The sequence below is a fragment of the Micromesistius poutassou genome (genome assembly GCF_964030765.1).
Source record: "Micromesistius poutassou genome assembly, chromosome: 9".
NCBI classification, from domain to species: Eukaryota; Metazoa; Chordata; class Actinopteri; order Gadiformes; family Gadidae; genus Micromesistius; species Micromesistius poutassou.
In genome coordinates this window covers 18,806,454-18,932,519 of record NC_140279.1, presented here as the reverse complement: position 1 = coordinate 18,932,519, position 126,066 = coordinate 18,806,454, and the positions used below count along the sequence as shown (strand labels likewise).

Here is a 126,066-nt window from a genome sequence, read left to right as displayed (position 1 = left end):
GCGGAGGTGACAGCCTGTGTGTTTCTCAACGCAGTCCTCGCCCAATTGTATCGAGCTTGGTTGCAGTTCCATTAGAATTCCACTGGGGGTGATCGCCTGAGTGCAGATTGAATGGGGGTCTATGGGGCTAGACGACTAATTGGATCTCTTTCACCTGCTTGTCGTTGAAATATCGCAGATTGTATTGTAGATTCCACAAGTTCAATATAGATTATAGTTTAAAAGTCGAATGAATGAGTACTTTTGTCCTTTCGATTTCTTACAGTTTAGGCCGTTGTTGGGCGTACACGCATTAGCATTCTGCTAATGAATTCTGATTGGTCAGGGACGGACTTGCAACTGATTACGACCAGAGACTGCTTGATGGCATCTGAAGCTGAAGCACAATCAGAAAAATTATTATAAGGAGTAAAATTTAAGTAAATTGTTACATATTATATGTATATATATAATATATATATATAGTATATTATATATATTATATGTATTTAGGGCTGGGCAAGTTAACGTGTCAATTACGCATTAACGCAATCTCATTTTAATGCAATTAATACAAAGTCATGCATTAACGCACGCAGGTTTTGTGATGGCCAGTGAGCAGTGCCCCACATGGCCACATGTTGGCCACAAAGGCAAAGGCAGCCAAGGGGTGTGGTGTTGGATGGGAGGTACTACCCTCAAAGCTGTGTCATAGAGACCCCGCCCCCCACCCGCCCCAGGTGTCTCAGTTTACCACTCGCAGGTGTGCTGAGTCAGCCCTGCAGTCAGGAGGCCTTTTAAATCACCAGTCTGAAGGGGACTGGCTGGAGGAGCGTGTGGAGACCAGACACACGGTAGGCCAGTCTGGTGGTAAGAGGCCCGTGGCCAACCCTCTTAACCCAACCCTTATAGTGGGATTACGTCCAAGTGGACTGAGTTGTTTTTGTTGACATGTGTGAATTGTGTCATGCTGAAACAAGAGAGAAGGCCTGCATCTGAAGAGGAACCCCAAAGACTCCAAGAGGAAACCAAAGCCGAGCTAGGGCGAAGAGGTCAGTGGCAGGGATCACAGAACCCACGAAGCTTGGTCTCTCTCTCTCTCTCTCTCTCGCTCTGTGTCTGTCTCTCTCTCTCTCTCTCTCTCAGATTTGAGTTGCCTTTTGCCCCCCTCCTTTTTTCGCCGCACCTTTTTTATGAATAAATGTCATAAGTTGATTTCACCGCAAACTCTGTTTCTGCCTGTTTCTGTTCCAATTGGTTGCCCCACTTTTGTACATCACAGACCAGGCGCCCACAGTTTTACCAACACTGTCAACATTCATATCAGAATCATTTTTGTTTTTAGTTCCACTTAACAAACTTGCAGGAATTGACTGCCTGATTACAATTGCCGTAAGTGACAGCCTGTTTACAATTCCCCAATCGGTGGTGTTCTGTAATTTTCATTTTCAAGCCACACTGAGTCAAAATTCCATCAAGATCACTTGGTCTAGCTTTTGCTTATGAATGATAATGTGTCATTCCATTTGATCTCATTTAAGTTAAATTGGACTGGATTTATAATACAATTTTAAGTGATTAATCGTGCGTTAACCCACCAATACTATGAGATTAAAACTTTTAATCGTTGCCCATCCCTATATATCTTGCGGTATTGGCTCAGAACTCGCCGTAAAGCAGGACCTCTGGCAGTATGCCGTCATCATCTTTTTCAACAGATTTTTAGAACAGATAAGTGAACTTAAAAAATGCAATATTCAGCTGAGTGTATTATCTTAGCCCCCCCTTTTGAATGCAACTTTCAAATTACTTGACAAATGACACCCTGAGAGAAGTGGTGAAAGGGTGAAACCCCGTCAACTCCCATTCATTCTGCACTCGCCTGCGAGCACCCTCGCATGGACAGATGTGTTACCGCAACCAGTACAGAAACAAAGTTACCGGAGAGTGCCAGTTCTCTTATTAGATATTGCTGCTACTACACCCAAACGATAAACGTTGAACGTGAAACGGAATGCAAATATTATTCTAGAGAGTTCTAAACACATTCTAAAGTAAAATCATCATTAGCATGTAATTAACACTGATTCTTTCATGCTTTTTTCAAAATGAGAGATTAATATATTAAATAAAAAATAAAAACAGGCAGTGTTAGATTTCATCTTATTTCTAAACTGTTCGTAAAGTCTCTGCATTGTGTATTTTCCCAATTGTAGTAGTAATTCTTGAAGTGTAATTCAAGGAAGCTTGAAAGGTTGGATCAGAGGGACGAATGGATGGTTTATTCCAGGATGTAATCTCCTGTCTCCTGACGTGCTCCTTGGCTGTCGATCCCTCTTCTCGCCGGACTGAAGGTTTGGGGCGAGTATTATAATAAGAAAATGTAAATAATAAAAGAACAGAAGCAGTCTCTCCCTTGATAAGGTATATGGCCCTGGCTATGCCCCAGACGACCAGGGCCCCGTTTCCTGATGACGATGGATCCATGCTCCATCGTACGATGGATCTCACGATGCATCGTTAATTTTAGGGGAGCGTTTCCCGAAACTCATCTTAACATGAACGCGCGTGCTCTGCTCTTACGACGTCGTAGGATTGTAGCTGTCTACTGACACGGTGTTGAAATGGGCTCCGTATGAGAGGGAGACGCAGGAATGTTGTTGGATTAGACTATATTTTGTGGCAGCAAAAAAAAAAATCTCCCCATCAAGGCCAACAGCAGAGTAGCCTACGAAAAGAATAGACTAATATGAATGCTACAAATATTAAAACACAATTGATTAGGTCTAGGCCGACATATGCTATCAGTCCTAATCCCGAACGCACCGTGCGTACATTGTTTCACGGCATTTTCTCCCCTGAAATAATTCCATATTACAAAAATAAAAAATAGCATGTGTCTGTGTGACAACTATAGCATTTATTAAAATGTGCTGATTTCTGAAACATGCTTTGCGCCGCAAAGAGGGCAGACTTTCTCTGATTCTGCAGAAGGTTTCATTCATTCATTCAGTGATTGGCGCGCCGCGCACTCTCTAGAAACTTTGGTGTCAACGTTAAAAATGCGACGTTCCATTCATTCATTATCATTCAAACGCAGAGGCATTGACACGGCTATTGCTGTTGCTGGTCTAGATCGATTCCTGCCTATATTGTTGGGCAGGGGTATGATGGTGCAGGCAATGTAAGTGGGAAAGGCACGCATCGCAGCACAGTTTCCCGCAGCAGTCTACGTTCACTGCAGAAACCACGCTCTCAACTTGGCGATTGTGCACTCCACTAAGGTCAGGGATGTTCGTAACTGTCTAGACACGGCTCAACAAATAGTGAACTTCATCACAGCCTCACCGACGCGCCTACAGTGCTTTATGGCAAACAATCGCAACAAAAAACGCCTGCAGAAATTATCTGACACCCGCTGGTCTCAGCATGACTCATGTAGCCTACAGTATGTCTTCTGTCATTGATCAATATGAGGACATTTTAACCACGATGGTTGAATTAAAATCAGAGGGAGACAGCAAGTGCCGCTCGCAAGCGACCTCCCACATGAGCAACGGAATCATTTGATTTTATTATATGCCTTGTGATAGGGTTGCCTTGTGACGTGGCGTTTCATCGGTAGGCCTACATTTCTTTTTGGAATTTTAAATTGCTGCAATAAGTTATATTTTTGTTGACTTCTAACATGTCTTTGCTGTTTAAATCTAACAGTAGTCTACGAGTAATATATATGCGGGAACCACTGTTTTTGGGGTATTGCGAAATTGCGCCAGCTGGACATTCAGTGGTATTGGATGACGTGTTTTAATAAAACACATCCAATACACGGAATGTCCAGCTGGTGACTCCACTGAGGCTATAGTAACGATGCATCCTAGTGCTTAACGAGTACCCCTGTAGCCGTCGTTAGCTACGAGGGTTTTAATGACGTCGTTACGTAACGATGCTTTCGGGAAACGGTCCGAAAATTCTGCGATGATCGTACGACGGTTTTGACGACGTCGTTAGGCTAACGATGCTTTCGGGAAACAGGGCCCAGGTTGGTTCCTCCTCGTTGGGACATAACAAATGGAGGAATGTTGGAAATAACACCTGGGCCCCGTTTCCCGAAAGCATCGTTAGCCTAACGACGTCGTCAAAACCGGCGCAAAGCATGTTTCAGAAATCAGCACATTTAAATAAATGCTATAGGCCTAGTTGTCACACAGACACATGCTATTTTTTATTTTTGTAATATGGAATTATTTCAGGGGAGAAAATGCTGTGAAACAATGTACGCACGGTGCGTTCGGGATTAGGACTGATAGCATATGTCGGCCTAGACCTAATCAATTGTGTTTTAATATTTGTAGCATTCATATTAGTCTATTCTTTTCATAGGCTACTCTGCTGTTGGCCTTGATGGGGAGATATTTTTTTGCTACCACAAAATATAGTCTAATCCAACAACATTCCTGCGTCTCCCCCTCCTACCGAGCCCATTTCAGCACCGTGTCAGTAGACAGCTACAATCCTACGACGTCGTAAGAGCAGAGCACGCGCGTTCATGTTAAGATGAGTTTCTGGAAATCGTACGAGCATGGATCCATCATTATCGGGAAACGGGGCCCTGGAATCAGTAGGAGAGGCACTGGCCTGTTCATAGACTTAAGAAATGTGAAGAAAGAGAGACACTAAAATACACCAATATTCTACAATAGCCACCAGACAGTGATTAAAAAATAAAAAAGTCACGTTGATTACAAAAGTAACATTAAGTAAGACTTAACAAGTCTTAACTGTGGAAAATAGAAAGATAGAAAGTCGATGGCAACCACCATAGCAACCATGACAGTCACATGACATGGATGCAGGCCTAGAAAAGTATAGGCCAAAAATGTAGGTGTGTCACATATTTAGAGCCGTTATTGTAATGCGATTTCCGCTGTGGACCAACGTAGTTATACTACATTCTGGTGTGAGACTGGGTGAAAGCTCAGACGCGCTGATTTGGGATCTGGCCGCATATGTCGTCATATGGGGCCATGTTACCTCCCCTTTCTCTGCTTTTCCCGCCCAGAGAATTTCACCCGCCAATGAGACAATGAGCTACGGCCGTGCGAGCGCCACATGTGTGTGTGTGAATACACACACTGTAACGCAGGTGTTGTACACTTCTTTGTTATTTGGATAACCGATCTGCTATTGGTGTTATGGCGGATAACACGCAACACAATCTTGCGTAAAGCTCCCATTTGGTGAAAAGACTAGACTGCGTTGAGTTCTCTGACGTCTCTTGTATTTCCACAATGAGACTCGTAGTGGGGGTTATCTCGGCCATGGTTGAGAAGGAATTGGGAACCGCAACATGGAGGAGAAAGGGATGGTTGCCCGCTGCCCGCTGCCCACTGCCGAGGCACCACCGCTGTGGGGCTCCGGCAGGAGACAATCGCGGGCAACAATCCCTTTCTCCTCCATTTCACGGTTTAGTCTGTACTTAAGATTGACGTGGAAGTGGAAGAACCAGAGGCGTCTGAGAACCCGACGCAGTCGTTTGAGATTATAATAATATCATCCGGAGGCGCAAACAGCTTTTGACCATGATAATATATATTATATTATATAGATACCTCTATATAATGTGATATTATTTAGATATAGAGCTCCAGGACTCCCGCCGGAGCACCCGGAGTGTTCAGTGTTCCACTGTAAACACTAGCGCATGGTACCATGGCCGCAAGCTGCTCAGGGCCACACCCCCACCCTCCACCTTGACCCGCCTCTAAAAACGGCGCGTTTGTGGAGAGCTCATCGTGGGACTGGCTCGTAGTGGCTGTAACTCTGCACCAAGGCTGAATTTCTTGAACGTCTTCAAGTACTGTATTAGGGGCCCACTAACACCTATATTAAAGCATCCATAAAGTAGCATGCCATGGGATCTTTAAGATCCATTACTGTGATGGAGTGGTGGAGTATACTTTTTTGTAGTGTTAATCAATGACACTTTTTGGAACTATTTAATGTGTCCACTCCCACAGATTCCCGTTAACTCATTGCATGGCTTAAGGTACGTGGTTTTAAAGAGTTGTACAGTTGGTAGACACATTCAAGAGACTGAAAAGACCGAAAAGGTGTGCGTTATCGAGTGTGGTGGGCCGGTCTGGTCCAAAATGCCAGGGCCGATTTCTTGTCCCCCTCCGCCCCTGGCTCTATGTAGTTATACTAATTCTCAGTTGAGTGCTGTGTAGGGATGCTTATTCTCTGTTATGCACTAAGCAGTAATGCTATACCTTTCTGTACAATGCTGTGTAGTGATGATAAATGAGTAGAGCTTACTTTTTGCAGTGCTGTGTGTGGTGATGCTAGCTTTCTGTACAGTGCTGTGTATTGATGCTAACTCTCTGTAGTGCACTGTGTAGCCCTGCTAAGTGGTGCTGAGTTATGCAGACAGGATCCCAGCAGCACACCTGATGGATGGATACACTTACAGTCGGCCAGCATCTTCTTCCAGCTATTATCCATCATCTCCCACGCTCTGTTTCCTCGCCTCTCTTTCTTCTAACTCCTCTCCTTCCCTATCCCCACGTCTCTCCTCTCGGTCCTCTCTATCTCCTCTCCTCTCTTTCTTCTATAATTTTATCCTTCCTCTCCTCACTCCTCTCCTCTGTCCCATCTATCTCCACCTCTCCCTCTTCTCACTTCCTCTCTGTTCTCCAGCTCTCCTCCATCGTCCCCTCTACTTGTTTCCTCTATTCTGCTCCGTCCTCTCTCTATCTCCCTCTCTCTCTCTCTCTATCTTTCCTTCTTTCGTCTTCTGTCCACCCCTCTCTATACTCCTTTCCTCGGATTCCCTCTTTCCTATCCTGTCGTCTTCTCTCTGTCCAGCCATCTATCTTGCGACGCCTCTCCTGCCCTTCTCTCCTCCTCTGGAAGGATGCCCAAAACCAACGTTTCACAAGAGATGCGTTTGCCAGTATTTTAAATATTGATTTATTGATATTAAATAGCCAGTGTTTGCCAAGGTATATTATGACCCAAAAATGGAGCATTTTAACATTGAATTCAGATCATTACGGTGGTTGTAATCCGGTGATTTAAAGCATTACGTTAACATTAGCATTTGCAGATGCATTGTTGCATTGTTGGACCGAAGTGTCTGTCCGCCTATATATATGCAGAGAGACACTTCCATTTACTTCTATTAATATATGTATAAATATATATATATTAGTTTCTACACGTATGCTGTAATTTAAAACAATTCATATGATGTATAATAGTAGTACTACTCAGTAGTACAACTCAGGAGTAATGTTCCATAGTACATATGCACCATTAGTATGGTCTTATAGATAATTATGAACATATAACCATTGAACATGTAACCAGTGGTTAGCTGAGGGTTTTTTATATACAATTAAATTGTTGAAGTTGCATATTTGCTAAACATATTTGCTAAACAATAAAGAATTGTTAATAATAGTGGTGACATTCAAAACCATGACAACCAGCCACTGGTTTTGGATGATGTCATAGATGAATAATAGACATGCGTTACTAGACACACGCACACACACACAAAGACACAGAAAAATAGGCACACACAAACACATATACACACAGAGAGGGGACGAGGTTGATGAGGGGGAAGTTTGTTAGAGAAAGCAGTTGGGGATATGGAGAGGGGCTAGAGAGAGTTGGGCAAGGGGGCACAGAGAGAAGAGTGGAGGATATGAAGAGGGGCTAGAGAGAGCTGGGAGGGGTGGCAGAGAGAGGGTGTGAGTTAGAGGGAGGGGTACTGAACACACACACACACACACACACACACACTCAAACACATATACACAGTGACCTTTCTCCAACCCAGGAAGCAACTGGTTGCTATAGCGATATTCCCTGCCCAGCAGACTCCATGCTAACCTGTGTGTGTGTGTGTGTGTGTGTGTGTGTGTGTGTGTGTGTGTGTGTGTGTGTGTGTGTGTGTGTGTGTGTGTGTGTGTGTGTGTGTGAGTATTTGTGTGTGCGTATATGTGAGTGTGTGCATGCTATGCGTGTCCAACATCACTTCTCTATCCAGCCAATCATTATGTTATCCAATGTCTCTATCATCCCTCCCTGATGCAGTCTTCCCTGTATATCTTCTCTATCATCCCTCCATCCTCCGATCTCCTATTGCACAATGCTGATTGGTGGTTGACTATATTTTTTGTTATTTTGGTGAAACACGTGTAAAACCAACAGCATTCATCGTTTGTGTTGTGTATGTTTTCAGTGTTTGAGGTCACTGTGATGTGTTTGAGGTGACGTGGCGTTGTATTATGCTGTGACATTATATATGTTTTATGTTTGGTTGTGTGTGTTCGAGGTGTTACGGCGCTGCGTTTGATGTTATCTGTAAATATATTTTCCACGTTTTATATTTGGGTGTGTGTGTTTGACAACAGGGGACCCAAGGTGACTGTTGTCAAGCCGACTGACCCAGCAGTTTACACTGACTATCTGGTTTCACACCTGCACCTCCCCTCTCAATCGATACACCCCGTCATATCCAACGCCCATCCGACTCGATAGCAGTGACCTCTGCTCCTGTTTCATATCAGCTGATTGTAATTCAAGTTCTTCCACCCATAAGACATAACCTTTTTATGTGAATGAAATACCACTGATATCTGTGTGTTTTTACTGAGCTCGCACAACAACCAGTTGAGTGAGCTCTGTCACTTTGCTGTATCTTTATGGATGGAAAGACAGATATGTATATTGAGGATTGGGAGTTTCTATAACCTGGTGTGACCTTGAGCGTTGTGCAGTTGCAGCAGTTCTTTGCTGAGTCCAGAGCGAACAGTGGAGGGGTTCAGTCCAGTCATCTGGTGTTCTGCCTGCGGGATAAGGAGAGTGGTTCTGGCAGCAGCTTGGCCCTGGACTGTGCCTTGGATTGGTTTGTGACTTGGAAGGAACCAAAAATTGTGTTAAAATTTGTAATTTTCTTTTGTATTGCTGTCGTTAGACCTTGCTCTACTCGAATGGTTTTGGTTTTTATATATCAATATGCTGTTACTGTATACTCTTTCTTGCTCCATGGTGGACTTAAGCCCGGTGGATCATTCCAGCTGTTTGTCGCAGCGAACAGATTCTAAAGTTTCCCTCCCGGCAGCCTGACTTCATTCCTTCTGGCAGACCATCTGCTTGTGATGAATTGAAAGTCCCCACTTCTGGGAGAGAAGTGCGGTTCAAACTTTAGTTTTGGGCTTTAAAACATGTGTGTGTCATGAGTGACAATAATGCTTTTTCTGATGTTTTTTTAAATTAAATTGCAAAGTAGATTTGATTGGAAGACTGCAGTAAGAGGACAATTGTTTGGTTTTTTCAAGGCCTGTTTACCAAATGTCAAAGGTCAAATGTAAATTTCCCTTAACTGATATTCTGGTCATGTTTCTGTCAAACATTGAGCAGTCACTGTTTAGACCGATCAAATAAACAGAGCATATAAACAAAACATCAATAACTGTTGGGCACTGGTGGCAGACATGAAGATCAATATTATCCATAATAGATTGATGAATATATTATATTTTCATTGTGCTAATTGTATCCTAATTTACTGAAGAAGGCTTGTCCATTCAACTCCCTGCCAATTTGGTTCTCGGTCCGACCTCCAATATCCACAGCCTGATGTAGGCATCCTGAAGCAAAATGCCATATGCTGGCTGCCCCTTAATGACATATGTCTGAGTGTCTGAGTTCACTCCAGTCGCCAATTGACAGGAACAATAAATAGTAAAATAGAAGTGTTACCAATTAATGTGTATGTATTATCCAAGTTTAAAGTAGGCCTGTGTATTCTTGGCATGAATTAGCTGCATTACTCAGCAATAGTAAGTCATGGAGAGGAGAGGGCTAGTGAGGAACCGCTTCTGCATGCCAAAACCCTTTCAGCACGACGGACAGCTCCCGTTTCGACTCCATACCCCTCGGCTCTCCATAGAGGGGGAGGTCGGATCGCCTCGTCGATAGTTGCGGTGACTTAATTTGGACTTTAAGTACATTAGGCTTTGACCTCAACGTTTAGGGGTCAAATATATTACAATAAGGAGACTAACATCATGCGCTTTTGTGCTCCGGAAATAACGCTTCATTTAAAACTTTTTTTCTTGTTTCGCCGAATTAATATTGTGCTTGATGTACAAGAATAGGTTTTAATCTCATGTGATAAATTCTCTGTCGTTATTGTCCGGTGCTGCCAGGCTGGGCGGCGTCAGCGTCCGCCTGCGTTTCATTCAGACAGCATCAGCTCCATCCTGGTCCAGACGCTCCACTTGTTGGCGTCGTCACCTCCTTCTCTTCTCTGCTGGCATACCGAACAGCGGACTCGGGTTGCACTGGATACGTTAAAAAAAAACTTGAATTATTGTTAAGTAAGTAGGCTAGACCATGTTTTGCTCACCGCTCGCTTAAACTTGACTTGAGAGAGTAATTCAAATGTTCTCTCCTACTACATGAGGGTGTTTACTCCTATACCAGGACTGCGGAAGTCAATTTACAGCTAAGATGTTCTTGTCGTCGCGGGGGTTTCTCTTCTCAGCTTCTTCTTATTCACCTCTGGGCTGCTGCTCAGCTCCCTGCGGGACACCAGTGGTGGTGGTGGTGGCCAGTTGTTTTTCCGCCCTCTGATACCAGCCCGCCACACATCGCCTTCGGACAGTTTCGCCGCCGCAATCCCATGCAAGCGTCTCTCTCTCTCTCTCTCTCTCTCTCTCTCTCTCTCTCTCTCTCTCTCTCTCTCTCTCTCTCTCTCTCTCTCTCTCTCTCTCTCTCTCTCTCTCTCTCTCTCGCTCTCAGACTCTCTCTCTCTCTCTCTCTTCACCGTGAAGCAAAGAGGATGCTGGCGCCTTTCCCGGCCAAACTCTACAGGATTACCATGAATTCAAGACGCGGGTGTTGGTGATGATGATGTAACCAACAGGTATGTGTTTCGGACATGCAAGGGATGTGGATCTGAGGTAGATTACGTTGGGTTTAGAATCAGGCTATACGTAATCAGGCTGAACTGTCGTTCAGAGACCTTTCTCTTTATTTTGAGTCAGCATTTTGAACCAATGATAACCTCCCTGGGGTTGAATGAATGGGAACATGTATCACAGTGAAGTGGCATCCCATTATGATGATAAATGATGGGCTGGCTGGGTGAGGAGAAGAGGGGGTCGAATAGAAGCGAACGGTCCTGGCTCTGTCTCTCACATAGCAGCTAAAGTGATGTTTAATGTCGTAGATGTTATTATATCTGTTGGTGAGCCAAACAACAATATATAGGCTAATCTTTCCAAGGGAAGGGCAGCGGGGGGGTTCCTGGCTGGGTCATTGGTACCTAAATCAACTGCAATCATAGAGCTATCTGTGTGTGTGTGTGTGTGTGTGTGTGTGTGAGCATGCATTGTTTTGATCCATTCTTGGATGAGGGGTTCAAGAAGTGTTTGTGTGTGTGTTTGTGTGTTTGTGTTGGGAGCTTGACTATAGAGCTGGCTTCTATATGTCTTCCTCCACCAGCTCTCCCTCCCTCCCTCCTCTCCATCCCTTCATCCATTCATCTCTCTCGGCTCCCCTTCCCTATAACTCTCTCTCTCTCTCTCTCTCTCTCTCTCTCTCTCTCTCTCTCTCTCTCTCTCTCTCTGCTCTGGGGGGTGGCTACATAACCACTCCCCCCCTCCTCTGGAGGGAGGCAGCAGGAAATGCTGTGATTTCCCAGGAGAGCGTGGAGTCATGGCTGTCCCCCTAACAGACCACATGCAGCAGGGGAAATGCATTAACACACCGCCAGTTCATCCAGCAGCAGACATCACAGCCCTGACAGTAGACGCTGCCGCTGACTTTTTGAGTTTGAGTTTATCTATTTGCTCTGCCTTCCTTGGTCACTATACCCGTAGTAGAGAGTTTGGAAATGCTGCTGCAAAAAAGTGGGGTTTTATTTTGAATGGAGTCAACACAGGCAGCAGGAAGTGATTTGTGATTGTTGAGTGGTGGAGGAGGCTGCGGCGCCTTCCTGACCCGGACAGCTTGTTCTTGTTCTTCTGAGGTCTTTGAAGGACTTCAATCACAAATGAAAAAAGGGCAATGTAAACAAATAAGTGTATTCAAATTTCATAAGCATACAATCGATTATGCATCAATAATCATGTTTTCATTTATTCAATTTATAAATGAAAATGCAAAACGGCTGGTTTTGCCCTTGGAGAAACAAAGGGCCATATTAAGACATTGGTGATTATAATTTAGTCTTAACTAACAATTCCAATGGTGGCCATTTCTGTGCTGTTGCCATGGTAGCCTATATATGGGTCACTAAATCACAGATGTATAAAAACCTCTTTAGAGGAGGATTCATGAAATATGAGGTTGAATTATTGACAAACTAACAGATTTAATCTCAGCTGCTTCTGTAGATGGAGAATTTCAGTCTCCTGTAGAAGTTCGGCCTGTGATTGTCAGAAACGTGAGGGGGAAATCTAAGCTAGCTGAAGCAGCAAAGCTAATTGAAAAAAGCTAAGCTAACTGGACTGGCTAGGTTAGCTGTAATAGGACAGTCTGCCTCCTTCGGTAGTTCAGTATACACAAAGGCAACTGGGTCAACAGAGACCTCTCCAATCTCTCTATCCGTCTATCAAAGTCTACCATCACTAGCAAAGACAGGCCTACGCTGTTATTTGGAATTTTTTCTGAAGGCCAATCAGACGAGAGAAAACAGAACTATTGATCCACCAATTGAAGCAGACCTCAGGATATTTTGATCTGGTCTGCCATCTGTAGATCCTGGACTCTTGTCAGCTGTGCCTGGATGTAGTAATATCAACATGAAGTCACTCAGTGGAATAGCTGATACTAATCTGTTTGTGTTGTTGAAAGACAGGTGTGTGTGTGTCTCTCTCATACATTCTCTCTCTCTTTCTGTCTTTCTCTCCTTCCCTCTCGGTCACTCTCTCTATCTGTCTCTGTCAGTCCATCTTTCTGTTTCCGTCTCACTGTCTCTCTATATCTATGTCTGTTCTGTTTCTCTGTCTATCTGCTTGTATTTTAGCTCTTCTGTGTGTGTGTGTGTGTGTGTGTGTATGTGTGTGTTTCTTGCCCATTTTGCCAGTCTGAATATTTGTTTGACTGTGTAGCTCTCACCTGTGAATAGTAACTATTGATCTAAAACATGAGTAAAAACAGGGTCAACTTCTGATTAGTTCCCGCGGGCCCTAGATTCATCAGGCTGCATGTCATTTTTCCTGAGATGAGATGTGTGGCATTTCCATCCTAGTTCTAAATGCTTGCTGGGTGGGGGAACTGAATGTTGAATTCCGCATGCACTCACTTTCTGCAGCTTCCCAGTACAACCACAGTCTTCTCCTGTGGAGCCGCCTGTCATAAACATGAATTATGGACTGAAGTTTATGAATGTTTTAGCTAGCCAACCTGAAGACAACAAAGATGAACAAAGATGGGGTTTGCATTGGTTTGTGTGGAGCATTCAGAACTGATATTCTCTCTTGTTGTACTGACTCACTTTTACTCTTTCACACACCCACTCACTCAATTATTCATCCACACAATCTACTTTTTCACAGATTCTGTCATTGATTCATTAATTCACTATTCACACTCACTCACACGACTAACTGATTCACTACTCATCTAATTTACCTACCCACTCACTCAGACTCTACTAATTCAGAAATTCATCCAGTCACTCATTCACTTGCTCACTCACACACTGAACTCCTTCATTCACTCATTCCTTCACTTGTTCACTCACCCAAAGGGTTGCTGGCTCTATCCTTGGCTGTGCCTGGCTAACTGCCCATGATGAGCTGGTTGGCACACACACACGCACACACACACGCACGCACGCACGCACACACACACTTGATCCATAAATGCACGGTAGGGTCTTTGCAGTAGGTATTGATTATGTGATTTAATAGGAGCTGAGGGGCTCATTTCCTGTGATTGGTCCTAACATTTACTGTACGTTCAGCCCATAACGACACCCTGCACATTGATTAACTGTGTTAACCCCTTAACCGTCACGTCAAGCTCACCTGCTGTGAAGTAGGCAGGCATTTGCATACGCACTTGTGATGTCACAAATTGTGCTCCATCATGGAAATAACCATGATGGAGTCACTTTAAATATAGGAGGTAAACAAACAATTTTACTTTTGATACTTGAATACAGTGTATATGAAGTACTTGAGTATAATCTCTGATAGGGACTATAGTAATTAAGATTGACCAAAGTACTATTTTCTGAAGGTACTTGCCCTACTTTTACCGAAATATAGGATATGCATTTTATTTGAGTCCAGGCCTGTTAAAATATAATTAAACTGGATCATAGTAGTCCTACTCGGTCGATCCCAATACACACCTTCGCCCTACCCCTCACTTTTGCACGTTCCCTTACTGCCCCAATGTTTACACTGTCAAATAAGCTTACTGATTATCACACAGTGAGAGTTTATTTAGTATTGAGTATTTAGTAGTGTAGTATCTGATATGTATATATATTTTCAATTGAACTTTTTATATTTTGACTTTATTACTCATTACATTTTTCTACATTTGTCTCTCATGCCAATAAAGCTTTTTTGAATTGAATTGAATTGAATTGACGGAGAGAGAGAGAGAGAGAGAGAGAGAGAGAGAGAGAGAGAGAGAGAGAGAGAGAGATAGGTAAAGAAATACATTGAAAAAGCAATTGAGACCATGCGTACAGTTTTTATGTCAGAGTCAGAGAAAGAGAGAGAGAGGCCATGTAATGTTAGATAACAGAATTAGCCTTATTACATTTCCACTGTGACAATGCTGTCTGTGTTGGTAGCGAGCTGTGCTTTTGGTGCGTTCTCATTCTCTCTCTCTGCAATGAACCAATCAACCAGCAGCCAGCTCTGCTGCTCTCGCAAAAGATACGTCCTCCTGAGACGTGGTGGATTAGAGCGCATGGATTAGATGAGATTACAGCTAGATCCTGCTAGTGGGTTTGAGTCCCCCATCCCGGTGAGACCACATTGAGACTGCCCAAGGGTGACAGTTAAAGTTCGGAATGCCAGCAGGAAAAATGTGGTTGTAGATCAGAGCAAACTGAACAAAATACATATTATGAAATGGTTTGGACGCAGATCTCTCTCCCGGGTATCCAGGTTTCTATTGTTCTAGAAAACCGTGAATAGTTCCTGACCCATATACTATTTAGTAATTTAGCAGATGTTTTAACCAAAGATACTAACTGAATTTCAGATACATATCATTAATAATGGGGTTAGACATCTTGGATCATCAAGTCTACAGTGGAGTCAAACTTTTGTGTGGGACTACTCTGCCTCCCAAGGCAAAAGCACAGAGTACAACATTCTGTTCACTGAATAAATCCACATCATAAATTTAGGCTACAGCCTCTTTTACATTCATTTGTTTATTCAGTTGGTTGAATTTTTTTTTATTACAAATTGTGCAGAGCTCTGTGCTTGTGACGCCTGCAATTCATGGGAGCTGGACCCCAGGCAGTGCCTGTGTGTGTGTGTGTGTGTGTGTGTGTGTGTGTGTGTGTGCGCGTGTGTGCGTGTGTGCGTGTGTGTGTGTGTGTGTCAGGGATCAATCTAACACTCTGTGCCAAGGACTTTCTGCTGTCTTAAAGACTGATGAACAAGAGAGAGAGAGAGAGAGTAAGCCTATGTCAGCAGTATCTGGGAGGATTGTAGTTTTACTACGTTTATTTGCAAATCCATTCTAGTAATCAAAATGCTAAGAACAGAGAAACATAGAGCAAACACTATACTATTTACCACTACACTATGCTACACAATACTATTCACCACTGCATAACACTACACTATACTACACAAAAGAGTTTACCACTACAAAACACTTTACCACAAAATACTACTCCCCACTACACTACACTGTAAATTTGACTATTTGACTATAGTTATCTCGTTCTAACGACTAATTCATTCTCTAAAACCAACGACAGCTATGTTTCTCCTGTAGTTATGGTGATTATCTGAACCAATGAGAGAAGGTTGTTAGCAAAAGCAGAGTAAATCTGGCTGGAAGAGGACTATGAACTATATACCTGTGATGTCATCGTCTTCTTCGTTATCTTCCTTCTTGTGTTTCAGTCACCTGTGGCGGCCATCTATTCTGTCTGAAATCCAATATCAGATGTAATATATTGGCCCCTGCAATCTGGAGAGGGGCAACAGACACACATAAAAGCACAAAGAAACTCAACATAATATTCCAGATAGAAGCTCTTACTGTGAAAGTCCTCTAAGGCACTTCTTGTATCTCTGGCTGGTTCATAACCACGTGCAGAGCTCTGTTGTATACACTGAGGTGAAATGCAACATTGATTAATGCATCTGTGTGCTTCTGTGATACAAGTATTTGTTCATTTGTTTGTGTGTGTGTGTGTGTGTGTGTGTGTGTGTGTGTGTGTGTGTGTGTGTGTGTGTGTGTGTGTGTGTGTGTGTGTGTGTGTGTGTGCGTGCGTGCGTGCGTGCGTGTGTGTGTGTGTGTGAGGTGTGTGTGTGTGTGTGTGTGTGTGGATTGTAGAATTATGATTTTCACATGAATGAAAAACATATTCATTATCTTTCTATTCAGAAATATTGCAGGACTGGGGCAGTACTAGGAAGGTTCCTTATTGAGTGAAATGACCTGGAAGTATCTAGGAGGCACCCATGATAAGAGCTGTTCAAACTCTCTATGCTAACGCGCGCTGCACATGAGAGCGCGCATGAGAGAACACGTGAGCCGCGCATCAGGCAAAATTGCGGTCACGTGACGGTCACGTGCCCCGCGCATGGGCTGTCGCACCGCCCTTTTTAAGGCGCGTCTGATGGCTCGGATCCGCACGATTTTTGTCACTTGGCGTACGAGCGGACAGACGGACCGGAAAAACCACAGAGAGCAAGAATGGATGATTTCGAAGGAAGAGTTGCTGAGCAAGTGCGCCTCTACAGGAGTCTGTATGATACGGATCCGATGATATCAGATCTGATGTGACACTATACATGGACAGTCACATGATTTGCCACGCTGATTTGCAATGTTTACAATGTCCGATTTTTCTCTACTCTACTCTATTTTTTTTAAACGATTACAAAAACGTTGTCTAAGCACAGGTGGTATGTGTCTGGTGATCATACTGGCTATAGGATCTATAACTACTGGCCCATCAACTATTGTAATGTAATGTGGCCTCCGTAATAGCAGATTTAATATTGACTACGCCACTCTCGATTACAAGGGTGAGAGAGTCTGGTGATCATACTGGCTATAGAATCTATAATTACTGGCCCATCAACTATTATTTAAGCACAGGTGAGAATGCTCTGTTCAGGAGAAGACACGTTTAAGCACGTACTGGCGCATCTCAGATCCGCAACTATATATGCTTGCAGCGCGATAGTGGGCGTGAACTCACGTATGGGAAATTGCGTACGGGCGGGCAATACGCAACTGTGCAAAGCGCTTAAGGAAAGGTGCTTCAATGCTTCCTTTCTCTCCTAGCGAAGGGTACACTGGACCATACTTTTCGAAAGGATAGGAGATATGCCGTCCCACAAATCCTTGCAAAAGGAATATTTTTAAAAATGCACCGTTCGATCTTTCACTACGGAGCTCCAGGGACCTGCATTAAAAAAATTTAAAAAACCTCTTTACTGCAGGGTGCAAATTTTTATTTTGCAACATGAGAAAAATAATGCAGGCTAAAAAAAACCTGACCTGTAGCTAACGATTAGCCAGCTGGCTAGGTGAACAGTGTCAGTCCTAGAAAGATGGAGGAAGACCTTTTAAAGTTGTATCTCATTGGAAATTATGCCCCAATCCCCTCACCCCTACCCCTTAACCCTACTCCTCGCAAATTCTTCCCCTACGAAATGGGACAACCCTTCAAGACCCAGTTACGTCATCAGTAGCCGTCAACGGCGTTTACGTAAATAGACACAACAAGTTTGTTGTTGGTTGTTTTGTTTCACAAATTCAGCTGTGGTTATTCTTCTTGAGTGGGTTTTAAACATATTTCTGAGAAATGTGGAAAAAATAATGCCGTATTCGCCGCCTGGGAATGTGGATCCGTTTGAGGTATGTAGAATATACTGCAAAAAGTTTTGTTGTAGTTAACCTAGCTATACAGCATGCTTGTATAACTAACGTTAATGTTGTTGGAGTTTACTTTGAACCGTGTTCAGAAATTCAGATCCAATTGGATAGAATACTCTACACATGCATTGTGTGTAACTAGTTTCAAGTAGTGAAAGTCTTTCCAATTCAGACTAAGGCCCTGTCCCATTTCTCCCCCCTTAAAACTTCCACTTGGTTTGGAGTGCCCTCAACAGTAAATCTTCCACTTCGTTTTAAGCCTGCATCGGACCTCACTACGTTTTGAGGGTTGATTATAAGCAAAAAGGCAAAATAGCACTCCCCCTTGCTCCCTACAGTAATGGGACACGCTACCCCTACACGAGAACAAGCAAAATCTAGGGTTAGGGCAAAAATCTAGGGTTAGGGGAGGTATTGGGACAGGGCCTAAGTGATGTGATTTTATTTCCTTTTCCAGACCAGTTGTCCGTCGTTAAGTTAAATGTAAAGGTGCCCATCCTGCTTTTGTAGTTCAACGTAGAGCTGGAGCAGGACTTCCACCTCAGCAGAAAAGCCATGCATGGTTTGCAGAGGCTGCTTATTGCTTTTCTCCGGGATGTGTACAAGTTATTTTTTAACACTTTAATTTCAGAATAAATCTTTTGATACTTCAATATCTGTCCCTTGAATTTTTCTGTATAGTTTGAATGTCTTAGGAACGAGTTAACGTGTCGGACTTGCACCCGGTCGTCTGGGGTTCTATCCGCACGCAAGTGATAGTAGGCTAATATAGGAAGGATTACTAGAGAAAGTCAATAACTTTTCATGCCATTTATTTTCCATTTCTTTGAATATTCTTAATTAGGGAATTAATAAAATTAATAAAGGGGATTACTAAATGAAGCCAACACCAAGAATACTACGCATTAGTCTAGACGCGAACTTGGGTCGCGCGTAGCACAGGGCAAGTGCTAGACCGTTCACCCAGCCGCCGATTACTGATGATGCGATAATACATCGATTTGTGTAAAATGTGTTGAACAAATAGCCACAGTGATAATAGATAGCAATTCATTGAATTATTTCATTTGCGTCATTTAATCTTAGACCCTTAGTGAAAATATACGCTGTTTGTAGGCTACTTCATATATGTACATTTATGACAAAATTGTGAGGACTAGGCTTGGCGGAACCTTCTGATGGTACAATTGTTGCTGACAGGTGGATTTCTCTGAAACACCGCTCAAGTTAGCCTGACAGTTAACCTGCTCCCGACCAGGTTAGTTTGGTCGGATAAATTGCCATGGTTACTTAGCGGAGATTCCCTTAAGTGACGTTCATGGAACGCAACTCTAGCTGAAAGAAGCCCGGCTTTACGTTTAGCTTGATGGTTGTTTGGTCGGATAAGTTGCCATGGTTACTTAGCGGAGATTCCCTTAAGCCACATTAATGGAACGCAACTCTAGCTGAAAGAAGCCAGGCTAAGCAAAATAAGCCCGGCTTTGGGTTTAGCTTGGTTGATGGAATACCCCCCAGGTCCTGGAGCCTACTTGATCTTCTGCCTCTGAAAGAGCCGGCACACATCGGATAGTTAGCGCAGGTGGGGGGAGGGGGTTGGCTGTTGAGGGAAAACCTTTTGTGCATGAGGGGTGTGATAATGGGTGCTTTTCTAACTTTTTTTCAAAAGGGCCCAAAAAACGTTTGCTTTCTTTCTTCTTGCATCTAGGACAGATGAGATTTCTAAATGCAAAAAAACACACAATACTTGACAGACAATTATCCTAGGTTTAATGCATGCATACATTAGACTCCTCTCTAGCAGAGTGAGTCCAGAATACAGGTTGACAGAGTTATTTATACCGTTTCAGATCCTTCCCACATTGCAGATGTCAATAATCAAATCAAGTAATGTTTACCCAAAACACAGAGTTGCCTGTGTTCTCATCAAGCAGAAGAGTGCCTAAGAGGATGTCTTCTCCTTTGTGACCGGTTTACCCAAGTACGAAGGTTATATTATTGGTTCACTCTAAGGAAGGTAGGCCGGCTACCCATAGAGAAGGGTTTACATTTATATTATTATTAATCTTTAGTTTTACCAGGATATTCACATTAAGACAGTAGTCTCTCTTACAAATGAGCCCTGGCCAAGCACCTAGCTAAAATACATAAAAACAGAGAAACAGGTTTAGCTGCCACTGAGGAAGGTGGGACAGCTGACCACAGCACACGGGTTAACATTTTGATTGACTCTGAGGAGGAAGGTGGGACAGCTGACCAGAGCACATGGGTTAACATTTTGACGACATCGCTCACTTGTGAGGTGGCTGAACCAAGCACAAAGGTCAATGAATAGTCGACTCTGGGGAAAGGCAGGATGGCAAGACAATACGCAAATATAGAAAACAAGGCCTAAGTTATAAAATGAAATGTAGATTTTTCCATCACACTACTCACCCACCATCAGGCCCTGGGATCACGTCACTCCCATCCTCCAGCAGTTGCATTGGCTCCCTGTCCACTATGGCATTCAATTCAAAATGATTCTCCTTGTCTATAAATCTCTTCATAATCTGGCCCCATCCTATCTATCAAACCTTCTTACTCCATACCGGCAATCCCGCACCCTTAGCTCTTTAGATGCCTGTCACTTATAGCAGTCCCCACATCTCAGCTTTGCTCCATGGGTGACATGGCTTTCATTGTGGCAGGCCCAAAGCTGTGGAATGCCTTGCCACTTGTGATGTGACAAAGCACAACCTTATCTACATTTAAAAACATCTTTTTAGTTCAGCTTTCCCTTCCGTCTCCTGATTTCTACTTGCACTGCCTCTTTTATTTTCCCTGCTTTTACTTGTTTGTATGTATTGTTTCCCCTCTGAGTGTTTATATGTGTTTTTTTTCTTCCCTTTTTGTACCTTGTATCCATGTCCATCCTGTGTCAATCTCCGTCCTGTACGCTTGCTCTCTGATTGTCAGTGTATTTCTGTATTATGTCCATAGTGTCAGTGTGATTGCTTGACTATATGTACTTTTTGATTATATGTATCTTATTTATACAGTGCCAAAGGCGCTTTTAAAATAAAATGTATTATTATTATTATTATTATTAATTATGGGGAAAATATTTCCGCGACATTGGAACGTTCTCGTGAACAACACATCATGACGCTCTGATGATCACTGGGCCAGATTTTTCTAACAGATGCAGCCTTCAAAATACTCAGAGCTTCCCGGAGTTTCGGACCTTAAACTCGGAGAACTACTTTGAACCCTCTGTTGGGTCAGAGTTTTCGCTCTGAGTTTCATGTGGAAGTAAAGCTACCCGTGTCCTCCGATTTCACATCACAACAATGGATGCCCATTTCGCTGTCATTACATTGATGGACTAAAATGAAGCACTAAGAGGCAAACTTAACAACCATTCTAACATTTCCATTACGATACATTATAGCTTACAATTATAAACATCACCTACTAAATTCTCGCTCATGTTCAACCATCGCAAGCAGTTCTAATAACCGATTCATCTGTTCTCTGTGAATACAGCAAAGAAGCTCAAAGAGGCCCCTGCGGGCATCCATACGGTTGTTATGAAGTCTAGTCTCATAAACAATCTTTTTTTTCCGGTTTACTGTCATAGCCTACAAACTTCTGAGGGGCGTTTCCAGAACACTCTTATTCCATAAGAAGGGAAGGTTTACGTAAAGACACGCAAGAGCATCCGGACCTCCAAGCTTTTTGAAGGCTGAAGAGTTGCCCAGTTGGTGATGTATTGTTTACTAGTGACGCGCATGAACATGGCGGACCACAAGGCAAAGGTTTTTACCGGTGCAAAAGTTTTACTCAATATAAAAGAATCAACCATCATATCACATATTTTTTGCCATGTCTACACTTAACTATTGATTGACTTTGTAACCGTCTGTTGGCATTGACTGCTCATTTTTAAACGTTGTGTACTGGAAAACCAGCTCTAGATAAGAGCAAGTGTAGCCTTCCATACAGTGGCAATACAATGTGCTTCTCATAAATAAAAGCAAAAGGACAGTAGGTGATAGGCAAACACAGAACCTATGTTCCACGCCCAACAGATGGTGGCGGTAATCCTGTTGGTGTGATATGTACTGCTGACGAAGAAGAACTTTTCGATTCCGAAAGCAGTGCACATGAACGGTCACTGTCGGGAACACGCGTAAGCGTGAGCGTAATCACTGACGATGCGTCTTGTTACACATGAAATGCACGTTATTCCAACTCTTCTTTTCTGACCAAAACAGGAAGTCGGCCGAACATACATCCGCATATCGCCATCTAGAGGTTTATGCTATGTACGCAGCCACATTATACAGATAAACTGCCACATGACACATACGACAAAACTAGATAGACAAATACGTATTGACTGGTTCACATGTAAAATTATGTTCTGAAAGTGAGTATGGATATATTTTTACAAGACATAACTGAAAGATGTGTATTTGTGGATCGGTATGTTTATAGGGTTTGTGCGTGTGTGTGTGTGTGTGTGTGTGTGTGTGTGTGTGTGTGTGTGTGTGTGTGTGTGTGTGTGTGTGTGTGTAAGGTGGATGATGTAGGGACAGCTGCAACACCCACCCATCCCCACCCTCTGTGATATTAATGCTGAGTAGCAGGCAGATCCACCCCCTACGGGCCCCACCCTTCTCCTCTGCCGCTTCCCTTCAATACACGGTGTGTATGTGTGTCTGTGTGTGTGTGTGTGTCTGTGTCTGTGTGTGCGTGTGTTTGTTTGTTTGTGTGGGTATGTTTGTTGTTTGTTTTTGCTTTGTTGTTGTTTTGCAACATTACAATCGAAACAACTCAATGTGATTACATTGCACCATTCAACCATAGATTATTACACAACCAAACAACACAATAATACATATGCTTCACTTCCCAGCAAGCAAAACACAAATATACATAACCCAGGCTACACAATATATTACACATGTTATAACATCACTAAAACTGCAGCACACAACATGAGCACAACAATACAATGCTACACAACTACACAACTCTATGCTACCATCACACAACACAACAATGGTTACATGCACAGCAATACAACACAACATAAAGCCACACAACACAATACATGAATTCACAGAATAAACGTACACAACACTATTTATTTAAACTGTGTCAAACTCTACTTTACTTAGAGAGCAGTGCCATCTTGTGGAAGACAAAGTTTGAGCCATTTTTATTCTTTGTACTCTAATAAACCTTTCCTTTTTCTTCTTTCTCCCCCACCATTCCTCTCTTCCTCCTCTCCTTACAGAGCTGTACAGATGGTGCTGTGTGTCTCAGTCTGACCTCAGTATGACCTGTGACCTTTAACCTCTTGACTGACCTCGGTTTTAACACCTGCCCTTCAACACTCACTCAGATGTAATCTATCCATTTATCTTGCCTTTTTACACTGCCAAGTCAGTTTTGGTCGCGGTTCGGCATGCCCGGCAAATTCACCGTCTTGCCTGTGTGAAACCCAGGGGGTAAAATCCCCCGTTCGTCACAGCGCCGGCTTCCTTGGTTCACTGGAGAAGGCGGGGCTACGCACGGAGTCTAGACCTCTTTAGAATAATTTGCATACTCCCGAATGTTTTATGAATGTTTTATGAATGAAGACACCCGCATGCAAGAATGAGTTCACGTCTGAGTGTAGGCTACAAACGCGATTAACTATTTACAAGTGCAAAAACGCCAACATATTCTTTATTTTGCTGACCACTTGTTTTTTATCCCAACAAAAGCCTCGTAAGGAAAGTTCCTCTGTGTCTTTCTGGTAGATTGCACCATCTTGCAACGTCTTCATTTAATTCGACTGCATCACCTTCTCTCCCATGATGGTCAGCAGCTCGCGGATTTCATCGTCTCTCCAGTTAGAACTGCTCATGTTGATATCGCTGCGTTGTCTCTGTTGTAGAGACAACGCAGCAACACCTCTACCCAATCCCTGGAACCACGGAGTGTCTAATAATGAAACTGGCAATGTGTGTGGGGTCCGGGAGGATAAATTGGGGTGCTAGCTCAAGCAGGCAACTTACCTCGGTCAGTGTAAACGCGTGGACCATGCCGGGAAAAAGGCGTGCATAAGACGGGCATATTTGGCAGTGTAAAAACGTCTATCTGTTCTAATGTCTGTCTGTCTGTCTTCTTAAGTTGTTGATTCTACTGTATTAAAGCAAGTTTTCTACAAAATGTACAATTATATTGTTCATTGTTATGTATTCATGTTTGTTCCGATTACTTTGTATATGTCTTAAACGTCACGTACGTTTAAGACATATGTCAAAATGTGTGCTGTTTAAAGATGTTTAGCAAATATTTTAGTTTAGTAAAGAACACTTATAGTGTGTTCCTTGAGAGGGTGAAACCCTGGACTATATGTGTGGGGCTGGGTGTGAGGCCAGTTGATGATGTAATTTCTTGTGTGCCAGAGTTGGATGGAGAGTTGGTCGAATGTCAGCTGGAACTGTTGTTATAACTGGAGGGATTCTGGCCACAGTGATACTGCTGTGTATCATAGCTGTGCTCTGCTACTGTCGACTCCAGGTAACACACACACACACACACACACACGCACAAACACAGACCTGCAAGTGCACAAATGACGCACACACAGACACACACACACACACACACAAAGCCTCAAGCTTTCTCTTCCTCTCTCTGTCTTCTTTCACCATCGTCTCTCTCCTTCTTTCCCTCTCTTCCACTCTCCTTCCTTCCCTCCCTCTCTCTATTTTCTCTTCCCCTCACTCTCTGCCTCTCTTACCTATCCTCCTCCCTCTCTCTCTCTCTCTCTCTCTCTCTCTCAGTACTATTGCTGTAAGAAGAATGGCGGCTCAGACACCAGCTCCACGTCCCAGCCTCCTTTCCCCTGCAGCGCCCTCTCCCCCATCTCCCCCTGTGAGCTCCCGGGGGCCTGTTCCTCTTCCTCCTCCTCCTCACTTGCTGCGGCCGCCGCCGCCCGTCGCCAAGGCTACTGCCCCACCTGCTCACCGTATGACTCGCCCTTCTACATACGCACCAGCGATGAGATTCTCAACGGAGGCGAGCGTGTCACCTACGTGCCCACGCACTACGAGAACCAGGCCCTGGCCGGACCCCTGCCTGCCCTGCCTGGATCCCTGATGAGGGAACCTCGGCGGGGGGGCGCCCCCCAGCCCCAGTTCTACACCAACACACGAGCCATTAGCACCCAGGTGTGACTCCAGACAGTACGGGTGTAGCGTTGTTCATTCATTGCCTGGTAGGTCTGGACTCCTGTGACAACTTCTGCCGATGGACTTTTTAGGACCTTGTTGGGCGTGGTTCAGGTTCTTGTGAGCTGGGACATTTGTTGGACCGCGTTTAAGCAGCGATCATGATGACAACCCTAAACAATGGAGTAACCCCGGCAACGGTGTCCATTGGTCATCGGCCAACCAATCACTGCTCTGTTTGACGATCCAATTACCACCGTAGTTTATACTCGCCATCTCAGTAGTTAAGGCGGGAAAGGTGCCGCTTATTATCTGATAACTGATACCAGATAAAAGGCTTGCTTAGGCTTAAATCATTACGTTATTACCTAAATCAATGTAAATATCAATTAATAGACCTTTATTGACAGTAACAACTTACAGAGGAAGCCTTTTAGAGCATTTAAGCCTTGATCCAATTTGTTCTACTAGATGTCTTCATCCAACCAGGGCTACCTGAATATGAGATCACCTCTTGAGGTGTAGTGTGTTTTAATTGCTAGTGTGAGGACATTCTGCTTTGGACCATATCATTTTATTATCAGGGTTTATCTTTGTGGGGTGGGAGGGTATTATATAAAATAGGATATGTCTTGTTTGGGCATGAGCGTTTTTTCTACTACCAAGTAAGACGCAAGGGTATCAAAATCGGAACCAAATTGTGATGTCCCAACCAGGTTTAATTTACCAATCGACTACAACTTAAATTTTACATTACCATGGCCTTCTAGGGAATGATTGAGGCACCAGAATAGCAACCAATGTGAAGTGGGCTAGGAAAAGCAATACTATCATCCATCACCTCAAAAAAAATATTCATAGAAGTCGTCAAAACAGGCTGTTTCTTTATAGAAGGCAATGCCCCTGGGAAGATAAAAGATAATTTCCCCCAAAACATATTGATAGAAAAACACATATTTTCTGAGATAGGACCAATTACTTCTTTATTTCCTTTGGTTGTTATCACCGCTACCCTTGCCCTGTCTATACACAGATGTGTTGTATTACATATCATATACAATGCAACAATTTTGTTTTATTTGGAGTACTATAGAAAGGGAAAGCGTTCGTTGAAAACAAAGGGACTCATTTTAGGGATTAACATAAAGATGAAGATTGCAGATAGATGGATTTTTCCGGTTGTCGCTTACCCTGACGCCCTCCAGATCCCTACCCTGTCTTTTAACACACCAAACCTCAACGTACTTTAGACCTGAGCCAACCACCCAACCATAATCAGAATCTAGTAGCTAAACTATTTTCATGTCATGTCCAATGCATAATGGGAAATAAGTGCCAAAAAGCCCCCCCCCTCACACACAGACACACACACACACACACACACACACACACACACACACACACACACACACACACACACACACACACACACACACACACACACACACACACACACACACACACACACACACGTGGACATCTGGAAGCCAAACTTGAACCTGTAGTCTTTCATCTCACTCAATCATAAATGTAAATAATACTACTAGAAACTTGTTTGGGCACTAAAGAAACGATTTAAACTGATTAAAAAAGACTGTTAGACTGTTTAACTAACTTGTTATTTGCTGAAATCCTATGCGTATCCTTTGACAGCTCAGATTTTAAATAATGACATGACTTCGCCAGCAATGCTCCTGTGCTGTGTTCCAATTGTGGTGGGCATTCCGGAACCAAGTCAATCACACTGGGTCGAATAAAGAGTAATCCAAACTTATAACAATTATGTCATATATTTGGGTAATAACAGTACAATAACATTCAAAAATCATACACAAACTAACAGTAATTCATAAAACAATGATCCGAGGCCTATCATACAATCATCCGAGGCCTCCCTGCGTCTCTCGAAGAGCTCCGCAAGGAGAGGTCCCCAGATGGGACATCACCCAGATGGGACATCACCCTGTGTCTCTCCAGAGAGCCGCAAGGAGAGGTCCCCAGATGGGACATCACCCTGTGTCTCTCCAGAGAGCTGCAAGCTGAGGTCCCCTGCATGGGAAATCAGCCTGTCGCTCCAAGAGCTCCTCAGGCTGAAGACCAGAGCATTGGCTTAAACACAGAGTTCTTATAGTTTCTGTCAGGATTCTGAGAGCCGCTCTGTCCCCCAATAAAACGAAACCCTTTGTTAACCAGATGGTAATCTATCGATTGAAGCTCCTCAAGGTGTCATAAAACAGGGTTTGTGGTCGTACCTTATCAGTTGGAACCCTGGCTTCTCCAATCTTCACCTGGGGCGGTCAGGAAAACAGCCTCTAAACACATTCCCCGAAAGGGGTTCACTGAACACAGGCACATTTCAACAAATACAGAGACACAGAATGTGAAAATAGATTTTTCCCATTACACCAATATCCATACTTCCATGAGTACACTTAAACGTAGTACACTATCCGCACTCACTAAGTGCACAGATCTTCAGATGTCAGTGTTGTTCCAAATCAAATTCTAGTGATGGCTCGTTCGCGACTCTTTAACATGAACGAACCGACCTGATTCCAGGTTGGTTCGTTCATGTTAAAGAGTGTTCGTCTCGTTCGTATCGTTCGTTCACCGAGACTCGACTGCCAGCTCCACCCACTAGTCGCTGAGTCGCGCTGACTCGCGAGTCGCCGTTCGTTCACTGACTGTGTTTAGCGGTGAAGACTCGATGACTGAGAAGTCACGAGAGCCAGACGGGCAACAACATCCCGATTCCGAACATGAAGCGCTCCTCAGCTAAAAGTAACTTAGTTAATGTTGTGTTGATTGATGACCGTTTGCACCATTGCACGATCGTGATTTGTTTAAGAATGAGAACGAGGGAGGAGCTGAGTCTGAACTGTGCATTCACGATTCGTTTGAACGAGAACGAGGGAGGAGCCGAGTCTGATCGACTCAGTGACTGAGAATCATGATTCACCGCTACCGGAAATGCGAATGAACGAACGAACGAACGAACGAACGACTCTTCTTGGCGAACTGACCGACGCGAACTGATTCATTCAAACGAATCATGAAATCTACCACAATCGAATACTCCGTGGTGCACTAACCGGAAATTACGATCACGACTGCCGCCGTGGCTCCTCCCCCGCAATAGACATCCCGCTTTGAACGGTGAACTCTGAACGCCTAGCAGCTATAAAAAGCTATAAAAACTACAAAATGACTCCATTAATGCCGGCTGACGTTGGCTCAGCCTGGCTCCGCCTTTTCCGCTACGTAGCTAAGGTGGCTGCCATTGATTACGAAAAGTGTACATCGATCCACGCTCAGTGGTTTGACCGTTTCGAGTTCACCATCCGGGTCCTTTCAGTACACTTCTTTTCGCCCCAATCTTAATTGGAACGCCCTACATACTCAAACTAAGTATAGTAAGTGTGGATGGTATGGATATTGGAACACAGCACTGGTCTATGCGTGTCTTGAGGAACTCAAGGAAGAACAGGCCTGGACCACGGAGAAGATGGCTTTTGTTGTTCACAATGTTCTTGTTCTGAAAAATCAATGCCCTTAAAATAAATGTCTGGATTATTTTAAATGACTTATAAAGGATCATTGCTGTGGTGTTTCTGTGTTATACTTTCATAGCTTCATATAGGGTCGACTAAGAAATTAAACAGCATGATCATTTTGTTTCAGGCTGAGAACATGATGAAAAGCTCAAAGCCACAACGGAACACAAACCCACTCCTACAGTTGCGCATCTGTACTTTATCGTTTATTATATTCATTATAGGACTGGGTGCAGTGTTGGGGGTAAAGATATTACTTTTTTGGGTAAGTAACGCATTACACAAAAAATATCTACACTACTTTACTAGACTATAGGAACGCGCGTTCCTGCGTTACCCAAGCTGTGTTTGCCTGTGTGTAAAGTTCTGATCTGTTTAAGTGGTGCGTGCATGCGTGCTGCCAGTGTGTGCTGCTTGCCTTCGCACGTTGCCATAGCTATCGATTTGAGTGACGTAGCTGCTGTTGCGAAGGAGAGAGGGAAATGGAGATAGAGACGGAAGCCGCTTCTCGTCTCGCGTTCTCGTCTGTACTCGTGTGCTTGCGTTCTTGGTAAACGTCATCAGTGGTAGCCCAAGCACTGTTCCAATTCCAAGTACGCGAGTACGCGAGTACTGTCGTAAAACCCGGAAGTGTTCTCGATGCGTTCTCGATGAGGCCGTTCTACCGAGGATGCATCGGAGGTGACTCGTGTGGACTTGGGACCGTTAAATATCCCAGGATGCATCATCGAGTCCGCTGCTGTTCCAATTGCAGGCGCGTACTTGGTATTGAGAAACGGCTGGAGACAGGGACCGTTTCTCAATACCAAGTACACGGGCTACGTACTCGCGGACTTGGAAGTACGTACTTGGCAAGTCCGGACTTCCAAGTACAGACTTCCAAGAACGCGAGTATGCACCTGCAATTGACCGTTCGCCAGAGTTTGATTGACAGGCAATCTGAACAATCCGAACGCTCCTATTATCGAGTAGTTAATGTCCTCCATTTTGTCCGACATCTCTCCGACATACCGGCCGGGGCTATCAGCAGTGTTAACTCAGCTGCTCAGTGTTTACTTCGTTAGAAACTTCTAGATATTATTTTTAATTCAGAGCTCAATATGGTAAAACGGTGTTGTCATGGAACCTGCAACACTGACAGCAGATATAGTGACCGAGTTGCCAACGTCTTTTTTTTCCCTTTCCCGAAGCCAACTAGGAACATTGAAAAATGTTTACGGTGGATAAAGTCGGTCATTATGCGTGACACAGCCTGCGATAAGTACGACCAAGGGTAGAGGGTGTTCAGCACACACCAACAGTGAGTTTAAGCTCATGTAAAACGTAGTCCTATACAGTTACCCTTGTTGACACTTGCAGTGCGAATCCACCAGTCTCCTCTCTTTTAAGTCGACCTCGAAATTGACAATATGACGAGCGGCAGATTTCCGTTGGCTGGGATAAACTTCTCCCTTAACGCTGATTGTGCCTATAATGTTATGTAGCCAAAATAAATTATCTGAAAGTTTATGCTTCAGTCAGGATTCACACTTTCATTTATTCTGACAATTTAGATTTGTTATATTTCAATAGAATAAATTATCTAACAATGTAAACAAATTAAGTAAAGAGTTAGCAGCAACATGACCGTTAGTCTTGGTAATAGATAGCTATTTACCTGTACTATTTCTGTATATTATGACGCTATGTACATAAGATCCAGATATGAAGGCATAAGCCTTTTGTTTTTTCTTTAAAGAAATGCTTCCTTCGAGATAAGATAGGCTAAAGTCGTCTGGTATATCGCCTAAATTCGAACTTCCATCTTCACGTTACAAGCCAGCTGATGTCGGACTTGACAGCAGAACCCGCCCCCGAGACAGGGGGCGTGGCTAGAACGCTCCTGGCGAACGGTCAATTGGAACAGCAGCGGACTTGATGACGTCACCACCTCAGCTCTGTTAACTGTGCTTTACGGCCTCATACTACTGAACAATATAAACAAATTATATAAAACTAAACCCCAGCCTCTTTCATTTTAAAATAGTATGTCAATATTTTGAATGAATAGGCCTACTTTTTAGTTATATATGTAAAATGTTCCTATATAGCCTATTATTATACCTTACATATTTTAAAACATGGGAATGCAAAATGCATCCTGGGATATTTAACGGTCCCAAGTCCACAAGAGTCACCTCCGATGCATCCTCGGTAGAACGGCATCATTGAGAACGCATCGAGAACACTTCCGGGTTTTACGACAGTACTCGCGTACTCGCGTACTTGGAATTGGAACAGTATTTGGGCTACCACTGATGACGTTTCACGAGAACGCAAGTACACGAGTACAGACGAGAACGCGAATTGAGAAACGGCTAGGGGCTTTCGGCCAGTGGCGATTACTTTCAGTTTATAACTCGAAAGGACAAAAATATTCGAGTCAAATGCACTCTATGCCCAGGCGACAGGCGTCTTTCAACTGTCGCCACCCAGATTTAGAAAAATACTAGATAAAATACCTGCGACACGCAAGCCAACATCTGACAGGAAAACATTATCCCATTACCTGGACAAGTGTTATTCCGACATGGAATCGAAGCTCAAAGTGACCACCACCGCAGACATTTAGTCCGCCAACAACAAAAGTTACTTGACGGTGCACTGGATAGACAGCATTAGTTTTAAACGTGAGAAGGCTGCTCTGACGGTGCCCTGGATAGACAGCATTAGTTTTAAACGTGAGGAGGCTGCTCTGACGGTGCCCTGGATAGACAGCATTAGTTTTAAACGTGAGGAGGCTGCTCTGACGGTGCCCTGGATAGACAGCATTAGTTTTAAACGTGAGAAGGCTGTTCTTGCCTGCAAGAGGGTGAGAGGAAGACACGATGTCATAGCTTGCGAAATACATCAAGTTCATTCAGCCTTTGGACCATCGCATAAAGTAACAGCATGTGTCACCGCAGCTTAAGTGCATTTCTGTTTTAATTGTAGGGGATAAAGTGACCTTTATTTTTATATTTTTTATTGAAAGTAAAGTAATAAGTAGTGAATTTACTTTTTAAATGCAGTAACGAGTAAAGTAATCTCATTTAAACAATTTACAAAAGTAACTAGTAATAAGTAACTGATTACTTTTTTGGAGTAACTACCCCAACACTGACGGGGTGATATATCTATATAATATGTACATTGTGATATAAGACTAGATCTCTCCTAGGATTTTGGATATTGTTATATAGCCTTATGGATTTTAAGACCACATTAAGCCAACGTTAAAGAAATAAGTTGTATTTCTGTAGGGATGTAGGGTGTAAGTGCCCTAAAGGATTGCATTGCAGTTTGTCTTGCATATTACAGCTGTAGCATTCTTGCTCAATATTGGACCAATTCCAAAGTTGTTGTCTGCATTAGTCACTTGAAGTTTGAAGTGTGTGTGTGTGTGTGTGTGTGTGTGTGTACGGAAGTAAGTATATGTAGCAAGCACCTAGTCTCCAGCCATATAAACGGGGGTCCCAACACACAAACGCCCGATATATAACAATCATGTTTCCAATTGATTAAGAATTTTAGCGCCAGTGTAACAAGAAATAATGTAACAGTTTAAGCTTGACATTGTGTTTCTAGGTTAAATATTGATGTTGTAGGATCCGCAACATCCAAAATGGTTAGTCTTTGTGATAGCCACCCCAGAGCCGTATATATATATATATATATATATATATATATATATTTATAAAACGGGGGGCCTAAATCAAGCGATCTGATTGGTTCCCAACCGTTGTATATTGAGCGTATACACACAGCTATGACGCCCGTTCAGTTTACAGAGTTCAGTATCACTCCGCGCCTAACTCTAACTGTTGTTTATGTATATATAAAAGCGATAGCGTAGTTCACTGAAGCCTAAAAAACATGTTGATTGCTGGAGAGGGTGGAAATGTTGTAAAGCAATAGGCACACGGTCGGCAATTTAGCCTACTATCGAGTTCGAGTGAACTCGATAGAAGGCTAAATTGCCGGCGAACCAAGCTACCGTCTTTAGCCTAGCCTTCTCTCTGAAGGACGCTACAGTGTGTTGCATAGCAACCGCCGTACACTTTGCCGGCAGCCAGGAGGGACTACTTTTTTGTATTCGTTAAAAAAAATGCTTTTCCGACTTTCTAGCTTTTTCAAAATTGAGGGTGTCTATGACTTTCATTTCGCCATATTTACGTAACCGTTTTATAAAAGCAATAGATCACTTCAGTCAGTGGTATACGGTCATTATACCACAGTGAAGGGGGTCGCTGCCCCTCCGCTGCGCGTCGGGACGGACAACGCCCCTTAACTGTGGTATAATGAGCGTATACCACAGCCTGTCGTGATCTATTGCTTAAATATATTGTGGTGGTTAACATAATTCACCCACGGAACTATGGGGGGGGGGGGGAACGTTTTTAGCACAGACACTTTAGGCAGACGGAACGACAGTTCAGTTCAGTCAGTTACTTATTGGTTTTAGTTGTGATAAATAAAAGCTCAGTTCTGGATCTCCGCCTCCGACTCCCGTCTCTCGGCACTACACTGGTGACCCCGACGTAGGTCTCGCTGAAGTTTCAGGGACCAAAACGAACATGGCGAACAACGCTTTCATCAAGTTGCCGAAGTTCTGGGAGTTTTCACCGACGGCGTGGTTCGCAAATTGCGCCTCCGACGGAGGCGCAATTTGCTATCCGTGAGGTCACAGACGACACCGCTCGCTATTACCACGTCGTGTCGGCGCTGGGGAGACCCACTGCGACCCGGGCGGCGAGTTTCATAGCAAATCCCCCGAACCAGGGCAAGTACAGGGACCTCAAAGCCTTCCTGTTGAAGACTTTTGAGCTGTCACAGTCAGAGCGGGCCCAACGGTTGTTGGCTATTCGGGGCCTCGGGGACAGCAAACCCTCCGAGCATATGGAGATGATGCTCAACCTGCTGGGTACGGGGCGGCCCCGGCGCAACCCTTGCGTCGGGGCCGTCCGCCTGCGCCGCGCCCCCTGCTAGCCGTTGAGGCTCCCTCGACCTTGTTGGCCCCCAGGACCTCCGGGTTGGTGGACGGCACCGACGTGCCCGCTGCTTCCTCCGCCTCGACCCCTGTCGTCCGCACGCGCCGGGGTCGGGTCGTCGCCCCTTCCCGTCACGAGGACTTTGACTATGGGTGAATTCTGGGGGGGCTTGTGTGGTGGTTAACATAATTCACCCACGGAACTATGGGGGGGGGGGGGGAACGTGTTTAGCACGGACACTTTAGGCAGACGGAACGACCGTCTCAGTTCAGTCTTACTTGGCTTTCGAATTAATTGGTTTTAGTTAGTTGTGTTAAATGAAAACTCAATACTGGATACTCCGCCTCTGACTCCCGTCTCTCGGCACTACAATATATATATATATATATAAATATATATATACGGCTCTGGGGTGGCTATCACAAAGACTAAAATACCGTTGATAAATACCTTTGTTCAAACATTTAACCAATCAACACACTTGTGTGTGTCGTGATTTTGTCTCTAGGTGACGCTGTATATACGGCTCTGAGCCACCCTGGGCTACATATCATTTATATAAAGGATTGCATTGCAGTTTGTCTTGCATATTACAGCTGTAGCATTCTCGCTCAATATTGGACCAATTCCAAAGTTGCTGTCTGCATTAGTCACTTACGAAGTTTGAAGTGTGTGTGTGTGTGTGTACGGAAGTAAACCGGTTATCTTTTTTGATATGATTGAAGATACAAGTGTGTTGATTGGTTAAATGTTAAAGGTATTTATCAAGTTACGAAGTCTGAAGTAGCTGAAGTGTCAGAGAATGGGTGGGAATGGGTGGACGGCTTTGCCGTCCTCCCATTGACTTCCATTATTAAAAAAAATGTAGTAGTAGAAGTATAATATCTTAAAAAGTACAAGATAGAAGTGTGCGATTCCAAGCTAATCTGAACATTTTAAAATTGGAATGGAGTCTCTAGGTGTGGAAGGAGTAGGGTCCCAAAGTTTGTAGAGAATAAGAAAGAAAGAAAGAAAGACACAAACAAACAAACAAACAAAGGAAGAAACAATGAAAGAAAGAATAAAACCTAAGAAGAACAATAGTTAAGTGCTGCATGCAGCACTCCCCTTATTAATAGTGTAATGTTTCCTGTTTGCACACTGGCTAAACCAACACATCTATTAAATAACCGGGACGGACACTGGTTACGAACTGGTGGTTTATTCCGCCATCAAGATCACACACCGACTCTCGCGGGGGTACGGGTATATTTACTGGGGGCTATGGTGTCCCTTGAGGGACATACAGACAGGATGTTACAAATAGTTCAGCTTTTATGTTGCCCAAACAGTATGAGAGGATCAGCTCTACTTCGGACTTGCAGTATTTTTTAGTGTTATATACTGTCACCAATAACACGGTCAGTTCTAGAGTAAGAGATGGATTAGCTAGATATGCTGTTCATATCAATACTTTCGGCCAATGTGCATGACTAATGACAGTTACATCAGTTGGAAATGATGTAATTGTTGCTTTATCAGTATCACTAAAATCTATCAGTTGTATTTGCAGTGTATTCAATTAATGAATTTTATATATTAGCAACACCATTGCTGCTACCAAAGCAGCTGTAGCTGGCTGCTTTCGGCCGCAACCAAAAGCCTATTTAATTACTTAACATCTGATTAAACAGAACAAATATACAGGGGGTGCGGCAGTATAATAAAAACGTACATACAATAATATATAGCTAAGAAATTGTTAGACCAATAGGCTGGAGTGAGGCTACCTCTAATCAAGTGGTCCCTAGTTAGATTATAATATATATGCAATATATTATTTTTTATAGGCCTATGTTTTTATTACACTGACTCACCCCCTGTATATTTGTTCTGTTTAATAAGATGTAATGTGATTAAATAGGCTTTTGGTTGCGACTGCTACAGCTACAGCTTCTTTGGTAGTGGTGTTGACTGCTTTAAATGTGACTCATTTGCCGCCAAATGCCCACCCGCTTCGCCCGCGCCCAAAACCACTACACAGTGACCAACCACTACACAGTGACCAACCACTACACAATGACCAACCACTACACAGTGACCAACCACTACACAATGACCAACCACTACACAGTGACCAACCACTACACAGTGACCAACCACTACACAATGACCAACCACTACACAGTGACCAACCACTACACAATGACCAACCACTACACAGTGACCAACCACTACACAATGACCAACCACTACACAATGACCAACCACTACACAGTGACCAACCACTACACAATGACCAACCACTACACAGTGACCAACCACTACACAATGACCAACCACTACACAGTGACCAACCACTACACAGTGACCAACCACTACACAATGACCAACCACTACACAGTGACCAACCACTGACCAACCACTACACAGTGACCAACCACTACACAATGACCAACCACTACACAGTGACCAACCACTACACAGTGACCAACCACTACACAGTGACCAACCACTACACAATGACCAACCACTACACAATGACCAACCACTACACAGTGACCAACCACTACACAGTGACCAACCACTACACAGTGACCAACCACTACACAGTGACCAACCACTGACCAACCACTACACAGTGACCAATGCCACGTACGTCGCCATGCATGTCGTTGGTCACTCACTCAAAGTAATCGGATTACTGATACTCCTTTAAAAAGTTAGTAACTTAGTTACTTTACTGATTACTTGATTTTAGATTAGTTAGATTACAAGTTACTTTATTAGTTACATTCTGCAGCTGCCGACAACACCCCCTGCTGCCTCAAAATAAAAATGACAACCGGTTTTGCCAATACTCACTTTATTGGAAGTGCAATGTCAACCATTTATCTCGAGATGATTGACAGTACCGATGATAGCGCTCTTTGATTGACAGCGGGAGAGGGAGAGGAGAAGGACAGCACGGATCCGCCTTCCATCTCCTCTCCCTCTCCCGCTGTCAACTATCATCTGTACTGTCAATCATCTCAGCCCCATTCATTGTGACCCGCCCCCATTCAGAACCTTCAAAACGGCTCGGAGGTTCGGAAGCTCTTACCTGTCTTTACCTAAACCTTCCCTTCTTCCGAAATAAGCGCGTTCAGGAAACGCCCCTCAGAAGTATGGATGCCAGCAGGGACCTCTTGCGATGGTTGAACATGAGCGAGAATTTATCAAGTGATGTTTATAATTGTAAGCTATAATGTATCGTAATGCAAATGTTAGAAAGGGTGTTTAGTTCGCCTCTAGTGCTTACTGCAAGTTCACTTTAGTCTATCAATGAAATTGGCAGCCATTGTTGTGACGTGATCTCGGAGGACTTGGGACTCTTGCTTTACTTCCGCACGAAACTCAGAGCGAAAACTCAGACCCAACAGAGTGTTCAAAGCACTTTCCTCCGAGCTTAAAGGTTGTATCAGGGAGTATTTGTGATTAGTGAGATCCCAAACAAACAGAGCCAGCTCGCCCCTCCCTTCCGTGTTTCATGCATCCAGTAAAAACGATCATGAACGCAGCGAGAAACCCAACAACACCCACTCCATGTCGGTGATTGGTTGGAATACTATTTATTTTGGTTGTGAGTGGTTGGTAGTACCATTTGTTTTTGTGTACGATCTCGGAGCAAAGGACAGAGACACTTTTTTGACGGCCTGCTTATGGGGCGGGCAGCTAGTGGATCGTGAGGAAAGATCAGATGAATGATCATTTATGTTTCGGCGTAGAATTGCTTTAAGGTCTGAAACTCCTGGAAACTCTTGAATCTTGCGTTTTGAATAATATTTGTAAAAATATAAACTTTTTTAATTTGAGTTAGTATATTAAATTGCAGCAAAATCACCTAAAAATATATGATGATATATTGTTGGAGCACAATGTTGTTTTAGGGGTGAATTAAAAACCCCTTTAAAAATAATTCCCTGAAAAAATACATGTTTTTATAAAAAATGTAATAAATACAGTCTTTTCTGACTTCACAACATAAATACTTGTTTTTATAAAATATAAACAGTATAGACAGTCTTTCTGTTTCTTTTCCACAACATTTTGTATGTTATGTTTGGGGTGTGGGATGAAGAGAGGGATAATAATGTCTCGACACGATTGCGATTCAGCCTATGCATAGCATGCACGACACTCGCAGACAGACACAACAACGACAAACAAGTTCTAGAGTGGTCTGCAGAATACAAAGCCTGTGTAACATTAGATCTTTAGAATTCTATAAACTCTATGTGGACCGTAACCAGGCCCCCAGGAGCAGTGCCTACTTCCGCAATCCACCAGTGCTCAGTGGCCAAGCCTGGTATTGCAGTTGTTTTAGCGGGCTGTGGACGGGTCCCTGAATTCATGGGGCCCAGAAGTAGATATCCAATACAATGTATTCACTCCAATATGTGTGGGTGGGGAACAGGAATGTGTCTCCACAATTTTTTTCTGGATATCAATCAAAGGCTCATAATTATCTTTGGACCATGTACTATTAAAATGGAAGTTTTCTCTTTTCAAAACGCCACCTCAAGAGTCGTAGTGAAACAAATGTTATTTCGGCCGGGCCTCCGAGAGAGCTCAGTGGACATATAGTATCACATATAGTGAATAAACGGGGGGGTTAATAACTTATACTTCCATGGTCGGTAAACAATGTGACTGTGCTCGCTCAGACCTCTCGCTTATGATGCTACAATGCTAACAATGCTAGAGACTAACGAGAATATTTAAAATAATAGAATATATAAAATAATTTCGGTGTGTTGGGATGTGTTTGTGCTTGGCACTTGAAAAACAGTACATAAATTGTTAAATTGCCAATAAGAAAATCCGGTGCAATATTTAAAGTAATCTGAAATGTCACTTTGTTGCAATACTTCTGGGGTTAGTCTGCTTGGTTTTGGAATCAGATTCTGTTTTAATAAACAGATTTCTGCATCCCTCTTAGCTAACATGGCCCTTAAGGTCCTCAGCTCTTCGTTGACCGTGGTTGACTCTGCAACTGGTGGGTGCTCTTGGTGCTGCGCTTCTGCCTCTGCCTCTGGAAGCCTCTGATAAATTCATTTATTGTTAATTTTGTGGATGAAAAATGCACAAGATACTGTAGTTTTCTCTTACAAATGTTTCTGTCTTAACCTGACTCTTTTTTTCTTCCCCTAGCTTCCACTTTTAAACCAGATGCAATCATCCCTGACCCTGCCCATACCCTGTTCATGCACTAACAACATACCCATGCCCCTTTCTCCAGACATATCCATACCCACATCTACACAACATCTGCACAACACTACAACATCTACACTTCAATGCTGCTTCAACTTAGAAGAAGCCAGGGAAAGTCGAGACGCAGACACAGGCTGCCTCTGATAAATGGCACAAGGAATAAGAGGGGAGATTAACAGCATGACATTTCGGGGAGATAGTAAAAAAGAGAAAGGTCACAGAGAAGTACATCCAAGGCCTATACTTCCCCAAACCCTTCACAGCCACAGGTTATGGTACTGCCCATGAACCCAAAGCTAAGCAGCTCTACCAACATTTCTTTCAGCCAGACGGAACAGTATGACACCAGACGGAATTGTATGTGACAATGGTCAGACAGGGTTGCTGGAGATTACTTTTATGTGGTCAAAGATGAGAAAAAACCTGTGTCTAAAAAAAGTGTCTAAACACCACAACTGCTATTACCAATTTCAAGGGCAGTTAATACTTAGTGGCTGGTGTTTTGTGATTTTGTTGTGTACACCAAGATAGACATGTACACAACGAGAATGTATAGAGATGTAGAATTGATCAATGCCTTGATGTCAAGTCTTCATGTCAAGTCTTCAAGTCATTCCATGCAAACAACTTTTGTGATAAGAAATAATTCAGACCTTTTTCTGTGACTCTCTCTGAATCTGTTGTTGTTGCTTCAATCCTGTAAATAATATCGTTAAAATTATTACAATTAATGGAAAATAGTGTCTCTCAAAGTTAATGAAACAAATACCAGACTATGCCATGTTGGTTACCTCATTCTCAGGGATGGACACTTTTTTCCCCCATCAGCCTCAGTCCTAGCTTGCAGGGGATGGGGAAACTCCTTGCTGGGCCCACCATTGATGAAATGCTTAACAAGAAAGATCATATATATCAGGGATGGGCAACTGGCCCGCGGGCCACATGTGGCCCGCATCCTCACTCTGTGAGGCCTGCATATAATTTAAGATTTAAGATTTTTTTTTCAACAAAAAATTTACCTTTCAGTCAAGATGAGAAGCAGAGTATCTTTTCATAGAATTCAAAGGCAAAATGTGTCTAGTTTGTTTAAAAACAATATCAGTCATGAAAGATTTCAACTTAAGTTGCCACTACTACAACTGCACTGAGTATAATGCTAGTTGTTGCACTTAATGTTGGGCCACTGCAGGGTTGCCAACTCTCACGCATCTGGCGTGACACTCACGCTTTCAGCATGAATCTCACGCCCTCACGCACACGCAACAAATGTCACGCCAAAAGAAGAAAAATACCACCCGTTAGATCTCCTGTCGCTTCGGACAAGCGCTCACTCCCCCCCAACTCAACCAGCCCATAATCCCGTACCCCCCCCACCCCCACCTACAGAGTCTCACTCCGGCCAAAAAACAAAAGTTGGCAACCCTTCCACTGTTTTTCATTTTTGTGCCATCATTGAATGATGATGTATGTGAGCGCTGAAAAAAATAAGAATCGCTCATGTGGCTTTTAAAACAAACTTGTTGTGCTTGTCGTTTAACAAGAGTATAGACATGTTAAAAATGGCATTTGAGCATGGAAAATATGAAAATAATGTATGTTGGTTCATTTAACATACATAAGCTATGAATGATTGACTGAATGATTTTTTAGGTAGTGGCCATCCCCAAAATGCACCAGAATACAGGAAATCACATCTACCAAATTCAAAAAATGTTTCACCAGCCACCACTGATACAGACATATATCTACACATAATTTGTTCTTATTTTCAATTATTTTGTAGCTTCTCTCATATCCGATTAGGTGAAGCGCACGGTCAAGTGGCCCTCTGAAGGTGATGAAATTGTGGCCCTCTTAATCATGAGCCCATCCCTGATATATATATATAGTAATACATATATGATATATATGTATTACAGGCTTTGTACTTCATATTGTGTGTAGTGTTAAGATTCAAGGAAATCAATTAAGTTATTGCAGTAAAAAGTAGACTGGTCCTAGACTCTGCAGTCCAGGACAACTTGCTTCAGTGTAACAGCAGCAATGGTAGCAGTAACTTTTAATACAATGTAACACAATAATGTAGCGAATGGGTCAGAATGTCAGTTGAAGTTTATGAGTATCTGTCACATTTATACAGCGATCAAATATAAGTATTAAGTAAATTCACACTGCCTAAACGACATGTAAACCAACATTTGCATTATGTTGATAAGTTGGGCATCACTTGACAGGTAGGATATCGATTTCCTAGCAACCAGCAACCGAGCTTAATGTAGGCCTAAGTTCTGTTAAGTACTACATTAACTTTACCAAGGAGGGTAAACAACTATAGCCTACTATCGTTTGTGACAAAGTGATGACCATATTCAACGTTGTCTTACCTTTGAACAAATGTAGTGACGTTTAGTTGGTATTCTGACCTGCCACACAGTCTGATCCACATTATACACTTTTTCTTGTCCCGTTATGGCTTTGGAAAAGGGATGAAATATACCCCATTCTGCAGCCTCTCGGATACCGACCGATTACATGTACCCCAAACATGTTGTTTGACCATGTTTTTTTTTTTTAAATAAACAACATAAATACACCATTAAATGGTTATATTATGCCTCCTCCCTGTTGTTTTCAATGGAGTTGTCCGAGCTGATGTCCGAGTATAGTTGAGGCTGGAATGTCATTGGCTCATCTGCGTTCTATCGGCGGCACTTAGTGACAGGTCAATTCAGATTCTTTAAAGTCAGAATACTGAGATTAAAGTCAGAATTCTGACTTTATTCCCAGAATTCCATAGTCAATTTTTTTTCTTATGTGTGGCCCTAATCCTCTTCCGTACATACGTGACACTTGTCTCATCTGTGATATTTGTCACTCACAGAGAGGCAAGAAGAAAGAAGAAAATGACCAAATTAAGGAAAATGACAAAAATAGTAACATACAGTGACTTTCATTTGATTACTGGTTTGGAAATAGTAACGCATTAGATTACTTTTTTTGTTAAAGCACACTTTTTTTAAACCAGGTCTCAGGGTGAAAAAGAGAAAACCAGCTAACACCGTCAGGTTCAGCAGATGAAACCTAAATAAAACCCATCCTTAATTAACCTTAATGATCCTAGTAATCCAACATCAATAACTAACTAAATAAAAGTCAGAGATTCACTACTGAACTTCGTAATTGTTGGTGTAGAGATACCTTCACAGCTGGCAAATAATAATTATGCTGTGCACATACAAATAAAGATAAGTTTAGTTTTTTAGGTTTTTTTTTGCATCATAAAGTGCCTCTGATATAATATAGAGAGTTGACAATTCAAAAGAGGTAGCTATTTAATAAATTTAACCCTGGAGATACCTTAACAGCTGGTGAAGTCGAGCTAATAAACTAGCAGGCAATTGATTGACTACCAAGATAAAAAATATATATGATTATGCTGTGCACATACAAATAAAGATCAGCATATGCATCATAAAGGGCCTCTGATAAAATATAGGCCGTTGACAATTCAAAGGATGTTTTTTATTTAATCAACTTACCTCAGAAGATACTCAACGGCCAGCAATGGAAATGAATGATGTTGAACGCCGTAGAATGGATGTTTGGAACTAATGCTGCGGTACACCGACCTGCTCTAGTGAGAACGTGACGTCATTTCCTGGCTTGCAGCACTTATAGCGTTCCAGTTTGTCATTGGCTAATCATTGTTATTGTTAGCTACATTAGCCTCTTTAGCAAACCAGCTCAAAAACAAACAACACAAATTGACATTGTATTACACGCACAGCAAGACGCAAGTGCAATGCATGGGCGACATTAGCTCAGGTTAGCTGAAGGTTGCTGGTTAAATCCCTGGCTCCTCCTAGCTGAGTGTCGAGGTGTCCCTGAGCAAGGCACCTAACCCTAATTGCTCCCGACGAGCTGGCTGTCGCCTTGCAAGGCTGACGCCGCCGTCGGTGTGTGAATGTGTGTATGAATGGGTGAATGTTAGGCAATATTGTTAAGAGCTTTGGGTGGCCACTGGTTACAAAAAATACGCTATATAAATGCAGTCCATTTACCATTTACCATATTTAAATTGGTGGAACGCGATTGTCAACGGGGGGCGATCACGATTGTCGACGGGGGGGGGGGGGGGGCAAACGCGATTGTCGATGGGGGGGGGTGTCGAACGCCCTCTGGCTCCGCCACTGATTAACACAGGGGTGCATGACCCTCTCACTGGGATCAAATACAGAATGTGATATGTCTTAATAGGGCTTCCTTAATCATACAAAATGAGTTATTTGTTGATGTCTGAATGGGGCCCCTCAGGTAAATATCACAGGATATGTGATGTGATATATCTAAAAGGGTTAGGCCCTCTAAATCATGAAATTCTGCTTATGCCACAACGTCTGTGTGGAACCCTGAATTTATCGAATCAAATATGGACCAAAATATAGGCTAGGCCTTTAAAGTAGACTGGGGCAGCTAAACCTAGTGCTATATTAGTTTGCTTGTGCAGGCCCTACAAGCCAGATTATAGGTTATGAATCTAAACGAATTAAGGTATTGCCCATCTCCAGCTGGCCATCCCCAAGATGGAACAGAATACAGGAAATCACATCTACCAAATTCAACATTTTCTGGGGGAGGACCCCCAGACCCACCCCACCCCCCCATTTACACCCACTTTTACACAAATTGGAGGGGGGGGGGGGGTCTTTATGCTTCTTTGCCCAAGGGGACAGTAGTTCACAATCCTTTCCTATATCTATGCAATTTATAATGTGACATGGTGTGCCGTTTGTGTCAGTAATCATCAAGCACAGATGACAGATGACTCTGTGCTTGGTGGTGGGAGGGGGGGGCCCAAAGGCTTGAAACTAATTCTGCTTAGGGCCCCCAACAGGCTTGGGCCGGCCCTGGTGCCATACAACTGGATAGCACCAATACCCTCTCAGAACTACGAGTGGGACCGACCAAAAGGGGGCGTGCCTCCATGAAAAGTCGCAAGAAAGCTGGGAGATTTACACCTTACGACTCGTACGGGCGGGCGTACCATACAAATGGATCGCAGCATAAGCGAGGCTGCATACCCCGGAAGTAGGCGGCAAAAAGCGTACGACGGAGCCCAATGAGAGCGTCGCCACTCAAGCCTGCACAGAGTGGATAGGCGCGCTCCCGCGATATGCGGGGCGCGCCCAGGACCAGAGAGGTTTGCCTGCAACTCTCTACTGACAGCTAGTGACTTTTACTCCATCTCCAAGCTGTACGTGTCTCACAAGTAAGTTGACAGCTGTGTTTTTTGCTTGTTGGCATTAACGTTTAATGTTTGGGTGTGACAAAGTTAAAAATAAATGTTTTCTTTCTTGATGTGCTTAGTAATTCTATTGGGTTTGCCACCCCTTGCAGAATTGTTTTGGACTTTGAGCAGCGCTAGCGGTAACTTAGCTTACTTAAGAGCCTGGGAAACTTCCTTGTTGCTGTTATATTGGCTTGTCATTCAGCTTAATTTGAGTGAATGCCTTCTGACATGTCGTCTGACTCAATCCCGTCTCTGTGCCTGTCGATACCATCCTCTTTTTATGCCAGTAACGAGCCATGAGTAGCTGCTAGCTGCAGCTAGCATGCTACTGGCTAATGGTGTCAAGTCTTCCTGTAGATGTGATGGTTTGTTGTGAGATGGCTTTCTGCGCTGGAGATCAGAATAATCCGTCCTCACGATTAGTTAAAAGTCCATCAATCTATCCATTCCTGTTTACCCATCGGTGACTTCTGAATGGTGACGTCTGAAGCAACTATTTTCACGAAATGCTTGCGAAGGCAGGGGACCTACAGCTATTACCAGGACATCACAAGCTAGTTGTTGGTTTTTCTGCGTGTATGTGTGCGCGCGTGTGTTTCTTTTCTTTCAGGCCTGGTATTTTCAGACGTTGGTAAGACCAATAAATATAAATCTATATGTGATGATGGTCATCACATATATCACGTTTTTTTTTCATCTTGTTTTTAATACAGCTGCTATTGTAAACTATACACGTAACCTAAACAGAAACTCAGTTTATATTTAACTAACGCATCTCAAACAGAAGTGCAAGCTGTAGCCTATACTTCTGCATATCCAGGTGTGAGGGTTAACTTTATGTGTGACTATATGCAAACAACTCAAAGTAACAAAGGTTTCAATAGTCGCTACATCTGCAAACTAACATTAACTCTAACAACACTAAAGCAATTGGTTACTGCCTTGAGTAGCCTAGTTCATCTAACAGTTGGCTGTTAGTTTTCGAGTATTTTGCTCTCTCTCTGTCTCCCTATCTCCGTCTGTGTGTAGTTTAAAAACATCAGGTTTTGGGAAAGTTGGGCAATGGGAAAGTTTTTCGAACCTGAATTGTCTGTCTGACTACAGTTTCATACCATTACTAAACTGCGCAAATTAAAGAAATATTTTGTTATTTTTTGGCTTGTGGTGTTGTTACTTCTGAATTGAAACAACAGTCACAACAACTGAATATTTTGTTGTTTTTGCAATATTTTTGTTTGTGGTATTTGAATTAGCATGATGACTACGTTTTTTTAGGGGAAATTGTTTTTTTCTTTGTTCTTTTTGATTTTCTTATCTGAAGCACTACAAAAAGGGGTCTTAAGTGTGTTTTTATGTGGCTTTAAATAGGCCAAACAAAATGGCAACCTGTGGTGAGGAAGTAACCTGATGGCAGCTCAGGGGCCTCTGGTTGGACATACAGATGTGATGATGTCATGGCCGTTTTCATGGTCCTTAATCATGGCAGTTTTATTGTCAATTGACTATTAAATTGATTTTATAAACAGAAAAACAAATGTCTGTCCAGGATAGAGAGAGACTGCTAAAAGTCGAGGTAGGGGCCCTGAAGGAGAGAAAGAAGAAGAGGAGACTTGCTTATCTCAAGTATCCTTAGGGGGTCTTATGGGAGACGGTACAGAGAGAGCTACAGGTTTTAGAGTTGAAAGAGGGTGGACAGAAGGCGACAGTTCTCGGTAGGGATGAACATGATTACTCTGTTTTAACTTCAGTACAAGTTCTACCTATAGAGTAATCACTTTGTTTTTGCTCAAACAATACAATAATAATAATAATGAACAACGAATTAACTACTAATGAAAGTACTTATTAATACAAACTAATTAAAACTAATAATATGTTTGGCCCGGACACAGTGATGTTGTCTACGAATATTAAGGGTTTTCACTCTATCCAACACTACAGGCAGAATGGCGACCAGCCCAGGCATGAGTATTTTGACAAAATACAAAAAATGAATGTGCAGTGCAAGCTTTGGCATGTTAAACTTGGGAAGGGTTAGGACTAGCAAATTGTGTGATTTAAGATTTGGCTGAGAAAACAACTTTGGATGCGTGTATGAGCCATAGAACTGCAACTGATTTTGAGAAAAATCTAGTTTGAATGGATATCAAATATCAAGCAATGTATTCTAATATCTACGAGCCCCCCCCCCCAAAAAAAAAACACAAAAAAAAAAACACCGTAACGGAGATTCAATCACAAATGTATTACATGACAAGAGGAGATATAAACAGGACTTAGGCCGTATCCTCTTTCTTTGAAACAGGTTGTCAACTTAATCAATATCAAGTGCCACTATGCATATCACAAAATTAGGCTATGCAATGAAAAACAAAAACGGAATCAGAACTGCACAGCGCAAAAATGACGTGACAACTCAAACAGGAGACAGCAGCAGGAGTAAAGCCTATAGCCTATCTGCAAGAAATAATCATTTCTTAATGTTGTTTGCTAAAACACCAATCTATCAACTTGTTCTGGATCAAGTGCGGCTCTCTTTTTATTCACGATGTTACCTGCGGCGGAGAACACGCGTTCGGAGCGCAGACGTGCCTGGCACACACAGGGATTTGCGCGTCTATGTTGAGAGAAGCGAGTATTTGTTGCAGCCCGTGTCTCTCCACCAATGCAGTTGCTGTCAGCGTGGATGACTTGGGGTCGAAATTTACCGCTCAGGCTGGCTGCTGCTGCTCTGTGTGTTATCCATTTTCGAATCAGGATATATTATTCGCTTGATTAGCGCGCCCGCGACTGGATGAGATGGCAAACAAAAAGTAAAAACCAAACGCTCTAATCATAGACTGTATAAAAACACACAACATGGCACTTTATATATCGATTATATATATATTTGAATACGGATATGTCACATCATATTTGAATGCATATTCGAATATCGAATAAAAAGTGACAGCCCTAATGTGCACTGTAGCACGATACTAATGATCTCTCTGTAAAGGCAGATCGCGGAGACATTTGAGACATTTTAATCGTTCACAATCTAATATGGTCATATCGCACACCCCTAGCTATACAAATACCCCTATACCCCTAGCTATACATACATACATATATATATATATATATATATATATATATATATATATATATATATACCCCTAGCTATACATATACCATATACACCGAACCAAAGGTTTGAGGTGAGTATTATAATGAAGAAAATGTGAATAACAAAAGAACAGAAGCAGTCTCCCCCTTGATAAGGTATATGGCCCTGGCTATGCCCCAGACGACCGGGTTGGTTCGTCCTCGTTGAGACATAATAAATGGAGGAATGTTGTAAATAAGACCTGGTACCAGTAGGAGAGGCACTGGCCTGTTCATAGACTTAAGAAATGTAAAGACAGAGTGACACTAAAATACACCAACATTCTACATTGCAAACACACCAGAACTGTTATATATGCCATTTTAACGTAGTTTGATAAGGAAAGCCAATCTTCTCATGTCTAACTTCAACGTCAACAAAGCGCAGGGCTGCAGGCTAAACACCAGTTTATGGACCACTAATATTAATGAGTAGGATTTAAACACTAAAACACTTCATGCACCTCCTTTATGCACAAAAACTATAACTTTAAACGTTCTTTAGAGACAATAGATAGCTGATTTTATTTAGAATCTAAATTGTAACAGAAATAGGAAACAGAGATGCAACTATGCATTAGAAATATCCATGAATGAATATTAATAATACAACAATTACACAAGTTGTTTCATTCTTTGGTCAAGTCCTTCTTGAATGCCAGTTTAATTAAGTTGTTAAATTGCCAGTTTAATCAAGCTTTTCACTGGTGAAGCATGGACTGTCTATGATCAGTGAAAACGTTCAGCGCATGTTTCAGCGCAGTTATCACACTTGGCATTGCTTTAAGGGGTTGATGGAGGTGTTTTAGAACTTTTCCCATATTCCATTTTCCTCCGTCAGGTGGCTCTGTGTCTTTCATTTGCGCACCTATGAACTGGAGAGCCACTGTGTACTCCGTATCCATCACAGGCATATTAGTAAGTTCCAGTAAGGGTTTAATCATGGACTGGCTTGACTGGACTGGCGTGACTTACGAGCCCGTCAGTCACGCCAGTCCAGTCATGCCGAGGGCGGGCACGGCGCCCTAAGGCCCTCCCATGACGGCGGGTCTGATCTCCAATGCCTACTTGTAGGCCTCATTTAGCAAGATTAACCCCTTAACCCCTACCTGTTCCTAAAATGTATGTATCTGTATCCACTAAGTTGCTTTGGATGCCAAATGACTGAATAGTTATAAGAGAGAGAGAGAGTTATGGGAGTGAGAGAAATTTGGGGACAAGGATGGAGAGAAATTTGTAGGGAGAGACTTATGGGTAGAGCGTGGGAGGGAGAGAGACTCACGCTAGAGAAGACTGGGTAGAGCCGGTGGGAGGAGGCATAGTTATGGTGAAAGACAGTTGTGGGTATTGAGGCAGAGTTTACTGTAGATAGGGAGAGGTAGGGGAGTATTTAGGCCTCGTCCACGCGGGTGTAGGCCTGTGACGATAAGCAATAAATCAATTAATCGCATGATACATTTACATTAGCTCGATAATTTGCCGGCCGCCATAATTACCATTTGCGTACTTTTCTTTTTTTCTCATGTCTTTCTCTATCAAAGAGACTGGAGGACAAGAGTTTTCACTCCGAAGCATCGGTCTCGACAGACCCCTCTCGCTTCCTTGGCGTAATGAGGAGTTAACCCTCGAGTCGTGTCAGTTACTGGTCAGCCGCATGGTCTCTGTGTGGGGAGGCGGAGCCCTGGCGTTACAGAGTCAGAGCCCGTCTGCTCCCGTCTTCTGCACGTCTTCCTAATAGACTAGGGTGACCAGACGTCCCCGGTTTCCGGGGACAGTCCCCGTTTTCAGTGACCTGTCCCCGGCTCCCCTCCCGTCCAACCCGTCCAACCCGTCAACAATCCTGTCCGCCAGGGCAGTGTCCCCGTTTTAGTTTTTCTATGACAAAAAAAACGATATGTTTGGAGGTTTTTACACCGCAGAACCCAAAATGTCCCCGGATTTTGTCTCAGAAATCTGGTCACCTTATGATAGACGTTCTTTGACAGAGTGCAGCATGAGAGCCCCGTAAGGATTAGCAAGCCAAAGAAAACGCTAGTTGAGATTGAGGGAATAAAAAACAAAGATGGAATTAGTTTCAAAGCTGAATGCGACAGCTGCCGCATGGGAGCACTTCGGGTTCAAACCGAATGACCGTGGTGAACCACTTAACCTGTACGAGCCGGTATGTCGCATTTGTTGTAAAACGGTAGCAACTAAGCGTGCCAATACAACAAACATGCATCTGCATCTCCGTCTTCCCCACAGTCCACAATCACTGGGTTGTTTAGTCGACAGTACAAAGTACAAACAGGACAGTGCAAATGGTGCGCACTCACAGTGTCGTTCACTTCATGTCATTTCTATTTCAATTTTATTTATTGTTTTTGGTTTTTATGTGCATTTTTTTGTTAAACTAAACAGTCCATTTTATTTATTGTTTTTCGTTGTTTTGTTTATTTATTTTGGATATTTAAACTGTCTTCCAGTTCCAGTGTTAAATATTCTTTAGAAATAACAGTTTATTGATCTTTGAAAGGTTGTACTTGCATTATTATGCCATTATCATTACATTAGTTGAAAATGGTCTCAAAACGGCAATATTATCGCTTATCGCAATAATTTCTGGGACAATTTATCACCCAGCAAAATGTGCTATCGTGACAGGCCTACACAGGCAAAAACATTATTTTCTCCTCTGTTTTCCTTGGCAGCGTTTCAGGAATTTCTCTGTAAAGGCAGACTCATTGCAAAAACGTATCTAGCTGTAGAAACACTGTAGTATATATTCAAGGCCTATATGTGTGCTGGTTCTCCACAAAAAAAAGAAGAAGACGAGGCGAAGCATGCGTATCAAGCCTGCGCGCTGTATGCAAACATACAGTCAAGGAGGAGAAAGCATTTGTTAAACCTTGTAGATTGACCAGAAAATACTTTTTAATGTACAGTTAGTAATTACGTTTACCAAGGGGCTGTATTTAAAGCTGCAAAAATAATACAAATCAAATCGAACAAAATAAATTAGACGGAAATCTGACGTTGCCACCTGGTGGGGGGGCGATGACATCATCGTTTGCGTATCTGGCGTCCACACGTATCCTAGCACGAAAACGCACGGGGTTTTTTCACCCTGGGACCTGGTTTCAAAAAAGTGTTTGCAGGCACCGAAAACGTCTGGACGGTCGGCCCATACGCACAAGACATGTGTTTTTTCACAAAAATTGTTTCCGTGTGGATGGGGTTGCTCTGATGGGGTTAATAAGTGGGTGTTGTGGTATGTAAACGCTCTGAGGCCATTTTGAGCCGCTGGCGCCCAGTGTAACAACACAGTGACAGTAATCGAGACGCCAGTTGATCCAACACTTATTTATTGTCTGGGTAATCACATTACCTTATGAACATGTTTCTGGTTGTGCAAGCCGATATCTGGGTTGGTAGTTTGATGCTTGTTGCTCACCCAGGCAACCTGCTGAGGAGGTTTTGAGCAAGATATTTTCAATTCCATACGTAATATGCATTCACATACTGAATGTGTGTGCGTATTTTCATGTAGAGAAATGGTTCATGTGTGTGTGAATAGGTTTATCTTTGTGTGAATGTACTGTATATGTGACTTGATGAATGTGAGGCAGTTGTCGTTTAAGAGCTGTAGGTATCTGAAATCTGAAATGCTTGGCAATCCATCTCCTTCTTGGTTTGTTCTAAGTATGTCGGGGTGTAACGTGAGATGTTCAGCTGGCCTGGAATATCCCTGCCTTTGCTCTCATCCACTGGCTGGGGTCTTTATCATGGAGCTCATTACATAAGCGTGATAAAACACATGACTGCAGATTTAGTTTAGGAACTGTGTGTGTGTGTGTGTGTGTGTTTTAACTTGGAAAGGTATATTATTGACCTTATTCCTTCACATCTAGTTCAACAAAATAAACTCAGAAAAAAATGAGGCTTATACCGTTGTACTCCTTTGAGTCTCAGCTTTTATATGGCATATCATTTTTGTAGATAGCATGTGTTGCCATTAAAAACGCCCAAAACGTATCCAGAAAACCGAGTAATCATATACTTCTGCAATGGCAAATACACAAATACAAACCTAAACGCAACCTAATTATTAACTACGACTAGGGGTGTACTGTATTTATAAACGGTATAGAGAGTATACCGGTGTGAATTTGCGCTATGGTATGGATTTTGACGTTACCGTGTGACCGGTAGATGAGCGCTTTCTTTTTTTCTTTCTTTCATCTTTCTGTCTTCCATCTCCTCTCCCTCTCCCACTGTCAACCAAAGAGCACTATCATCTGTACTGTCAATCATCTTGGCCCCATTCATTTTGACCCGCCCCCATTCAGAACTTGTAGTCGTGCATTTTTCTTCCGTGATTTGATGATGCGTCAAATCACCGGAAGTGTATAGGTAAAAATATGTACTTTTTAATTTGGAGTTAGTATATTCAATTGCAGCGTTTTCACTCACATGTGCAGTGCGTCTTCTGGTGGATTGTAGCCACATTTCCGAGAAAAAATATTTTGTCTAACTTGCATATGCAACTCCTTTAATTTCCGTGTCAACACGCTAGATATTTTATAAATATAAATTATAAATTCAAAAACTGCTTATTCAGTACACTTTTTGACATTCTGTGTAGGCATTCACCAAACAGGGTTCTTTAAGGTTAAAATAATAATGGGCATTTCAGCAAGACTGGGCTCTATGTAACAGAAGTAGGCTTTGCACCACTGCTGGCATTGCATCAGGCGGGTTCCGACTGAGGAACTTTTCCCTCTAGTGGGCCGCTACGGGTGTGGCTTGGGAGAGAGGATCACCTTCACCGTTAAGTTGCTCAGGTATTACCTACCTCAGGGCAGGAGCTTACTGTGCCGCTCCTTAATAGTAGACGCTGATTGGATACGGTGGAGGCGGGACATGATGTGAGTATGACGTATGATTAAAGCGGGATATTACGTCACATTTGAACTCCGTTGAGTAGCCGCTATAAAGGTTCCTGTATGGGAACGGACGCCGAGTGGAAGTCCCTCAGTCGGAACACGCCTATTGTGTAGTACAGTTTGACTTTCATCTCAACCTGCTCTGGTCCACCCATTGTACATTCCCAAGTACAAGAAAGAAAAGAACAAGGAAATCCTAGTTAATCCTGGTTCATTTGAAATGGTAGCTTATTTATGTGAAATAGATTTTATTGAATACATCAACAGATTTTAATAAAATAAACTATTAAAGTAGAATACATTTGGTTAGTCTATTTTCAACTCTGACTTAAAGCTAAGCCTGTCTGAGGGTGCTGAGAGCAGTTATCATTGATTGTATCTTGGTCCTCACTGTATACTTTCTTCCTAGGTTCTCTCTACTGTATTAATGAATCTTATGAAATGTTTCATCATTGGATGTCCAAAGTTGAGCTCTGAGGAGAAGAGGGGTGACCTTGGACCTGGTCTAACTGGCTCCACCCCTGGCCCGCCTTCCCCCTGCCCGTCCTCAGCCAAACATGGAGGATAACTCGTTCCTGGGTAAAGTGGGTGGCTCTACAGAGTCCGTTGCCACGGTGACCAGTGAGGAGTTTGTTTTGGTCCAGTCCAGTGGCGCCGCTTCACCCTCGGGGTCAGAGGGCAAGCCCAGACTCAAGGTCTGTCTGTCTGTGTGTCTGTCATTCTAACTGTCAGTTTTTCTGTGACCAGACTAAATGTCTGTTCTTCCCTGTGTTTGTGTCAGTCTGTTTGTCATACTGTTGTCCTGCTGTCTGTCAGTCCGTCAGTTTATCTACCTACCAGTTTATCAGTCAGTCTGTGTCTTATCCATCTGCCTGTCTGTCCATCTGTCTGTTTACCCGCCTATGTCTTCCATCTGTCTGTCTGTCCATCTGTCTGTTTACCCGCCTATGTCTTATATATCTATCCATCTGTCTGTCTGTCCATCTGTCTGTTTACCCGCCTATGTCTTATATATCTATCCATCTGTCTGTCTGCCAGATGTCTGTGAACGGCAGTGAGCAGTTGGAGAAGGTTATGCAGGAGGTGTTTAACGACGAGGAGGAGGAGGAGGAGGAGAAAGAGGAGAAGAGCAGTGTGGAGAAGATGGAGAAGCAGGGAGGAGCAGAACCTCCTTCTGGGGATCGGCCCGCAGCGCTGATCCTGGACCCTGCGACCCAAGGTACCGCTTCTGAAGCCCTGGTGTCACCAGCGCTTCTCCAATATATCATATATATATCATATATATCAATATCATTTGGAGAAATTACTTCCATTTACCGATTCTGAGGGAGAGGATTTAGAGTATGTATGGAAAGTATGGCAATACCAATATAGCATGTTGGTCTTTGTGTTTAGAGTGCTTGTGTGCTCGCACAAACTCTGTACTGATGGACACACATTGATTCAAAAATACAAGAAAGTGCTACTTTGCCATGTCAAAAAATCTTGTTTAGCGTCTGCAACGTCTGTTGGCGGTATGTAGTATTTCTTTATAGTTTGACAAAAAGCCGTTAGCAATGGTAAACAATGATTTTAAATGGCTCTATTGAAATGGTTCTTTGCCAACCATCATCTAGGTACAGTTAGCTTTTTACTTCCTGTATGGAGCCCTGCCTCCAAGGCCATCCAATCAGCAGGCTGCAGTTATCTCCCTCTCCATTGTCCTGTTTCCTGTTTTTGAAGAGCATTTGTGTCTCTTTCTCCCTTCCTCTCTTTCATTTGTTCTTTCTTTCTTAGTCTCAGTCTCTGTCTCTGGCCCAAAAGGAAATTTCCTAAGCAAAAAACAGAATCCGTAGAGGCCCTCTGTTTCTTTCCCGCTCTCTGTATCTGTCTCTCTCTCTCACTCGGTAACCTGTTTATCTCACTCTCTCACTCACACAGGAGTCAGTGTTCCCTGCTGCTGAGCAGAACAGCACCTTTGTTGTGACTTCCTGGTCATGTGATTAATTGGATGACATGTGTCGTCCATTAATTCAACAAATTAGTCCAATCTTTCTTGGCCTTTTATGATTACAACTTCAGCTGAAACGTGGCCATTCAGAAATTGCTTTATTAAATGCTGAATAGGAACTATCCACATTACCCTCTGTCAGAATGTGGACAGAGGGGGCATTGTGCTATATGGCAGAAATGTGTTTGAAACTAGTTTCAAACATTAACCGTCAAGTTAAACTGAAGTTGGTCATCCAAAGATGAATTTTGAAGTTTATGCAAATGCTTACATTGTATGTAGCTAGATATATTGGCAATTCTATTGTATCAAAAATATTTTGAGAAATTCTGGGGAACTGACAATGTTAGATAAAAATTTTCCCTACTAAACTTTACTTATCTGACATTCTGAAAGTAAATAATAGCTAAACTAAACATGACTTTTACGCTTAACTACTATTATGGTTGTAGACTACATGAAAGCACTACAACTCCTACTGCAGATGCTTCAGGAGTTCCCACGATGACCACTCCGGACCATCCTGAGGAGGACAGTGTTCAGTTCAGCAAGCTGTCCTACCTGGGCTGCACCTGGGTAAAAGCCCCCCGCAACGAGGTCCAGGCCCAGAGGGCCATGGCTACGCTGCGGGCTGAGAGTGCCATCCCCATCCCTGTTATCCTGCATGTCCCCAACGGCCCCCATGGCTCCGTCCGGTAGGTCCCCACAAAGTTAATACTCCATGTAGTCACTGTCCCTACATGTTAACATTCCCCATGTCTGGGCAGCCCCATAGCTTAATACTACACATCGAAACACACAAGTTAAAGTTCACTCTCCCGTCCGTGGTCTCCATAAGTCAGCACTTGTGTCCCCTCAAGTTGTCACTTCTTATCACATTAATGGTTGTGTGTTTCTTTGTCTCTTACTTCCGTTTGTTGTCATTAACTCCTTTGAAGTATTATTTTTCTTTCTTCACTCCCTCTCTCACTCATTCCCTGTTTGTCTAAATGTTATTTTGTATTTTTCATGTATTTACAGGGTACCCGTGGTATAAAATTTATTTTTCCCAAATGAAGGCCTTAAAAGTATTACATTTCATCTTCAAAGTCTTGAATTTTTTTAACGGTTAATAATCATTCTCTGCAGTATCAATACACAAATACTAGCTGCGCTTTCTCGTTCTTTCCTCCCCGACAGCGAGTTAACACAAACGCAGCCGCATCACTACAGCGCCAACATAGCCCCGCCTCCTGTCACTCACTCGCGGGCTCTGGCAGTGCAATAGACCTCTGAAGAATAAGTCCCGGCTCCGAGGCTCCCGGTTCCCTCGGTCAAATGTCTATGGGGAATAACATGGGCTTTATGAATGATCTTACATAACAAACTCTGTAGGTGGCGAAGAAGTAAAAGCTGCATCACGTTTTGAACTACACACTTTTAGCTAGTTTCCACTGTAGTTTTGGATTGTCGGTACCGTTAAAGTAGCATTAATAATCATTTACTACTTTAACGGCACCAACCATCCAAAAACCTAGTCAAAAGTAGTTGGAAAAAGTGTGTAGTTGCAATATATATAATAATATATAATATTGCAATTGCAATATTTTCACGAAATTTGACCTGAACAAACTATACATCATATGAAAGCTGAGCCCACTGTTTCCAACAGTCCAAATCATATCACTCAGTGACTAAAACTCGCAATTAACCAATCAAGACCAAACTTCCCCTTTTGTATTTACAACCAAAAATGGTTGTTATAAAAAAATGTTTTACCTTCCTTTTTTGTCCTCAAAGTTGAGTTTGATCGCATAAAACCATCATAAACGGATAATCCAGTGTCTTGGCCCAATTTTGCCACTAAACATGGTGTTTACAATCAATGACTAAAGAGAAGGTTTCTGAGGAAAAAGGTAAATTGCCTTCAATCAGGACACATGTCCTTCATCGCTATCTGGTGGCCATATGGTATATTTGCGAGTGTTTGGCTCGGTGCCATTCAATTATATTTGCCCTGAACTTTCAATAGAGGGGCCAAGTGTCAAAATTGTACAATGGGTTCTCAAGATGATCTACCTGTTTGTATCTCATAGAACTAAAGGGCTGCCAACTGATAATGCCCAACTGATCATTATTTCAGGTGGAATGTAATCTTCCACTTATGCTGTGTTCTAGCTTTATCCACTCTAACCAAGTAGTTTCCACATTGAATAGTTCACTTATATTATATTATATTTCCCCTTGGTACCTTGAAAAATAAAATCAATATTTTTCAAGGTATTGTATCGAAATTAGAACATCCAACATTACTTTGTCACATTCTGCCAGAATGGGTGCAACATAGGTATTAAATCTCATTTGATTAAAAAGTAAACCTTAAATTTAGGTTTGACAATCCTGTTTTACCCTGATTTAACATTTATAATTTTCTTGTTTAGTTTGACTATTTTAATGATTGTCCTTAAATGTTTCTTACATTATTTTTTCTTTCCTTTGTAAAGCGATATGCCTTGTGTTTGAATGGTGCTATATTACTAAACCGGCCTTGCCTTCTCTTGTGTAACCTCCAGGATCGTGGAGCAGTCCTCTGGAACTGAGGTTGCCTCCTTCCCCATCTACAAGGTGCTGTTTTGCGCCCGGGGCAGGGAGGACTCTGTGGAGAGTGACTGCTTCTCCTTCACAGAGAGCTACCGCAGCTCTGAAGACTTCCAGATCCACGTCTTTTCCTGCCACATCAAGGAGGCCGTAGGTTCATCGCCCTCGTTCACCAGCATTCTGTCTCACACATTTCATTAAATAGCAATCGGTTCATAGTGTGACTTGGGTATTGTAGTTTTTGGTACCATCTCAAAGTCCAGCTTACCTAATTGATATATAGATGGATAGATGGGTTTATGCATCCCCAAGAGGAGTTTGATTGTTGCAGCAGTATACAAAAATCATATATCAATATAGATATTAGTGCTATCAGTTTAACAGCGTTAACGCAAACCCATTTTAACGGCGTAATTTTTTTTATCGCGAGATTAACGTTCTTTAATATGCGGGAAAAACCGCCCAATCTGGCAACACCTGCTGAATGTCCTCACACTCTATTGCAAAAGGTAGGCCATTCAGCGGGAAAGGCCGCCCAATCTGGCAACACTGCCTGAACGTTCAGAGCGTCAACGTAAATCAATGAGACCAACTGAAAAACTTAAACTGTGATTCTGAAAGTATAATTTTTTTTTTATTATTATAGAGATTATTTGCTCCAAGTGTGAATGACTGCTCCAAGTGAAAATGTTAGTGTGAAATTGAACACTACAGTATATGCCAATGTTGTTTTCAATAAAAAAACATTTGCATAAAGCAAGCCGATCCACTTTCCATGTTGATAAGAGCATTAAAATGAGAAAAAATAATGGGACAAAAAGTAATCAAGTAATCAAGGGATAAAAATGTGCGATTAATTGCAATTTAACTGACATTAATGCGATTAATCGTGATTTAAATATTTAAATCGTTTGACAGCACTAATAAAAATACATTATAAGGTAGGAATAGAGAAACAAGAATCAAAAACAAATGAAAGTAAGCTAGTAAGCGTATGTCAACATACTGAAATGAATCCGTGAACCTGTGTGTCTCCTCAGGTGAGCCGCGTCCTGTACAGTTTCTCCACGGCCTTCAAGCGTTCGTCCCGGCCCGCACCCGATGTCCGGGACCAGACTCTCCCCGCCTCACCCGACAACGACCTCTATACCTTCACCGTCTCTCTGGAGGTCAAGGAGGACGACAGCAAGGGCAACTACAGGTCAGCATCGTCTCCTGAGCGTCTGTGGGGTCACCTGATCAGTAGTTTACTTAAGGAAATATGAAAGTGTTAGTTGTAGGATAGAGCTGCTGGACGTATGTTAGCATTTATCCTCCTCAGTCAACCAGCTGAAAGTTGTTGTAGTTGGTCAAATTCTGGTATCCAACGGTACAATTAGGAATCAGCTGGCAAGCCAGCCTTCTTTTCTAGAGCTGTATGTAACACAACAACTAATAAATACTGAATGAAATTGCATTGTTGCATCCGTTGTATATATAAAGTTGCGTTATCAATGTTATTTGTTGTGGGAATGAGGCAGGGCCATGCTGACTTTGTATCACAAAAACAGTTTTCCATTTCCACAGTGACATTTAACCTCTTCTGTCCTGTACCCACTCCTCCAGTGCTGTTCCTAAAGACCGAGACAAGTTCTACTTCAAGCTGCGCCAAGGCGTCCAGAAGAAGGTGTTGATCTCAGTGCAGCAGATGTGTAACAAGGAGCTGGCCATCGAGAGGTAAGGGGCTTCTCTACCGGTGATTCAAGCTGCTACCATTGTGAGGTAAGAGCCATTGTCAGAAAGGAAGCACGGTTAGTTAGGTACTAGGGTTGGTTAGGAAGAATGGTTGGTTAGGGAGCAGGGTAAGGCAGCACGGTTAGTAAGGATGCACAGTTAGTTAGAAAGCACGGTTGGTTAGTAGCCAGAGTTATGTGAGAACCATTTCTAAAGGATTCTTGCAAGGTTTTTAACGTAACTTCCATCCATTACTATCCAGTGTTTGTTGGAGAGCATTGCACTCGAAAACAGACACACAGTGAAGAGTCATGGATGAAAGGTCAATGAGCGTGAACTTTGACCCTTCTGGTATGGTCATGGGGTACCTTCAACCCCTCCCCCAACCAAGGGAACAGGAAATTCACTTCAAAACACCTGACATCCTATCTGGGTCAGCTGACATCATCCCCGTCATTTCTGCAGACACTCACACACACACACACATCCTGTTGTTCTCTGAGAAGTTTCACACTTATATGTTTGGTTTGTCAGCAGTTGCATTCTGAAATTTCTGTATTCAGTTCTGCAAGACCAGGGTAACTGCATGAAAATAAGATGGTGGTTTAAAATGAGAGAACCGCCTTTCTTTTGGCATCAGCTTGAGGTCTTTATGAAGCAGTATAGCTTGTTGGCCACATGGGGGCCCCTCCAAACTTCAGGAAGCGGGAGAAAGCACATCAGTGTTTTTAACTGTTGAGACTGTTGTGATGTCACAGATTATAACTGACTGTGATGACATCATTGTATATAACAGACTGCTGTGACATTACTATTTATATATATATATATATATATATATATATATATATATGGGACTATTGTGAGATCACTGTATCCAATGTACCATTGTGAACTGGTGACATCACTGTACATATCAGACTGTTGTGAGTCACTCAATATTCAAAATGTACTTTTGTGATGTCCCTGTTCGGATCAGACTGTTGTGATATCACTGATAATAACAGACTATTTTGATATAACTGTAAGTCAGACTGTTGTGACATCAGTAAGTCTCTAAAAAACAATTCACTGTAAGTTGCTTTGGAGAAAAGTGTCCGCTAAATAAGTGGTTCATGGTTTGTACATCACTAGCCGCGTTTACATGGACACTTCTGATCCGATAAGATTTCTAATCGGAATAGATCTATTCCTATCATGCTATCCGAACGTACTGTATATATGGCATTTACAAAAGTGGTAAGCGAACGTTCTGTCTCTTGCGCACACCTGACACATCTGGACCGGCGGCGACTTAATGGACGTGTTATCACTATTTGGCATTTTTATGTATTTGATTTTAATGAAAGCCCAGCAGGAGAGAGTTATTCTCTGCCTGCTCCTTCAATTAAGAAGGAGGTCAACACAGCGACGTCAGTTTCTCGTCCGGTCTTATATCTACCCCCTCCTCCGCCGCAAACAGTAGGCCTACGTATTTGGATGAGAGTGCGCAGCCAAGACTGTTGGGAGAGAGTGCTGTTATGTAACGGATAATGTATAGAACGGTGGTCATTATCAGGTAAATACCGTCATTTCCAGACTATATATAAGCTGCGGTTTATACACAAATTTTCCCAAATTCCGTAAATTATGCGGCTTATGCATGGGTGCGGCCAATACATGGGAACACGATTTTTAAAAATCCATTTTCAGTTAATTAGGTTATTTAAAAAAATCTTTCCCGAAACGTTCTTTGCTACGAATCTTTCATAGGCCTACGTCATTCGTTGGTAAGGTTGGTCTGAAGCGCTCGTAGAACCTTTGCTCTACCGTAGTGATGATTCAGCTCCTGACGCAGTCTCCGCCACTGTACAGTAACCTTTATAAATCCCCGTTGCGCATGGAACTGCCACATTGGCAGTGTTGTTTCACCAATATACAGTACATTACATATACGGTACAGCAGGCGAGGTCAGCTCGACTCGCTTCCAATAATTTCAAAAACTCGCAACTTCAAAAAATTATTATTATTTTTTTTACCATGTTCAAAAATGAACAAAACTGTCTTCTAAATTAATGAAATGATACTGGGAAACAAATAAACCATTATATGCAACGAGTGAACTTAATAAGTGGTCGAAATACTTTTTCAACCACCGCCTCTTTCCCTTGACAGTGCGCAAAGCCCGCACGGCGCACACAGACAGGTAGCAAAAAGCAAAGCAGTCTCAGCATAAACACACAGTTGTGTGTTAAATTTGTCCATCGGGGAACACGTCAATTCCTCTAATGCTAACGTTTAAAATAAATCGGCACCGATTTACCTTGATCTACAGCTGTAGCCTTGCTGAACTCCCTGCATCCTCGCTGTCTTTATTCCTTTTCCAGATTAATATGGCGGTCTTATCATGGTAAACTAGCTCATTGGTGAACACCTCATCAGGTGTTTAACAGCGACACGCACTCAGAGACAGTAGGCCTAAAGAAAGACAGGTCCTGTTGCTGCTATGCACGTTTAATGTGCTCTCGCCGTTCTCCTGCACAAAAATAATGGGTGCCAAGCAGTAGGCCTAGTCGGTCTTAACTTTAGGGGGAAAAAGCAAGTTCAAGTTTAACATCGATTTGCAGTGACCACTTGGCTCAAGGGTTTTATATGCCTATTCATTACATAATTAGCGCATTTGAAACTTGTGTGCGGCTTATGCACAATTCAGTTTTTTTTAATACATACATGAAAGACTTGCGGTTTATCCACGATGCGGCCTATATGCGGGAAATTACGGTAGGCCCCGACGGGGCGAACCGGACGGAGCGGAGGTGTCTTACTTCTCCCTTAAGGGGCTTATTTTAGATAATAACCGGCGACGTTCTATAGGCTACATTATTACACGGCTACTTGCTGAAACAAAAAAATAATTTCACATGGTGTGCGTTTTTACAATTTATTTATTACCATTCGTAGTGTTGATCAGCAGAGAAATAGTCTGCCAAAGACGTTGACGTCGCTAAGCAACCGAATCCGCTGGGGTTGATAAGTTACCAGACTTCTTGCGGAGTGATACACAGACGTGAATCAGGCAAAAAAGCCACTTTCCTTGACAGTGGTCAAGTTCGGGGTGCATAAAAGTACAGACGGACCAATTGCGAACTGCTGCTGATGCCATCTCTCTAAGTTACCCGCACCCACCCCAAACCAATCGGAATAAGTGTATACATGTCGATTATAGCGGACTACACCACCTCTTTTATTCAGCATAGAATTCTATTCCGATCAGAGAATTGTATTCCGATTGAGGCGTATATATGATCATTTTTTATTCCGATTGATCTGTTCTTCCATTTCTAAGCGGATCAGATGAATCCATGTAAACGTGGCTAGTGTTATGAGGCTTATTCTTGTCTCTGGTCTACTGTGTCCCTCTGAAGGTGCTTCGGGATGCTGCTGTCTCCAGGACAGAAGGTCCGGAACAGTGACATGCATCTGCTGGACATGGTGAGCACAGAGCCCTCGCCACACACAGATGTTTATAATAACATCATGTATGTACATTATCATATCATATGGTGACCTTTAGTGTCCTGAAAGATGTTTATAATAACATCATGTATGTACATTATCATATCATATGGTGACCTTTAGTGTCCTGAAAGATGTTTATAATAACATCATGTATGTACATTATCATATCATATGGTGACCTTTAGTGTCCTGAAAGATGTTTATAATAACATCATGTATGTACATTATCATATCATATGGTGACCTTTAGTGTCCTGAAAGATGTTTATAATAACATCATGTATGTACATTGGGAGACCATCGCGGGCAACAATCCCTTTCTCCTCCATGTCGCGGTTCAGTCTACTTCAGATTGATGTGGAAGTGGAAGAACCAGAGACGTTGGAGAACCCGACGCAGTCGTTTGAGATTCATAATATCGTCTGGAGGCGCACACAGATTTTGGCCGTGATAATATATACAGAGTTGGGGAAGTTACTTTTAAAAAGTAGTGTTTGCTTGTTACTCGATACTTCTTACAAAAGTAATCCCTTACTTTACTTAGTTACCCTCTATGGAATGTAACTCGTTACCGTTACTCGTTACTTTTACGTTACTTTTATGTTGCTTATTTTCTTTAAGAGTTTTTTTTAATTTTTTTTAAGAGTTTAACGTCTCATGCAATGTTGGGGCAGGGCAGCTCAGCGATCGCGTTCCTCCGTATGTTTATCACATGACCCTGCAGGCTTCAATAAGGATTTCAAACAGTGGATCCCCGCTCCCCCCCTTGTCCGTTCCATTTGGGAGACGCAGAGGTGAACTGTCCCCCCCTCCCCTTTCCCCTTCTCACACAGCTTCTGTGACGGTACCTCCTCAACGAGCAGGGGCACCTGCAGCCGGAGGGGGCGTCAATATGCCAATTCCCCACACAGTGATATGATAGATAATAGAAAACCGCTTCGCGGCACGGATGATTGGCTGCTCTCTGCTGCTAGTACCAGCCTCAGTGTGGAGTGAGCGCCCGTGACTATTGCGCAAGCGTGCAGCTGAGGCAGTGTTGCTGTCAAAGCTGTCCCTGGGAAAAGTAACGTTGTGCCCAACTGAATAAGGAACTACGTTTCGTTACCATATTTTCAGTAGTAACGCGTTACACTACTTTTTACCCGAAAAAGTAGTTACGTTACTGTAACGCGTTACTTTGTAAACACTGGTCATAATGAATCTTCAACACTGGCAGAAATTGCTTTCTTGCTTCAATGTTAAAGGTGTTATACACCTCGCCCATTATTTCAATACACATACTAAATGGTGGAACTGGGATGTGTGTTGTCGTGTGGACCCTTCAGGACATGTTGTGCATCACAATCACAAGAAGGTAGTCGAAGTTGTGATATGTTTGTGTTTGACCTCAGGAGTCAATGGGGAAGAGCTCGGATGGGAAGGCCTACCTCATCACGGGAACCTGGAACCCCAACGTGGCCGTCTTCCAGCCGCTCAATGAAGACACACCTAAAGGTGTGTTCTCATAAAACACAGATTCAAATATGAATTTGAAATGTAAAAACAAAACAACATTTGAATGTGATTTAAATACATTTTGATAAAAGCACTCCTACTTTCCAGTATTCACGTTTCAAGTAATGGAATAGATAATTATGGTCTCTTGGAGCGAGAGCAATGAATGATTCATAATTTATGTTATTCTATAACCTATTTTTATACAGGTTAGGTAGGTTAGGTAATATTCATATGGGCTAAAATAAACAATTTTATAGTATTTTTCCTTTTTTGCCAAGTATGAGTTTTGTGCAACAGGATCCTTCCGCACAAAACTCATTTATTTGATCTCGCTGAGAGACACATTTTCAGTTCTTACTCTTAAGTTTTAGGGCAGGCTACAGGGCATTATGTTATTTTTTAAGATGTAAGTCAACTAAAGGAATACACACAATCAAGACTTCAGGAGGTTGACATGGTGGTGTTAACGCACGCATGCACGCACACAGTAATTCTTAACCCTTCACTTTTGTGTGTGTGTGTGTGTGTGTGTGTGTTAGGCCTGTCACAATAACAAATTTTACTGGGCGATAAATTGTCCCAGAAATGATTGCGATAATATTGCCGTTTTGAGACCATTTTCAACTAATATAATGATAATGGCATAATAATGCAAGTACAACCTTTCAAAGATCAATAAACTGTTATTTCTAAAGAATATTTAATACTGGAACTGGCAGACATTTTAAATATCCCAAATAAATAAACAAAACAACCAAAAACAATGAATACAATTGAAATAAAACTACATGAAGCGAACTACAACTGTCAGTGAGTGCGCACCATTTGAACTGTCCTGTTTGTACTTTGTTTGTCGACTAAACGCCCCAGTGATTGTGGACTGAAGACAGAGACATCCCATGATCAGTTGTATTTTTTTTTTTGCAGCTGGGAAAACTGCATGGGATGATTATGCTTTAGGTGCAGATGCATGTTTGTTGTATTGGCGCGTTTAGTTTCTACCGTTTCTAACAAATGCGACATACCGGCTCACAGGTTAAGTGGTTCACCACGGTCATTCGGTTTGAACCCGAAGTGCTCCCACACGGCAGCTGTCGCGTTCGGCTTTGAAACCATTTCCATCTTTGTTTTTCATTCCTCAGAATCTCAACTAGCGTTTTCTCTGGCTTGCTACTCCTCACGGGGCGTATAGCCGGCCTCTGACTCTGTAACGCCAGAGCTCCGCCTCCCCACACAGAGACCATGCGGCTGACCAGTAACTGACACGACTCGAGGGTTAACTCCTCATTACGCCAAGGACGCGAGAGGGGTCTGTCGAGGCCGATGCTTCGGAGTGAAAATTCAGTCATCCCTTGTTATCCAGTCTCTTTGATAGAGAGACACGAGAAAAAATAAAATAAAAAAAAAGCTTATTTATCGCGGACGGCAAAATTATCGTCTTATTTTAATTTATCGAGCGATTAATTGATTTATTGCTTATCGCGACAGGCCGTGTGTGTGTGTGTGTGTGTGTGTGTGTGTGTGTGTGTGTGTGTTCCTTGTGTCTCCATATGATATGTGTCAATTTCCTGCCTGTACATTCCCATTCCCATGCTCTAATATTCAATCAAATATTTTGCTGGCCAACGTGTCCTAAAAAGAAGTTTATCTTCATCAGTATGTAATGTTTGTGTGTGTGTATGTTCATTGTGTATTCTCCATATGGGTGTATATATGTTACTTGTGTGTATATATATAATGTGGGTGTGTGTGCGTGCGTGTCCCAGACAAGCAGGTGTACATGACGGTGGCGGTGGACCTGGTAGTGACGGAGGTCCAGGAGCCAGTCCGCTTCCTGCTGGAGGTCCTGGTCCGGGTCTACCCCGCCAACGAACGCTTCTGGTACTTCAGCCGCAAGAGCTACAGCGAGACCTTCTACCTCAAACTGCAGCAGGTGGGAGCTCTCTTAATTCATCCATTCATGTATTCATACAGTTTCCTGCAGTATCTTGATTTTTTTCCCCCATGCCCCATGAAATATAATGCAGATGCTGCTAGTATCTGTTTGGTTTTAGTAATTTCTGTATAGGAGGTACGCTACCTTCAGAAATATATATTTACATTCAAAGTTCGGCCAATATTGTAGTTCTAGCCAGTATGTGTCCAACCGTGAATGTGGACCTTGTTTATCAACAACACACTTTTCTTCTTGTATTATATAGTTCAGCTCATCCTGCCGTACCCCCACCCCTCCTTCTCCTCCTCCTCCTCTATAATGCATAGTGGAGTCAGTGTGGTGATGGTTATCCCTTTTCCTCCTTTTCAGTATAACCAGCTCCTTTATCAGACTATAATAATGTTTTAAAGACTATATTCTTTAATCTTTAACAAACTAAAACACTTTAATAGAATAGTTACATCTATAGACTTTAAAAGACTAAAAGAGAGAAAAATATTTTCTATAGACTTAACAGACTGTAAGATTAATATTAACAAAACGTCTATAGGCATAAACATACTATAATAGTTTGTTTACAGTTAACAGACTATAAGATTGTAATAGTATCATAACATCTATAGACTTAAACATACTATAAGACTAATGGTATCATAACGTCTGTCTACTTAAACCTACTATTAGACTGTAATAGTATGATAACATCTATAGACTTTAACATACTATCTTACTATCTTACTATTATAATAGCAGGCCTGTCGGACAAGTTACTCGGACAAGTTGGTCAGTGTGCATGTGCCAAGCAGCCTGCAGCTCACATACAAACACACAGCACGCGCGAATGCACACATACACCGCACGCACGCACGTACGCACATACTGACCGCATACATGTACGCACACACACACACACACACGAACACGAACGCGCTGATGCAGACGTTTCAAAACAAAAGCAGCGCAGGACACTGCATATGCACACACCACACACACATGCACACGAAGACACACACACACACACACACACACACACACACACACACACACACACACACACACACACACACACACACACACACACACACACACACACACACACACACACAGACGTTGAAAGACAACGGCAAGATCGATCCCGCATCCCGCTTCCCGCAATGTCTTGGATATTGATATCCCCCCCTCCTCCCTTCCGTCTGTTTTAACGGCCCTGCCGTCGTCAGACTCTCCCAGGTAAGATGTTCTGCTATAGACTGTAGAAATTGCGATAAAAGAAGTGAAGAGACAATTTCTCACGTCGACAACGCAACGACAGGTTGTTCATTTTATCATATAAAAACCATTAGTTTCAAACATCGCGCTGACCGGCATATTTAAACACAACTATTAGATTCAAACATCAGTCACGTGATCTTAAAGAGACAGCGTCCCTATAACACGGAACGAAAACATGTCAATAACACAGCGTGGTTTATTCTGTCTATAGAGTCCACCACAAGACTAGACTTTGTTGCTAAAATGTAATATAACTCTCCTCCTTGAGCCTCCCTAAATGTATTTACACTTTGTTGCTCAAACTTAATATTACTCTCTCTTCCTTGAGCCTCCCGAAATGTCTTGCGATATTGATATCCCCCTCCCCCCTGCCGACAGTTTCAGTTGTTTTATTTTTCTAATGCTTTGTGTGTATGCTATGTGTGACTGTATGCTATGCTGCCTGTCTTGGCCAGGTACCTTGAAGAGATGTTTAATCTCAATGACGTATTCTTCTGGTAAAAATAAAACAAACATCTTAAACTCTCACATCAGGTAGCCAGTGTACAATCCACAATCTTGCCTTCACACCCCCCCTTCTCCCTCTCCCCCTCCCCCACACAAGCCTGTGCTTTATTTCACTTTAGTTAGGCAGATTGTTGCCTTAGCTGTTGTTACACTTAGTTTATTTATTAAGTATAAAGTGATTATGCTTGCTTCATAACTTAAAGAGAAAATGATTATGCTTGCTTCATTACGTAATAGGTGAACCAAAATGTTATACGTTGTAACATTATAGGCAAAATGTTATTTATAATATGCGCTCAGAAATTTGTTACATTATCGACTGGGGTTTCCACATTATAGCTATGGGTTTAATTATAACTAGAGGTTGAGCGAGTGCAATGCGCGCTCAACCTCGCGGAAACTCTGGTAAGACTAATAGTATGATAACGTCTATAGACTAACATACTATAAGACTGTAATAGTATCATAACGTATATAGACTTTATAGACTAAGACTGTAATAGTAACAAAACTTCTATAGGCTTAAACAAACTATAAGACTGTAATAGTATCATAACGTATATAGACTTTACAGACTATAAGACTATATTAGTAACAGAACTTCTGTAGGATTAAACAAACTATAAGACTGTAATAGTATCATAACGTCTATAGACTTTACAGACTATAAGACTATATTAGTAACAGAACTTCTGTAGGATTAAACAAACTATAAGACTGTAATAGTATCATAACGTCTATAGACTTTAACATAGTAAAAGACTAATAGTATCATAAAGTCAATGTCTAGGCTTAAACATACTATAAGACTAACAGCATCATAATGTCTATAGACTTTAACATATTATAAGACTGTAATAGTATCATAATGCATACAGGCTTAAGCATACTATAATACTAACAGTAAAATAACGTCTATAGACTTTAACTTTTACTATAAGTCTCTAATAGTATCATAACGTATATATATTGGCTTAAACATACTATGACTGTAATAGTATCATAACATATACAGGCTTAAGCATACTATAAGATGTTCTATCCAGATCTCCAGTAAAATCTAAGTCCACTGCCTGCCAGTGAAGTGTCCTGAGCCTTTGGATCAATACTGTTTAGTGAATCACAATCCCAGGAAGTGTGTGTGTGTGTGTGTGTGTGTGTGTGTGTGTGTGTGTGTGTGTGTGTGTGTGTGTGTGTGTGTGTGTGTGTGTGTGTGTGTGTGTGTGTGTGTGTGTGTGTGTGTGTGTGTGTGTGTGTGTGTGTGTGTGTCAGAGACTGGAGGCTGGCTCTCTGGGCGATGCTGTGTTCGAGGTGGTCAGTCTGCAGCGAGAGGTGGACCGCACCAACGGAGCTCATGGGTCCTCACTCGCTGAGGAAGAGGAGCATGAGGAAGGTAGACAGCCCTCTCTCTCGCCCTCTATCTCGCTCACACTCTCGTTCTCTCGCCCTCACTCTCCCTCTCTCACCCCCATTTCATCTATACCCTCCCTCGCCCTCTCTCTCCATCACTTTACCCCTTTCTACCGCTACATTTCCCCTACATTTCATGCACACGCTTAAATAGCCATACATATGCAAGCATGCTGAATCTATTCAGTGTATACAGAGTATGCAGTAGTATTCTAAGCCTGCAGCCATAAAGGGGTTTATGTTCATCATAATAATATCATCACCATAATTGTTATCAGTTATATCACAATTACTATAGAGCAAAGAAATATGAAGTCTTTATAGATACCAGCTATTAGTGGTTTGTAGAAGTATGAGTAGGCTAACCCTGCAGACATGAACGGATGTATCAGTGCTATCAGTGTAGTACTATTAAACTACAAATGCAGTTATAAACTTCAGCAAAACCAATTCTAGCTATGAGTTTTATGCTTATCCTTCATTTTATGCTGGGGCTTCCATAGATGTACCCCAACATAACAGCAGTGTCTTCATGAGGGCATTATCACACAAATCACGCAAATAAACAATGTTTCTCATAAGTCAACTGAAGTAGTGTAAACGCCAGCCCTTTCCCCAGACACGTTTAGAAGGTATTCCAAGCTGGGAAAAAAAACAACCTGAATCCTTTTGCGTCCATACTGACCGTTTGGGCGCCATAGTAACAAGCGTGACCTTTCTGAAATGCTCTCTTTCATCACCTGGATGGCTGTCTCAGTACCACACCTCCCAGCCTATCAGAGCGCAGGCAGCAGGTCTGCTTCATTTTAATGAGGTCAGCAAGCTTTTGTAAGCAGTCGAGAGCTCATCACCCGCAGATATGGGTTCGGTGCGTGCCCACTTGCGGCCACCGTATAATATCATATCTAATACAGAGGCTGGTGCGGAGCTAGTATGAATGAGAACACATTGGGATTGTGTCTTGTGTTATTTCTGAAAGAGGACATTAGTCAGTAGAAAGGGGACGATGGTGCAAAAGGAAGCATGAATGTGGTTTGGATTGTTGAATTGATTTGGAGTCGCGCACAAGTGCCAGGCACATGTGTGTTCTCAGGCTTTGGATGAATCAGGGCATGAACATGATATAACATGTTAATATGACGTGTTGTGATATGATCTTAATGAAGTAGCCTTAAGCAGACTTGTTGATTCCATCACTTTTATCTAGCTGTACTGGAAGTGACGTTTATTTATTTCGTAATATATATTTTTTAATGAAGACACCTTATAAACTAATGAACAGAATTAATGTGCATTTTTTCCGAACTACTTTGTTGAAGTTGTGAATAATATCTGCATGTTGATGAGCTGGCAAGGTTAAAAAGTCAAAATTCCTTTCATGGTGACCGACCCTAATTAGGTTTGTTGTGTGTGTGGGTGGCTGGGTGTATGTGCGTGTTCCACGAGAACGTCTGAAACTGTGTCCAGAGGGCTCAGTGCTTTGCCTCTACCCTACACTAGCTGAGTAGCTCCTACTCTCTGCTGCTGGTTACCCTATGCTAATTGCTAACTAGCTCCTGCGTTCGCCACAAGTTACCATATGCTTGCTGATGTCACAACAGAGCTGTATCATTGCTCATTCCCTTCTGTTGTCGACACTGCAGTCTGACTGTATGTAAACCACTTTTGCCCCTCAGGGAGGTTAAAGATATGCTCTACTACTCTTCACTATTCGATGCTACATTGAATGCTACATTCTATACCATATTCTACTCGGCACTCTAAGCTGTATTTTATACTGCATTCAACAAGGTATTTTACAATGCATTCCATACTCAATTCTACACTGCATACTACACCAGACTATATCATATACTACATGCTATATGCCATACTATGCCACGTACTTCACTATATACATCATACTATATAAGCTATTATAAAACGGGTGGCTTAAATCAAGCGATCTGATTGGTTCCCAACTGTTGTATATTGAGCGTATACACACAGCTATGACGCCCGTTCAGTTTACAGAGTTCAGTATCACTCCACGCCTAACTCAAACTGTGGTTTATTTATATATAAAAGCGATAGCATAGTTCACTGAAGCCTAAAAATATGTTGATTGCTGGAGAGGGTGGAAATGTTGTAAAGCAATAGGCACACGGTGAGTGAACTCGATAGTAGGCTAAATTGCCGGCGAACCGAGCTACCGTCTCTAGCCTAGCCTTTTCTCTGAAGGACGCTGCGGTGTGTTGCATAGCAACTGCCGTACACTTTGCAGGCAGCCAGGAGGGACTGCTTTTCGGACTTTCTCGCTTTTTCAAAATTGAGGGTGTCTATGACTTTCATTTCGCCATACTTACGTAACCGTTTTATAAAAGCAATAGATCACTTCGGTCAGTGAAATGTTCTCATTATACCACAGTTAAGGGGGTCACCGTCCCTCCACTGCGCGTTGGGACGGAAAACGCCCCTTAACTGTGGTATAATGAGAACATACCACAGCCTGTCGTGATCTATTGCTTAATTATACTTTATACTACATACTATACCACATACTTCACGATATACAACTACATACTATATCACATAATATACCTTATTCTACATACTATACACCCATACTATATTGCATACTATACAACATTCTGTACTAAATACTACATACTATACTATATACTACACACTATACCACATACTATATTATATACTACATACTATACCCCCACTATACCAAATATTATAATATATATATGCTAACTATACTATACAACATACTGTATTGCTATTCTGCCTATACACATGGAACACATAAAGCAAGAGGTTTGATTGGAAGCTTGTCCATTACTGGTGGTGGTGGGTTTTGACCTCCTGTGTGGGGGCATGTGTGTTTCCTGTGTAGACAGCGACAGCGAGATCTCCAGTGGCACAGGAGACGTTTCCAAGGACTGTCCGGAGAAGATTCTGGAGCTATGGGGAGGAATGCTGAGCAGATGGTGAGGGATGGGCGAGAGATGGAGAGCGAGTGATGGAGAGAGAGAGGGAGGGACAGAGAGACTATTAATTGTGATTAATAGCCTGACAATATTAATCACAGTATACTCAGGTTCTCATTGTAGCCGTAATTACCTCCAGCAATTCTAATTACTATCTGATTACTTCATGATTACCCAGTTTTCCGAGCCCCTCTTATCGGATTCTACAGTGTAGAAACTATAAATTATGAATAGAAACTATTTTATCTGTTGGTCTTTTCTTGTGTGCTCTTATATCCATTCATATTTCAGTACTTTAAATGCTCCGGGCATGATATTAGAACTTCTGATGTTCCGTTTAAAACCATTTGAATGTGTACTCTAAGCAAATTACTTTAATCAATGTATTTTACATTGATTAAATATAATTGTGTGTGTGTGTGTGTGTGTGTGTGTGTGTGTGTGTGTGTGTGTGTGTGTGTGTGTGTGTGTGTGTGTGTGTGTGTGTGTGTGTGTGTGTGTGTGTGTGTGTGTGTGTGTGTGTGTGGAGAGAGAGAGACAAACAGAAAGAGAGAGAGATAGGGAGAGAGACTGCGTTGCCAAGCCCCATCCACATCACACATTAACCTGCGGCAGTTAATGACAGAGAGAGTGAGAGAGACAAAGCATAAACATGGGAGAGAGTTTCACTTTTTATATTTATGCTGTTACTAATTGTCATTTGTGTGTGTGTGTGTGTGCACCAGGCATGGTAACCTGGCCATCCGTCCAAAGGGCCTGGGGTCCCTAGTGAGGGCAGGGGTCCCCGAGGCTTTGAGGGCTGAGGTCTGGCAGCTCCTGGCGGGCTGCCCCAGCGAACTCACCCTTCTGGAGGAGTACCGCACACTCATCACCAAGGTAACACACACACAAAGCCTGCCAGAGAATTGCCAAACTTATAACTAATAGAGCCACACACACACACACACACACACAGTGTATACCCACTCCTCTCTTGTCCTGACTTGGACGAGACTATATTGGTTCTCTGGGGTTGAAGTGTATATTGGCTCCTGAACTGCATGAGCCTCTCAAGACGTCGTGTGTTCAGGAAGTTTGTTAGATTTGCGGACAGTCCATGCACGGCCATGGAATTTATAATCTGCGTTAACATGGCTGCAGTAACATCAGCCATTTGCGCACTCTTCTTGTGGAGCTTCAAAGATACAGAGATACACAGGGAAAATGGACTATGAACCCTGCGCGACTACTGTGATTTCAGCATTTTTGGTTTGCACCGGTCAAGTGCGGTAACATTTATTTAGAGTCTGCCAGAGCTTCTGTTTGTCGCTGTACCGTGTGTGTGTGTGTCAGTATACTACTGTGTACTATGTTAGTACTGTAGTACTATGTCAGACTGCTGGAGGTGCTGTTCACCCTGCAATGTGTGCGTCAGTACAACTGTGGTACTATGTTAGTACTTTTGGTACTATGTCAGACTGCGAGAGGTCCTGTTTGTCCCTGGCCCCTGCCAGTTGTTAGTCGTGTGTCTGGACCTAATCCCCCATATCTATTGCACCATATGCATTGATTATGTATGCTTATACGAATCCTATTTATTTCTGACTTTGCTTGGCTCTGTGATTTTCTATGAGAAAGTGATTTGGATATAAACTCTATGAAGTGGGTTTTGGTCGGTGGTGTTTCAGATCTCTATATCTTTATGTTTCTCCCTGAGCTGTATATATATATTTTTTTTAAAGTAAACTCTTCATCACTGTCAGACCAAACTGAGGCTAAATTGCCTTGCTGTGTCATTGTGTCACACACTCACATGCACACACGTGTCACACACACACAATTGGTGAACTCCCAAACACACTCTGCACACACACACACAGCACATTTCTCCCATTGGCTACTGTTATGGTCCTGTGTCAGCCTTGAAGGAGAATTATATGTATAAAATACAATGCATTTCACCTCATGCCGCCTTCAGCTCCATCGAGCTGACCTCCTACCGGAGAGTCAACAGAAAATTCTCCATAATCAGCGATAAAAAAACAATTGTGGTGGTTTGTTAAAGGGGAGGGGGGAAAACAGCAGTGTGGAAAAAATAATGGGAGGGGCTTGCTTTGAGTGGAAGGTTCTTGGTGGTGGTGGTGGGAGGGATGTGGCTAATGTGAGAAGTGCTTGATAATGGCTGGCAGGGCTTGGTATGGGTAGATGGGGCATGTTGGAGATAGGAGGTGGCTTGGCATGCATTGGAGGGGATTTTTTCAAAGATGGTCTGAGCTTGGTGGGGATGGGTGGGAAAATAGTTGATATTGTAGGGATTGGTTGATATAGGATGGACTTGATGGAGGTGGGCGGAGCTCATTTAATTCCTTGTCACCTTCTCTAAACTCCCAGGAATGCTCTGTTTCTGCTCCGCTGGTTTATATCCTTCACACTGGAAGGTCATCCAGATGCAATCTCAGAAAGATCCCCACTACTCCGTATCTTTTGCATATTCCCTTGCTCTTTGTTATCCCAACTATTATAAGGGATTGTAATTTATATTCCTATAAGCTTGACTCATGTTCTTATGTTCTCTCTGATCTTCTCTCACGTACACTCTCTTAAGCAATTTCTCTGACTTATATCCCTTTCGCTAGCTTCCCGTGCTGTCTTGAACATGTTCTTTTGTATTCTCTCGATTGTATCATTGTGTATATTTTTAGTATTGAGTATTGCTAAAGCATGTGTCAAAAAGCATGTGTTTTATGTTATTTTCAGGCATTTTACACAAAATATAATATTTAAACAGGGTTTGCTTGAATTTGTCCGGGCCAAAATAAAAACATAACTGTAATAAGTGTTTGCTTCTAAAAGAAGATCAGTGCGCTAATTTGCCTACAGCGTGGTACCGGAGGAATTCCGTTTTTTTATTGGTTACGTTAATTACATCCCCTGTCGATAATCAGGTGCCATGTGGTGCTTCCTCCAAGATATGCCAGCCAAGGAAGAGACAACCAACATCAAACATCACAAACAACCAGTCTAATTAGTTTAACCAATGTATCCAGTATTACCTACCCAAAACATCCAACAAATGCAGCCCGAGAGCGATGGGGGGGGAGGGGGGGTTGAAAGCGAGATGCGAGATAGGGTAAAAGGGTAAATGGGAAAGAAAGAGAGGATGGGTTGCAAAGGGAGGGAGGGAGGGAGAGAGGCTAGGGGGTGGGGCTTGGGTCTAGTTAATAGAAAATAGACTGAGAGTGAAGTGTTTTGTAAATAGGAAACATGTCCAAATATAGCTGTCGGGGAAAGAGAGAGGGAGGTAAAGAGAGAGAGAGAGAAAGCTGAATTATGTGTCACAGAGCCTGAGGTGCAGCCGGCTGGATGGGGGAGGGAGGGGGTGAGAGAGAGAGAGAGAGAGAGAGAGAGAGAGAGAGAGAGAGAGAGAGAGAGAGAGAGAGAGAGAGAGAGAGAGAGAGAGAGAGAGAGAGAGAGAGAGAGAGAGAGAGAGAGAGAGAGAGAGAGAGAGAGAGAGAGAGAGAGAGAGAGAGAGAGAGAGAGAGAGAGAGAGAGAGAGAGAGCCAGTCACAGCATCTGCCTTCGATGCAACGCGGCACAGAGACGCTACGTCCTCGCTTCTCCTTTCGCTCCCCCTCCTCTCTGCTTCTCTCTTCTATACTCTCCTCTCTGCAGAATAAGCGCTTCAGTTCACCAGCACAGTCACCGCTCTGCTCTGCATAGACTCGCCGCGTTCATCTGATCTCTGCTGTGGGACTGTGATCTGGTGGGATCTGGGGGGGGGGTGGGGGGCGGGGTGGCTTACGGACGTGACCCTTTCAGTTTGTAGGATTTTTTTTTTCACCCCACTCTTGACGGACAGACGGATGGAGCGAGATGGAAAGGAGACGAGAGAGAGGGTACATTTCTGCACTCTCTCTAATACCTAAAGAAGACCGTCAGACTTTGAATGGACCAGGAAGGCGCCCTCAGGATGCTCCTCTCCAGTAAACACACCACAGACACACACCTCTACCGGGTGTCGGACGGTGCCTGCGGGATGGACAAGTAGATGGGATAAACACGCAGAATGCCAAATGATCTTGAGCACTCGTGCTGGTATCTACAGGGGTGAGGAGAGACAGTGAGAGGAGCTCTGGTTATTGTACCCCAGTGGCCTGCACTTCAATGCACTTCAATGCACTTCACCTGCACGCTACCTACACACCAAGTCATCCTCGTCGCTTCATATCCGGCTACATACACAACTTTTTTTGCCCACTCTACTGGATTTCCTCTTGTGCTCAGGTTTTGGTGACCAATGTCACAGCACCTGACGTTGGACAGTTGGACAGTTGGACAGGTGACCAGTTTCAGGGCACGCAGGAAAAAAGATCTGAACAATTGTGACCAATGAGAATGTGTCTGGTTTAACCTTCTTGTCTCCAGCCTGTAAACACAGCCTCCGCCCCGCCGCCCCTCCCTTTAACAGAGCTCGCTGTGTGAACCCGGAGAGAAAGTGATGACATTATCAGCGGCTGCAATCTGGGTGTTGTTCTAGCCCGTGTCTGTGTTTTGATTCTGACAATAGAAAGGGCGTACACAGTCCCGGGGACACTGTTCTGTCAGCCACCAAAACAAGCGCACACATGGGATGGGGCCGTGACACGGCAAGGGCAGCAGCCATGGCTTGGTGTCTGCTCACTGGGATGTTTAACCTCCATGCGGGGACTCGTATGGATTCAGCCAGTCACCAAGGAAAGGTCTTCACACCGTCAGTATTTCCAGTTGAGTCCAGTTAAGTTGAAACACTACTGTGTGCAAACGCACACAAATTCACAGTCTTCACATTTGCTTGGGATTAATATTGCGACCATTTGTGTGTATTGAAGGCTGATCCTTTTTTTTACAATTTTTTTTTTGTTTTACAATTTTTGGTTTACCTGGTTTGGACGGGGGTTAGGTCTACTTGATGCTTACCTCTTGCTTCTCCATCCCTGAATGCTCCTCAGGCCAGGTTTCATCTCACTCTTTCTCCTGGTGAATGCAGAGTGGTTCCTCTGATCCTCCTGCCAGCTGTCCTCGTTAGGCCCAGGAAGATGTTGCATCGGACGGGCAGAAAGACAAGAAGCAGGCACCCTGCCTGCATGACGGAATAAGAACCGACAGAAGTGCTAACGCCAGCCCCTTCTGCTCTCTCCTCCGTCGTGTCGGGGAAGACTGTTTTCTCCCACTTCTCCTCTTCCTCCTCACTGGCACGCTACTCCCCACACTCGGAGCATGACTGACGGGGAAAGGAGAGGCGTGACGGCTGCCCCTCGCTCCCGGAGGCTGTATTGATTTCCCTCCAGTCTGTATATCATGTGAGAGCAAGAAAGTGAGCAAGACGGAGAGTCTTTTCGAGAGAGAGGGAGAGGGAGGGAGGGAGGGAGAGAGAGAGAGAAGATTGCGGGTGGTACGACCAAACTGACTACCCCCCCCCCCCCCCCCAGTACGTTGCCCAGAGCCATGAACTACTCCAGACTGAGCACAGACCCGGCGTCTGCTGCTAACGGAAGCCTGGCAGACGGGCTCCCAGGCCGGGCTTTCAACTTCTCCTGCCCCCTGGGCTGGGGCCAAAACGAGCCACTGGAGGCCTGTGTGCTGGAGACGGTGGTCATTGTCCTAATGACTGTGCTCATCATCGCTGGAAACCTGACGGTCATCTTTGTGTTCCACTGTGCCCCTCTGCTCCACCACTACACCACCAGCTACTTCATCCAGACCATGGCCTACGCCGACCTGCTGGTGGGGCTGAGCTGTCTGGTGCCCACACTGTCCCTGCTCCACTACCCTGCCAGTGTCCAGGAGCCCCTGGCCTGCCAGGCCTTCAGCTACGTCATCTCTGTCCTCAAGAGCGTGTCCATGGCCTGCCTGGCCTGCATCAGCGTGGACCGCTACCTTGCCATCACCAAGCCGCTGTCCTACAACCAGCTGGTGACTCCATGCCGCCTGCGCTGCTGCATTGCTCTCATCTGGCTCTATTCCAGCCTGATCTTCCTGCCCTCCTTCTTTGGCTGGGGCAAGCCCGGCTACCACGGCGACATCTTTGAGTGGTGTGCCCGCTCATGGCCCACCTCTGCCCTCTTCACGGGCTTCGTGGTGTGCCTGTTGTATGCGCCGGCTGCCCTCGTGGTCTGCTTCACCTACTACCACATCTTCCGCATCTGCCAGCAGCACAACCGAGAGATCAGTGAGCGTCGGGCCAGGTTCCCCAGCCAGGAGATGGAAGCCGCGGAGGGGGGAGGCAGCGGGGGGAGCCAGGGGGGGCACGGGCCCGACCGGCGCTACGCCATGGTCCTCTTCCGCATCACCAGCGTCTTCTACATGCTGTGGCTGCCCTACATCATCTACTTCCTGCTGGAGAGCTCCCATGTGCTGGACAGCCCCGCCCTCTCCTTCATCACAACGTGGCTGGCCATCAGCAACAGCTTCTGCAACTGCGTTATCTACAGCCTGTCCAATAGCGTGTTCCGCCTGGGCATGCGCAGGCTGTCGCAGACCATTTGTTCCTTTAGCCACTGCTCGGCGGACGACCGGGACTTTAGACAGCCCAAGCCCAGGAAGAGGTCCAACTCCTGCTCCATTTGAAAGAGGGATCCTCAACGGATGACTTCTTCAACCTGCAAATCACAAGCTGGGGAATGTTGAGCAGTGAGCTGTTCAGGGCTGAACCTGATGAACGGTATTCTTGTTGTGACAGTCTTAGTGGACATTAGCAAGACTGTTGTCACGTTGAACAGGGATTTATTTGCATCAAGAGCTCATGAATCAGATGTAGTGTCCAAACAGACACTTCTAGCGGGAGACAGAAACTCTGTGGCTGCCTTTAATCTGCGCTGTTGCTTTTTTAGGTAGAACCCCCACACCCCCTGTGTACGTGGATCACTTAGAAACTAGTTGCAGCATGGCTGTTGTCTAAGGCTTGAGTGTTTACATTCTCCTTCGGTGTCCTCTGCTAGCCCATAGGAAGTCACCACTGTAAATTGTGAAAGATTCACAAACATTGCCATTAAATCGTCAAATGAGACCACACGATTAATTGTCTGTTGATTTTGGTAGAAGATTGATGTGGGTGATGTTGACGTTTTTCTATATCATTTTTTATATTGAATCTAAATTGCCCTGCAACAGCACGTTTGAATACTCCCTATGATTAGCATCAGCCTACGTGTCCTTGTTAACACCATTCCCCTGGCGTAACAAGGTAATAAATCGGTTACATTCGACCACGTTGGCGAACCGTACAAGCACAAGTGGCGTCAACCGTTTCCTTACTGTAAGAGAGCAGATGGTGTTTGTGGCTATGACTGTTGTTTCCTAATGGAAGTAAGCACTGCTCTACTCTTGGAGGACTGGTCCCCCAACAGGTCTGCTTGGTTCAGGGTCCGTCTACTCGTATTGAGGCAGCTAAGTCCCTGGTGGTGGTGGTGGTACGGGTGTTGGTAGGGGTTGGTGGGTACGATTTGGGGGCTAAAGAAGAGCCTGTTAGAAAAGATTCAGGGAAGGTGTGCTGTAGTGGGTGTTAGTGGCAGCTTTGGGTGTCTTAGGGAAAACAAAAGAGGTGTAGAGGTTAGCTGGGTCAAATCATTGTGGGGCTTGGCTCGATATTTCTTTGTGTATCTCTTTCCGTAGGCATTGTAATTCGAGGCCGGCCTCATATGTTTGGTTTTTATACTATATCCAATTATTCAGCACTAGAAGATTATTGGGATTTGGTCAATCCGATTCTATTCTATTGAAAAGGGGAGTTGTGCTCCTTGTCCTGTACTGCTCCTCCATATTTGTTTCTATCCTAACGTGCCAAGACTGTTACCAGGTCACCAGGTCTCTGTAGGACACGCCACAGCCCGCCCAAGCCATGCCGGCATGTGGCGTTCACAAGATTTAGGTGTAGTAGAGATTGCCTTTCGATCTGATCTGTTAGCAACCGCCCTGGCAACGCCAGAAATCATGGTCCTTAGTTGGACATCTTCATTTTCATGAACATGTCAATGGTTTAAGGTGATGTCAAATCTAAATTTGAAACATTTAAAAATTTCCTCCATTCCTGTATTTTCGTCTATCGTTTGGGATGTATTCTGTTAAGCAAGAAACAAAAATGTTCAAAGCAACAATGCTTATTTTGAGACTATTGATAAAGTGATTAAATTGAACCATTTTGTGTAATGTTGGTCCTCTCTTGGGTCCATTCCAGATTATTCTTTAAAACTGTATGTGCCTAACAATGTTGATTCATGATTTTTTTTTTTCTCCGAGAGGTAAAGAAAAGAAAAAGTATCACAGGAGGAAATCCATTATTTAGTTCAGAAAGGGGTTAAAGAAGTGTGTTTTTTGTTCCATCTCTCTCTGGCTGGTCCTCGGCTTCAGAGTTTGATGAGGTCTCACAACGCTATCCTAGTCCAACCATATTCTAGGAGCTTACTCTTACCATTCCTACCTTTCCTTCCTCTGTTTTTTTATTATCAGCATGTAAATGTATGTTTAGAGTTCTTGTGGACAATAGAGACAAATGCACAATTCTAAGCACTGTGTCATCGATAATGGAGGCAAACTAGTGATATTAAAGATCAGAGTTTGGGTTCTTTAGATCAGAACCCCAAGTGAGGGTCCACATTCAGACCCAAATGATTTTGGACAGTGGAGAACAAAACCTAGAAGTCATATCTCTTTGCATTCCAGTTGAGACATGATGTGAACTTTCATTTAGATGGGTCACTTTCCAAGCAAGCTTGCAGTAAACTCAAAATGCAGTATTGGTGTAATTTTTACATGATTCTGTTTTTATTGTGATCCTGATTTAGAACACGTGTGTGTTTAAATAGTGTTTGCACACCAGTTCTGACTGGATGCAAACTATCAACTTTGTATTTTGACTTTACATTTCCATAAGCGCAGGTTACACGTAAAGGACCCAGGCATATAGCCCATGCATTACAGCTACCAAAATAACATTGAATATATATGAAAATATTTTATTTTGTTTGACTTGTGAGTGTGCCGAATCTTATTGAGACCATTAAAAGAAGTAGTCTAACAAGGTTGTGATACTGCTCAGTGTGTTGCCTAATTGGATACTAGTTTGATAACTAGTACTATGTAAGTAGTATGAAATCTATTTATTTATTTAGTAGTGTTTGAAGTACTGCTAGGTAAGCGGTGTATGTGCTGTGTTTGGTTTTACTAGGCCGCTGTAAGCCAGACAATTTCTGTCTTACATTATGTCAACTAGATTATGTCCGCTCAGCAATGCTGTGCCACATCTATTTTTTTATTTCAGATCTATTGTCATTGTAGTTGTCTATCAAATAAACCTGGAAATAGTAAAATAGACCTGGTGTGTGTTTGTGTGTGTAGTTTGGGAGGCAATGGGGGGGTGTGTGTGTGTGTGTGTGTGTGTGTGTGTGTGTGTATACAACACGTATGGATGACAGGTGTGTATGTGCATGTCCTCTGTGTGTTAACAAAGCTGTCTGTATGCACCGTGTGTGTGTGTGTGTGTGTGTGTGTGTGTGTGTGTGTGTGTGTGTGTGTGTGTGTGTGTGTGTGTGTGTGTGTGTGTGTGTGTGTGTGTGTGTGTGTGTGTGTGTGTGTGTGTGTGTGTGTGTGTGTGTGCACACGCACACAGCAGGAAAGGCACTATGACTTTTTTCTCTCCCATCTACAAAACACGCATGGAAACAAACATAGTAGAAACAACACACTTCTGTGTTAAGTGTTTACCAGACCTTGTTATGAAATGCCTGTTAACCTCATAATAATTGGTTAGAATCATAAACTAACATACATCAGGAGTAAACATTTATGTAATTTGAAATATTTTAATGCGCGTCTATTAGACGCAGCACACTGACCGTATAGCTTTAGTATTAGCTAGCATACCTTCTAGCTACAATATATAGTATATAATTAGACAATATATTAACTTGTATTTCTCATTCTCTCATGTCTTCAATGGCTTTTCAGATGAATCCTAAAACACTGAATCACCTCAGTGCCCCCTCTGGCGAATCACTTATTACTACAATTTGACATTTGTGACAGCCTGAACTTGGCACAATGGTAATGTCAACCTAACTGACATAACACAACTGACTAATTTGAGCCAATTGGATGTGGCAACTGTATCAACATAGCTTTGGTTTCCCAAGTCCATATTGCTTGTCCTATTGCTTGTTCACTGTACTCCCGGAAGTGGCGGAGTCGCTCACTCCCTCGCTCACTCCCTCGCTCACTCTCCGTGGTATCCGACTGTATCTAATCCCCCCCCCCCCCCCCGTGGATGACGGGGGAAACACCTGCGCCTGTGTTCGAGCGAGGGAGGAGAAGAGAGGAGAGGAGAAGTGGGAGAGGTGTAATGAGAGATGAAGCCAAACACATAGACCGCTTTGGTGACACACGAAGGACATGCACATACACGCATGTCATACATACGTGTTGTGTACGCACGCACACATACGTCTATGTCACAAATATGTCTAAATCTGTCATATAATTTAAAGAGTCAAAATACTAATATATAATAATGATATATATATATATATATATATATATATATATATATATATATATATATATATATATATATATATATATATATATATATATTAGGGCTGTCAAAATGAGCGCGTTAACACAATCTTATTTTGACACGATTAATAAAAATTTTGGTTTTTAGTTCCACTTACTTTACATTCAATTACACTTGCAGTAAGTGACTGTCTGTTTACAATTCCAAAATCTGTGGTGCTACTTATTTGAATATCACTACACTTGTAGTAACTGTTGGTTTACAATAGTAGTAATTAAGTAATATGTAATATGAGTAATATGAAAGTAGTTTCATATTAACCCCACACTGAGTGAGTCAATAAAACTCCCTCAAGATCACTTGGTCTAGTTTTTGCTTATGAAGTACATTTGGTATGAATGATAATGTGTCATTCCATTTGATAATCTAATTTAACTTCATTGGAATGGATTTAAAATCGAATTTTAAAAATGCGATTAATCGCAAGTTAACTCACCAATACTATGCGATTGAAAAAGAGGAATGTAATCCGCCAATGGTGGCTGCATCTGAGACAGGTATGTACCAGGGGTGTGTGTGTGTGTTCTTTGTTGGATTGCTTCTCTGCCATCACTCATTATCTTCTTCCTCTATAATTTGTCCTTTGCCCCCCTCTGTAACTTTTCTCTCGTTACCCCATCATTACGCCTTCCTCTGTCACTTGTGTATCATGTATCTATCATTCTGTCCTTTCCTGTCACTTCTTTATCACTCACCCACCCTTCCATCCTTACTTTCACCCCTCCTTTATCTTCCCTCCATCGTTCCATCATCGTTCCGTCTCTGCCCCGTTCTTCCTTTTGTAAGTGGGGACAATTTGTGTTATCATTATGGGAACCACATGTGTTAGCATTGTAGGGACACACTGTGTGTGTGTGTGTGTGTGCGCGTGTGTGTGGACTGACTTGTGGAGCCGTATGTACTGACTACTGTAAAGAGGCTTCTGTCTCTTTTTGTCTTCTATGACAACACATCCTCATGCATCACAGGAGCTGCGTCACTATGGCAACCCCGAGCACAGCCTGGAGACGAGAGGCAGTTTTCGGCGAGTTTATTTGAAGTTTAAAAATAGGGATCAATTAAAATGGTGATTAGCGGTGGCTGCGGAGTGCTCCTTGTTATTCATTCATATGTTGTTGATTTTTATTTATTCAAAGACGCACAGCTAGAATATAATGAGGAAAATATAGCACACACAGGCTGTTTCCTTACTGTGTCTTTGTATGTGTAGGTGTTCTGTTTGGCTGTGTGAGTCATTTAATATTAAAGTGTGTAAAAATTAACACTTGGTCAACACCTGCAAAACGAGGGGGACCGTATGAGTGGTTAGGACCAGCATTGAGGCACAGACTCCATGGCTGAAAGTTTCACGAGACAAGAAAGAGAAGCAAGTGCAGAAGGAGATGAAAGAGGATGAGGAGGAGGTGAGGAAAGAAGCAAGGAAGAGAGACCGAAGAGGAGGAAGAGGGAAGACATTGGAGGAGCAGCGGTCTGCTTCTCTAAGGACTAGAGGCTTAGCTCAGTCAGTCTTTCTCAATCTCTTTTTTTCTCTTCCTCCCTCATTCTGTTTCTCTCTGTCCCATACTCTCTTTACCTCGATCTACTTCTCCTACTCTCTCACTCTATCTCTTTCCCTCACTATATAACTCTCCCTCTATATAACTAGCTTAATGTGTGTGTGTGTGTGTGTGTGTGTGTGTGTGTGTGTGTGTGTGTGTGTGTGTGTGTGTGTGTGTGTGTGTGTGTGTGTGGTGTGTGAACCTCTCTTTCTCTCCTTTTGTCTCGGTTTGTCTGTGTTCTAAAATGGTTTGGTTTCCCAATTGGGAATAGTAATATTTTAAGTGTTGTTGTTGTTTTTTTGTAAAGCCTGGATATTTGAGCCAATCACAAGGAAGTATCCAGAGAGTTTAACAAGAGGATGTGTTTGTGTGTGTGTGTGACAGCAGGCTATTAGGCCAGTTAGTCTTTAACGAAACCCTGTCATGGGGACCAATAGGAACTCTGCCTGTCACTCTGTGCCTCATCCTTCCATCAACCATGTCTCTCTCTCTCTCTCTCTCTCTCTCTCTCTCTCTCTCTCTCTCTCTCTCTCTCTCTCTCTCTCTCTCTCTCTCTCTCTCTCTCTCTCTCTCTCTCTCTCTCTCTCTCTCTCTCTCTCTCTCTCTCTATTCAGTTCATAATTAAACATTTCCATAAAAGAAAGATAGTGAAGCAAGTTAACATGGAGATATATATATATATATATATATTTGTTCACTGTGTAGTCTAAAGTCACATGATCTATTCAATTGCTAATTTGATCCTTAAGAAAATACCTTGCTCCTGAAGCCCAAAACACATGGCGGAAGAACATATTTGTAGCCCGACACAAACAAGAACAAGAATCCTATTGTTTTAACTAAGCAAAGCACATGGAGAACATGGCGCACGGAACGTGCAGCATGGCAGCTTTATTTTTTCACACGCTTCTTACTTGACACAGCCTATGGTCGGCCTAAGTTGTACGGTGCAAGTGAGCAGCCATCATGTGGTTAGAAAAGCAATCTCTGCATCGCTACAGGCTTGTTCTCTTGACACCCAATCGTCATCATCCTCACTTTGCAACAGATGAAATCACATCTGCGATGAAGACGATAACACAGGCGTCTGGATGCTTCACCATCACAATCTCCCAGAATTCACTCCTTTCCCTGGCTATGCTATTTATTGGCACTACAGGTGCCAATAACATAACCCGCGGTAGCCATTTCTCTAATCTCATCCACATCTCTCTCAAGTCAGAGCCACAACTAGATGGAAATTTGGAAGTGCCAATTCCCACGATGCAACGGGCCACGGCAGTGTGAAAATCCCGTATTGATAATGCTGTGCATTTCCATAGCGACGTAGCTATATGGCCGTGGCCTCTTCCATCGGTGCAGTCATTCTCAGAAAACAACAGGCGGTTGGAGGGAGCCGGTTGTTTCTCCCCGTGCCTCTTCCAGATGGAGCCACCCGGCTCGGTGGAGCAGATGGGTGTGGTGGCGAGGAGATCACTGGCAGACCCCCGCAGGCTCCGGGATGAGGCGCGTTGTGCGGCAGTGGAAAAGCCCTTCTAAAGTGTGCAGATCTGGTCAACAGCTTTGCACTGAATGTAAATATAGAGACCAACTGTCAGACGCACAACGCTATGAAAGTGACTAGCTGATCCAGGGCTTTTGAGGATTATCCATGACCTGCTTTCTGTGGCGCTCCCGAGCTAGATGGCGTTCTCCTCAGCCCTGTTTATCTTTGGGAATATTATGATATATCTATTTACATTATATATAACACACAAGTATATAGTTATTTAGCTCAGTTTCTACCGACTTTAGTCTCTATTTGTACTTGGTATATTCAATTGCGGATCAGCCAATTCTGCTTGTGATGTGGTTGTTGTCGTAGCATTATTGTTGTTGTGGCTATGTTGTTGTTGTGGCAGCCTGGGGAGTGTAATTAGTGGATCTTTTCTGTCTCATTTCCCTCCCGTTGTCTGCGATTTGAGGCAGGAGAAAAGCCATTTGGAGTTTTGTTCTGCACTGGGGATTACTAGTGATGAGTGTCAGAAAGCGGCCAGTCAGACGTTAAGATCCGTCTGCAGAGAGTTAAAACTCTCCAATCCCTCCTTGAGCTCCTCAAGTCCTGGGCTTTGCTTCTACTGCATGGAGCTAGTGCTCTCCTCCCGGGAGAACCTGTTTTCATCACACGGAAACCGATACTTTAAAATCAATGATATGGTATTTTGTTTCGATTTATCTCAAATATGTGTATCATTAAAATCATTATGATGTGATATTATGATATTTATTCATTGTAAATGAATATGTATGAAATTTATCTAAAGAATTACTTTTTAGCTCAATTGATCTAGCTAGGCAATTGAGCTAGGCATTAACACAGTAAGAGTCTGTGGGTCAATTCCCATTAGGGTTGCAATATAATAGCATCCACCAAGTGAAATATATTATGAATTCCGTAGTGCCTTAGATGATCTGGAACAGCTATGGGAACCCCTTCTTGTTCTGGTACAATCTGGACCAGTCCTAGTGCGAACAGCGTCAGTATCTAGTAATTGTTGCTAGGCAGGTTGTGTTGCATTAAAATCATGGTTGGTTACCATTGTTACCTGTTGATGACACAAACCTGACAAATGCACAAGATACTAAGGAGGTGATACACAACTTCACATAGAGGAAGAAAGTACAGTGATTGTGTGTGTGTGTGTGTGGCCGGTTTGCTATGGTGATGCAGCTGGCTATGGTAAAGCCGTTAATGTGTGTATCCCGATTTTCTTTCTGCATATTTCATGCGTCTTACGGAAGATGCTGAATACGCCCAACCACAGGCACACATCATCATCCCTGCCAGTTGCCTGGGGGATGATTGATGGGGCATGTGTGTGTTTACATGCAGACGTATGCATGTTTTTTAGATCCAGGCTCATTATTTAAAGACCCAGGCAGGGCCTTGTGCTGCAAGAGGAGGTTTTCTTATGAGGGGAGGGGAGAGGGGGTGTGAAGATAGGAGAAGGGGTGGATGGAGGGGAGGGAATCAGAAAAGAGGATGAGGAGGGGCGAGGAAAGCAGAGATAATGCTGGTTTCGGATAATGTGTTTAATATGCTTGTACGCTAACCATGTAGGCAATACACTTTGATACGACCTAGGTTAGATTCTCTGTCCTATGGCCCTATGGTACACCTCGCTCCTCTTGTCTCTTTTTCCACCTTTTCTTTCAGTTTGACTTGCCTGTTCTGGCCATGAATGCACAAAAAACCCTTGGAATTATTTATCTAAAAGGCATACAATGCTGTGCAGAATGAATGGGCTGAACTGAGAGTTTGAGGTGAGCAGTGACTGATCGTTGAAGACATTCAGAGATGGGTCTGTGCTCCACCTCAAGGCCCCGAGAAGCTGACAGCCATGCTTCATCACAACAAACCATCTTACAGTTTTCAGCCATCAAGGCCATTTAGAAGATGATTTTATCCGATTTTTTTTTTTGTTTGCTTACAGACTGTATCTTGCATGTGTCTTGTGACTATTCCAATGGCCTTGCTCTTTTCCAACCCATACATCCATACATTGCTACTCAAACCTCATCGACTCCGCTAGTCCACAGCCTTCCTGCCCTAGCCCATACATATCCACTTGGTTCAGAGTGTGGTTGTTTTGTGTGTTGCATTAACATTTTTAATTACATGTTTGCTGTTTTTTTTGCCAAACAAATTCCTGCTTGGGGCGAATATAGTTGGATTCTATTCTATTTCAGCGTGTCTCACTTCTGGTGGGACGATGTGTGTGTATTTGCCAGGAATCGGCTCAGGACGGGGTGATCACCAGGGATATCCACAGGACCTTCCCCGCCCACGACTATTTCAAGGACTCGGATGGAGACGGACAGGACTCCCTATACAAGATCTGCAAGGTGAGACGCACCTGTAGTACACCTGGGAACACCAGAACAGTCTAGATACCAGTCTTGATAAATGGGCGGGCAGAATATGTGGGTGGTGCTCATCTTGAGGGAGAAAGAGAGAGCGAGAGAGAGAGAGGGGGGGGGGCTGCCCTGCCCTACCCTGCCCAGCAAAACTAGGTCAATGGGGAGAGTAGCTTCATCTATATGCAAATCTAACATTTTCCACCTGGATTGGCTACAGATTGGCTGATGATAAAGTTGGCCAAGGTCACGTCCAGATTATCAGTAAACCCAAAGGATCAATCTCTATTCTCTTTATGGTCCATGTTTATACCACAACACAACATGCCTATTGTAACAACTGCCTAGTGCAACCACAGTCTTCTACTGGGGGACACTGGGCACTGCCCAGTACAACCAATATAATCTACTGGTGGACACTGGGAGCTATCTAATAAAACCACAGTCCTCGGTGCTCTTTCCCAGTCCTATACTCTATCTCTATAGGCATTGTTACACTGCCCAGCCGGTACGGTCGTGGCTCGGCATGCCCGGCAATTTCACCGTCTTGCCTGTGTGAAACCCAGGGGGTAAAATCCCCCGTTCGTCACAGCGCCGGCTTCCTTGGTTCACTGGAGAAGGCGGGGCTACGCACGGAGTCTAGACCTCTTTAGAATCATTTGCATACTCCCGAATTACAATTAGTAATACAGTACAATTAGAACTACATTTTTACTCTGTGTCTGTCTTCGAGGCCTACACTGTATCTCTGTGTCTCTCCTCAGGGCCTACACTGTATCTCTGTGTCTCTCCTCAGGGCCTACACTGTATCTCTGTGTCTCCTCAGGGCCTACACTGTATCTCTGTGTCTCTCCTCAGGGCCTACACTGTATCTCTGTCTCTCCTCAGGGCCTACACTGTATCTCTGTCTCTCCTCAGGGCCTACACTGTATCTCTGTGTCTCTCCTCAGGGCCTACACTGTATCTCTGTGTCTCCTCAGGGCCTACACTGTATCTCTGTGTCTCTCCTCAGGGCCTACACTGTATCTCTGTGTCTCTCCTCAGGGCCTACACTGTATCTCTGTGTCTCCTCAGGGCCTACACTGTATCTCTGTCTCTCCTCAGGGCCTACACTGTATCTCTCTGTCTCTCCTCAGGGCCTACACTGTATCTCTGTGTCTCTTCAGGGCCTACACTGTATCTCTGTGTCTCTCCTCAGGGCCTACACTGTATCTCTGTCTCTCCTCAGGGCCTACACTGTATCTCTGTGTCTCCTCAGGGCCTACACTGTATCTCTGTCTCTCCTCAGGGCCTACACTGTATCTCTGTGTCTCCTCAGGGCCTACACTGTATCTCTGTCTCTCCTTAGGGCCTACACTGTATCTCTGTGTCTCCTCAGGGCCTACACTGTATCTCTGTGTCTCCTCAGGGCCTACACTGTATCTCTGTCTCTCCTTAGGGCCTACACTGTATCTCTGTGTCTCCTCAGGGCCTACACTGTATCTCTGTGTCTCTCCTCAGGGCCTACACTGTATCTCTGTGTCTCCTCAGGGCCTACACTGTATCTCTGTGTCTCTCCTCAGGGCCTACACTGTATCTCTCTGTGTCTCTTCAGGGCCTACACTGTATCTCTGTGTCTCTCTTGCAGGCCTACACTGTATCTCTGTCTCTCCTCAGGGCCTACACTGTATCTCTGTGTCTCCTCAGGGCCTACACTGTATCTCTGTGTCTCCTCAGGGCCTACACTGTATCTCTGTGTCTCCTCAGGGCCTACACTGTATCTCTGTGTCTCCTCAGGGCCTACACTGTATCTCTGTGTCTCTCTTGCAGGCCTACACTGTATCTCTGTGTCTCTCTTGCAGGCCTACACTGTATCTCTGTGTCTCTCCTCAGGGCCTACACTGTATCTCTGTGTCTCTCTTGCAGGCCTACTCCGTGTATGATGACGAGATTGGCTACTGTCAGGGCCAGTCCTTTCTGGCTGCAGTTCTGCTGCTGCATGTAAGTACCGTTGTCTTTTAATATAAGCCCACACATATAATCCTGAAACTGTCATTCCCGCCCTATTTTGTCACCCTCACCCAGTCATTCTCACCCTGCCACTCACACCCAGTCACTCTCTCCCAGTCAGCGACACCCAGTCACTCCCACTCAGTCACCCTCACCCAGTAACTCCCACTCAGTCACCCTCACCCAGTCACTTTCAGCCTTGTCAACCCAACCCAGTTAACCTCATCCAGTCAGTCTCACCCCATCCTCACGTCACTCTTACCCTCTGTGTGTGTGTGTGTGTGTGTGTGTGTGTGTGTGTGTGTGTGTGTGTGTGTGTGTGTGTGTGTGTGTGTGTGTGTGTGTGTGTGTGTGTGTGTGTGTGTGTGTGTGTGTGTGTGTGTGTTCGTTCTAGATGCCAGAGGAACAGACCTTCTGTGTGCTGGTGAAGATCATGTATGAATATGGGCTCCGGTCTCTGTACAAGAACAACTTTGAGGACCTCCACTGCAAGTTCTACCAGCTGGAAAAACTCATGCAGGTCAGCACAAGCCTTGTGATGCTCTGTCAGGTCTTGCTAGGCTCTGTCAGGTCATGTGATGTTCTGTGAGTTCATGCTATTTTCTTGATGCCCTGTGATGTTGTGTAATGACCATTGAGCTAGTGAGATGTTCTGTGAGGGCATGTGATGTTCTGTCATATCATGTGACGTACAGTGATGTCACGTGATGAGCTATGAGGTTGTGCGCTGTTCTGTGAGGTCATGTGAGTCATGTGCAGAGTGGCGTTGTGACACCATCGGCATCACTTCAACGCTGTACGTGCTCCCCAGTGAGCATCACAAGTAGTTCCGTTGCACATTGAAAACAAGAAATGCGCCACCATGTGAGCACCTTCCATACGTTATCCCGGCAGCGTGACACTCATTAGACGCAATGCTGACGACTCTGGTGGAGCTGAGCAGTTAGAGACACACACACACACACACACACACACACACACACACACACACACACACACACACACACACACACACACACACACACACACACACACACACACACACACACACACACACACACACACACACACACACACACACACACACACACACACACACACACACACACACACACACACACACACACACACACACAGACAGACAAACACAGTTCTAAATTGAGCCCTTTATTAGATGCTGTCTGTTGATGGTTCCCTACATGCTTAAATCCACTCGCTAAGTGGACTTTAATTTGTCTCCTAAATCCACTTAGGTGCTGTTAGCAGGCTTTTCCAACATCATGGTTAACTCGGTTGGCATTCACACACACACACACACACACACACACACACACACACACACACACACACACACACACACACACATTCCATTCTCATCTATCGACACCTCTCAAAGTAAAGGGGTTAGCATGGAGTGCTAGGTGGTTGGAGGGCCCCGGGGCTGACCCAATCAGAAGCTACCTCCTCCTCAAGTTAATTGAATCCGAATCAACACAGTTAATTTAATTTTGCATCATATTCATTTCACGGCAATTTGTTTCTCGCAGCTCTTGGAAACGGCAAGTTCATTAGTGTCACAAGTCATCAACAAGCAGGAAGCTGAGGATATAGCTGGAGGAAGTTCTCTTAACCAGACACCCAGACTGTGTGTGTGTGTGTGTGTGTGTGAGTGTGGGGGGTGGGGTTCCTATTTTAAACAGTAACTCAAAATGGCAGCCTTGCATCACAACGTGAAAGGTAAACTATCCTGTTCTAGATCGATTGAAGCCCTATCAGGAAACGGTGGAGGTGTGTGTCTGCGTGTGCCAGAGATGGTCACAAGTCTTCACCTTCAAGTATCAAGCAAGTCTGAGTCATTTTTGTGAGAGTCAAGTAAAGTAGTTCACTACATGTGAAGCTACTGTAAGTTGTGCCAACTTAACATGGCAATCAACATGATGAACTACATGTTTAAATTACCAAATGTATGCAAAGTCAATTCCATTGGGTTATCAATATACATGCCAGTCACTATAATTAATTAAATCGAAGACCAAAGATTACTGGGATTCCATTTCTTTAATAGAACCTTCCAACCAGTGAGGAATAATGCCTGGAGTAATAGGCTTAACAATCAAAACTACAGAAGTCAAACCATCCAGTAGTTGGACTTTATAAAAAAAACATCCATGTTTCATTAAAATACCCATCCCCTGAAAGAGGATGTGCCAATGAGAGAGAGAGAGAGAGAGAGAGAGAGAGAGAGAGAGATTACCCCCTATAATAATTGTATCCATGGCCGCGGAAGCGTGCATGCATTCAGTACCGAATTAAAAGTACACGTTTTTATAAATGTTGCTCATCAACGCGGTTGTAAAGTAGTAACGTCGATCTCATCTGTCAAAATAAATGTTTTTTCTTCGGACGTGTTAACGATCTTTATTCATTCATTGCGCCGCGGCTGAACTGACAGGGATATTCTCAGATATTATGAATCTTAAAGACTGCGTCGGGTCTCCGACTCTCTGGTACCTTACACAACAAGTAAAGACTCGTAGTGGGGGTTATCTCGGCCATGGTGGAGAAGGAATTGGGGGAAAGGAGCGAGCTGTGGCTTTGACTCTGAAATCCAGATTGAACTGCGACATGGAGGAGAAAGGGATTGTTGCCGTATGCAGACTCCCGTCGGAGGAGTGTGTCCCCGTTCCGAACACTATTGAGTGCTTGTGTTGTGGATAATATAATTTAATCAGTAAGCTCTTTGCATTTCTGACTTATAGGACTCGTACTAACACCTTCCATCTTCGAAGCACTCTACCGCTAGAGTTACGGGTGCGCGTGCGTCACTTAGTAGAGATTACAGGTTGCCAGGTTCGCCCACATGCAACAGGAAACATCCAATCTAAAAAAATATATGTTTTTGATAATTTACATATTAACCAAGGCAGTAAGTCTAAGTCAAGTCTCAAGTCATGGATAGCAAGTCCAAGTCCAAGTCAAGTCTTTAATCACTGTTGATCAAGCAAGTCACAAGTCCTCAATCTGGCGAGTCTGACTCGAGTCAAGTCACTCGACTCGAGCCCCATCTCTGGTGTGTGCACATTCATGTGAATATATTTGTGCAATTGTTCGTGTTTGTGTGTGTTCATGTCTGTCATGTCATGCCTGCTTGTATTCAGAGTTGTGTGGATGCAATGTGCAAGAAAAAGACAAACTTAATCAACTTAATTCACAGATTAAGTGTTTGGTTTCACACTATACTATGATAAATTCACAGAACACTTGGATTCTAACTATGCCTATTCAAAAGCTTGATTTTAGGTTAACTATGCTAATTTCAACCTTGATTTATTCTTAGCTATGCTCATTTAGTATCTTATATTCAATAATGCTTCATTTTCGATGCTAAATGCTAATTCTAGAGCATGTTTTCATACCAACTATGCTAATTCAGCTCTGTATTATGCATTCAATGCTAATGAAACTAGAAGCCTTCCCCTACTTGCTGTTAGGTGCTGCTATGTTAAAACTAACAAACTTTATAGAACACTTTTCGTGCAAAACTGCAATACAAAGTGCTTAAAGGAGCATTTCACCGGTGAACGCATTCGTGTGTCATGGTCTGAAGATCATCTGGGCCAAGTTTCGGGAAGATTAGATGTTCCGTCCTCGGTATGTCTATCGTATACCCTGACGGCCAGCTAAACTCTCTCCCAAACACCAGGACTCTGTAGGTTATGTCTCACTTCCACAGGTTTATTGGAATGCAAGGGAAAAGGTGAAACTGCAACACAGAAATAAAAAGGCTGAATAAATTAACAAAGAATAATGGATATCATGAATAAAGCTTGAATAAAACTAATTTCCAATCCACTATAACATGTTGCATTTCGTTTTGTATTCATCTCAAATGTAAATAAACAAAACAATCATATTTACATGTAAACAACATTCATTCATTTTGGTCACTATTACTGTCGTCAAAATGACACGTATATGACTTAACATGGCGTTCGTATTGCCGTAGTACATCTAGACTATGGTAGATAATAAGATACCTTAAAAAACGTTACACTGGAGTCAAAATAATAATGAATACTTTCAAAAGAAATCAAAATACAAATAATACATACCAACGATGCTACGTTAAGCATAAGATGTCGACAGATTAAATTGGATTGCACTAGATTCACTAGACTTGAACGCAATGCCGAACCAGGTAGAAACGTGAGTGAATGATTTTCCTAAGGGTCACCCAATAGGCCAATTCGAATCATGTCATCTTAAAGTGACCACGTCCTAAATAGGAACACATAGGAAATGCATATTGCTGGAACACATTAGAATTCAAAAATGCTGACTAAATGTAAAGCATATCTTTTTAAACATTAAACATCAAGCTTCAAAAGCTTTTAAGACATTTTCTTGCTCATAACAAAACATTAGACGAAAATTGTGACGAGAGGCCTTTTAAAGGTTTTTGATCAAATCGAAGATGGCGGAAAATCCAACATGGTGGAAAATGACGTCATAGGATGTGTTGAACTCAGCTTGGCCCAAGGGTTCCAAAGATACCTCGTTTGTGAAAAACGGATGAACGGGTCAAAAGTTAATAACAGTAATGCAAGTCCAACTTAGACCTGTTGGTCTAAGTACCCCCCCGTCAACAACTCCACCAGCCCGTAATCGCGCCCCCCCCCCCCCCCCCCCCGTCAACAACTGCGCCAGACCGCAATCGGTTCCCCCCCCCCCCGTCAACAGCTACAACTCCGCCAGACCGCAATCGCCCCAAAATGTAATGCGATCATTGCAATACAAGGATAGTTTTATTTCTAACATTATTCTATCAACACAGACATTTACAGAGATAGTCAGGCGTTATAATTGGTTTGCCTTGGGTGCACTGTGGAGTGGGTAAAACTGTTTTTATTGGCAAGCTAGCAGTTCCCGTCAACTTGCGCTAGCCTAGCACCAGCGATTTCTGCAACTAGAAGGACTGAATGAAACGTGTTAAACGGTCTCCAATGATAAATAACACACTGGCTCACTTGGAAATGAGGTCTGATGTCCAAAATTCCAAAATACCCCTTTAATGTAACACTTTATTACATTATTGGTACAGAGATTATTACATTATTGGGAAATGCACTTTATTACATTATCGGGAAGTTATTACATTATCAGGTTCTACAGGGATTATCTCGGCCAGAGTCCTGAACGGGTTCATGTACCCGCGGGTCCCCCAACCAATTTGGATGAAACCGGTGAAAAATAATGTAATGTGTCAGACACGGGCGCGGATCGGGTCGGACGCCTGATTAGTGCGGGTCGGTCGTGAGTTTTGCGATTGTGAGCAAGACATGTCCGGTGCTGAATATGATATTCAGGAGCGGAGGAGTCAACTAAAACCGTCCACAGTGGATGATGTGCTTTTGTTGCACAGCAATCTAAAGCACCACGGCAACACCAGACGTGTGGAATCCCCGGTGTTCCATTAATGTGTCTCATTTTCCTTAGGGTGTGGGTCGGGTGTCCATATCAATATAAAGGGGGTCTGGTCGGGTGTCCATATCAATATAAAGGGGGTCTGGTCGGGTGTCCATATCAATATAAAGGGGGTCTGGTCGGGTGTGGAATGTAATTTGCGCTACTGTCGGAACACGGATCGGATGCGGTTTTAAGTATTGCGGGTACGGGCGGGTGTGGGTTTGCAAAATAAGAACCGTGTATTGTTTCTCGGCCATGGTGGAGAAGGAATTTTGGGAAGAAACTTTGGCTTTGACTCTCTGAAGTCTAGATTGAACCTCGACTTCAGATTGATGTGGAAGAACCAGAGACGTCGGAGAACCCGACGCAGTCGTTACGATTCATAATATCATCCGGAGGTGCACACAGCTTTTGGCCGTGATATTATATATTATGATATATATTATATATTATATATATATATATGTCTATATATTATATTATATTATTTAGATATAGAGCTCCAGGTCTCCCGCCGGAGCTCCCGGAGTGTTCTAGAATATCTTATAGAACACGGCCAACAGCTGTGTGTGCCTCCGGATGATATTATGAATAAACGACTGCGTCTCTGGTATTATGTCATTGCTTCTTTAGCGCTCGTGTGAACTACTGGTCACACGGTAACGTTAAAATCCATACCGTAGCGTAAATTCACACCAGTGTACTCTCTATACCGTTTATACCATACGCCCCTAAAGCTGGATTTATACTACTCCGTTCCGTGCTGTACGTAGCTACGGAGAGCCTCTCCATAGCTCTACGTGCGCATCCAATATTTTTTAACTATCCATCGAGGCAACGGAGACGGCAAGGGCTGTGACCGGTTTGACTACGCACATTATTTACTTTGTACATTGTTTACTTTGCACATTAAGGACTAATAAAACACCAATTACGATTTGAAAAGCATTGGAAGTTTGTTTATTTAAAAAAAAAATTAATACTATTTACATGGTTAGTAGTCAGCTTATAAGATCGATCGGGCGGTGAATTGCATTGCGTATCCGACATCCCGAGCGAATGCTCGAGGGGTCTCCGTAGTTACGGAGTCGGATTACGGATTACGGATACGGAGTAGTATACTTTGGCCTTTAAGTCCCACCCACTGGCACTGATCTGTAATAGGTCTGTAGCGTCAGTGGGTCCAACCCCCTATAGGCGGGTTTGAAAATGAGGAACTAGTGCTTGTAGTTTTTAGAGCACCCCCCCCCCTTACACCGTCTCAGGGGAAAATGAGGGAATGATGCACGACCATTCAAAAACATGACTGGGTTTGTAACAATACAAAGCTTAATGCAAATGAGTGAAGTGTCCCTTTAACAAGGGAAAAAATACAACAGGGACCAGAAATTAGTTTGAAAGAACACCACAAATCATGTCATTTTCACTCATTTCAGTTCTAGGAATAAAATGGAAAATGGGAAATTACACAAAATTACACAAGTGAACAATTTTTTTTTTTTTCATATTCTTGTACTTAAATCTTTGGTTGTGGGTCATAGTTCTAAGGATGTAGGTCTCAGGTCAAAGTTCTGAGGTCGTAAGTCTCAGGTCATAGGTCTTAGGTCATAGATCTCAGGTCATAGGTCTCTGGTCGTAGGTGTTGAACCCCACCTTAGCAACGACAAGGAGGCCAGTTACAGGGATATGGAAGGAGTGAACATTGAAGGAAAATCTGTTCTCTGTGAGCTAACACCTTTCCTCCTCCTCCCGGCACCTCCTGTCTCCTCCTTTAGGAGCAGCTTCCAGACCTGTCGGCTCACTTCCATCGTCTGAGTCTGGAAGCCCACATGTACGCATCCCAGTGGTTCCTCACCCTTTTCACCGCCAAGTTCCCCCTCTGCATGGTGTTCCATATCACAGACCTGCTGCTGTCTGAGGTAACACAACAACACAACACAACAATACAATAAGAACACAACAACAAAACACAACAACTCTGCATGATGTTCCAGAGAGCATTGCATGCTCGCCCTCAGGCAGGACAATTAAGTTTCGCAGGTTTTTTTCCCAGCCAGTGAACCGCATGATGAGATACTGATTCATTCCCTTTTCTTACTCCCTACCTCCTCCCCTCATATCCTCTTACCTTCTCCCCTAACCTCCTCCTCCTCTCTCCTCTCTTTCCCTGCCTCATCCCCTCCCCTGCTCCTCTGAGGTCTTACTTTTATCACTACCTAACTCTTCCCTCCCCTGCTCCTTTGACCACGATCCCTCCCCTGCTCCCCTTGACTCCTCCTCCTCCTCCAACCTTCTTTTACTTTATCCCTGCTCCCTTTTCCACTTCCCTCTCCTACCTTCTCCTCATCTCCTTTCGGGGGTATTTAATTCACTCAAGGAGCACCTTAAAGAGCAATTGAACTCCAAACTGTTTATTTTAATTTTTATGTGGTAATATGTCTTATATTATCATCATCATAGTTGTCTTATATCATAGTTATATATGCCATTTTAGCGCTTTTACTGAAATAAGACCCTCATTTTGAGAAAACAGGAGTAAAATCCTATGTTTCTGTCAGTCTCTCTAAAACACTTTTTAAACATTCCACTCAGCTTGGTACGCAGGTAACTTTTCCCAACGTTGAAGTTCCTTTTCCAAGGCATTTCGTCGTCACCAGCGGCTGTGTGTGTGTGTGCAGGGCTCTGTCTGGGCAGTGGTTGACTGCGGCATCCAAGATAAAGTTTAGCTGCTCCGAACCCTATAGAATAACACCACAGTGTGTGGCGTTATACTATAGGTGTAACGCCACACATGTGTGGAGCTATGTCTGAGCAGCAGTTTATTTAATGTCCATGTTCTAGTGAGGTTAGCAACACAGATACTTATAGTATAATGCTATGGTGTGTGGCACATTTCATATACAGCATCTGTCATACACAAGGATAGTACTGAAAAAGTACTACCCCCCCCCCCTCCTTCCTTAAACTAACTAAAATATATTTCTTTAAATCTTCGTTGAATCGTTGAATCAGTGGGTTGACTGACACTTTAAACTCTGCCGATAAACACACAGCCCTTTATATGAACAGAATGACTCTCTATAAAGAGGCTTGGACACAATCTTTGTGGCGTAAAAAAATAGTGTTTACGTCAGTAAGCACCGAGTGAATGATTTACAAATTACAATTAGTAACAGCATAAATATAAAGAGTGAAAATCTCTCCCATGTTTATGCTTTGTCGCTCTCACTCTCTCTGTCATTAACTGCCGCAGGTTAATGTGTGATGGGGATGGGGCTTGGCAACGCAGTCTCTCTCCCTATCTCTCTCTTTCTGTTTGTCTCTCTCTCCACACACACACACACACACACACACACACACACACACACACACACACACACACACACACATACAGATGGAGAACCATGTAAACAGACTCTCACCCACATATACACACAGATTCTCCCCGCCAACCATGCACACACAGATTCACCCACACACACTCATTCACCCATCATCACACCCACACACACATATCCACGCAAACCAAGCCACACACAGTCATTCACCCAGCAATACGCACACCCACACACACAAATACAGGGCCTGAGTCTCAGCCTACCAGCGCCATCTAGCGGCCTGGAGGTGGAGATGCTCACATCGCCGGCTGTTATTTATAGAACTGTCAGGGTATTTTTAGCCCTGAGTTGCCATGTGGATAGGTTGTCAGGGCAACAGGGGAGATGGGTGTTCCTGGGCAGAGTTGACATGATTTTGTCCCTCCTTCTCAGTGTGTGCCTGTCTGCCTGCCTGTCTGACCCTTTGTCTCTCTGTAGCTCTCTCATTCTGTTTGTGTTTGTCACTGTCATTCTATCTTCTATCTGTCTGTCCTCTGTTTGTCTGTCTGTCCCTCTATCTTCTTGTCTGTCTGTACTGCTGTCTGCCTGTCCCTCTGTCTTCCTATCTGTCTGCTCTGTCATTCTGTCCCTATTTGTTCATCTTTCTACTGACAAAAATACTAAGTTGCTTTGGATAAAACCGTCTGCTAAATGTAAATGTTATGTCTGTCCCTGTCCATCTGTCTGCCGGTGTCTCCCTCTATTTGTGTTTCTGTCCATCTGCCTGCCGGTCTTTTCCTCTGTATGTGATATTGTGTGTATGTGTGTGTCTGTCTTTCATTCTTTTTATCTAACCTATTATCTGGCCAATAAAATATAATAAAAGTCTACAAATATAAACCACATAGAGCCTAATCATAATAGTAAGTTCCATTCAGGCACAATGAGTGCATGGGCAGAGCACAGTTAGATTGGCTTAGGCTAAGATTTTTCTTAAATTTTCTACTATTTCTATTAATTGCTGTCGGGATGTGAAGAGAATTCAACAAATATGACACAAAATGCTACCCTAGCTTTAAGTAGTAAGTATTTTAGAAGTTAAAAGCATTCCTAATAAAAAAACGTGTGTTGTTTCATCAAAACACAATATGTTGTTAAGTGAACCACAGGATGGTCTGCGGTTGTTTTTAATACATTTCCTCTCCTCTCTTCTCTCATTAAGGGTTTGAACATCATCTTTAATGTAGCCCTGGCTCTTCTAAAGGTTGGTATTAATTATATTTTTAAATATTTCTCTCTATCTCTTTGTCTCTCGCCCACGGTCTCGGTCTCTCTATCTCTATCTGAATGGACCACCCAGGCTCAGACAGAAAGCGTTTGTCTTTGGTGGTTGGAACCTGTCTCCCACTGGTGGTGACAATCTGCTAATACAACCGTTGTTTCAGAAGCTAGAACACGCTCAATGTTGGTTGCAAACAGGCTGTGGTTTTGTCAAAATCAATAAAAAAATGTATATATATAATCTAAGCTCACTTATTTCCGTGTTTGGCTCCATGCCATTTGTCATTGGGTGTCTTTGTTTGGAGGTGATCGTTAGATGGTCGTATGTTGCTCAATGCTGAAACAGACAATCATATATATATAGGATTCTCCAGCCAATCTCATGCTCCATCGTACCCTCACTCGCGAACAAGACCCCGAGGTACTCCTTCACTTGGGCTAAGGACTAATTTCCTAACCGGAGAAGGCAATCCACCGGTTTCCTGCTGAGATTCATGGCCTCAGAAATACAGTGGTCTGTTATTTCTGCAAACATAATAAGACTTTCTATGGACACTATTTCCAACCGCAAACTGTACAGATTTTTTTTTTTGTGGAAGCAATAGATTTATTTTTTAAATAAATAGAATACATTTTATGTTATATTTTGTGTAAAATTATTGATTTCTTTAGTAGGTAGCTGTGTTATAAGCCTGTTAATGTATTGTGAGCGGGTCATTATCGTGAAATAACCCTGATACAGGTTGATTTAGCTGTATCCCTATATATATGAGACAGAGGGGAGGAGGGAGAAAAGGGCGAAGCGAAAGCAGATAGAGGGAGACTGAGGAGAGGAGAGGGAGAGAGAGAGAAAGGGGCTTCCACAGCCTGTCTCCTATTGGCCAGGCATGACGGCATTCTCCCTGGAGACCCCCGCCCCCCCCTCCTCTGCCCTGCCTCATTTGCGCTCTCTCTCTCGTCTCGTCTGTTCTTTCTCATTCTCATCCCCTCTCTTTCTCTCTCCCTGCTCTAGCTCTCTCTCTATGCCTGAGCCTCACCTCCTCTTATTTTCCGTCTCTACCAGACTCGAGCCCCGCTACGCGTTAGCAGCAGCATCAGCTTACGTTAGCATTAGCCTTTAGACTTTAGCTGTTAGCCAAGGTGCAATGGAAGCCCAGTGATGGGGGGCCTTTTTTCCCTTCCAGGACTGGTTGCATTGCTAGCTAGATAGTTAGCTAGCCTGTGGACTGTTCTCTACTTCTGCGATTCTATCCTTTCTCCTCTTGCCTCCTCTGAGCCTCCTGTGCCGCCTCCCATCTGCCTCAGCCGAGGAGTGAAGGGCCCCAAGACTGCTGCTTAGCCTCATCGCTAGCTGCTAGCATCACATGCCTCAGCTGGACAGAGAGAAAGAGAGACTACTGTTGTTGTTCCTCTCCCTGCCTCGCCCCAGCTGCTGCATTCTGGACAACCACTCGACTGACTGATTCACACGCAGATCTGTTTAGCTTCCACTGGAGCTATCAGGATTCTCAGGGATGGGTTTGTGAAGTTCCCGAAGTAGGAGGGAGAAGAGGGCTGAAGGGAGAGGTGGAGGGCCTGCTCATAAACATACACTGGATACTGAGTGTTTCACTCCTGTCGAGATTTTGTGCCTCCTCGTCAAAATCCTTTTCATCTGCCTTGATGTTGTTAAGCATTAATTAAGTCATAAACAAGACTAGCTCTCTGTGAGTCCCTCTTTATCTCTCCCACTCTCTGTCTCACTTCTGTTTCTTTATCTTTATATCCTTCCATCTCTACCCCTTAACTCTGTATCTCCCTCCATTGTCTCAATCTCTTTCCTCCATCTATCCGGTTAAGTGTCCATTAGAGGAGAGGATTCAGATGTTCCTAGATCAGCAGGGAAGACGGCACCAATTGACCTGGTTGGTTGTATTTTAAAAACAAGACCTTCTCCTTTCCACTCCTGTGAGCTAACCTAATTATCAAAGCACGGCTGTAACAGGGTCATGCTAACTGGGGCATAGCAGTGTCCCTCACCTGCCTACTGGTGTAGCAGCTCTTTTGCTAGGCACAGGTTGGCCGTTTAGGGGACTAAGAGGGACAAGCAGGTAGGAGCGAGGGGATGAGCAGTTACAGGTTCTTGTGACGAGGGCTTCCCGCCCAGTAGGTCCTACTGGGAGTCAGAAATCATGCCAGGACCCAATCCAAGCCGTGATGCTAAGGCTGTGGTGTTACCGTGCCAACAACAGATCTCTGGACTCTGACAACGGACCTCCCCCCTCCCCCATCCCCTCCCCCACAGTTCTGCAGAGGCCAGACTGAATCATAAGGATTCCTGAGCTCAGGACCACACAGGTTCTACAAGCATCCACTTGGGTTAACTCTGCCCTGCATGTGACTCCTGCTGACCTCCAAACCCTCCCCCAACTGTCAGCCTGGCTCACGACTACAACTCCCAGAATCCTCAGGGGCGCTTGGACGACATGCTGGAACCAACTGCTGCTACCCTGGCCCCAGCGTGGGACCCGCTGTCCACCTCCTCGACCACCCCCTGTCCAACACCTCAATCACCGCCCCCCTGCACTACACAACCTGCGGTGCAGCTGGCCCTGGAGGATGGAGGGAGCAAGGCGGAGGAGGACGGGGCCCAGGCTGGGCAGGCCGGAGCAGAGTCTGTGTGCCGGGTGATGGGCCTCTTGGGCATGGGTCACCGTCTCTTTGTTCCCAAGCTGCTGGCGGTGAGGGCGGTTGTGGTTGTTAGTCTCTGCCATGTCAACTCCATGTTTGCTGTTCTGTTCTGACCCACCACTTCAAAAATATCAACCTGAGAAACAGCGCCGTCTCTAGGGAAGGCTGAGGTCTGCTTCAGCTAGCTGTTATTGGTTTGTCTGGTTCCAAGACATCGATCGAATAACCTGTTATTGGAGATAATAGCCTTAGGAAGCTTGCCCAATACTTGTTTTGGAAATGTGTGGAAGAAAAGGACGTTTTGTCTAGATTTGGAGCCACAGATGGTGTGTCACAATGAGAAGAAGGATAGAGCAAACATCAAACAGGAATCATTTTAAACACACATAGTCTCGGCACCACACCCCTGTAGGTGTTTATTGTAATCCATTGCTCTGGTATATTTCTCCTTATAATCCTACTGCCTCTGTCTTTGGCATGACAGTTATTGTGCTTGTTCTTTATAATCCACTGTAGGATGTGGGAAACGTTTTAAAGGTCCTAATCTACTTTCCAAATGTGATATTTGTTGTTATGTCTGGTATCTGGAGTTGGATTTATTTTCACATTCTTGATGAAACAGTAGGTATGTTAGTGGTGGTGAACCCTTGTTGTGATCCGGTTTAGCAGACACTCTGTTATCTGGTTAAACAGTCCCCCTGGGATCTGGTCTAATCTGGTTCAACAGTCTCCCTGTTATCTGGTTTACCAGGCAGTATATGACCTGGTTTGATCTGGTTTAGTCTGATTCAACAGACACTGTTTTAGTAGTCACTGTGATATGGTTTAATCTGGTTCAAGAGTCGCTCTGTGATATTCTTTGCCAGCTACTCTGTTATCTGCTTAAACAGTCTCTCTGATCTGGTTTAACGCTTGCTCTCAGGGCCTAAGACTTTTACTCACGTGGCATTGTAATAGGTGACTTTTAACATAAAACCGCCATTTTCCTAGTGAGCTATCTCTACTAGGGTTGTAACAATACGCGTATTCGTACCAACATTTTTCAGTACGGGTCTAACAGTTCGATGCACGTTTCACTTCGGTACGTACCGACATTTTTTTTAATAAAATTTTTTATTTTCAAGTTTTTATTGATTATCACACACTATGTGAGTGTCTTGTCTTGTCCTGCTGTTTTGTGTTGAGGACCACAATGGAAATAAGTCCTGGACTTGTGTTTTTATCCTCAATTGGTCTTTTCATTTGTGTAGGTTTGATACAATTTAATAAATCAAATCAAAATCTAATTGTTTAATAAAAAATAAAATAATAAAAACTGCTGTACCGAAAAACATACCAAACCGTGATTTAAAAGCCGAGGTACGTACCGAATCGTGACTTTTGTGTATCGTTACACCCCTAATCTCTCAAGTATGGTTTTCAGGTACTCTATACACCACTGTTTAACAGTCACTCTGTGATTGAGCAGTGGTTGATCATCCGGTTCAACAGTTAACACTATGATCTGTTTCAGATAGAATCCATACAGGGATCTGGTTCAACAAAAGAGGATACAGACTGAAGGTAAAACTGGATTATTTTGTTCCCCCAGACGTCCAAGGAGGACCTGCTTCAAGCGGACTTTGAAGGAGCACTGAAGTTCTTCAGAGTGCAGCTTCCCAAGCGCTACAGAGCTGCAGAGAACGCTCGCAGACTCATGGAGCAGGCCTGCAACATCAAGGTAGCGCACACACACACACACACACACACACACACACACACACACACACACACACACACACACACACACACACACACACACACACACACACACACACACACACACACACACACACACACACACACGTGTTTGTGTGTGGCCATTAGATAAACCGTGCGGAACAGGGAGATGGAAATGATTGCGATTAAGATTACCCTGTGTGTGTGTGTGTGAGCTTCGATGAAATATAAAGTATGGGATATATATTGGCTTGTTTCATTGGTTATAGTATAGATTATACATCTTTGTCCCTTAATGAATGAAGTGTCTCCCACACTATCTATCCACTTACCCATCCATCCACAAATGCTATTGTGATGCCTCATCGTTGGAAATGTGTTCAATCTCATGTCCTACAGGGACCTCATATCCTGTAGGATAGAATATGAGGTCACTGTAGGACAGGAGAGGACAGTATTTGATATCACTGATTGGGGCTGTGACCATGGTCAGAGAGACAGTTTTGCCCAGGATAAGTTTCTGCATGCAGTTGATCAATAACGCTGTAATCATTAACCAGTTTGTTATTGATTTTGGCTGGAAAAACTCTGAATGCAGACAGCTGTAGTCAAACGTCATCATTGTTGACATGGGATCACAGCAGCTATTGGACACTTTCTGTTACTTTCAAACTACTTAATGTTTTTGTGATCATAGTTCATTTTAAAAATAACCCTTTTTCTGGGTAAAACGCACAGTGACTGTTTATGATTGTGTGTACGCTTTGTCCTCGTCATTATCTTTCATTATCTTTCTCTCACAAGGAAGAGGTTTAATTTGGTACTTAATTCATGTTTTCCTCAAAGTTTAAATAAAGCTAGGCCGTGTACCTCTCACCTTGTTCACCTCCTACATAGTCTACATATTTTGCGGCGTGGTCATCAAGGCGGGATCACCAGGGCCTAAGCGGCTTACTGGAGCAGGAACTCCTGCCACCTCCGCTCCCCGGACCCCAGGGGATTATGGGAAGGAATTTGAATTCTATGAGAGAGAGAGATTCCGCCGAAAGCCTCACCTTCTCTCCCGTGGTCAGCAGTTGCGGATTTCACCGTCTCTCCAGTTAGAACTACTCATGTTGATATCACTGCGTTGTCTCAACGCAGCAACACCTCTACCCAAGTCCCGCCCCTGGTACAGCGATGTCGTCTAATCGCATTACATGAAAATTAAACCCCCAATATGTGTAGGGTTCGAGAGGGGTAATTCGGGTGCGAAATCAAGCCGGTATATTACCTCGGTCAGTGTAAACGCGTGAACCATGCCAGGAAAAAGGAGGGTATAAGACGGGCATATTTGCAGTGTAAAAACGGCTAGTGTGTCACCCCCAGGTGTAGACCTGAAGCAGCCGGTGGCGCAAGCAGCAGCCAAGCCAACAATTCAGGACCTTCCGCTCGAAATGAAGAGTCACTGTGATCCATCTAACAGGATACTTCCTGTCTCAAAGCACACACACAGCAGTTGTGTGTAACTGAAGCTTATCTGAGTGAGAGCAGTGCTCGGATAACATGTACGCCCAGGAGAGAGAGAGAGAGAGAGAGAGAGAGAGAGAGAGAGAGAGAGAGAGAGAGAGAGAGAGAGAGAGAGAGAGAGAGAGAGAGAGAGAGAGAGAGAGAGAGAGAGAGAGAGAGAGAGAGAGAGAGAGAGAGAGAGAGAGAGAGAGAGAGAGAGAGAGAGAGAGAGAGAGAGAAAAAACAGACAAACAGGTGTTTTGTTCTCTCTTTCTAGTCCCTCCTTCCCCCTGGGAAGGAGGAGAGGGGCGTGACTTGAGGCTGTATTGAGTGGAGCTCCGTCGGTCACTCTCGCGTCTCTCTTCTCTCGTCTCCTCTCTTTCGAATCCTCTCCTCCAATCCTACCCTGTCTCCTTGTCTCTCTTGTCTCATTTCCTCTCTGCTCCGGTGGTCTCTTCGGTTGTAGTGAAGGCAGTGTGAGGAGGTGAGGAGGGGGGGTTCGGGGGTCAGGATGATGGAGGAGGTGTCCATCAGTGTGGCCTACAACGCCCATGTGCTCAACCAGCTGGTAGAGGAGGATGTGCTGGTGAACATGCTGGCACATACCAAACGGAACCGGCCTGGGGTAGGTCTGCCTGCTGCCTTACCTCTCTCTACCGCACTCTCTCTATCCCTATGTATTGCTACTTCTTTTACTACTCTCGACCTCCTTACCTCTCTCTCTTAACCTCTGTATGTTTTTCTTTACCTCTTTCTCTCTTTATCTCTCTCTGTCTCTCTTTCTTTGCCTCTCTCTCTTTATGTCGGTGTCTCTCTGTCGTATTGTGTTCTAGCTGACTAGAGATACACTTGGTTCTTGTAAATCGTACGCAAGTTTCCCGGCATGTAATAGATCGGGTAGATTAGTGTGTTTGTCTGTGTGTATATGTGTTTGGTGTATAAGAAAATATTGTTGAAAGCCAAAAAATAGGACAGCTGCTTCCTTTTTTAAATCAAATCATCTTTGCAAGCAGACATGAGAATACATTTCAGAGACATTTCTGGTGGTTCTTATTCATTATGCATTAACCACTGACGTAACTCGTAACTTGTTGCTTTGAGATTGTAAATTATTACAGGAGCAAACTGCGGATTCACACAGGTGTATCCAAGGGGTAACATAGATGCCTGTAGCCGTGTTCACTGCTAGCATTCATCACCAAACCTTGCGATTTGAAGTGCCAGTATAGTACGACGGGATGTTGTATTCAGCTGTAGGGTCTTTGATAGATATTAGTACTGTGGAACCTGCTCTGTAAGGAGGTTCTCAAACAGATATATTGGCTTTAGTTTGTAAGAGTTTGCTGGTGGGGCGGTGGCTTTGAGTTCCATGTCCTCGTCCCCCACCCCCTGTTATTACCCTACCTTTGCTACCTTTGCAACGACCAATGCTGCCTGCCACCACGTTCCTATTGCAACTGAGCTAAAGAAAGGGAGACCAAAATCTGATTTTACTAAAAACTGACGCCATCATCAAAGCAAATATCCCTCTTTCCCCTCCCCCTTCTCTGTCGTGCGCCCTTAACCTCATGTCCCCCTCTGTTTCTCTCTTTACATCCCTCTCTCCCTCTTGGTCTCACTCTCTTTACCTCAATCTAGCCCTTCTCTCTCTCGCTGTCCCTCTCTCTCTCTATTCATCTCTCACCTGTTCACCTCTCTGTGCTGTATCCCCCGCCCTCCTTGGGCCCCTTTCAGCCAATCAGCTTCGCAGTTTGTTTGTTGTAGACGAGGAAATGGGCCGCGCTGGTGCCAGTCCACCGCTGTCCGGTCCATGCATGTTGTGCTGTAGTGACGTGGCACATTCCCTTACATCATTCTTGTTGTTATTTCATGTCACGATTTCTGGTACTTCCACACTTTGGTGCAACATTTTGTACCACTGCACCTGTGGCCCTGTACATACCTGCAACACACACAGACACACAGAGAGAGCAGAGTCCAGGGGGAAGGGGTCATGTGACCGGAGCCCCTCCCCCCAGGGACAGACCTGTAACAATCCCAACAGTGGGTGCCATGGCAACACTTCATCACTGAGGGATAGCAGTAATACCTGCCTTAAGAATGTGTATAATAGATAAGACCCAGATAATATGATATGATAAATATAACATTTTTATGTTAGCCAAAACCCAGAATCTTTTTTTTGCTTTATAAACAGCAGTTTTTATTTCCGTCTCCTCACAACTTGTCTGTCTGTCTGTCTGTCTGTCTGTTGGTCTGTCTGTCGGTCGGTCGTTTGCAGGTTCCAACGAAGAAGCTGAAGAAGTATGAGAAGGAGTACCAGACCCAGAGAGTGAGCCAGCTACAGCAGGAGGACCCCATAGACCGCTACCAGGTACAGCACACACACACTCTAAGCAGCCCCATGGTATGCAGAGTAACTAAGTACTAGTGAGCACATGCTGAATGGAGTGCCAGCAGGAACTGAAGAATTAGGGAAATGCTATTATTAGATACGTCTATTTGTGATTCTGTCAATTTTGTGAGGAGGAGGGCAGCTATTTTTAGTGTTTTGAAATCACTCCTGGTCTCTCTTTTCTATTGGAAATGGTCTGTGATTTCTATTAAATATTTGTGCATCCTGTACGCATCACATGTAAAGTTCTGAAATGAATGATGTGGTTATGTATATTGTTGTTAAACAGCTTGTTGGCTTATGTAGCTTCTGTTTGATGTTTTATATAAAGCCTCAATAAAGACAGAATACTTTGTTCAGATATTTAGACTGGCAAAAACGATTTTAGGAATAGCTGCCAATGCTAGCATTTGGTTAGCACTCTTCTTCAACTTCACACGTATAGCATAATACAAACTCCACTGTGCTTCTTATTTCAGAGAACCACTTAGCCATTGGTGCTAGCCTGAAACAAATTCACCATAATTGTATAACATTTGTAAGATTGCTAATAGCACTAGCTACTAACATAGCACAAACTCCACACATATGATGGTTGAAGGTGACATAGAAACCAGTTATTGCATAACAAAAAATGTCACAAAACAACTAGAACCCCTTGGCTGTGGAAACTGGGTTTGGGTCACATGTGTGAGAGGATGTTGTCGTGGTAACAGTGAGATAGAACAGTGTCATGTGAAAGTCCTTTCCAGTCATGAGACGGAGTGATTCTCCATGTTGGCAACATTGGTCACATGCACGTATATGCATGTGCATGTGTGTGTGTTTGTGTGTGTGTCGGTGCTTGTCGTTTGTATTGACAAGCATGATAGATATATATATAGAGAGAGAGAGAGAGAACAGGGGAGACCCTAGTTTAATTTAGTATGCGCTCTTAGTTTGAAGGAGTGGCAGTTAGTCTCCATTCATGGATTTCAGTCTTGGATTGTCATTCGGTACCGTAGCCCTGTTTGATCACCTGACACAGGGAACACAACCAATCAGGTAGGCCAAATTAGAACACTATTTAGGAAGGTATAAAATAGAGTATGTGTTGTGAATAATCATATAGTGATGGTACAGAATGTGTTATGTGATGTTACAGAATACGTTATTAGAACACATAACCCACATATATTAGGGTCGTTTTTCTTCCACTTCTTTGGTGTCAATGTGGTTGAATCCGTTGTGTGTTTCTTCATGTTTAAAGTGTGTGTTTGTGTTGGTGTGTGTGTACACCTAATTGTGTGTGTGTGTGTGTGTGTGTGTGTGTATGGAATACTGTATGTGTATGTTGGCGTACCAAATGTGTGTGTCTAACTTATGTGTGTGTCGCCGTTTGTGTGTGTTTGCGTCAATATAATGTGCGCCTTGTGTACATCTAATGTGTATGTGTTGATGTGTGCAGAGGGAGAACCGGCGTCTACAGGAGGCCAGCATGCGTCTGGAGCAGGAGAACGATGACCTCGCCCACGAGCTGGTCACCAGCAAGATCTCCCTGAGGAACCACCTGGACCAGGTCGCTCACTCACTCACTCACTCACGTTGCATGTGGTTCCTCAAGATCTCCCTGAGGAACCACCTGGACCACATACACAAACACACGAGACAGCCGGGCACGCACTGAAACACACACACACACACACACACACACACACACACACACACACACACACACACTCAACTTTGAGAACATGGGAACCATCAGGATTAATAAGGCCCCCATTATAACGTCATAATGTGACAGCACATTGGATGAGATGTCTAAACACTTGCTGATCAGCCTCGTGTGTGTGTGTGTGTGTGTGTGTGTGTGTGTGTGTGTGTGTGTGTGTGTGTGTGTGTGTGTGTGTGTGTGTGTGTGTGTGTGTGTGTGTGTGTGTGTGTGTGTGTGTGTGTGTGTGTGTTGCAGGTGGAGGACAAAGCTGATGTTCTGAACAAAGAGCTGCTGAACACCAAGGAGCGCCTTGTGGAGACAGAGGAGGAGAAGAGGAGACAAGATGAGGAGACGGCGCAGGTCCGTCCTCCATTCTAACATTTCTATCTCTTCTATGGTTTTCACTATCTGGTCTTCCATCTACCCCAAAGTAGAGTCCTTTATCCGTCCTGACAAGTCTTCTATACACCCTTACGAATCTTCTATCTTCCCTAACAGGTTAGATCGGTCCTAATGAGTCCTCTATCTGTCCTTAGGAGTCCAATATCTTTCCTAACGAGACCACTATCCGTCCTACCAAGTCCACTCTTTGTCCTAATGAGTCCTCTATCTGTCCTCACAAGTCTGCTCCATCGTATGAGCCCCACAGTGATAGACTTTATTGTTTCTTTAATTCAATTATTCTCTGTCGCAGCTGAAGGAGGTGTTCAGGAGAGAGCTTGAGAAAGCAGAGTCGGAGATCAAGAAAACGACAGCTATCATTGCGGAATACAAACAGGTAGGGCGCCCCCAAAAGCAAATGTCACATGCTGCATTCAGTTTCATGCCGTACATTCCGACTTTCTTTTCAACCGCTTTGACTGATTTTGACTTTGATGAACTAGAGCTGAACCTTTTTGAATAAAAGAGGTGTCAGGTGCTGGGTTGGTGTTGCCATGGTGACAAAATGTTGTCTCTGTGTGTGAATGGGACAGATCTGCTCCCAACTGAGCAGTCGCCTGGAGAAGCAGCAGGCCGCCACTAAAGAGGAGCTGGACATCGTACGGGTGAGACGCCACTCTCACCAAGTAGCTAGCTTGATGATATTCAGATAAAAACTAGCCTTAAAGATATTCAGCTAGTATCCGAATATCTGGAACCTATTTTCCCATTGTTAGAGCCATTTTTGGTTTGATATAATGTTTGATTTATTTGTTAATATGCAAGATGGTTTTGGCCTGGTTATTTGAGTTTATTGTTTGTTTTATCTGTTTTAATTTAGTAAAAAATACAACATATTTCGCTTTTGACATGCTGGGGATACCATATTTTGGGTTAAGGAAGCGCACCTGTGTGTATTTAGGAGAGGAGTCACAGGTGAATAGGTAGACGGGAAGCGGTACAGTATTTTAACCGCTCAGTGACAGCTCTTTTGGTATTTAGAAAAGGTTTATGTTGATCCTTCATGTTTTCTTTTGCTTTCGGTGAAATAAATACCGTAAAGTCAAACAGAAGATCTCCAATCCCAAAAGAACGCAAGATAAGCCGCAAAAGTCACGACACCCATCATATTGGGACTAAGGGACTACTTTTAGGGGACATTCATTGACGTGTTGCTATTGCCCCTAAGTGTTACATTGCAGCTGCAAACGGGCTGTAAAGGCTGAAATGCTTTTGCTCAATACTGGACCAATACAAACTAGAAAATGCATTTCCTGCAGAAAATGCAGTGAGTGCTGTAGTGCAAAGTGAGGTTGAGGTTGCCACATAGTTTAAGACAATAGTTGTTAAATGGGTTAAATCAAGTGAAGGGATTAAGGGATTTGTCTAAATGGAGTAAACAATGTAAACATGCACACCATTTCAAAAATGTAAAATGGTTGGAAACAGTGAAGTGAAGAGTTAAACAAATAGCTTATGCGATCAAGTTTGAATACATTTAACAACCTTATTATTAACTATTAAGTTACGTGGTAAAGAAGGAACCGCATCTATCTCTCACACACACAAACCTCACAAGGTCTGTGTAAAGAACAGACTGAAAGCAGCAGAAAATGGGTCTTCAATGAGATGACATTGATACACAACACACAAAATAGGCATGTAAAAGATCAAAGGTAAGCACAATAAACACCTGAATGCGACCAAATTGACTTAATAACTTTTACGTTAAACACCGTTACCGTTTAAGTTTGACATCGTGTTTCTAGGCTCAATATTGACGTTGTTTAGGCTCTGTGACCTCCGCCATTTTTAGCTTTGCCTTGAGCTATCGCTAACTAGTCACCTCGGGCTAGAGCGTCATCTAGAACGTGCTCACGCTAGAGCCTCAAAGTATAGATGTTATCGAAATTTTGTTTCCGGATTATTGAAGATACAAGTGTGTTGATTTGTTAAGCCCAGTTCAGACCAAAGATTTGCGACGCAACGACTTGCAACGAGACGGTTTTAGAACGTCGCAGGGGAAAAGTTGCAGCAGTGAGAACTGGTCGTCGCAAGGAGTCGCCAAAGATTGAACATGTCAAATCGCCAGGTCCAGTTTTAGAACGCAACGATGTGGCTATTTCTCTTCAGCCAATCAGGACACAGCACAGAACAATTTAGGCTTATTAAATAGGCCTACAAGTTGTAGATGCTAACAGTATCTTTGGTTCCAGAACGATTGTAGATAATGTTAGGCTTGAGCTGATTCATTGACATTATTTTAACGGGACCACCGTTACCGTTACACGTTAGCCGTTGTTATGGTTACATGTAGGGATGGGTCAGAATATTCGATTATTCATTCCTGAGGGTCAAAGTCTATTTTTAACATTTGGACCGTTAACATTTTTTCCCATTCAAATTAACAAGAATTAACGGATGAAACTAATGTTGGTTCTGTAGCACTATTAGTTTTTTTATTATTATTAATCATATACAGAAAAACAATATACACAATACACAAGCATAAATATTAATATATATGCATCAACAAACATCAACAACAAAAACACGGATAGTTTTTTTGCGTTTAAGATATTAAGTGATTTCTTGCCGATGGTCCATGGCTGCCTTTGTGAATGTCGGCACACGTCGAATAATCGATTATTCGTTCATACCACCCACTGATTATTCAACCATGAAAAATTTTAGTTATTCACATCCCTAGTTACATGCTGCCAGTCCGACATGTTCCCATTCCGACAGTCCTGTGCACGTATGCAAATTAGCCATGTGCGCCAAACAGAAGAAGGGCCCTATCTTGCGCCCGGCACAATTGACTTTCTACACTGACGCATGTGTAGTTAGGTTACTATTTACAGGATGGAAGTGATGCTGATGCGGCTCTCAGCTGTGCCAGAGCGTTCACAGTTGCTATAAACCACCTGCCGTCCCCGCCGGTGCAGCAGTGTGAACTGCCCCGTTTTTAGAACATCTCAGCCCGTCTCGTCGCAAGGAGTTGCAAGTTGCAAGCAGTTGCGTCGCGAATCTTTGGTCTGAACTGGGCTTTAAACGTTTGAACAAAGGTTAAAGATAAAAAATTGACCAAGTTATAAAGTCTGAAGTAGTTGACGTGTCAGAGAATGGGCGGACGGCTCAGCTGTCCTCCCATTGACTTCCATTGAAAAAAAGAGTATTTTAAAAGTCGAAATTCGTAAAAAGTATAAAATATTGTGATCTGAATCTGAAAAGACGAACGCGATACCAAGCTAATCTGAACATTTTGAAATTGGAATGGAGTCTCTAGATGAAAAATGTAGGAAATTTTGTAGAGAATAAGAAAGAAGAAAGCCTAAGAAGAACAATAGTTGAGCGCTGCATGCAGCACTCACCTAAATAGTTTGTCCGCATTTGTCACTTACCAAGACCCAAAATAATGTATAGTATATGTATATGGTCTATATGTATAGTATATGTATATGGAATATATGGTCCAGGTTGAAAAGTCCTGTATGTTATTCTCTAAAGATATTAAGGTATTAGCTAGCCTTAAAGACAGGCTGGCTGGTTTAGTAGTAAGCTACTAGCTAACCTAAAAACAGCCAGCTAGTAGCTAGCCTAAAGACAGTTGGATAGGAGATGCAGGGTGTCTTTTCTACATCAATGCTAACTCTATCTTTAGCAATACAAAATACCAATCAGGCTAAACAATTTGGATGTAGCCACTCTGACTTACAATGGCACTTTGTACAATGTGTGTGTGTGTGTGTGTGTCGTGCAGAGTAAGGTGATGTCCTGTGAGCGATGCAGGGATGTGTTTAGTGCTGAGGGGCCCCTCCAGACGCTGGCCCCCAGCCAGGAGGGCCTCCGGGCCGGCCGGGCGGACGACGAGAAGGACTCCCTGATGGAGCAGCTGAGGGAGCTGGAGCTGGAGCTGGCCCAGACCAAGCTGCAGCTGGTGGAGGCCAAGTGCAGGATACAGGTAGGCTGCCGGAGGGTCTACTGTCTCCTGTGTGGTCCTGATCCTAACCCTACTGAGCTCTTCCTCAGCTCAGTCCTCAGCTCTTTGCTCAGCTCTATATTGGATAATTACAAACAACATTGCCTTTTCTACCACAGCTACCGCCTTTGTTTCTATTTGTATATTACTTTCCCATTTTTTTTTTATCTGGGATTTATAAATGTTATTTATACATTTTTATGTATTTTATTTATTTTCTTAATCTTAATCTTCTCTTATCTTATCGCTATTTGCACTGCTACAACTATGTTACGACTACTGCTACAAGAAAACTAATAGCACCCTAGCACCTTCTATATTAACTTATAGTAGATTGAATTTATACTTACTTTAATAATACCTCATCCCATTCACAAAACACAAAACAGACTAACACACACACACACACACACACACACACACACAAAAATCAGAACAGCAAAGCTATTTTATATTTTATCTCAAATATATTCAAACTTGATCAAATTAGCTATTTGTTTAACTCACTTTATTTGTTTCCAACCATTTTAATTTTTTTAAATGGTGTGCATGTTTACTTCATTGAGACTCTGTTCAAATCCCCTCACTTGATTTAAGCCATTTAATATTTCTTTACATTTCGTCTTAAACTATGTGGCTTTACTGAAACATATTTTCAACCTCACTTGCACGACAGCACTCACCGCATTTTCTGCAGGAAATGCATTTTCTAGTTATTTGTTGGAGAGTAAAACATATAATCGGACTGATATCGGTATCAGCAGATAGACAAAGCTATCGGTAATCAGAAGTGAAAAAGTGGTATCGGGACATCCCTACTATTAGCCTTACACAAACATCTTATACTGCTACCAGCAAAGCCTGAACAACTTAATCATGGCTATAGCATAACACAAGCATCCAATGCTACTGGAAGAACACAATCCTCAACCATTGCTACTAGTGTAACACAGACAGTTTCCCGTCCGCCACAAGCGTCCCCTGAACCACTTGATCATTGCTACTCACCTAACTTAACAGTTCCACCACCAGCTCCACTCGACTTGCCTAACAAAAACTGCTCTACAATTGCTACATGTATAAACACAAATCGTTATTATCTATCATCAATCCCCAATGCAGCTTAGCAGTGTTGCTGCTCACCGCCCCTTCTCCCCTCCCTGTCCCATTGTCCTTTCCAGGAGCTGGAGCATCAGAGGGGTGTGTTGCTGAACGAGGTCCAGGCTGCCAAGAACTCTTGGTTCAGTAAGACTTTGGGCTCGCTGAAGAACTCCTCCTCCGCCTCCACCTCCTCCGCCAGCACCTCCCAGTCCCACGGCCCCATCTCTCCCAAGGAGGGCACCTCTTAGGTCTACACCTAGATCCCCCACACCTGGACCCCACCGCCACCCCTCCCCCTACACCTTGTATGAAGGAAGGATGAACCCTGACAGTCTACAATGAACAGCTGAAGAGTGCGAGCTACAGAATCATGCTGTGTTCCCTTTCCATTGGTCTAGAAGCAGGAAAAGGCCGGAACTCAATGCTTTTCTGTGTTTTTGATTTGCTGAATAACTTTTTTTAGTTGCTTTCACCCTTCTGCAACATTTTGACTACTGTAAGTCCCGCCTCTAGGCCTATGGCCCACATGCTTGTCAGTCACTGATGGTTGAAACTGATTTGCTCTAAGCTTGCTATGGAATAAAATGTATTTGGTTTTAACAGCTCTCTCCTGTGGCCAGACATGGCAAATGCAGAGTGATGGCCAATTATAAATTGTTGCAATGTGATTATACTAATCAAGTACCACGCTGAATCTGTATTTAGTGTCCTACCAATAGGGACGTGTCTTACAAGACTAACATTCTTCTTCACTGAAATGGCTGCTTCATTAACTATCTACAGCTCTGCAAGAACGTGTTCAGAAATACACTCAAATCCATAGTTTCTTTATGGTTATACTATAAGTATACATAAATATGTATATGTACTAATTCTTGATGGAATTTCTTTTTTTTAATCTTTGTACAGCAATGTTTTTCTTAAATTTATTTTTGTTGTGTTACTTTTAGGATTAGAATTTTTGTCTTTGGTAATGTTGATGATCCAAATGATCCAAATAAGCACAGTGGCTTGGAAGTGAAAGCTAATATTCTTCTTCTGACCTCCGAAAACATTCCCTTAATGCCACCTCCCCAAACTAGAACAGACGGACTCTAACTACCCCCAAACTAGAACAGACAGACCCTAACTACCCCCAAACTAGAACAGACAGACCCTAACTACCCCCCGCTAGGACAGACAGACCCTAACTACCCCCAGCAAGGACAGACAGACAGACCCTAACTACCCCCAAACTAGAACAGACAGACCCTAACTACCCCCCGCTAGGACAGACAGACCCTAACTACCCCCAGCAAGGACAGACAGACAGACCCTAACTACCCCCAGCAAGGACAGACAGACAGACAGACTGACCCTAATGACTCCAGCTAGGACAGATAAATGGACAGACTGACAGACAGACATATTGACCCTCTCTACCCCCAAGTAGGACAGACTGACTGGCAGACAGACAGAAAAACTGATCCTAACCACCCCAGCTATGACAGACAGACTGACAGACAGACAGACAGACAGGCAGACAAACTGACCCTTACTATCATAGCTGGGACAGACAGCCATGTCCAAGATAAATTTCCCTTTGGACAAATCAGGTAATCTTCATCTTGAAACATAACAGACAGACTGACCTTATTACCCTAAAAGACAGTCAGGCTGACCCCCAGAGCTAGGACAGACAGTCAGGCTGACCCCCAGAGCTAGGACAGACAGTCAGGCTGACCCCCAGAGCTAGGACAGACAGTCAGGCTGACCCCCAGAGCTAGGACAGACAGTCAGGCTGACCCCCAGAGCTAGGACAGACAGTCAGGCTGACCCCCAGAGCTAGGACAGACAGTCAGGCTGACCCCCAGAGCTAGGACAGACAGTCAGGCTGACCCCCAGAGCTAGGACAGACAGACAGTCAGGCTGACCCCCAGAGCTAGGACAGACAGACAGGCTGACCCCCAGAGCTAGGACAGACAGACAGGCTGACCCCCAGAGCTAGGACAGACTCCTGTGCTTCCCCCGGCTTCTAAAAGACTGTTTACACCTTCATTTCAGTCACTCTAGAAATGCATTGTTAGCCTTCTCATTTAAATGCATCCAGCTGAACATGGTGACGTTTGATTACTTTGGTGTGGATGCCTACAAATCCCCACCAGCCATTTTTTATGGCTGGTGGGGATTTGTAGGCATCCAATTGATGACGTCATTGATTCCAATGACGTCTGTTAAAGTGATGCAAATCAAACGCACACCTTTAAGCACAGAGAGTGGCCACACACACACGCGCACGCGTGCTTGTATTTCCCTGCGACCGATAAGTAATGTTAGCATGCAGGTGTGCACACGTTGTGTATACAATTTTTGTATTCGCCTGCAGATTGTTTCTGATGTGTTTTAGTATTTTAACCATGTCCATATACAGCATCATAATACAAGTTATTTTAAGAAGTCCTCCAGCCAATCACACAGTGTCATATGAGTAACTATTTCATTTTGCACAAAAAACGCCTTCATATTTCACAGACACTATAGTTGTACTGTTTGTAATACCAAGTGACCCTTTCGTCCCTGACGTTGAGCGGAGTTCATTCTGAGGGTTAACTGAAGACGGCTGCCAAGTTTTACTCTGTTGTTTTCCATTAATGACGTCACAAATTCAGGTAAGGTTGGCGTGGGCGCAAGGTCATATTTTGAATTTTGCACGTGGCGGAAGCTGCAACGAGTCCTGATCAATATGTAATTCCTGTGCAGTATATGTCCGACCTCCAATAATAAATTTACCTTTCGATGTTCACCAACACCATGTTTTTCATTGAACACTGAGCAGACATTCAATGTTAAAGCTGAAGCTAAGAAGTAAAGTTAGCATTATTTAAGGGTTATTAAAAACAGAAGTGTGAACATTACAGAGTATCGTTATACTTGTAAGATAAGATGTACTTCATTAGTCCCTTTATTAGATATAAAAATAAGCATATTGGGGATTTGGGGTGGGAGGGTGACAACTGAAAGCTTTGTACGTTTTTAAGTTTTGGAGGGAAAGCGTCACGTTCTTGTTAGCATGGTGTGGCAGCCCGGCTCCGGGACAGCGTCCCTGGAAGCTCAGGGGACGGCTTGTAGAGGAACACTATCACCAATTTCCCCCAGATGGCGCCAGTAAGGACATTGGAGCTGCTACCAATTAAGGAGATGCGGAGGAGCAGGTGGAGAAGCAGGGCTCAGTCAGGGCTCTCCCAGCCATGTGGGTCGTGGATGGAGAGACAGGTCCGTGTGGGTGACAGGATTCCATCCACGAGGGATAGGACCACTGATTCCTCCCAGGTTTTTCGTTCTTGTGTTTTTCAGTAAGAGGCTTTATGTGATATGTTTGGAATAAACTTACCTTTTTGGCTTTTCCCCTTTAAATCGTGTCCTGTTTGGGAGGAGGCGGTTCGCTCACCGTAGTGATGGCGAGATGAAGCTTCATAACACCTTGAAGCCTTCCAGCCAAATGTGTTGAAAAGAGGTTAATTTCTCAAGGCTTCAAATGCACAGTGGGGACCCCTACTGGTCAATACAATACAATACAAATAAAATGTGAATACTTTGGTTTGAACACAAAACCAGCCCAGTGTGTTGTGTGGTCCGAATATCGACTAACTATTCATACAGTGGCTTTTGGTAATAAATATCGAGATATTTTATATGAGAATGAACGCAAGTTAATAAAGTTCAAAACAAGAAGCAAACCCGGTCGATAAATCATCAGTCCAATGTCATAGCACTGGCACCACACGAAACATCTAGATATGCCTCATATTATGGCTTACTTCTAGGATACATCATTTTACTCGTTAGACGTATTAGATGTATGTTTATGATATTAAATTGAACATTACTGAGAGTATAGTGCTGTTGAAGTGCTTTCGTAATGAGATCAATATTTCTGATGAATATGAAAATGCTTGTGTGACACAGGGGAAGAGGTACAATGCTTGGTGTAACTTGGGAGGTGGGATTAATTATTTTTATTTAAAAACGAACTGTTCTACTGCCTTTGGAGTTAGTTGGTTTCTCCATTGCGCACCATTTGGAAGTGAAGAGCATTGATTTTGAGCACAATTCACGTGTTAGGGTCATAAAGACATTGTTGGTCAAAAAGCGCTTCTCTCGCACTGAAAAGCATTTTGCATACACAAAAACTGGAAAAGTTGATAACTCAGTCTCTTTCAATGCAAAGGTGTAACTAAGCTTAAATAAGGTTATTTAAGCCATAGAGCACCATTTGGAAGTGAAGAGCATTGGTTTTGAGCACAATTCATGTGTTCACGTGAAAAGATGATAACTCAGTCCCTTTCAATGCAAACGTGTGATTAAGCTTAAATATGGTTATTTAGGCCATAGAGCACCATTTGGAAGTGAAGAGCATTGTGTGACAACCCGCTCCCCACCAGGGGGATCCGTGGGCTAGTGGTGGACGGAGTATACCGCCGCCACCCACTAGCCGGTGGCAGAGAGCACCACTTTCCTCACCGTCATCAGCCAGATGGGGTACACCTGGCCGGAGGGAGGAAGAGACCTGGGGGACATCTTAAAAGGCGGCCGAGGACTCACTCCAGGGAGAGCAGGAACGACAAGCAAGGAGGAAGGCCGTGGATGTACCTCAATACTCGTGTCTCACGGAGACCATAGTATAGCTTTTGTATTTTCTGTTCACTGCCTCTAATTTTGAATAAATGCAGACTCCGGCTAAACCTGGAACCAGTGCGTGGTGCTTGCCGTGAGAACTCAGACATTTGTGAACCGGTGTTTCAGTTCAAATGGTGACCGTGTTAACTGGTGACCATCTGCCGAATGCGTCGCTTGTTGTCGTGGTACGGCAGCTGTTGGAAATTGGGAAAAGACTCGTAGCTGTCCTTGCGAATGCCTGTTCGATTTGTTAACAATAAAATGTAAAAAACATACCAATCTCGTTCGTATTTGGAGTCTAATTGGAAGAAAACGTGTCACGTAGAACCATTTTGAGCCAAAATAAATGGAAAATTAATGTATTTTTTTAATAATAAATATGGGATTCAAACTCATATCATTGCGGGGGAAAAATATTTGAAGTTGAGATTCCAACCCATTGTACCGTTGAGCCATAAAGTGTTGATTACCTGCAGTACTAAAAACCACAACTAGTCTTCTTCCTAAGAGCAGGAGGCAGCCAGATCAACTTGTGACCCGACTGTCCATGTTATTATAGACCATGGTATTTGTCTCGTTTCCAAAAAGAAGAGGCCATTACACCAGTTATTCAAAACCTAATGTTGTGTTTCCCTCGATTGCCTACAACCCAGCTAAAAACACTGTTATGCGCTCTTTCGCTATCATTTCGGTCGCCTGATGTGGTGTAGTCTCTAAGAAAAGCAGCGAGCTCCAGAATCAATGTGACGCAATGCAGGATCACTCTGAGGCACAACGTTTATTCAGATGAACAAAGCATACGTACAGGTTGTTCAAGGGATGGCAACGCCCCTAACTTCAGTTATTTCAGTAAAGTATACGAGCACAAAAGTGGCATATATGACACAATCATTATGTACAGTGTCAGTTATAGATGTAGAGATTGTTCGAACACATTGATAGGTTGCATGATACATGATACATGGCACAAATCCCAATTAGAGAAAGACTAGGATTTTGGAACAAACAATGGATTGTATATATATAGCGCTTTCTGGAGTGGCCCCTGAGTGGCCCCATTTAGGGAATTTAGCAGACGCTTCTATCCAAAGCGACTCATAATAAGTACATTTGTCAGAAGAAAGAGAAACAACAATATCTCACTGTCGGTACAGTAAGGAGGTTCATAGAACCAAGTGCCAAGCCCCCCTTAGACTGGGGTAGCCCCGCCCATCCTACCGGATGGGCGATTTGAGTTTGCCCTGCAGAAGGGTCTGAAGAAGAGCAATACATTTCTTTCTAGTTTTGATACGCTTTTGCGGGAGCCAATCACCAAGCTGGCTTTCCCCCCTGGCGCACTATTGGCTGGTTTTACACCACTAGCCAATTGTGTAAAGAGTCTTTTGAGCTAGGCCCGTTGATCAGGCCTTGATCAAGCAGCTTCCCCAGACTAACGCTAAATCTACGATTGAGCGTTGGTCTGGCAATAAATGGTAAAAATGGTCCTCATTTATATAGCGCTTTTATCCAAAGCGCTTTACAGTGTTGACTGACATTCACCCGTTCATGCACACATTCACACACCGACGGCGGAGTCAACCACGCAGGGCGACAGCCGGCGGGTCAGGAGCAGTCAGGGTGAGGGCGTCTCACTCAGGGACACCTCCACACTCAGAGCTAGGAGGAGCCGGGGATCGAACCAGCAACCTTGCGGTTACCAGCCAACCCGCTGTACCTCCTGAGCAAGAAATTAAATAAATAAGAAAAATAATAAATGAAATAAAATAACAGGAACTGCCTAGCAGGGACTCCTGTGCCGCTCATTCACATACTGGGCAACGATATTCTGATTTAATGTTGGGCCTCCCGACACACACCCAGTGGAACCATAGTGCACACAATGTGCATTCAATCTGAAAGAAGATAGATCAATTAGATATTTGTTTTACTAAAGAATGCAATTTAGACTTACTTTAAAGGCTGACTACCCAATGGTCCACGGTTGCCTCTGAGGTGCTGCTTTCCTCCCCACAAAAACGGCACACTTCTGTCAGGTCATCTGTTAAACGATTTTCAAATTGCACAATGGATTAAGTATGCCTATATGCAAATGTTTTGGTGAGGTCCATATACAATAATTGATTGAAGCGTACCAGAATCCTCTAACAGTTTGCTGGCCATTTCTGTGCGCATGGAGTTGATCCCCACCTCACCCACCTCAAACTCCATGGCAGCACCTTGCAGCATAAGCTCTGCGATCTTAAAATACAGGTTAGTATTATTATTTTCCTTTTAAAAGGTTTAAGATTGTTATTGGGCACATAATCTTACTTTGCAAACAATAACCCCACATGAAGTTAGGTCCTGCTGGCGGGGATGGGGGAATGAGGTGCACAGCCACCTGGATTGATTCCCCTTTTTTTTGCGCATGAAAGCCCTGAAGACGAACAATAAATAAAACTATTGTTTGTTACTTGCACACCAGAAATAATTTAACATACTTGACATATAAAACACCTTAGAATATATTCTGGATTTGCTTACCTTGTTGAATCCATGCACTGTTTTATTTTTGCCTGCGGTTGCACCGAAGGGATCTGCATAGACGGACCGTCCCTCCTTTGGATACATGGCCTTTTACAGATCGGATACGTTAGTGTAATCTTAGAGTAGTAAATATAGCTACATAAATTGCATTAATTAAAGTGCAGTTACAACTAGTGTCCAATGTCCGTCTTTGCAGACTGCCCCAATCAGGATGTCCCACTCCATAACGTCAAGCTGTAAGAGATGAGTTGAGTTTTTAAGATGTTTTTATTGTTAATCAATTCCTTTTAAAAGCAACTATGGTCCTTACCCTCCTCAACCCCCGTGACGTGCCATTCCAGATGGCGGTCATTTCAAAGGTGTCAATGACTAGACACCTTTTTGACCCCATTCTCGTCACGGTAGTGAGGTACGCATTCACAATCTAAACAAAAATGATTCCAATTCACTTTCATATCAACGAGGACATATTGGAATCACAAAACAAGTTAAGTTAACAATTTACCTCACTCTCCAACTCCTTCCCGGGGGCCAGGCTCTGGAGGTCGGCCGTGAACAGTTTATATGGTCCAATTTTGGACCATATAATTTGTCCACTCAGCCCCGTCCATATTCTTTGAATAACTGGAAATTCAAAACATTATAGTCATTTAAAAGACTGGATAGCATTATTATACTCAATGTCACATAACTGAATGTACCGTTACTTTGAGTGGGCTGCCTCTCCGGTAATGTCCCTGGTGGAGGGTCAGGGCTGGATGGTGGTGGTGGTGGAGGGTCAGGGCTGGATGGTGGTGGTGGTGGTGGTGGAGGGTCAGGGCTGGATGGTGGTGGTGGTGGTGGTGGTGGTGGTGGTGGAGGGTCAGGGCTGGATGGTGGTGGTGGTGGTGGTGGAGGGTCAGGGCTGGATGGTGGTGGTGGTGGTGGTGGTGGTGGTGGTGGAGGGTCAGGGCTGGATGGTGGTGGTGGTGGAGGGTCAGGGCTGGATGGTGGTGGTGGAGGGTCAGGGCTGGATGGTGGTGGTGGTGGTGGTGGTGGTGGTGGAGGGTCAGGGCTGGATGGTGGTGCTGGTGGTGGTGGTGGTGGTGGTGGTGGAGGGTCAGGGCTGGATGGTGGTGGTGGTGGTGGAGGGTCAGGGCTGGATGGTGGTGGTGGTGGTGGTGGTGGTGGAGGGTCAGGGCTGGATGGTGGTGGTGGTGGTGGTGGTGGAGGGTCAGGGCTGGATGGTGGTGGTGGTGGTGGAGGGTCAGGGCTGGATGGTGGTGGTGGTGGTGGTGGTGGAGGGTCAGGGCTGGATGGTGGTGGTGGTGGTGGTGGTGGAGGGTCAGGGCTGGATGGTGGTGGTGGTGGTGGTGGTGGTGGAGGGTCAGGGCTGGGTGGTGGTGGTGGTGGTGGTGGTGGAGGGTCAGGGCTGGATGGTGGTGGTGGTGGTGGTGGAGGGTCAGGGCTGGATGGTGGTGGTGGTGGTGGTGGAGGGTCAGGGCTGGATGGTGGTGGTGGTGGTGGTGGAGGGTCAGGGCTGGATGGTGGTGGTGGTGGTGGTGGAGGGTCAGGGCTGGATGGTGGTGGTGGTGGTGGTGGTGGTGGAGGGTCAGGGCTGGATGGTGGTGGTGGTGGTGGTGGAGGGTCAGGGCTGGATGGTGGTGGTGGTGGTGGTGGAGGGTCAGGGCTGGATGGTGGTGGTGGTGGTGGTGGAGGGTCAGGGCTGGATGGTGGTGGTGGTGGTGGAGGGTCAGGGCTGGATGGTGGTGGTGGTGGTGGTGGAGGGTCAGGGCTGGATGGTGGTGGTGGTGGTGGTGGTGGTGGAGGGTCAGGGCTGGATGGTGGTGGTGGTGGTGGAGGGTCAGGGCTGGATGGTGGTGGTGGTGGTGGAGGGTCAGGGCTGGATGGTGGTGGTGGTGGTGGTGGTGGTGGTGGAGGGTCAGGGCTGGATGGTGGTGGTGGTGGTGGTGGTGGTGGAGGGTCAGGGCTGGATGGTGGTGGTGGTGGTGGTGGAGGGTCAGGGCTGGGTGGTGGTGGTGGTGGTGGTGGAGGGTCAGGGCTGGATGGTGGTGGTGGTGGTGGTGGAGGGTCAGGGCTGGATGGTGGTGGTGGTGGTGGTGGAGGGTCAGGGCTGGATGGTGGTGGTGGTGGTGGTGGAGGGTCAGGGCTGGATGGTGGTGGTGGTGGTGGTGGAGGGTCAGGGCTGGATGGTGGTGGTGGTGGTGGTGGAGGGTCAGGGCTGGATGGTGGTGGTGGTGGTGGTGGAGGGTCAGGGCTGGATGGTGGTGGTGGTGGTGGTGGAGGGTCAGGGCTGGATGGTGGTGGTGGTGGTGGTGGAGGGTCAGGGCTGGATGGTGGTGGTGGTGGTGGTGGTGGTGGAGGGTCAGGGCTGGATGGTGGTGGTGGTGGTGGTGGTGGTGGAGGGTCAGGGCTGGATGGTGGTGGTGGTGGTGGTGGAGGGTCAGGGCTGGATGGTGGTGGTGGTGGTGGTGGAGGGTCAGGGCTGGGTGGTGGTGGTGGTGGTGGTGGAGGGTCAGGGCTGGATGGTGGTGGTGGTGGTGGAGGGTCAGGGCTGGATGGTGGTGGTGGTGGTGGTGGAGGGTCAGGGCTGGATGGTGGTGGTGGTGGTGGTGGAGGGTCAGGGCTGGATGGTGGTGGTGGTGGTGGAGGGTCAGGGCTGGATGGTGGTGGTGGTGGTGGAGGGTCAGGGCTGGATGGTGGTGGTGGTGGTGGTGGTGGTGGAGGGTCAGGGCTGGATGGTGGTGGTGGTGGTGGTGGAGGGTCAGGGCTGGGTGGTGGTGGTGGTGGTGGTGGAGGGTCAGGGCTGGATGGTGGTGGTGGTGGTGGTGGAGGGTCAGGGCTGGATGGTGGTGGTGGTGGTGGTGGAGGGTCAGGGCTGGATGGTGGTGGTGGTGGTGGTGGAGGGTCAGGGCTGGATGGTGGTGGTGGTGGTGGTGGTGGTGGAGGGTCAGGGCTGGATGGTGGTGGTGGTGGTGGAGGGTCAGGGCTGGATGGTGGTGGTGGTGGTGGTGGAGGGTCAGGGCTGGATGGTGGTGGTGGTGGAGGGTCAGGGCTGGATGGTGGTGGTGGTGGTGGTGGTGGTGGAGGGTCAGGGCTGGATGGTGGTGGTGGTGGTGGTGGAGGGTCAGGGCTGGATGGTGGTGGTGGTGGTGGTGGAGGGTCAGGGCTGGGTGGTGGTGGTGGTGGTGGTGGAGGGTCAGGGCTGGGTGGTGGTGGTGGTGGTGGTGGAGGGTCAGGGCTGGATGGTGGTGGTGGTGGTGGTGGAGGGTCAGGGCTGGATGGTGGTGGTGGTGGTGGTGGAGGGTCAGGGCTGGATGGTGGTGGTGGTGGTGGTGGAGGGTCAGGGCTGGATGGTGGTGGTGGTGGTGGTGGAGGGTCAGGGCTGGATGGTGGTGGTGGTGGTGGAGGGTCAGGGCTGGATGGTGGTGGTGGTGGTGGTGGAGGGTCAGGGCTGGATGGTGGTGGTGGTGGTGGTGGTGGTG

At 43.8% G+C, this 126,066-nt stretch overlaps 3 protein-coding genes across 3 annotated transcripts; all 3 read left to right on the top strand.

The window, feature by feature from the left end:
• Window positions 1-24,570: 24,570 nt before the first annotated feature.
• Window positions 24,571-25,322, top strand: LOC311353408 (protein FAM163A-like; the record flags this gene model as incomplete). The annotated part of the gene is made up of 2 exons (XM_084473313.1): window positions 24,571-24,663; window positions 24,930-25,322. The coding sequence occupies 2 exons, from the start codon at window positions 24,571-24,573 to the stop codon at window positions 25,320-25,322; spliced, it is 486 nt and encodes a 161-aa protein (XP_084329439.1).
• Window positions 25,323-44,293: 18,971 nt separating this feature from the next.
• rabgap1l (RAB GTPase activating protein 1-like) lies at window positions 44,294-118,185 on the top strand. The gene is made up of 26 exons (XM_084473309.1): window positions 44,294-44,383; window positions 52,943-53,171; window positions 53,515-53,695; window positions 54,951-55,161; window positions 57,019-57,193; window positions 58,084-58,244; window positions 58,649-58,759; window positions 62,162-62,228; window positions 63,647-63,749; window positions 65,519-65,685; window positions 68,740-68,860; window positions 71,762-71,855; window positions 72,581-72,731; window positions 87,750-87,863; window positions 89,781-89,855; window positions 90,259-90,384; window positions 97,106-97,249; window positions 99,870-99,911; window positions 104,190-104,318; window positions 108,087-108,179; window positions 109,648-109,758; window positions 110,152-110,256; window positions 110,591-110,674; window positions 110,871-110,942; window positions 114,080-114,280; window positions 115,480-118,185. The coding sequence occupies exons 2-26, from the start codon at window positions 53,034-53,036 to the stop codon at window positions 115,645-115,647; spliced, it is 3,144 nt and encodes a 1,047-aa protein (XP_084329435.1). The 5' UTR covers window positions 44,294-44,383; window positions 52,943-53,033; the 3' UTR covers window positions 115,648-118,185.
• On the top strand, window positions 76,753-78,495 carry gpr52 (G protein-coupled receptor 52). Its single transcript, XM_084473312.1, has one exon. It carries the CDS (start codon window positions 77,319-77,321, stop codon window positions 78,438-78,440), a length of 1,122 nt encoding a protein of 373 aa, XP_084329438.1. The 5' UTR covers window positions 76,753-77,318; the 3' UTR covers window positions 78,441-78,495.
• Window positions 118,186-126,066: the final 7,881 nt, after the last annotated feature.

Bases quoted from the DNA above. Each gene is read 5' to 3' on its own strand.
- rabgap1l (XM_084473309.1), top strand. From the start codon at position 53,034: ATGGAGGATAACTCGTTCCTGGGTAAAGTGGGTGGCTCTACAGAGTCC. The intron at 89,856-90,258 runs GTAAGTACCGTT...TGTTCGTTCTAG, and splicing joins CTGCAGTTCTGCTGCTGCAT to ATGCCAGAGGAACAGACCTT. The intron at 97,250-99,869 runs GTAACACAACAA...TCTCTCATTAAG, and splicing joins CAGACCTGCTGCTGTCTGAG to GGTTTGAACATCATCTTTAA.
- gpr52 (XM_084473312.1), top strand. From the start codon at position 77,319: ATGAACTACTCCAGACTGAGCACAGACCCGGCGTCTGCTGCTAACGGA.